The 144179-nt window shown below is 39.3% G+C and overlaps 5 protein-coding genes, 1 long non-coding RNA gene and 1 other non-coding gene across 8 annotated transcripts; 6 read left to right on the top strand and 1 right to left on the bottom strand.

Moving 5' to 3' along the window:
* The first annotated feature begins 18385 nt into the window (after positions 1–18385).
* Positions 18386–20964, top strand: LOC109204554 (chymase). Its single transcript, XM_019365653.2, has 4 exons — positions 18386–18464; positions 18669–18810; positions 19618–19756; positions 20622–20964. Exons 1-4 carry the CDS (start codon positions 18401–18403, stop codon positions 20784–20786), a joined length of 510 nt encoding a protein of 169 aa, XP_019221198.1. The 5' UTR covers positions 18386–18400; the 3' UTR covers positions 20787–20964.
* An 18605-nt stretch (positions 20965–39569) lies between these two features.
* On the bottom strand, positions 39570–40722 carry LOC109204556 (uncharacterized). Its single transcript, XR_003222417.1, has 4 exons — positions 40460–40722; positions 40297–40385; positions 39813–40225; positions 39570–39649 (listed from the first exon to the last, which is right to left on the bottom strand). It is a non-coding gene; the product is annotated as an uncharacterized LOC109204556 (long non-coding RNA).
* Positions 40723–42944: 2222 nt separating this feature from the next.
* On the top strand, positions 42945–49088 carry LOC100704488 (granzyme A). Its single transcript, XM_003460332.5, has 5 exons — positions 42945–43032; positions 43236–43377; positions 44972–45110; positions 48046–48300; positions 48432–49088. Exons 1-5 carry the CDS (start codon positions 42969–42971, stop codon positions 48594–48596), a joined length of 765 nt encoding a protein of 254 aa, XP_003460380.1. The 5' UTR covers positions 42945–42968; the 3' UTR covers positions 48597–49088.
* A 4522-nt stretch (positions 49089–53610) lies between these two features.
* On the top strand, positions 53611–55528 carry LOC112848329 (uncharacterized). The gene is made up of 2 exons (XM_025912015.1): positions 53611–54542; positions 54632–55528. The coding sequence occupies exons 1-2, from the start codon at positions 53616–53618 to the stop codon at positions 55178–55180; spliced, it is 1476 nt and encodes a 491-aa protein (XP_025767800.1). The 5' UTR covers positions 53611–53615; the 3' UTR covers positions 55181–55528.
* Positions 55529–58670: 3142 nt separating this feature from the next.
* LOC100707831 (granzyme A) lies at positions 58671–73254 on the top strand. The gene is made up of 5 exons (XR_002064045.2): positions 58671–58749; positions 59622–59762; positions 60569–60707; positions 72442–72711; positions 72796–73254. It is a non-coding gene; the product is annotated as a granzyme A (transcript).
* Positions 73255–93375: 20121 nt separating this feature from the next.
* LOC109204422 (chymase) lies at positions 93376–96251 on the top strand. The gene is made up of 3 exons (XM_019365272.2): positions 93376–93530; positions 94783–95042; positions 95604–96251. The coding sequence occupies exons 1-3, from the start codon at positions 93393–93395 to the stop codon at positions 95746–95748; spliced, it is 543 nt and encodes a 180-aa protein (XP_019220817.1). The 5' UTR covers positions 93376–93392; the 3' UTR covers positions 95749–96251.
* Positions 96252–114347: 18096 nt separating this feature from the next.
* Positions 114348–124975, top strand: LOC106096443 (granzyme A). Of its 2 annotated transcripts, none has more exons than XM_019365649.2 (6): positions 114348–114409; positions 121331–121463; positions 121721–121862; positions 122676–122814; positions 123932–124189; positions 124321–124975. In XM_019365649.2, exons 2-6 carry the CDS (start codon positions 121400–121402, stop codon positions 124483–124485), a joined length of 768 nt encoding a protein of 255 aa, XP_019221194.1. In that variant the 5' UTR covers positions 114348–114409; positions 121331–121399; the 3' UTR covers positions 124486–124975. The 2 variants fall into 2 exon arrangements, with proteins under 2 accessions (XP_019221194.1, XP_025767806.1); XM_025912021.1 differs by having other exon boundaries at positions 123932–124204; positions 124321–124407.
* Positions 124976–144179: the final 19204 nt, after the last annotated feature.

Below are 144179 nucleotides of genomic sequence, written 5' to 3'. Positions count from 1 at the left end.
TTAGTTACATTACTAGTTACTTCTCTAAAAAAGTAACTCAGTTACTTCAAGTTACTCGTTACTTTCAAAGTAACTAGTTACTAGGGAAAGTAACTTTGGTTTTACTCAGAATTCTCTTGTTAATGTGTCTCTTCCGTAACTGGATACCCAGCAAGATTGACAGTCTTCTAGCTTGCTTACTTGCCACAAGTGCACTGTGCCACCTACCAACAGAAAGGAAAAAATAATGTGCACATTTCCACGAGAGAAATCCCACGCCTGGACCGTCGTTGACCGCCGCCATGATTCTAGCCTGCTTTTTACATCCAACACAAAAACTGCAGTCGTGGTGCTTTTGATTGTACTCAGAACTTGGAAATTCTGCCTTCTGAATAGGAAGATGTAGGTAACACCAGACTGCAGATGAGCTGCATACAGGGCTGGACTGGGACAAAACAATCGTCCCGGGCATTTTGACTAGAGACCGGCCCACCATTATAGGAAAAATCATAAAGCCTTTGAATGAAAATAAACACTGTTGTGACAGTGATGTACACTGTTCTGATGGTATATATGTATCAATCTATCAATTGTTTGTTGTAAGACTCAGATAATTATTTTTTTAAAAGCGAGACATTTTAAATGAGAATAATAAAGAAAAGTATTTCCTTGTCCCCCCCCCCTTTCCCTGTTAATGCCCTACCTGGACCCCTGGCAACACTTTGCTAGACCCGCCCCTGCACAGTTACCAGCTGTCAGCTACGTAGAAAAGGATGCTGGTGTTATTTGTCTCTCAGAAACAGTTCATAACTTCCCTTCAACTCATTCATGTGACCTAAAAGGTAAACCTGTTTCTCCATCACCTGTTCAGCTCTGATGATTCAGTAAGGACATCTCCTGGTTTCATCTGCATGTTTCCCTCTCACCAGATAACCAAACTGATATCATGACCAGCAGCTTTACAGCTGTGGCTCCAGCAAACATCAGCTGATACTAGAAATTAATATTAAATAAATTCTAACAACAGCTGATCAAGCTTAAACGTGCTGCTGTTGTTTAGCGCGACATCCGCTGGTTTCCTCTTTCTGGCGCAAAGTGGGCGATAAATAAACAAGAGAGAAAAGCCGATCAGCTGATCATTGATCAGTTTCGTGATTGAAGTAGAAACGGGAGAGGAGAGAATGAGAGAAGAGGCAGCTGTGCAGCTTCAGCTTTGTGTCTTTTTCATTGTAGCTGAAGTCCGGGACAAACTGTGTTCCTTTTCACCTCAGTACGAAACGCGTAATATTTTCTCTGAATACCAGACGATTCTGTTTTTTACGGGACGGTTGGCAACTCTAATAATTAACCGTATGAACAAAATAAAGTTCAACATCAGTAACATAGCACCCACCCAGCTGTATAGAAACTCCGTCATGCTAGCTAGCACGCAGTACGAAAATGTCAGCATACCGAAAATAAACTCCACCTAAACTTGGTTTATATCTGACCCGGATAGACTGCAGGTCATAACTTCTTACCTGAAGTTCAGTTCACCTGACACGCGGACCGGCGGCCGCTTCGGGTCTCTGCTCTTGCCTCCCTTTTCCTTCATCCACCTGCTGGCTTCCACCACTTGCTAATGTTATTGAATCTGTGGAAGCTCCGCGATATCCACCACACGAAGTAACGAGTAACGAGCCTATCTAAATCCCAGTAACGAGTAACGCGTTCCTGGTTTTGGTATAATAACTAGTTACCGTGCTCGTTACCACAATAATAACGTAGTTACTGTAACGCGTTACTTAATAACGCGTTAGTCCCAACAGTGGTTGTGATGTAGATGAAAATATGTGGCCAGACTTACAGGAACGTCTGGATGTGCCAGAATGATTTACTGTACTGTTACATGTGCTGTTTATTGTTCACATTAGTGCACAGCTCTACCAAATGGGTGATTTTATGTTTACATGTATTCTACAGTGAACAAGTGACTGTAGAATATTTTTCTTTTGCACAATTCTGTAGGATTACAAACACTTCTACACAATGGAAATGTAAAACGTACGTATTCAGTGTCTCAGTTACTTCCAAGACTCCCATAACATATACAGTGACTTCACTGCACATTTCAGATGGCTGTACAGGTAGGCCATAGTGCTGTCGTCATCATTTTCAGGTGTCACCAATTGTTTTTGCAATGGGAAACACTGAAATTATAAACTGTCATAGTGGAAACATGACAATGCCATTTGACTATCTTGTTCATACAGATGGTGTCAAGACTTTTCATTTTGATGGCACTGGCAGTTTCATTGACATGGATACTTGCTTTTGCGGTATGGATAATCAATTCTGTGCATGTGACATGCTTTTGCAGGCTATCCACTAGGTTTTGCAGTTTGCACTAATTGTTTTGGGAAATGCACTAACTGCTGTGCAAATGTTGATGGGTGTTCTGAGAAACGCACCAAAGCGACTGAGAAAAACTGTAACACGTCGTAATTTACCGTAATTTAAGGAAACAGTAACATACTGTAAGAGACTGGAGGGTTCCAAAAAAAGGTATCATTTATTTATTTATATTTATATAAAAACATATATATACCCACTAAAGATCGATTGATCAAGATAGATAGATAGATACACACACACACACACACACACAAAATAATTCATGTGCTTTACACCACTTTTTATTTCTGTTCTGATTTTTCCCTGATGAAATACACATTTCCAAAATCAAAAACTGAAAAGAACTGAAAACATATTTTGATTGAGGAAGCACTTGTTTTTACTAAACCATGTAATCCATTATTTTCTCAGATGGTTATACAAACAATAACGATATTATGTCATATCCATATCATGGCAGACAACATATGCTCAAGTGTTGGGTTTTCTTAGTTATATTTTGTAGGGTCTTAAACCTACAATGTGAAGTGCCTTGGCATTCATTTTGTTGGCACCATACAAATAAACTGAATTGTAATGAATATAATATCAAGCCCCACACTTCTGCCTGTATATACACTTTATCCAAAATACTGGCTCACACTACCAAATCAATGCACAAAGCAGGGTCCACAGGGACATGGATGAGTGTGTGTGGTGTGAAGGAACTTGACTGACCTGCACTGAACCCTGACCTTGCTTTGTGGACTGAGTTCATTGATTTGTAGGGTGAGCCAATACATGTGACAATTAAAGTGTAAGTAGCTGAAATAATTTTTAACAAACAGGTAAAAGAAGGAAAAAAAAAATCAAATCTGTTGCACTCAAAAAACCTATTGGACAGAGACAGCGTCTTCTAAGATGGTGAGAGAGCTTGTCTTCATTGTTGTTCGTCTTGTGTAAATGTCCAAAAAGCATGGGCCATGGATCATCTGTGGAGACACAGGTAACAACACATTGGTCACTTAAATTATACAACAAATTCACTAAAAATGGCAAAAACAGTTACCTGTTATGATTTAATGTTGTCAGTGTTTTGTTTTATGTTATGTTTAAGGATTTGTTCTCGTTTCCTGTTTTATTGTGAAGGTCTGCGTCTCATGTGAGTGTGTTCAGTTTTACCTCTGTCTCGTCTTGTTGATTATTCCCAGCTGTGTTCCCCACCTGTGTGTAATCTCCCTGTGTTTCCCTGTGTGTATTTAAGTCGCGTCCTCTGTCTTTGTAGTTTGGCTGGTCCGTCTGTGTATCCACCATGTCTCATCCGTGTGTTTCCCTGCTGCCCAACCATCATCTGTTTTCTGCTCGCTGTTATTCGTGTTCAGGTTTGTGTTTCTGTTCAGGGTCAGTAGTTTAGTTTTCCCAGTATAGTTTAGTTCTCCGTTTACCATCTCTTTTGTTGTGTTTGCCTTAGTGGCACCAGCCATTTTTTTTTTTAGCCAACCTGGTTGTCCATTTTAAGATAAAACCTCTTCTCACCCACAATCTGGTATTCATCGTCTTTTATGTTGCGGCTATGAGCCGGGTCGTAACAGAATTGGGGGCTCATCCGGGATTCGTCTGTCTTCGCTGGCGGGTCCGAGGGACCGCTTCAGCCTTCCGTCTTCGCTGGCGGGTCCGAGGGACCGCTTCAGCCTTCCGTCTTCGCTGGAGGGTCCGAGGGACCGCTTCAGCCTTCCGTCTTCGCTGGAGGGTCCGAGGGACCGCTTCAGCCTTCCGTCTTCGCTGGAGGGTCCAAGGGGCCTGTCCAGCCTTCATTCGTCTCCGCTGGAGGGTCCGAGGGATCGCTTCAGCATTCCGTCGTCGCTGGAGGGTCCGAGGGACCGCTTCAGCATTCCGTCGTCGCTGGAGGGTCCGAGGGACCGTTTCAGCATTCGTCTGTCTTCGCTGGAGGATCCGAGGGACCGCTTCAGCCTTCATTCGTTTCAACTGGAGGGTCCGAGGGACCGCTTCAGCCTTCCGTCTCCGCTGGAGGGTCCAAGGGGCCTGTCCAGCCTTCATTCGTCTCTGCTGGAGGGTCCGAGGGACCGCTTCAGCCTTCCGTCTTCACTGGAGGGTCCAAGGGGTCTGTCCAGCCTTCATTCGTCTCCACTGGAGGGTCCGAGGGACCGCTTCAGCATTCCGTCTGCCTGCAGAATAGCGGCCAGTGCCTTGTGCGCTGGTCCTCCAGGACTACAGCATTCATGGCTCTCTAGGTCATGAATCAAACATTTTCATTTGGGGTTAAATGTTTGATTTTTGGGTGGGGGGAAATGTTATGATTTAATGTTGTCAGTGTTTTGTTTTATGTTATGTTTAAGGATTTGTTCTCGTTTCCTGTTTTATTGTGAAGGTCTGCGTCTCATGTGAGTGTGTTCAGTTTTACCTCTGTCTCGTCTTGTTGATTATTCCCAGCTGTGTTCCCCACCTGTGTGTAATCTCCCTGTGTTTCCCTGTGTGTATTTAAGTCGCGTCCTCTGTCTTTGTAGTTTGGCTGGTCCGTCTGTGTATCCACCATGTCTCATCCGTGTGTTTCCCTGCTGCCCAACCGTCATCTGTTTTCTGCTCGCTGTTATTCGTGTTCAGGTTTGTTTCTGTTCAGGGTCAGTAGTTTAGTTTTCCCAGTATAGTTTAGTTCTCCGTTTAACATTTTGTCCATCTCTTTTGTTGTGTTTGCCTTAGTGGCACCAGCCATTTTTTTTTTTTTTTTTTTTTTTTTTTTTTTTTTAAGCCAACCTGGTTGTCCATTTTAAGATAAAACCTCTTCTCACCCACAATCTGGTATTCATCGTCTTTTATGTTGCGGCTATGAGCCGGGTCGTAACCTAATTTGAAGTTCTCCACTCAAATTCAGTGGAGAACTTCAAATCAGTTGTGACATGAGGGTTAATGTGAACAACCTTTTGCTTCACAGTGGTCCCAGTCTTTCTGCTTGTCCCAACCTTGGAGGTACATTTTGTTCCCTCTTCAGGGTTTATCCTTACAAAAAACCTTAAAACATGCCATAATAAATAGTAACATTGAGTTGTGATTTGAAATAATGAGTTACTTAGGGATAATTTATTCATCATCTATCACTATTAGCTAACTGTTCAAACATACCTCTGAATTAGTTCCAATGTTGCACACGCTGACTCCTGGTATTCCAGGTTCAATACATAGAATGAACCAAAGAAGACTGACATCGCATCAGCAAAGGTGTTCTCTTTGTCCAGCTCAACAATTACACGCCCCTCTGCACTCACCATCCAGCAGGTGGCGGTCATTGAACTTTGTCCTTAAATATATAGGGGCAACATGTTGTCATTATGCAACATAAAATAATTTCAATACTTCACTTCTTCACACTGTCTAGATAAGCAAATACCTACGTACAGTTAATTATTAATGGCCTTATGTACATAAGTCCGTTTTAACATATTAGAATTGTACATAATTGGGAATTATTCTGCACATTAAACACACCTAACAAAGAGTCAGCCCAATTAAATTACCAGAGATGAATCAACTGTATGGTTATTTTGGAGTTTATAGTTTGTGCTGCTGTTAAACTTTACAGTATTGACTTTAGTATTTCTGCTGTTGGTGTAGCTAGACTACTATGTTGATCAGTAATATGTAATGTGAAATTTGATATTGTTACCTTGCTGGGTTCACTGAGACACATGTCCAACAACCTTGGTTTATAAAGGAAATTACAGAAATTTGAGCTAACAAAACAGAGACTGGATACCCGTGTCCACGAAAAGCTCCTGTGCCAAACAGAAACTGTAATATGGTCTAATCAGCTCTATTTCATAAATGACTTCTTACCAAGCATAATCAGCCTTGGGGTGATTGGCAGGTTGCTCTCTGCTTCAAGGGACATACTGGTAGATGTTTCCTGCCAGAAAAAGGACCAAGACATTTTATGTAACAAAAAACAAAACAAAAACAGGACAGCAAGCAACAGCATTAAACATAGAGCTGTATGAAAAAAGCTTACATCTGCTAAGACAAAGAGGGAGTCTTCATCTTCCTTGTAATACTTCATCATGAGAAGTATGGCTGCTGTGCCAACCTTGTTGTTGGTCAAAACTCCCTCACTTTCTATCTGCTGGATGAGTGTCCTTATACAGAGTGTCCTTATTGAGCTTCTGGCTGGAGAAATAGTTAATAATCCTTCTGCCTTTGGTTATGAGGGCCTGACTTAAGCGCTCACTGATATCGATGCCTGTGAGTTTGTAAAAGTGGTTCAAAAGACCTTTCCGAGTAAACAAGAATGGCCACTGCTCCTGAATTTCAGCTACTGAAAGTGAGGGACAACTGTTGATAAGCTGCTGCTGAGAAATATATGTGAGGCACATGAAGTCATCCACATCAGGTCTCTCCACAGCTCCAGGTCCTTGTGAATTAAAAATTGTTAACAGGATGTGTTTCTTTTCCTCTAAAGAAGCTGGCGTTTCCCCCTCAGGAAGTTCAACTGGTTGCCAATTTATACAACTATAGCTATCAACAAGGCATCTAACTTTTTTAGGTGAGGTTGCATTACTGTTAAGACTGTAGTCTTCCTCATTCCTGGTTCTCTTTGTTTGACGAAGTCTTATCTCGATTAACATGTTCAACTCTAGATTTGATGCTTCTTAGTAGTGAATAATGTCCACAACCCAGTCTTTCTCCCTTTTCAGTAAAATCTGCAAATGTTTCTGCAATCTGTTTACAATGATTTTAGCAACTTCTTCACAAGATGCACATTTAGGATTCCTGCAGTGAACTTGCATGGCCTCCACAACAATTCTAACCATACTTCTCCTGTCCTCTGGATGAGCTCTGTCCCCTCTTGTGATTGCATGCGACAGTCGGAGTGGAAATCTTTCCCAAGGAATCTGTAAGTGTGAGACCCAAGAGCTGGAGTAATGGTTGTACATAGTGATGGACGTGGAGGAGGAGGGGTGAGGTGGATGGCTTGATGTTTCAGCTGATGCAGCTGGGCAAGGCTCCAGAGTAATGGTGTCATTCAGGTTCTCTGGTCTGTTGCCATCTAAAAAAATAAATAAATAAAGATCATTGGAAAAGCTACCTTAAAAAGCAACTATGTCAAACTCAAGGTCTTGCATTGAAAAGACCTTGAGTCAATATATTTTACAGTATGTCACAATTTCAAACCCTTAGTTGTACCACTACCAATGAAAGGTTAATGGTGTTAGATTTAGTGTCTACTTTTGTTTATGTTTTCCGTGTTAAGTATCTACCAGACAATGTGAGCCCCAAAACGCTCTTCAATATTATACTGTCAAAGTACATGTGTAGTATGGTGAAGAGAAAAAAAAGCTAATCAATGACATATGAGTCTATGAGTGACCTTCAAATCATAGACTCAAGTCTATGATTTGTACAGAACCTACACAAACCTCCTTTAAATGCAAGAAGTAGTTTACGTATTTGAATTGGTGTGAGAAAGGGTTTGAGATCTTCCGCCTCCACAAACACTTACTTTTTTGTTGTACAAAAAAGTAAGTGTTATTTTCTCTCTGTCTAGTGTCGGCAGGCTTGTGAGTTCCTCTTCAATTTCCATCCCTGAAAGAGAATTAAGAGGAAACTGAATGGTGTAGGGAGACAACAAAAAGGCCTGCCATGTTATAAAGTGGTGGTGGGTAATAATCCATCAGACTGTCAGCATTTACACAAACACTTCTTTCTGTAGGGCAACGCAAGCAGTGAAGTCCAAGGTCAATGAGAAGTACTGAGTGATGCAACTCGAGCACAAAGTACAATTCAGAATCGTTAACAAGTATAACAGCTATCTTCCCAAAAACCAAGCCATCATCAGTGTCATCTACAATGGAAACATAGCCTTTGACATACTTGGTACCTTTGTAGACAACTGCTGACACCTCCAAAGTTTGCCACAGCTTCTTGAATGAGAGCGTTGTAAAGATGATGATTCTAATCTCTTGTTTCTCCAATCATTTGGACTATAGGTGGAAACATTTGGCCCACTGAGAGGTAGGACTGCAGTAACTGATGCCGTTCAGTCTTGCATAAGTTGACAAAGTTATGCAAGACTGAACTTGTACATGCTTTGAAATACGAGTGCTTGCTCTCAAACCTAAGGGTGCACAAACGAATGAGTGGTCCAAAGTGAAGGATAAGCTCTGCATAATGCAACAAATAGTGATGTTTTGCTTTTAAAGCTTTGTCAGGAAACCTACTGTGTCTCAGATATATATAGTCCTCTATGAAAAAAGTTCTTGATTGATTTTGTCCACTTCTGCTTGTGGAATATTAAATGAAGACAGTTTGTCAGACAGTACTGCAAGAACATCGTGCATTGCACAGCTGAGAAGATCCTGAAATTCCTCTATGATGCTCTGTATAGTGCTGGTTGGTAAGAGCATTTTAGCCTGCATTTTTAAATTACACAAAGCCAACTGTCTTCTAATAGATTAACTGTGTCCTGTCCTTGTATTATGGCAAATTCCCCAATTTCTTGTTGCCCTTGACTGCTGAACTGTCTACTTATGTTTTCGAGAAATACGGCTGGAAAATGATGTTCGGACACTGAAGTATTTAGAGCAATCTTCAAATGGACATAATACTTTTTTCCCGTCTTTGATGTGAAATCTGAGATGGGCACAGAGTTGTAAAGTTTTGTGCAGCATACCTACATCCAGGAACTTGACAGCTGAGGTCACCCGTGAACTCATAGAACTTCTCCTCAGTGGTCTCCCTTCTTGTTCAGTGATTCCTAGGCATATGTGAATGAAAGGCAGAAAATGTTCTGAACGTGGCAGGACAGTTCTCAGTTCCACAAGAAAGCTTATAGTTAGCTACATGTTTGTGGCTTTTAACATGCAAACTGAACAATATAAATTTGTGTGCACAGAAGCCACAAAATTTACAAATACACATAGTTGCAAAAAGTTCAATGACCAATTACCTTTCCTAAATGACATATGCAATGCAATGCAAAAAAAAAATAAGAGTATTGTCAATAGGGACCAATTCCCAGTTTTTACATGATCAAAATTATTAACAAAAGGCTTCAATAAACAGAAAATGTGTGCTGACAAAAGACAAGAGAGCAGTGTACAAAAATGAAAAGATATTTGAGCTCGACGCTTTAATGGGTTTAGCCTGACTAAGTCAGCACTCCGCACCGTACAGGTAGTACAAGCACACCTGAAAACACTGACCAGCTAACAGCTTTAAGCATTTGGGCGCAACCTCGGTAGTTCACCGATTCACCTGTTGCAAACGTCCAACTTTCTATCAAGTCTCATAAATCCATCGGCAACTATTACCTAACTAGTCTTTTGAGTCTCCACATTAATAGATATTGATATTTTGTCTTAGCATTTGAATGAAAATAACCTGGTAGGGTAGCTGAAAAGTCAAAACAAACAGTAATAAGAACGCATTTCTGACTTCTCTCGAATAAGTGAAAAAACACTTACCTTCAGACTGATTAGCGGTGTCAATCCAACTTTAATGTTTCCCATGTCAGTCCGTTTTAGGGAAAAAGTGTTAAGTTTAGTTGTTTCATTTACTTTTGAGATACTCCCTCATGGACGAGAAATTTGGAGTCTAGCAGAGTTATCACGAATAGTATACGATCTTCAGATATAATCCAATCAACCGTGCATTTAATCTGACTGAACTCCATCCAGTTACCTCTGACTACTTCTAAGTTGCACATCTTAACGGTCCGTAAATTGTCTCTGTTGTTCTTCCACCATCTCATCATCACTGCAGCGAGCTGGATCTGTGGCACAGAATAGTTGATGGCCATGTTGTTCTCCTGCTTTGCAGCTTTGTTTGAGTTTGAATTGCGTCTTAAACGTGCAAAACTAAGAAAAGCAGATCAAGATTTTCTTCTTCTTGTTATTTAATGGTGGTTGGCAACCAGCGAAAGGAGCATTAGCCGCCTCGATCAATATCTTCTATCCGCCATTGTTGTTTTGAAAGTGTGCGCCATACGTCACGTTGTACGTCAGGTAAAGGTTAGGTCTCGACTATTGCTCTCCCATTGAGATGTGTAACCAGTGCTACACACACCTGTCGCATAACACGCTTTAAAAACGTAACATTCGCTTTAAAAACACAACCCAACGCGCTAAACATGAACAAACAAAAACACCCGTGTTACATTATCACGTATATCCAGGACATCTCTTCTGAACCAAGACGAAGTGGTGCTACAAGGAGAGTGCATTTTATAGCAATCTGGCCTGCCACAAAATGCACCGCTAAAAATACAGTTTCTGCTTGTCCCAGAATTTATTAAATTTGAGAGTGAAGTTGTAGGACTGATGCTGGTTAGTGGTGTAGGTTTCATGGATGTGACACCTGAACTTGTGTAAAATGACCACCAGAGCATATTCCGAGACTTCTGGTTAGTTCACTGTAGTTAGGAAATCAGTCTAAGTATACGTTACCTACGTCTTGATGCATTCTCAATCATCCAGGAAAGTAAATCTCCAAAAGTTGAATCTGTTCATCTGGACGTAGCGTTTGTGGGAGAAACGTTTCGTCACTCATCCAAGTGACTTCTTCAGTCTCAGCTGACTGCAGGTTTCCCCAAACCTTATAAACAGTACATTTGCATAATGACTGAAACCAGCCCACTGAAGGAACAATGGGCTGTGAGGTCAGTTCCTTAATCATAATTATGCAAATTCCCCATGACCATTGATCAACGCTACGTCCAGATGAACAGATTCAACTTTTGGAGATATACGTTACCTAGTAAGTATACTACTAATGCTTCTTGGGGACTATATTGGCCCCCGTTTTAGTATATAGAAGTATACTTGAAATGAACTTTTAGATATACTTTTTGTTCACTATAACTGTACTAGCATAATGTCCTTTCCAGTCTATAAGAGTATACTTAAAATATACTTGACTCTAACACAATACTAAACTTACAAGTATACTATTGATTTACTTTTTAGTTTATATTTGGCTTACTTCTGGTTGAAACATAGTAATTAAAATCCAGTTGAAACATATTTTTCACATGTAACTAATCACTCCATTCCCCAGACAGTCAGATAATAGTTCCAACTATCAGAAGGCTTCCTTTGCAGAGAACTACACTCATAGTTCACGTACCAGAATTATATTGCAAACAGGTGAGAAAATGATTTGAGAGTTGAGGTTTATTAACTATTAACCGTTTTCACTCACGGTTTAAACATTTTTTTTTTTATCCCACTTACTCTGTTCAGAAGGTAAAAGACATTACACAAGAATTTGTGACAAATTCTTGTTTAAAACATCAATTATTTGTTTCATAGTTGTTTTAATTTTACAGTTAAAGCACTGCAATGCTTGCTGGGTATTTCGTTGTACTTCTTAGTATACTTCAGTTATACTTCAAATACTTCAAATAGTGTAGCTGCAACTTACTCCTTAAGTTAAAAATGATGCTGTATATTGTAGTTTACATGTGATACTACTCTCACAATGAATTGCATTTTATGGTAATACACTCTGAATGAGGATTTAGGTAATTACTCTTAGATCTACAGTAGAAAACAACAGAAATCCCGATGGTGTAATAGTATAATCTCAGTAACATCACCAGTTGTTACATTTGCTGTATTTTACAGCTGTTTCCATGAATACGGTGAGTTACTGTAAAAATAATGTAATCTCATGGAATTTTCCCACAATTACTTGCAAATTACAGTACTAAACTGCAAACATCCTTTAGAGTTTTTTACTGTTGATTTTGCAGTACTAAGCTATGGAAATTACTGCAAAGGCTAACAGTGTAGGTTACTGAGCTAGGATAAAAACAAAGGTTCATAGTTATAATAGCAGGAAAGTGATGACTACAGTCTGACTTTGAGGCCTAAGAAAAATGATACTTTTTCACTTCTTTTCACTTCTTTTCTCCCTGCTCTTTGTATCAACTTTAAACTAACTAATTGATACAAATCTTAAAACATTTAGTTGCACATGTTGAAGGCTTTCCCCTTTCAGTCAGTGACTGTGGCCCATGTAGACACTTTTTTACATGCAGCACATCCATGCATGATTTCACAATATACAGATGACTATCTGTAGTAATACAGATAATAAAAAAACAAGGTAAAAACACTGTTCATTACGGAAGAGGATTAGGGCCACTGGAAAAAAAAAAAAAATTCTGAGAAAAAAGTCAGAATTCTGACTTTAATCTCAGAATTCTGACTTTAATCTCCCTGTTTTCCTCTGTCTGTTTTCAGTTCGTCTGCTTCTCTTTCCCCGTTTCCAGGTTTCGTGTTTCATAAAGTGTTTTGTATTTAGCTTTCCAAGTTTAGGTTTTGTTAGTTTCCTTCCTGCCTTTGGGTTGTAATGTTTTGTGCAGCCCTAAATAAAGTCTCACTTTTTGTTAGTATCCTCACTCAGTCTCCATCGTCTACACTTAGGTCCACACTCTCTCCTGCCGGTCATGACAAACACTACTGATCCGTTTACCTCCACAAATTCTTATCTATTTTTACAATTGTTTGTTACAAGTGTAGCTAAAAGTGTCAGTTACATACATACATATTTGCATCCACTGTGCTATAAATGGTTATTATTTATGATTAATTGCAACATTTGACTACAGGCTTTCTGTGTGTGCAGAAATGTCTATCTATTAGATAGACATTTCTGCACACACAGAGAAGTAACAACACTGTGGACCAGTAAAAAAGTCATTTACAAAGACGCAGATTTGACATACTGACATGGAGGAACGACTGACTAGGGGAACATGAGACACGGAGACAAGAGTAACTAAATATGGAACACAAGGAAGACATAGAGAGTGAGAAACTATAAACTATAAATATGACACAAGTAGAAAACAAAGACAACCAAAACCATGAAAAACAAATAAAAGAATATAACCAGAATTATACATAAGGGTCACCAACCCAGTACTGTGACAACAAACATACTGGAATACAAATGCTGCAATTATTATGATGATGATTTCTTTCCACAGTGCTATCAGACAACATGGATGTTCTTTTCAAAATAAAAGGCAATGCAGGTTCCAGGTTCTTTTTTGCAGATATTATGTACTATTGCTAAAAATATAATTGTTTCTTCCATTATTATCTTCGATTTCATAGGATTTAAGAAATGTACAGTAATTGGAACACTTTCAAAAGAAAACTGTCATTCTGTTTTTAACTACTAACTCCCATATGTGAGTCGGATAGAAAGGATTTTACTGAGAATTGTAGAAGTAAGGTCGGACTTACTGTCAGAGGATGAGATATAGCAAGGCCAGATATTAGAGCAGGAAGGTCAGACCTCAGAAAACATATCAAATTTTGAGGAGCCTCAGTGGACCACACCCACCATTATCAATTATGGATGAACAACTATGTGTAAGATAGTTTTTCCATTACAATGTGTAGTAGGGAAAATAGGAGTGTCAAGGCTGAATGAAACAGGAAGTCACAATCACTGAGACTGGGAATAAGATGTACACTTGACATAGTGACAGGATAAAGACAAATATGGAGACTGACTGACAGAATCTAATGAGATAAGATAAGATAAACTTTATTAGTCCCACACGTGGGAAATTTTTTGGTGGTAAGGAAAGACCTGTGGAATCCTTCCATCCCGCATTGTGGCTGCTGCAGCCTGTCATTGAAGGAGCTGCTCTATGCTGTCAGAGTCTCCTGCATGGGGTGGGAGATGTTGTCCAACAGGGATGGCAGCTTAGCCACCATTCTCAGATGACCTACATAGAATGGAAACACGTCTGTGTAGGTTCTCAGTCATCCTGGTCATGGTAGTCTAAGGAGTTTGGAAAGAAAGCGACTGGATTTCGTGAAGTTTATTGAAGATGTTTCACTTCTCATCTGAGAAGCTTCTTCAGTTCTAAAGCCAAATGGTGGAGAATGCCTCACATGAGCCAAGATGTGAAAAAAATTATGGTTCTTTATCACCAGGAGTTTCGGGTACACTCATGGTGCGACCTTGCTTCACCCTATCATGTGACCCATTGAGCCACCTGACCCAAGATGTGAGTAGGGGTTGAGACACCTGGGAAGGGATCTCACGACAGCATTGTAGGTGGCAGACAGATGGTGTCGTAAGCCACCTTCTCTGTTCATAGACAGTTGTTCACAGTGGACATAGATGACTTTTTTCATTCTTCTTTCAAACCATCTGTCTTATCTGTCCAAAATAAGAACATTAGAATCCTCTAAAGAGTGGCCTATATCTTTCAAATGCAGATGTACAGCTGAGTCTTGCCCTGTCTAGGTGGCTGTTCTATGTTGTGCCATGCATTTATGGAGTGGCTGTTTGGTTTCTCTGATGTAGAGGTCTGAGCACTCCTTGTTTTATCCTTGATGAACCAATTTTCGTCTGAAGGTGTGGCTGGGTCTGAAGAGCACTGAGATGTTGTGTTTGGAGAAATTGGGGAGCCCATGGCACATCCATGTTTTTGTTTGTAGAAATCCTCACTAGAGAGCAGCACAATGATAATTTTATTAATAATAAAATCTATTTTTATAGGACCTTTCTAAACCAAAGTTACAAGGTGCTTCACTTAATTTACCCAAAACAGAATTAAAAACATTACGAAGAAAACTACAATTCATAACACAAGAAAAAATACAAACAACAAACAAGCAAATACAAAAAAAAGATGAAGAAAGCAAGGAAGAAATTTTGAGATGAGATTAAAAAACATTCTACAAAAGCCAATCTCTACAGGTGGACTTTTAAAATTTGATTTGATTTGATTGTTTTCCATATATGTGTAACTGACTGTGCTCATCTAACAGTAAGAGGACATTTACACAGTCTTTTAGCTATTAGAGTGAAAGCACAGTCCACCTTTGCTTCAAGCCTGTGAACTGTCCAACTGTCCAATTAGAGAAAATTTGCTTAAAGTAAGTCTGTTGGTGATAGCGACCGAGGTCATAGAGCCCCAGGGTGCTGGACATCTACCTCTATATATAGAGTTGTGGTCAGATGTCTACGTAAAATCATCGTGGGCAATAATCTCAAAGTAATTTGGGGCTTTTTAAATAAAATATATTTATATTGGGGGCTTTTAAGGAATAAGACGCTGTTAAAAAGACCAGCTGAAGACATGTAGTAATTGTTCTCAGGTCAGATTTGAATCCAGCTTTCTGCATCAATCTTTTGGCAAACAGGCACTGTTTATCTTGCTAAAGTGGCATCCTATTTTTTGAACTTATTATTATTTCTTTGAATTTGTCTTTTTCTAGTATAAAATTATTTTATAGCATATATTTTTAAACCTGTGCACCAAGAATTGGTGCACAGGTTTAAAAAGTTGCAAAACTTGAATTTATTTCTCTAATCCACACTGGGTCAAAAGTATATACTTTATACAAACATCCTTATTATTAATATTTTATTAAATGTCCCTTGGCACATTGCACCTCAACCCAACATCTTTGGTAGCCATCAACATGCTTTTAGCATAATTCTGCTGGATATTTTCCACTCTTCTCAGCACAATTAATAGAGTTCATTTAAAATCATTGGTTTTCTGGCACATACCAGTCTTGTCATGTCATTATTCCTGTAATATTTCATGATATTTTACTTTTAGTTCACATTCTACAGTATTTATAAACTCTGTACATGTTAGTCCTTTCCACTGCACAACTTGAGGCAGGTATCAGATGGCACAAACATTAAGAGGAATGATCCCTTAAAAAACATTTTAGCCTTAGACACAGTCACTGTAATTGTTGACACATCCTTGTTTGGCATTTTTGCTGTTGTCACTGCAGTAAGTGCATAAAAGTGGACGCACATAGCTTCCAGACTTGAAAGCCAATCCAAAAGTGCTTCAAACCTGCATTTTTTCTGATGACCAGCAGGTGGTGACACTTTTGGGGGGAAAAAAGCAACTGTGGGCAATCTACATGGTGGCTGAAGTGCTGTTCCTTGTCGCCACTTTGATGTTTTTGATGGCATTGTTTTTATGCTTATTTACATAATGTCTATAATGTCAGTTTTTTTTTTTTTTCCCATGAACGAGTTTCTACAAGTTGCCGAAACAGCCTGCCAATGCCTGCAGTGGAAATGAGGTGTTTTTTTGTTTTTTTTTAAACTTAGAGTACCCCCAAGTATATCAGTGTTTCATTTCGCTGCACTTTGCTATTTTTTTTTTTCTTCTTTCGCTTTAGATCTCATGTAGATTAATGTAATAAGGTTTCCTGCAAAAGACAATTAAAAATAATAATATTTAAATTAATAATATTTAAAATAATAATAATAAATCATTATTTACAAGGGCATTATTTATCAGTTCGTTAGCGCATATATATATATTCTTAAATTCCTGTATATTTTGTATATACTTTAATCTGCGCTCAATTACTCTTGAACCGGAACTGGATGTAAGTCCCAAAAAACTGAATTTTGGAACTGAAATTGAATTGTAGAACTGAAACTGAATGGTGAGAAGTGAATCTGAAATTATTCGAGAGCTAAATTTTTAAAGGATAAAATACAGTTTCAAAGCAAATGAATTCATTTTCAAAAATAAAATTCAATTTCAATTTAGTGATGATCATTTTCAAACCAATAAATTGAATTTCAAATTAGGCTAATTCATATTCAGTTTTTAAAAGCATTTATTCAAGTTACAATTCAGATTCAATCTGAGCAATTCAAATTCAAATTTAACTTATTCAAATTCAGTTTCTGATGGCACAGATTTCTGCCCATACTTTCAGCTGCTCTGCTCCACGACTCTGGAATTCCTGATTTAAGAAATATCTCTTCCTTCTCTCTCTTTGAGTCCCAACTCAAAACTCACTTGTTCAAAATAGCTTATCCCACATAACCTCTCCACTCGGCTATTTTAAATTTATGTCTTATGTTTTTGTGATTGTGTAAACTGCTTGCTTTCATGTTGCTTTTTATTCTACTGTGTACAGTGACCTTGAGTGTTTTGAAAGGCGCTTTCAAATAAAATGTATTATTATTATTATTATTATTGTTATTATTATAAAAAGTTACACATGATGTAGTAGATTTTTTTAAAGAAAAAAAGATAATTTAAAAAAGTATCTTGGCAAAATTCGCTTTTACGTATCATCTGTTTCATAATGTCTAAAAAGCTTCATACAGTTAAGCACAATCTCTACATGACAGAAACACAAAAATACATTTTAAAAGTAACCTTCCCCAAACTCTGTGTGTGTGTGTGTTTATACTTGACCACATATTATTAACCATTTGTGTGCATATGTTAATTTTGCTGATTCATTAATTCTGTGGTCATACCACATCCTTGTAGTTCAACATATAAAGCGGAGCATCACAGTCAGTTTCAACATTCAACATCTGATCAAACAATTTCAAAGAAATGTCCTGCTTGAGGAATTTCAGTGTTTTCTTCTCATGCATGTTTCTCTTCATCATCCAGTCAGGTAAGTAATGTCTTCTATTTTATTTTACTTTTAATTTTAATTTTAAAATAAAACATTTTGTCCATCTTGGAATCGATTAAAATGTAATACATCAGTAATGTGTGAAACATATATTGCTGTATTACATATCATACACCATATGACATGTAAAACACACTACATATGTATTATAAAGCAGTTCGTTTCACTCAGATGTTGATTACACATTCCTCTCAATTGTCCCATGAATTTGAATGACAATATTTCATGAAATATGGAAGTCTTTAAAGCACAGAATGAAAATTACAATAATCTAAGTTTAGTTTAGCAGTCATACAAGTACAATGAAGTATTCATCCATGAGAAATACACCGAGTCAAATTTCTCATGATCAAAAAGTGTGTAAATATATGTGTGTGTGTTGCTGTTGTTATTGTTGTTGGTGGTGGTGGTGATGGTAAATGGTGTAAGGTTGTTAATATTTGATAACAACCTTAGAAGCGTTTAGGAGCCCATTTTGCTGACTTGTTCATTTCAGTTGTCAGACCACATCCTTTCAGCTCTCTATATAAAGCTGAGCGTCACAGTTTCAGTGCATTCAACATCTACCAGAGACAAAAGGCAAAATGTTCTGCCAGAGTTATTTCAGTGTTTTTGTTTCATGCATGCTCCTCATGATCATCCAGCCAGGTGATTCATATTTTTCTATTATACTTTAATTTACTTGTAGACAATTTTCTCATTCATTTAAACAAGTAGAATGCATAGTCACATTATTTACATGTTTCAGCATTACAAAAGCAGTTGGTGAAGGGTGTTTGTTTCACTCATCTGTTTTTGACTGTATCATCTGCTGATTTTGTTATGTGACTGGATATTTTCTTTTTGCTTTAGGTCATGGTTCTGAGATTATTGGGGGGACAGAAGTCAAGCCACACTCGTTGCCTTTCATGGCCTTTTTTGTAGGTGTACAATCTTTGTGTGGCAGGACATTAATCCATCCACAATGGGTCCTGACAGCCGCCCACTGCAATGAGTAATAACGCTTACTTTTCTTAAACTTTCAAATCAAAATATTGCAATATTTATGTTTAACTGACTGTGGGAAAGATAATAAATAAAGAGATCTAACGAGAGGTCACAAGGAAAAGGTCTATAAGACATGACTTGATCTGACAGCTTGGCAGATTAATGAAAACAGAAGTTGATTACACTCCAAGAAATGACAAAAAACAGTTCTAATCCAGCCTTTAAAATATTCATAAATATGTATAAAAGGTGCCTTTTAAATAACAAACATACAAATTCTGTTTAAAGGTATTTTAATGTTACATTTGCTTCAGAACTGGAACAATAAAGTAGACACTAAAATGTGTCAGTTTATTTTGTTCAGAATCTTTTCAAAACGCTTTATTATAATTATTAATCTAAAACTGCCTAATAAATGGAGAGGATGAATATACAACATTTAAAACACTGGGAAATAAGTTATTGTTCATTTTTTATTTATACTTTGTCCATTTTATTGTGTGTTGTATCTTCACAGAGTATTTTGTTTGCACTAGTCATTGTCCGAGAGACAAAATTGCACTCAGTTACAGAATAACAGACATCACAGCTACATACACATGAAATATGAGATAGATTTTATCATCTAAAACATTTTTATAATGTTGAAATTTTCATTCAGCTGTGAGAAAATATCTTGAAATTCATTTAAGGCTCAATAACAGCACGGGTGAAATTTTCCAAATATACTGAGGCAACTATGATTATTTTATGATTGTTTTACAAACTCCTGACCTATTAGCATTTTATATACATGAACTGTTTTTGTTTACAGTATGATTCTAGTGATACTGGGAGTGCACTCCCGCAGGAAAGTGGAAGTTGATTCTTGGCAGGTCAGAGTGGTTGAGAAACAATTTCCTCATCCTGGCTATCATGAAGTAACCAAGGTCAATGACCTCATGTTGCTCAAGGTAAGTTGATAATTCACTGATCAATACCACGTGAAGCAAAAGTTACTCTCCTGAAACCCAGAATAAAAATACTTTATTAAATTTTATTTTCAGATAATTTAAATATTTTGTTTCAAAGAAACATGTTGTATCTTTTTTATTGTTATTTATTTATCTTTTGTCTCTTGAAGTGGACATAAAGTCTTGTTAGATCACAAAATGATATGATGAAGCAGAGTCATATTAAGAGCTGTCAGGGCCTGACATTAGAGCAGGGCTGTCCAAGTCCAGTCCTCCAGAGCTACTGTCCTGCAGCTTTAGATGCAGCCTTGCTCCGACACACCTGAATCAAATGGACACCCCTGCATTAGAGCAGCAAGGTGAAAGTTCAGAAGGAGGACATACCAGCTTTTGAGGACCCTGAGAAGGTGCAAAATGATGACAGATAGTGTCCATTGTGGATAAGAAGTATTGTATGAGCTGGGGCTTTGAGGTTCTGGAATTTGATTTATCAACCACCATACAGGAGACAAGCCTGAAGAAAAACGTCTTTTCAGGCTCCTCAAAAGCTGATATGTCCTCTGAGCTTTCACCTTCCTGCTCTGATGTCTGGTCTCCCTTCACCTCAACCCCTGACAGTAGGAAGACAGACTCCCCTTCCGTAGTTTATATATAGCGAGACAGGCTCCTGATGCCCCAGACGTGAGCTGGCGTTTGTGTGTGTGCTCAGTCTCCATTTTCCGGAAAATGTAAAATTAAAGATCATTTTTGAGTTACACCATTTTGAGCCGTGTCTTTCTTTGCCTTAAAGAATACAAAGAACTGGGATTTAATAACATCCACGAGTAGTCAAAGAATGACTACCATGTATTTGTTCTTGCTGCAGGGGGATTCAGGAGGGCCACTGTTGTGCAATGGGGTGCTGGTTGGAGCTACTTCTTTTGGAATCCCGTGTAAGAGTAAAGAGAACGTACCGGGAGTCTACGCATTCAGCTCAAACAAACAACTCAACTGGATCAAAGAAACAATGAAGTCATATGAAATGCCATGAATCCACAGGCATCAATACATATGAGCTAAGCAAGCCAAAAATCTTTGATGCTTTTATGCTTAATCTGTCACTGCTTTCACCATAGAGACTACACATATATGATATCAGCCATCTCATGGTTAGTACTATCCACTGCAGAAACATAAAACCAGATCCTCTTTGTAGCCTTTCTCTTGGACAATCATTGTGATGGTTTGTGGATTATTTCATTTTCCAGAATTGCATTTTGGCTGCTGTTGCTGTAGAGTCTACATAAATGTGGCTATTTCTGAAAGAATTTCTACAAGAACAATTCCTAAAATAATTTCTTCTTGCAGTGGAAAACGACCTTTACCCATCTTTTATTGTCTTACTTGTGAAAAGACAATACTTAGTACTGTTAACTAGAAAATTGACATAAAAAATTTGTTTATGAAAACCCCAGCAACATTTTTATATGCCTTTTACATTTTCTACTTTCTAATAAAACTAACAGCATCAATAAAAAAAGATCTCTTTCTTTCTCTCTTTCGTTGTTTGTACTGCAATTCTTTCAAAATTGTCTTTTTACACTAACTCCTAAATCTTTAAAAATGTTTGTGATCCAAAACTAATAGTTTAGTCTTTTATTTTTAGTATTCAAATTTAATAACTTTTAATAACTTTTAACTTTTAATTTCTTTTAAAGAAACATTTTTGTAATTGTATTTTCAGAAGGCAAACAAGCAGATGCATGATGTGATTATTCTCTGATCTTATTGTCAGAGTTATATTATTGGATTGTCATTTATGCTTAGATTTTCGCCATTCAAACTTTAAAAAAATTCTGCTATTTCTGCTTATGCCGGTTATGACTTTTGGTGCTCATAACTTCTATACTTTTTGAGATATTGAATTTTTTTTGGAATATTTTTTGCCCATTTCTTCCACATTATCAGTGGGGTCACTGATTTTGCTCGCCGGGCTTAGCTGTGTTTTAGCTCAGTGAGATGAGCAGCCGTTCTCAGACTGGGAGGCCCGGGTTCAAATCCCGCTTGTGGCAACAATATTTTCAGTACTCAGTTGAACTTTTTAACTCTTTTCAACACAGATTTCAGCTGCTTCACCCCTTTTCAGCACAAATTCCAGCTCTTTCAGCTGTTTTCACCAAAAACCTCTTTACAGTAGAAATTCTGCTGATTCACCTCTTTTCAGTGCAACGTTCTGCTTGTTAACCACTTTTCAGCAGAATTTCTGCTGATTCACCTCTTTTCAGCAGAATTTCTGCTGATTCACCTCTTTTCAGCAGAATTTCTGCTGACTTACCTCTTTTCTGCAGAATTTTCAACCATTTCACCTCATATCAGCATTATTCTCAGAAGCTTCTGCTCATTTCAGCATAATTGTCAGTCTCTCCATTTCTTTTCTTGTGAGAATGAGTTTGGCTCAGTGAGATGACTAGCTGCCTTGCGACCAGGAGGGCCGGGTTCGAATCCTGCTCATGGCAAATTTTCTTTTCAGTGCAAATTTCAGCTTCTTTACCCCTTCTTGACCCACATCTGGGTCAGTCTGACCACTTGTCACTGTTTCTAATCCCTGCATATGCCCCCCTCAAGAAAACTGCTCCTACCATCACAAAGAATATTACCATATGGCCAGAGGGTGCCTCTCAGCAGCTGCAAGACTGTTTTGACAGGACTAACTGGGATATCTTTGAACATCAGGACTTGTTCTCTGCTATATAAAACACTGCATAGACACTGTTACAGCAGTCAAATGTATCCGGGCTTACCCCAACCAAAAGCCCTGGATGACCCGGGAGGTCAGGTAGCTGCTGAAGGAGAGGAACATTGCATTCAGGTCTGGCAACAGGGATCAGTACACCGCAGCCCGATCCAACCTGAAGAGATGCATCAGAGAGGCGAAGGGGGACTATAGGAGGAGGATTGAGGACCATCTGGAGAGTAACACCTGCCGGCAGGTGTGGCAAGGCATCCAGCACCTAACCAACTATAAGGTCAATCTCGGAGCTGCGGACAGTGACCTGGAGCTGGCAGAGGAGCTGAATATCTTCTTCGCCCGCTTTGAGACCATGGTACCGGAGGTATTGGAGCCACAGCAGCAACACGCCACCCATAGCAGCACCACCCTCACCCTGGAAGAGCACAAGGTGAGGCGCATGCTGCAGGCTGTTAACTTGAGGAAGGCGGCGGGTCCTGATGGTGTGCCAGGTTGAATATTGAGGGATTGTGCAGAACAGCTGGCTGGGATCTTCACCAGGATCTTCAACAAATCCCTCGCACAGGCGACTGTCCCACTTTGTCTGAAGTCCTCCACCATAGTCCCCTTGCCTAAGAAGCCCCACATCACCGGCCTGAATGACTACAGACCGGTGGCACTCACCCCAGTGGTAATGAAATGCTTTGAGAAGCTGGTCCGCAGACACATCACAGCAGCCCTGCCCCGCAGCCTGGATCCACACCAGTTTGCCTACAGAGCAAACCGGTCCACGGAAGACGCTGTAGCCACAGCACTCCATGCTGTAGTAACACACCTGGAAGAGCATGGGAGCTATGTGTGGGTGCTCTTCGTGGATTACTGCTCAGCTTTTAACACCATCCTTCCACACAAACTGGTGGCCAAGCTACAAGACCTGGGGCTTCCATACAGCACCTGCATGTGGATCAATAGCTTCCTCTCGGGCCGTAGACAGAGAGTCAGAGTTGGCCATCACACATCCTCAGCCCTGAGTCTCAGCACTGGCTCACCCCAGGGCTGTGTGCTCAGTCCACTGCTCTACTCTCTCTATACACACGACTGCACTCCTCGCCACCACAGCAACATCTTTGTGAAATTTGCAGACGACACCACAGTGGTGGGGCTCATTTCCAAGGGAGACGAGTCGACGTACAGAGACGAGGTGGAGCAGCTGACGTCATGGTGTAAGACCAATAACCTCCTCCTAAACACTTCAAAAACCAAAGAACTCATAATAGACTTCAGAAGGAAAAAGGCAGAGATCCAACCACTATTCATTAATGGGGCCTGTGTAGAAAGTAGAGATGGCACGATACCACTTTTTTATGTCCGATACCGATACCGATATCATAAATTTGGATATCTGCCGATACCGATATGAATCCGATATAGTGTGTTTTATAATCAATAAAACAGTTTTTTCAATATCTTGCTGCATTTTGTATAAGTTCATACTCAAGTTTAAGTAAACATCAACACTAAAGCTATTCTGTTATACCTGTATGTAAAAAATACACTGCACCCAAAATATTTCATAGTTCAGCAACACTGATCAATCTAATAAACTTAAACCTGCTCCATCCTCCCAATTCTGGTATTTTAAAGAGTACTTAGCAGAAATATTAAGCAACCTAACTAATAGGGTTGCAAACTCCCAGCAAAAGAAAATAGAGAACCACCCCCCACCCTCCGCCTCATGATGCTTAATCGATGTAATCAACTTTAATTTGATGCAGTGTGAAAAAAAATGCACAGAAATAAATTATTTTTCAAGAATAATTAAATAGACTCAACATCTTTCTTCAACAGAACTGCAGACTGCACAGATGGTACCTTCCCAAAGGAAAAAGTACTATAGCTTACTAGGGTATATTAGACTTAACAGTTACTATATACAGTAATGGACTAATATACATTTTACATCAGATTAAAACTTTGGGTGTAAGATTCAGATAATTATTTATTAAAAGCTAGACATTTTAAATGAGAATAAGAAAGAAAAGTATGTCTTTGTGCCCCCTTTTCCCTGTTAATGCCCTATGGGCCCCCCTGGCTAAACTTTGCTAGATTCGCCCCTGCACAGTTACCAGCCGTCAGCTACGTAGAAAAGGATCCTGGTGTAGAAAGTAATATTAAATAAATTCTAACAACAGCTTATCAAGCTTAAACGTGCTGCTGTTGTTCAGCCGCTGGTTTCCTCTTTCTGGTGCAAAGTGGACCAAAAACAAAGAAGAGACACGGACTCGCGACAGAAAAGCCGATCAGCTGATCATTAAGCAGTTTCACGATTGAAGTAGGAGCAGGAAGGTGAGAGAGAGAGAGGCAGTCGCTCCATATATCGGTTGTTAAGCTTAACGTGGGAATGCTTTACAAACATTCAGAGATGAACTTACACACTTGCTTTACTTCTCTCTGGGATCACTTCCTGGGAGATGAAATGCTGGTTTGGTAGCAGGCTACAAATACACACAGCCGCTCTATCACCTGACGCACACTGCTCCGACGTGCTACGGTTATGAGCCGAGTTACGCCGTGTCGCAAGTTTTGTGAGGTGTTTTTTTTTTTATATTTAATGGATCGGATTACATTTTTTATTTCTCGCCGATATCCGATCCAGTAATTTAGGTCAGTATCGGACCGACACCGATACGTAATATCGGATCGGTCCATCTCTAGTAGAAAGGGTGGCAAGCTTCCGCTTCCTGGGAGTCAATATAGAGGAGAACCTTTCCTGGAGTGTGAACACCTCCGAGCTGCTGAAAAAGGCCCAACAGAGACTGTACTTCCTGAGAATTCTCAGGAGGAATAACATCACACAGAGACTGCTGGTGTCCTTCTACAGAGCCACCATTGAGAGTGTTCTAACCTACTGCATATGCATTTGGTACACTAGCTGCACAGGGGCTCAGAGGAAAGCACTCCAAGGGATCATTAACATCGCCCAAAAGATCACTGGCTGCCCTCTCCCCACACTGGAAGTTCTACACAACATCCACTGTCTTAAAAAGGCCCAAAACATCATAAAAGACACCTCACATCCTGGCCACTCCCTGTTTGAACTGTTGCCCTCAGGCAGACGGTTCAGGGCAATCAGCGTAAGGACAAATAGACTCAAACACAGCTTTTATCCAACTGCAATAGCACATCTGAATACTACAAAAAAATATCCATCACGCCACTCTTGTGTTAATCTATGCACAGTCTGAAGTATGTATGTGGGAATGTATGTGAATGTTTACTGTTACGTCTTATTAGTATTTTAAGTATTCTATTTTATTTATTGAATTTTATTGTTTTTATTTATATTTTGATATTGCTAGGGATGATGCAATGATCGGGGACCATTCTTAATTTCGTTTTCCTGTGACAATGACAATAAAGTTCTGATTCTGATTCTGATAAAAATGGCTGTAAACGAAGAAGGAAATATAAAAAACAGGAAGGATTTTTTAAAAATGTCTGTGACAATCCAGGAGATATCGGGACTGTCCTGTGGTCTTACAAAAGCTGCAAACCTCTGGAATAGCTGCTCTCTGCTATCTTATTTGGACTACTGATCGCTTACTTTGTACCTCAGGCCTTTAGAGTTTGAGTATATTCTTAAGGGATTATGGCTGCCTTCTTGCTGGTATACTTTCGAAGAAAGCACTAAAGGCTGAGTGAAAAGCATTGTGGATTTTCACATTATGGAAAATGGAACATACACATGATGAGGACTGAGGGACCATGACAGAAACACTGGAATTGACGTTTTTCCTTTGTTGCCCTGTTATATTTGTATTTGTGAAAAAGATTTTTTTTTTAATCAAATCTTATTTTCGCTTTTTCCAAATAACTTTAAATACCTCCAAGTGGGCCTTCTTTGTGACATATACCTAAAGGTGCTCTGATAAACCAGTGAAATGGGATTTTTTTTAATGTACACAGAAAATTCATAAAAATAAAACAACAAAGTTTGATTGTTCAGCCTGTCAGCCAGACAGTTTCACCACTTCCTGTAAATCAAAAGTGATGCTTGTGAACATATTTTTAATACAGATAAATTTTTGTATTTATCTGAGTATTTGAGCTTGAATTTTTTAATATCCTTTCTTCTATTTTTAACTTTTGAACAAAGGAAGGCATTAATTTTTCATGTCATCAAGAATTTATATTTCATTTGTTTGATTTTAGAGTTCAAACTCAAACCTGCCAGTGCCTACGAAACAACATTTTTAATGTTTTCTTCCTCCATTTTAGTTTTCTCTAAAAAGCAATTTAATTAAGATTAAAAAAGAATACTGAAGACAATTTGAATTTTGCACTCTTCCTATATGAAGAGTCTAATATTTGCTCACCACAATCTCATTATCATGGTAAATATTGAATGAAACATGATGAAACATTTTCCTTTTATGACCTACCACCAGTGTTGGGTAAGTTACTTTAAATTAGTAACTTAGTTACATTACTAGTTACTTCTCTAAAAAAGTAACTCAGTTACTTCAAGTTACTCGTTACTTTCAGAGTAACTAGTTACTAGGGAAAGTAACTTTGGTTTTACTCAGAATTCTCTTGTTAATGTGTTGCTTCCGTAACTGGATACCCAGCCAGACTACCAGTCTTCTAGCTTGCTTACTTGCCACAAGTGCACTGTGCCACCTACCAACAGAAAGGAAAAAATAATGTGCACATTTCCACGAGAGAAATCCCACGCCTGGACCGTCGTTGACCGCCGCCATGATTCTAGCCTGCTTTTTACATCCAACACAAAAACTGCAGTCGTGGTGCTTTTGATTGTACTCAGAACTTGGAAATTCTGCCTTCTGAATAGGAAGATGTAGGTAACACCAGACTGCAGATGAGCTGCATACAGAGCTGGACTGGGACAAAACAATCGTCCCGGGCATTTTGACTAGAGACCGGCCCACCATTATAGGAAAAATCATAAAGCCTTTGAATGAAAACAAACACTGTTGTGACAGTGATGTACACTGTTCTGATGGTATATATGTATCAATCTATCAATCGTTTGTTGTAAGACTCAGATAATTATTATTTTTAAAAGCGAGACATTTTAAATGAGAATAATAAAGAAAAGTATTTCCTTGTGCCCCCCTTTCCCTGTTAATGCCCTACCTGGCCCCCTGGCAACACTTTGCTAGACCCGCCCCTGCACAGTTACCAGCTGTCAGCTACTTGGAAAAGGATCCTGGTGTTATTTGTCTCTCAGAAACAGCTCATAACTTCCCTTCAACTCATTCATGTCACCTAAAAGGTAAACCTGTTTCTACATCACCTGTTCAGCTCTGATGATTCAGTAAGGACATCTCCTGGTTTCGTCTGCATGTTTCCCTCTCACCAGATAACCAAACCGATATCATGACCAGCAGCTTTACAGCTGTGACTCCAACAAACATCAGCTGATACTAGAAATTAATATTAAATAAATTCTAACAACAGCTGATCAAGCTTAAACGTGCTGCTGTTGTTTAACGCGACATCCGCTGGTTTCCTCTTTCTGGCGCAAAGTGGGCGATAAATAAACAAGAGAGAAAAGCCGATCAGCTGATCATTGATCAGTTTCGTGATTGAAGTAGAAACGGGAGAGAATGAGAGAAGAAGAGGCAGCTGTGCAGCTTCAGCTTTGTGTCTTTTTCATTGTAGCTGATGTCCGGGACAAACTGTGTTCCTTTTCACCTCAGTACGAAACGCGTAATATTTTCTCTGAATACCAGACGATTCTGTTTTTTACGGGACGGTTGGCAACTCTAATAATTAACCGTAAGAACAAAATAAAGTTCAACATCAGTAACATAGCACCCACCCAGCTGTATAGAAACTCCGTCATGCTAGCTAGCACGCAGTACGAAAATGTCAGCATAACGAAAATAAACTCCACCTAAACTTGGTTTATATCTGACCCAGATAGACTGCAGGTCATAACTTCTTACCTGAAGTTCAGTTCACCTGACACTCGGACCGGCGGCCGCTTCGGGTCTCTCCTCTTGCCTCCCTTTTCCTTCATCCACCTGCTGGCTTCCACCACTTGCTAATGTTATTGAATCTGTGGAAGCTCCGCGATATCCACCACACGAAGTAACGAGTAACGAGCCTATCTAAATCCCAGTAACGAGTAACGCGTTCCTGGTTTTGGCATAATAACTAGTTACCGTGCTCGTTACCACAATAATAACGTAGTTACTGTAACGCGTTACTTAATAACGCGTTAGTCCCAACACTGCCTACCACTAGGTGGTCCTCTCTGCTATGTTTTGTGACCACAGTGTGATTTAAACCCATCTGTTCTCTTACAGTTATACTTATCAGAGTCATTGCTGCCAAAGAATGAGAGGCAAGATACACCCTGGACAGCTCGCCAGGGCTAACACAGAAAGACAGACAACCATTTGCACTCACATTCACACCTACAGGCAATTTAGAATTGCTCATTAACCTAACCCCACCAGCTGCATGTCTTTGGACTGTTCGAGGAAGCCGGAGTACCCGGAGAGAACCCACGCAAACAGAGGGAGAACATGCAAACTCCACATAGAAAGGGCCCAACCAGAAGGTGGATTTGAACTCGGGATCTCAGGACAACAATGCTAAACACCAAGCCACCATGCTGCTCTGATTTAAACAGTAAAACTAACAGTTAACAATGATACTAATAACACATATTTCACAGAATTTAGTTAATTCAGTTAAAAAAAAAAAAAAAACTAAACTGTGCAGAAAAAATGAAAATTATTTTGGGAATTTGGAAAACTAACTAAAACAAAAAATAAATATAGAGGATATCCTTAGATTGAATGTTTGTTAGTTTGGTTAAATTAATGAACACAGGTTGCCCTGCACATGTTTATTGAGACTGTTGGTCAACTATATAAAAGGTTTTTATTGTAACACCTATGCTGAGTTTTTAAAGCCTTGCCTGTGACATACACGCCACAAGCAGTAATGAAATAAACTAAAACTATATATTTTCAAACAGCAAAAGTTGATCCTCATGTGTCACTCTTGACAGTGACAGATGAAAAGGTCCCTCTACATGTACTTAATAAATACAGTGTAATTAATGAAGCAAAGCCCAGTCCTAAGATTAGAAAAGGCTGACCATGTTTATTAATCAGGCTATATAGTATTACTATTATTCACTGTATATATACCATGAAGAATAATATATAATAATACAATATATAAACAGTGTGAATGATAAATGTGCACAGCCTATCACGGTGGGCAACGCTGGTGTGTTTATTCAGTGGGCCCAAAAGCAGACACGGGAGAAATTAACTGATGTTTAAACAAAAAGTGAGCTGTCTATTTCAGGTTAATATCCAAAAACAAAAAAACAAGGCAAGGTGAAAGGGGCGAAACTAAACTAAAACCTAAACTGGGAAAGAACTAACAAACTATGAAAACAATGACGAGAGACAAGAACATGAAGCTGAACAGGAACATAAACGTGAAAAAGTCTAAACATGAGCATGGACATGAACCTGAGTGGTAGCCAAACCTCTGTGACTTGAAGTGACCTGGGGAGACACAGCTGACACAAATGTTCATGGCGCCACAGGGTAAAGTAAAACTAAACACACTGAACATGGAAACAACAGACCTTTCAAAATAAAACAGGAAACATGGAGAGACATGAACTGGGACACACAAGCTTGACACAAGAGACAGAGAGAGGGAGCGAGAGAGGGACACAGAGGAGAGAGACACACACAAGTGGAACCTATAGCCGAGGAGATAACACATGACAAACAGAAAAAGACTCATAAACAAGGAGACATAGGTGAAACATAAACTAGACTAGCTGTTTTGCAAAGAAGAATGGGCAAGGATTTCAGTCTCTAGATGTGCAAAGCTGGTAGAGACATACCCTAAAAGACTGGCAGCTGTAACGGCAGCAAAAGGTGGTTCTACAAAGTATTGACTCAGGGGGCTGAATAATTACGCACACCCCACTTTGCAGTTATTTATTTGTAAAAAATGTTTGGAATCATGTATGATTTTTGTTCCACTTCTCACGTGTACACCACTTTGTATTGGTCTTTCACGTGGAATTCCAATAAATTTGATTCATGTTTGTGGCTGTAATGTGACAAAATGTGGAGGGCTGGGTAGCCGTAGTTTTTGTTGACTGCTGCACAACATGTTTTGCTTTGTTACATTAGAGCCTGTGACGTTGTAAGAGTCCAAATCGTGAGATGATCACATTACTCTGTAAACTCTCAAAGCACTTTAATAAATAAGCAAACAATTCCACCTCTCGCATTATTGCGTAAAGTTGACAGCGCGTCAGGCAAAGAGGCAAGCTCCATCCCCGGCCTCTAGCGACTGTGGAAGTCGCTACACCCTGCGCAGGAGGGAATCAGCTCAGCATAAAGCCTCTCGCAGATTCGAAGGGCAGTCCTTCGAACTGTTACATTTATATTATTCCAAGGTTCCTTATTTACCTCCCACCTTTCCTGTTATTCTGATATCACATTCGCCTATACGTCACACAGTTTCAATCAAAACAACTACTTTCTCATCTATCGTCTTCTACCTTTCTTTTTAAGGTCTTGCCCTATCTTTAACTCCTTTCTTAAATGCACGTCTTAATTGTTTGTGTGTGTGTTTGTGTGTGTGTTTGTGTGTGTGTGTGTGTGTGTGTGTGTGTGTGTGTGTGTGTGTGTGTGTGTGTGTGTGTGTGTGTGTGTGTGTGTGTGTGTGTGTGTGTGTGTGTGTGATGTGCATGTCTCTATCTGCAATATGTGTGTGTGTGTCACTGTAGGTGGGCGTGTGTGCGGGTCATGTCAAGTGTCATGAGTGTGTACTCTGTATGTGTCAAGTGTGTGTTGCGCAGGGGGTTTCCGCTCTCCTCCTTAGTTCTGTTTTTCTAGTCTATACTTATCCAAGGTGTTAAACTATTTTTAACGCTGCCCTTTTGCCTCCTCCTTATCTACTCCAACTTCTGTGCTATTTCTTAGTATCTCGCCTATGCATCTTTTTCCTGTGATGTTACTTCAACTATTCTTGCTCCTAAGATCACACAGGGGCCTGCTTAAAAGTATAATGTTTAAACAGTACAATGCTAAAAAGTATAATGCTAAAAAGCTATATAATGCTATATAATTCCACACCAGACACTCAACTTGAAATGGAAATCTGTGAATCCTCCTTCTTCCTTGTTGGATTATCCTGATCACCTACAGTACCTATCACCTACCCTCTCATTAAGGAAACGTTCACGCAGATTGGGTAAACTGGGTGGTATCCATGTTCACCTTAAGGCCTACTTTAACTCACATGTTGTGACAAATCATCGCATACCTTTGGACGTCCTACCTTCATTCTCTGCTCTTTGAGACTCCACTAACCTCAGACTGTTTGTCATCGTTGGATTCACCCTGTTAAACTTCAGTCGTGCCCGGAGCTGCTGGCTGATCTTCCACCCGTTTGCTGCTGGGCGCGGTCCCCCAGGGGTGGTGTGAATCATGGCAACCTTCGTCTGCTGCAACGCTCTCCAACCAGCAACAGCAACACCACTCTCCATACGGCCTTGTTAAACACGATGTCACTGGCTAATGAGACTTTGTCTTAAATTATTTTATTCTCTCATCCGGGCTTGACTTCTTATTCTTGACTGAAACTTGGCTTCGCCCTGGTGAGTTCTTTTCTTTCTCAGAGCTGCTCCCACCTAATTTCACCTTTCTGAGCTCACCCCGGACCACTGGCAGAGGTGGAGGGCTAGCTTCAGTTTTCAATAACAAATTTCGATGTCGGCAGCTGTCATCTATTCTGCACCCCAGCTTTGAGGTGCAGTTATTGGAACTGAACTGCGTCCCCCCATTTCTCTGTGCTGTGGTGTATCCCCCCCGAATTCGTTAAGGATTTTATTTCTGAATTTGCTGACTTACTTGCTAGGTCCCCCCTTGTTTTACAAGAAAATCTTCACCCTCCCACACACACACCCGCACAAACACATCCTCCAACCACACACGCCCATACTTTGTTTTCAAGCTCCATAGCAGTTATTTCGCACCTTAAACCTTTAGTAAACAATTAAACAAATACAAGTAAATAAAAGTAAATAATAAGCAAATAAAAATAACTACTAACTCTTTTACGCTACGTCCACACCTACACTGGTACTTTTGAAAAAGCAGCTTTTTCTATGCATTTTGACCTTTCGTCCACACGTAAACGGCGTTTCGAATCACTGAAAACTGCGATTTTTTTTTAAAAGACTCCTGCCAGGTTGGAGATTTTCGAAAATGTTTACGTGTGGACGAGTGGAATACGGAGTTTGTCACGCAACATCAAAGGTGTGTGCCTTTTTCACATCATGCTGTGGGCCACATTATTGCTTACATGAGATGAATTTCTACAATGGTGGATAGATTCAAAATACTGTTACAGTTAATCTTACTATCTGCAGTTTTTACACGCTTACATATACACACGCAGCTACTGTCCCTCCATTTAGAAAGGAGAGGCGTCATGGTGTAATTATTTGTAGTTTTTTTTCCTGTATAATAATATTCAACATTGCTATCAATACATTTTTCAAAAAATGCCTCTCTGTGCAAAATTGGTTCAAAAACACAAACAACTGTGGGATACTGTTTGTCCGTGGTTTGGACAGCCCAGTGCGTGCTCCCAACCAGAGCCGGTTCTAGACAGGCATATATGAGGGGGCAGACAGAAATGTAAAGGGGGCACATAGTTTCAATGGAGGTGAGAAAGGTGTGGGGGTTGGGTGGGGTGCTCTGGATTAGGGCTGCCAAAAATGATTATTCTGATAGTCGACTAGTCACCTATTATTATTGCGATTAGTCGACTAATCAGATCATGCGTCCGTTGGACGTAAAACATACAGCTTATTGCACAAGGATGCATCTGCTCTTATGTAACTATTATTAGCTCACAGCTTGAAGTGTTTAAGGTATGTGCTAACAAAAAGTAAAGATAAGATGATAGTTTATTAAATTTTAATGAAATTTGCAGATTGTCTCGGTGGAGTTTAATAAACTCAGCCGTCTGCTCCTTGCTATCTAAAATATAACAGGACACTGGAGTAAATTATCGACCATCTCACACTTCTGTGTACTCAGTTTTCTGTTTGACATTTGTTTAGCTGTATAAAATCTATAACTTTAATCTCAGCCAAACCGATTTACTCAGGAACAAATAAAACATTGGAAAAAGCCAAACAATAACATGTTTAAGATATCTAAGTGACTTATATATGGGGGTGGGTTTTGATTATCGATTTAACGATTAAAATCGATTCTAGCTTGGAAACGTGATATCCATTCCTTAAAATCCTGAATCGATTTTTAAATATACACTTATTTTGCCCGAAACACCAGAATCTCAGTTTAAACCTCACAAAATTTCAACAACCACCAAACAGCTAAAACGGTAAATGAGAGCAGGAAAACAGATTCGGCACAAAGATGTAAACACAAAGCGCAGACTCACCGACGGATCAGAATCAGTGAGATGTCGCCTTTCTCACCCGACGGCACGGACAGAGGCATCAGAAGATGACGCCACAGGTGCCACAGGTTGTGAAGGTACCTCAGGGACAAGGAGCCACAACTCATCATCACTCAGAGAGGTCCGCTCTGAGTCAGCAGGCACAGGCGGGGGTGGAGCCTGTGGACCAGGTGCAGGAGGCCCTGGGCTGACCTGTGCCTTCAACATGTCGCGATGGACATGTCGAACCTTCTCCAAGTCTCCCACGGGGGAAATGGTGTAAACAGCCCCATTCTCTTGGGGTGCCCTCAACACCTGATAGACCACAGAGCTCCATAGGTCCTGGATCTTGTGCCGGCCCCGGGCGCTGTGATCTCGAAGATACACCAGCTGACCGACCTTTAAAGGAACAGGGTGGACTCTCTGGTCATGGCGCTCCTTGCGACGGTCAGCAGCCAGCGACAACCGTGCCCGAGCTCCCTCAAAAGCCACCATTAACCTGGCTTGATGCTCGGCCACCCAGTCCTGAACCTCTCCAGGCACTGGGTCCTGAACCCGGCCTAGAAGGAAATCAATAGGCAGCCTAGGATCCCTGCCAAACATCAGGAAAAAGGGCGACTCTCCAGTGCCCTGATGGGGCGTGCTATTATAGCAAAAGAGCACGTGTGGTAAGCATGCAGCCCAGTCGCGTTTCCGCGATGATGGCAGGGTCCGAAGGAGGTTATGGAGGGTTCGGTTAAACCGTTCACACTGCCCATTACCCGCTGGGTGGTAGGGGGTTGTACGGGACTTAGCTACCCGATACAACTCACATAACTGTTGCATCACCAGACTCTCAAAATTTCTACCCTGGTCAGAGTGGAGGCGGCTAGGAACGCCAAACTTAAAAAACCACTCCGTCAATAGGACCTGGGCCACAGTAGAGGCCCGCTGGTCCCGGGTAGGGACTGCGACAGTGTATTTGCTGAAAACGTCAGTCATGACCAGGACGTTTTCGACTCCACTACGAGAAGGTTCCAACAGTGTGAAATCTATGGCCAGAATTTCATTTGGCCTGGATGCCAACAGGTGGCCCATATAACTATGAGGCCCCAACTCTGAGTCCTTCGCGACCTGACAGCGTTCACAACGCTGAACCCATTGTTTGATGTCAGAGGACATCCCGGGCCAATAGCAACGCTGCCTGACCAGTTCAGTGGTACGCTCAATACCTTGGTGCCCATGGTCCTGGTGCAGCTGCCTCAAGGTCTCAGGCTTCAGAGCCTCTGGAAGAACAAGTTGGAGGGCTTCCTCACCTCCACCCGGACGCAAAATACGGCGATAAAGGATGCCATCCTTCTCCACCAGACGATCCCACTGACGCAGCAGAACCATGACTGGTTTGGGGAGCTGACTCCTTTCCTCCGAAGAGGGCGGGGACTGCCTCCTCCAGTATACCAAGAAATTCTTGAGGAGGGGATCAGCCTCCTGCAAAGCACGAATATCCCCTGGAGAATGAGACGGAAAGGCCCCAATCTCCGACTGAGTAACAGCGGGCAGCACTGCTGGACACGGAGCCTGCTGAAGCGAAGTGGGGATGGGAGTCCCAGGCAACACGCCCTCGGCCAGGCTGGAGCTCGTCTCATACTGTCGGGAGAGAGCATCAGCATTCCTATTACTGCGGCCTGAGCGATACTTAATCTCAAAGTCGAATGCCGCCAGCTGGGAGGCCCACCTCTGCTCGGTGGCACCCAGCTTAGCTGAAGAGAGGTAACTGAGTGGATTGTTATCAGTGTAAACCACACACTTGTGCCCCAGCAAGTACTCCCGGAACTTCTCGGCCATGGCCCACTTGAGCGCAAGAAACTCCAGCTTCATAGAGCTGTAATTGTCCATATTGCGCTCATGGGGCCGGAGACCTCGACTGGCATAAGCCACTGGCCGAACAACACCCTCTACTTCTTGGGAGAGGACTGCACCCAAGCCACTGTGACTGGCGTCAATCTCCAATATGAATGGACGTGTGAAATCAGCATATGCCAGCACAGGGGCAGACACAAGTTTGGCTTTCAGGGCCTCAAAACTCTCCTCACACTGAGGTGTCCAGATAGCACTCAAACTCTGTCCCGAGCCCTTCTTTGTCTTGGTGCCAGCCAATTTAGCCACCACTTGATGCAGGGGAGCCGCCAATGTGGCAAACCCCTCCACAAAGCGCCGATAATAGCTGGCGAAACCCAAAAAGGATCGCAACTCTGACACGGAACGAGGACACTGCCACTTGGCTACTGCGTCAACCTTGGCTGGATCGGTGGAGACGCCCTCACACGAGATGACATGACCCAAGTAGTTGACCTTTGGCTGGAAAAAGGTACACTTTTCTAACTTAGCCTTAAGCCCCTCTTGCTGCAGCCTTTTCATCACCATCTCTAGCCGTTGCAGATGCTGAGAAACGGACGAGGAAAACACAATGATGTCGTCCAGGTACAGCAGTAGCGACTGACACTGCTGATCCCCGAACATCCGCTGCATTAGGCGCTGAAAAGTACCAGGAGCATTGCACAGCCCGAATGGCATTCGATTCCATTCGAACAGGCCAAACGGCGTGCAAAAAGCGGTCTTAGGCTTATCCTGCTCAGAGACTGGCACCTGGTTGTACCCGCTGGCCAGGTCGATGGTAGAAAACCAGCGTGCGCCAGCAAGGGCATCCAGACTTTCCTCAATGCGAGGTAGCGGGAAGGCGTCCTTCCTCGTTTTGCTATTCAGCAAACGATAGTCAACGCACAAACGGAGACTTCCATCCTTCTTGCGGACCAACACGATGGGGGAGGCATACGGACTGCTACTCTCCCTAATTACCTGGGCCTCCAATAGCTGATTGATATGGGCCCTGACGGCCTCATAATCAGAAGGAGGAATCCGCCTATACCTCTGCCGGACGGGTACGTCATCAAGCAGAGGTATATCGTGCGAGATAAGGTTTGTGCAGCCCAAGTCTCCCTCATGAGTGGAGAAAACAGAGCGGTACTTCTGCAAAAGTAACCGTACCTCATGTTGCTCTGACTCAGTGAGAGCAGACAGGTCAATCGCATCCACCATGTCTTGAGCAGGGCTGCTGGTTGTATGGGAGGAAACTGTAATGGGAAAAGAGTGTTCCTCGCTAACACCAGCAGGGAGGCTAACAACAGTAGCTTGGCTGATCACTCCTAAATGGGTCCGTGGGTGGAGGACAGCTTCAGCTGTTCCCACATTAGTGACTGGGATATAGGCAACACCCTTATCCACCTGGACCAAACATGGAGAGGCCAGTAACCCAACTGGCAGCCCGGACTCAGGAGGCTCGAAAAGCACAGACTGGCCTGACAACTGCTGTGAACAAGTGGTGGCCACCAGCTGCATGACACCACCAGGTATCCGCACGGCCCGCGGGCCCTGTACCTTGACGGTACCAACACGGTCCTCTGGGGCTTGGGCTGCAGACTGGTGACACTGATGTAAAGCCTCCAAAACTGGTCTCGGTGCCTGTGACACAGAAGGAGAATTAAACAAGGAGCCACCGAAAGCCCCAAACAGCTCTTGATAACAGCGACGGATGACATTCATTCCTAAAATACCAGGAACAGAGGGCGTGGCACCAGGAGGGTCCTTCACTATGAGGATCCCACAAGAGGGCATTTCCTTGCCACACAGGAGTACACTGAGCTCCAAATAGCCAATGTAAGGAATGGCAAGCCCATTGGCAGCCCGAAGCTGTAACCAATGGCATGACTGAAGGCGTTCTTGTCCCCAAGGGGCAAAATGCGTCAAAAAGAAGCTCTCTGTAATGGTGGAAACCATGGAACCAGTATCCACCAAACAAGGGACAGTCACCCCACTAATCAGCACATCCATCTTTGGACACGATGAAATTAACCTGCCAATCCTATCTTTCGGTGAGCCAGTGAACTCCCCACCTGAACTGTGGCTCTGCAGCTCAGAGGGTTTTAGTTTTCCGACTGGGTAGCGGAAAGGTGATTACCAACCGCCGTACGAGGAGGGCCTGAATCAGAACCTGCTCTGGTGCGGTGTGAAACCCGCTCCCCAGTGCACTCCCTAGCAAAGTGTCCTGGCTGCTGACACCGGCGACAAATCACCGAGGCAGCCCGTGAAGGCCGAACACCTCTTCGGGGGTTCTGTAAAGAAACCACTGTCTCAGTGAGCTGATTTAACTGCTCTTGCTGGCGCTGTAGGAGTTCCTTTAGCTCATGCCACTCAGACTCGGGCATACCAACAGGAGCAGACCTAGGGCTAGTGCGCACCCCACACTGGAAACCATACGCTGATGGGTGGGAATAGCCACGGTCGCGAACACCGCCTGGAAACCCTTCTCTTTCCCATCTAATTGCTTCCCCACGCACCTCTAACAAGGTGGCAGTAGGCTCACGGCGAACATATTGTTTAAGCTCTCTACGGAGAGCACTGTCAGCAACATGTTCTACAAACTGGTCTCGGAGCAGCACCTCTGCATTACGCATGCCATCAGGTGCACTTTGTTTCACTTGCTCCATCAGAGCCATTAGCGCTAAGGAAAACTCCTGCAAAGTCTCTCCCTCCCGCTGTCTCCTCGAAAAGAAAGCCTGCTGCAGAGTGACAGGACTGCGCATTACCATACAGTTCCTTTAAAATGGTCAACACCCGAGCAGGATCCCCTCGCTCTGAATTAGGGCGAAATTTGATCTCCTCCCTTGCTTCTCCCTCTAAATGGTCAAAAATAAAAAAAAAATGCTTGATCAGCAACAGACAGGTGCCGGGCACACATGCACGCTTGAACCTCTTCAACCCATTCAGATATATTGATGCCCGTTCTGCCATTAAACATGGGACATTTACGGTCCCTAGGCACCACCACCAAACGCTCTGTAACAGCGGCTTGGCTACCAACATTTGGTATGCAACCAGCTGATGCGAAGGAGGCCGACGCGGCACCACCACCAGACTCCAGCACAGCGCCTCTATCCCGGCGCAATTGCTCATTATCTGCTTTTAACTGTGCTACCAAGTCTCTAAGTTGCTGCAATTCTTCCTCCATAATAAATTTTAGACCAAAACAGGGAAAATTAAATCAGCAAGGTGCTAAAATCCTATTACTCTTCCTCCTAAACCTGGATACTGCTGTCTTGTCTATAATCACACTTAAAAAGAAATAGAGCCTTCAAAGCAGGTAAACTATGCTCTCTACAAAAATAAAACTATTTACAAAACCAAACATCTACCTCAAATGTGCATCCTGTCGACCAACGCCAAGTATGTGACCAAGTGGTCGGCGGGGTTAGATAAAAGGAAATAAAATGACAACGCCACCTAGGGGATTTTCACCCCTAGGAAATATATTTAAGAAAAATAGATAAAAGGAATAAAAAGAGGCCGCACAGATTCAAGGATGCACTCCAAGGCAGGTTGGCTCCAATATTAAAACAGTTTATTTATAATAAAAATAAATAAAATATTAGAAACCAAAATGTAGCGTCATTGTTGACAGTGTCTTAACGTGAAAATAAAACAATCATGGAACTTGGACTTACCAGCAGCCGTGGACCCAAAAAAAAAAAAAAAAAAAAAAAAAAAAAAATCACACAAAACGAAAATCACTGCAACCCACCCGGTGCTGTACAAAAGAAAGTGTGAAAACGACCCACCACCTAAGGTCCCAGGGCCACTGGTACGTCCTCCGTTCACTAAAAGAAAACACAGAAAAATATGTTAAAAGAATAACAGGACACTGAGCGTCAGGCTCGCTACAGATGATACAAAGAACTAAAACCCACTTTAATAGCTTTAATAAAAGAAACCACACACACACACACACACACACACACACACACACACACACACACACACACAGGAAGGCTTGTGCCCCGCGGGTCCACTCGTACTGGTAGTAATGGTCCCAGCCTCAATCGCGAGCTGGTCTGGCTCCCCACAGGCTAAGACCAGCAACGGGGGCAATTTAAAATCCCCGGCACGACACTCGGGCAAAGAATTGCTTCAGCCCGATCACAGAAGCGTGGGCACACGCAACAATCCAGAAATAAAATAGAATAAAATAAAACCAGGCGAACCAGGAAATGGTAGGCCTACTTAATAAAACCAAATAAGACAAGGTAAAACAATTCAAAACCAAACAAGACAAGACAAGACAAGACAGCAGGCTCCACTGAGGAGGAGCCCTCACAACAACGGCTAGGCAGGTGTCTTGATTCTTCACTTAAGGCTGTGTGAGTTGCCACAGAGGTGAAGGCAGCGATCACGCCCTAAAACAGACAAATATAACCTTAGCCTCTGGTAGCTGTGAATGCTAATAAAAATAGTTTGAACAGCTTACCCCAGGACCGGAGGCGCTATACTCTCACTGGTGGGGGAAATCACACAAGCACCTCTCTCCGCAACGCCGGAATAAAACAACCTGCCGCGCTACAACAGGCCGCAAAAACTATTACTATACATTCCAATACTGAGAGGGAATCTGAGGTTAAGCGAGAGCATACCTGTGGCTGTCATATGATCTACTCTTGCCGATCAGTCCGTCGCAGAGTGTCAGCATTTACTGCTGCTTTGCGCTGAATGCATAGGAGGAATAATCCAAAGAAGCACCGGCTTAGCTTTATACCTGGTGCCAGCCTGCAATCAATATGCAGGTGGGTTCCCAATTGACCTAGTTTTGCAGTAAGAGCGAGCGCAGGAGAGAGCGAGAGCAGTAGAGCGAGCGAGCGAGAGAGAGAAAAGAAAGGCGAGTAGCCCATCCGGCTACACTTGCTCGGAAAATAAGGGGTTTTTCGCTTTTAAATTTTTTTTTCTTCCCACGCAGCGGATGCTAATGTTTTTGTCGCTTTTTACGGAATCAAACTCAAAGTAAGGTCAGTACTTCCACACTTTAAACGCTGCACGGTCATATGCTGTCCCGCACTCGTTATATTATACATTGTTGATCTGCACACAGCTGTTGCCATGAACGTCGCACTCGCTTACGTCATTTTTCATGAGACACTCTCGCAAAAAAATCACGGTTTTAGTAACGCAGTGATGCAGTGTGCTTACGGAAAGTAACAGTAATCTAATTACCTTTTTTGCAATAGTAATCCCTTACTTTACTCGTCATCTCATGCATGTTTCTCTTCATCATCCAGCCAGGCAAGTAATGTCTTCTATTTAATTTTAATTTTAAAATAATTTTTTTTTCTACATCAGTAATGTGTGAAACATATATTACAGTATTACAACGTCATACACCATATGACATGTAAAACACACACTACATATCCATAGCTGGACTGGCCATCGGGCATACCGGGCATTTGCCCGGTGGGCCGCTCGTGATTTTTCGTTTTTATGGGCCGATGGGGTTTTATTTCTTTTATTTTTTCAACGGTATAAATGAATAGTGGTGTATTGGCCAGTTGGTCATGATCGACTCTGGGCTGGACCAATTACAGCCGAGGAGGTCGAACTTTAAAGTTGAGGTGAAAAGCAACGCGATTTGTCCCGATCAGCTGATCAGCTGATCGGCTTTTCTCTCTGCTTCAGAAAGCGCAAACCAGCGGAGGTCGCGTTAAACAACAGAAGCACCTTTAAACTTGATGAGCTGTTGTTAGAATTTATTTAATAATTTCTAGTATCAGCTGATGTTTGCTGGAGGGATGAAGGGTTGAAGGGAAGTTATGAACTGTTTCTGAGAGAAAAATAACACCAGGATCCTTTTCTAAGTAGCTGACAGCTGGTAACTGTGCAGGGGCGGATCTAGCAAAGTTTTGCCAGGGGGGCCAGGTAGGGCATTAACAGGGAAAGGGGGGAACAAAAAATACGTTTCTTTCTTATTCTTATTTAAAATTTCTAGCTTTTAACAAATAATTATCTGAATCATACAACCAAAGTTTTCATCTGATGTCAAATGTATAGAAATCCATTATTGTACACAGTAATTTTTTTCAGGGTCCCAACATAATTTCTTCAGAAGTACTGTATATGATGCCAGTATTTTCCCACATTTTCTAGATACTGTACCAGTACAGTGTGTAAAATACCATCAAAATTAAGTTTTGATGGTAAGTTTTGAGTGAGGAAGTTTTATTCTTTCTCACCTTTCTGTCTCCTTTCACTTTTTAAAGGTTGCCATGTTAGAAAAAAATATTTTGCCCTGCCATGCTGTTTATTGATGTGGTAAGTAAATAGTTTATGAAAATATCACTAAATCTGTCATTTATTATTTTTAATATTCAGTAATGGTCATGTCTCACCTCTAGTCTTCTCTGTCTTAATTTCAGGTTTCCTCCATGTGTTGTAGAAAGTTCAGGAGGTAAACCAAGCAGTCTTTGGGTTTCGGCTAAGTACTGTTTAGAATACCAGAATAGGGAGGATGGTGTAGGTTTAAGTTAAGTTCTAGATTGATACATATATACCAACAAGACAGTGTACATCACTGTCACAACGACGTTTGTTTTCATTCAAAGGCTTTATGGTTTTTACCATAATACCTGGTGGGCCGGTCTCTAGTCAAAATGCCCGGGCCGATTTTTTGTCCCAGTCCAGCCCTGTACATATCTATTATAAAGCAGTTGTCACAGGGTGTTCGTTTCACTCATCTGTTCTTGATTTGATTACACATTCCTCTCAGTTGTCCCATAAGTTTGAATGACACTATGTCATGAAATATGGAAGTCTTTAAAGCACAGAATGAAAATTACAATAATTTAAGTTTAGTTTAGCAGTCATACAAGTACAATGTATTCATCCATGAGAACTACACCTAGTCAAATTTCTCATGATCAAAAAGTGTGTAAGTATATGTGTGTGTTGCTGTTGTTATTGTTGTTGGCGGTGGTGATGGTGAATGGTGTAAGGTTGTTAATGATATATTTGATAACAACCTTAGAAGTGTTTAGGAGCCCATTTTGCTGACTTGTTAATTTCAGTTGTCAGACCACATCCTTTCAGCTCTCTATATAAAGCTGAGCGTCACAGTTTCAGTGCATTCAACATCTACCAGAGACGAAATGCAAAATGTTCTGCAAGAGTTATTTCAGTGTTTTTGTTTCATGCATGCTCCTCATGATAATTCAGCCAGGTGATTAATATTTTCTTTTATACTTTAATTTACTTGTAGACAATTTTCTCATTCATTTAAACAAGTAGAATGCATAGTCACATTATTTACATGTTTCAGCATTAGAAAAGCAGTTGATGAAGGGTGTTTGTTTCAGTCATCTGTTTTTGACTGTATCATCTGCTGATTTTGTTATGTGACTGGATATTTTCTTTTTGCTTTAGGTCATGGTTCTGAGATTATTGGGGGGAAAGAAGTCAAGCCACACTCGCTGCCTTTCATGGCTCGTGTGGAAAGTGATCGATCTTCATGTGGCGGGACATTAATCCATCCACAATGGGTCCTGACAGCCGCCCACTGCAATGAGTAATAACGCTTACTTTTCTTAAACTTTCAAATGAAAATGTTGCAATATTTATGTTTAACTGACTGTGTGAAAGATAATACATAAAGAGATTTAATGAGAGATCACAAGGAAAACATCTATAAGACATGACTTAATCTGACAGCTTGGCAGATTAATGAAAACAGAGGTTGATTACACTCCAAGAAATGACAAAAAACCCTCGTCTGGGGATCTCCTCAGCCCTTCCCAGGAGGGTGGCACAGATGCCCCTCCGGTGGTACTCCTTGGGCTCTCGCACTCTGGGGCCTCTGGATGTCTGGAGCCTGGATCTCCTCCATGCCTGCTTCATGCCCTGGGGGACGGGGCTATGGGCCTCCACACCCTCTAGCAGACCGTTACATGGGGAAACCTTTTGTATACAAGCGCGCTGATCCACACAGGTGTGCACACGGGTGTTCACTGTTCGTAGACATAAACTACACCTTTCTCAGTTGCTACTTCAAAGCACATTGTGCGCTGTCTGTCCTGCGTGCTGCACAACAACATTCAATATTTAGTATTTACTGCTGTTCACACTTAGCTAGATTAACGTGATGGTGTTGTGTTTAGTATGTTGCTTTGTTTTGGTTTTTTTGCTTGTTTTCTCTTCTTTTTCTCTCAACAGGTGATCCAGGAGATTTTTTTTTCTCTTTGTCTTTGTAAGTGCCCTTTCTCACTGTCCCTTTTCCCTTCTGTTTTTCCTTTTCCTTCCTCTCTTTCTTTCTCCCTTTCCTATCCCCCAGTCTTGTCTGTCCCATCTGTAACAACTGAAAATAAAATAAATAATAACAACAAAGTTTGATCAAATGGACCAATACGGCAATGCCATGATGATCCATTTGGCAAAATAAATCCATTTGGTATCCTTGTTGGTCTTCAGACAACAATTCTGACAGCTAAAGAACCAAATGGGACAGACAAAAAAAAAAAAAGAAAAAGAAATGACAAAAAACAATTCTAATCTAGCCTTCAAAATATTCATAAATATGTATAAAAGGTGCCTTTTAAATAACAAACATACAAATAATCCTCTTTAAAGGTATTTTATGTTACATTTGCTTCAGAACTGGAACAAGAAAGTAGACACTAAAATGTGTCAGTTTATTTTGTTCAGACTCTTTTCAACCATCATATAAAACGCCTTATTATAATTATTAATCTAAAACTGCCTAATAAATGGAGAGGATGAATATACAACCTTTACAACACTGGGAAATAAGTTATTGTTCATTTTTTATTTATAGTTTGTCCATTTTATTGTGTGTTGTATCTTCACAGAGTATTTTGTTTGCACTAGTCATTGTCCGAGAGACAAAATTGCACTCAGTTAAAGAATAACAGACATCACAGCTACATACACATGAAATATGTAATAGATTTTATAATCTAAAACAATTTTATAATGTTGAAATTTTCATTCAGCTGTGAGAAAATATCTTGAAATTCATTTAAGGCTCAGTAACAGCACGGGTGAAATTTTCCAAATATACTGAGGCAACTATGATTATTTTATGATTGTTTTACACACTCCTGACCCGTAACCATTTTATATGCGTGAACTGTTTTTGTTTACAGTATGACTCTAGTGATCCTGGGAGCGCACTCCCTCAGGAAAAAGGAAGCTGGTTCTCGGCAGCTCAGAGTGGTTGAGAAACGATTTCCTCATCCTGGCTATTACAGTGCATTCAAGGGCAATGACCTCATGTTGCTCAAGGTAAGTTGATAATTCACTGATCAATACCAAGTGAAGCAAAAGATACCCTCCTGAAACCCAGAATAAAAATACTTTGATTATTAGATTTTATTTTCAGATAATTTAAATATTTTGTTTCAAAGAAACATGTTGTATCTTTTTTATTGTTATTTATTTATCTTTTGTCTCTTGAAGTGGACATAAAGTCTTGTTAGATCACAAAATGATATGATGAAGCAGAGTGATATTAGGAGCTGTCAGGGCCTGACATTAGAGCAGGGCTGTCCAAGTCCAGTCCTCGAGAGCTACTGTCCTGCAGCTTTAGATGCAGCCTTGCTCCGACACACCTGAATCAAATGGACACCCCTGCATTAGAGCAACAAGGTGAAAGTTCAGAAGGAGGACATACCAGCTTTTGAGGACCCTGAGAAGGGGCAAAATGATGACAGATAGTGTCCATTGTGGATAAGAAGTATTGTATGAGCTGGGGCTTTGAGGTTCTGGAATTTGGTTTATCAACCACCATACAGGAGACGAGTCTGTAAAGAAAAACGTCTTTTCAGGCTCCTCAAAAGCTGATATGTCCTCTGAGCTTTCACCTTCCTGCTCTGATGTTTGGTCTCCCTTCACCTCAACCCCTGACAGTAGGAAGACAGACTCCCCTTCCGTAGTTTTTTTTTTTTTTTTTTTTTTGGTTTTTTCAAATGTTTGTTTCAAATATCTTTTATTAGGAGCAAGTATCATGGTTGTTACAAATTGATAGAACTTATTCCCCCTTTTTCTCTAAGCTAACAAGACAGACAAATAAACAACAACAAAAGGAAGAAAAAAAAAAAAAAAAAACAAAAACAAAAAAAAAACCCACCCACTATAGGCCCCAATCCCCCGACTGCCAGAAAAAAAAGTTTATATTTTTCCAAGGTATGTAAGTAAAGGGTGCCAGATTAATTCAAAGTCTTTTACATTATCATTCATAGTGTATCTTATTTTTTCAAGTTAAAGAGTATTTGTAAGTTCTGTAAGCCACATCTTTAATACAGGAGCCTCTTTGCCTTTCCAAAGCTGCAGGATCACTTTCTTTGCAATAATCAATGCATATGACATAAACCTTTTTTGAGAGTGTTGTAAATTTTGTGTTTCTTTGGAGATCCCAAAAATAATTACTATCGGATTTGGCTCAATCTTACTCTTAAAAATATTAGACAAGTAGGTAAAAATGTCACACCAAAAACCCTGAAGCCTTGGACAAAGTGCAAAACTATGTAACAGATTTCCATAATGTATCATACATTTTTCACAGAGGGGGGAGCAGTCTGGGTACATTTTGTGAAGTCTTTCCCTTGAGTAGTGTAACCTGTGTACAATTTTGTACTGAATTAAACAGTGACGGGAATTAATAAAAGGTGTGTTTATGTTGCGTAAGACCTCCTGCCAAAAATCTTCTGATAGGGGGATCCCAAATTCCTTTTCCCACTCCTCTTTAATTGAGAAAGTTTAAGGTATACTCAACTCCTGTATTGAGTTATAGAATAATGAAATTCTCTGTTCAAACCCCCGTCTATCACTAAGGCATCTATCCAAAGAGTCAGACGGCATGTTTTCAAACTGCGGCAGATATGTATGGATATAGTTTCGTAGTTGAAGATATCTAAAAAAATGGCTATGCGGTAATCCAAATCTATCTTTTAATTGTTGAAATGACATGAAGGTATCATTTGAGTATAAGTCTTTTAGTTTACAAATTCCCAATTCCTGCCACACGTTGAAAGCTCCGTCTGCACATGATGGAAGGAAAGAGGGGGTAGCTGTAACAGGTGTACACATTGATAGTGTTTTCAGTTTAAAGTGCTTAATTATTTGTCTCCAGATTTGCAAGGTGGTGTGAATCACTGGGTTCGAATTATAGTGTGCGTTTGTCAAGGGAGTAGGAGATAGTAATATTCCACCAACACAATAAGGAAGGCAATCCTCCCGCTCCATCTGCAGGCCATGGGGGAGTAACGCTGTATCCTCCAATAAAAGGGAAATTATTCCTAAATTTGATGCCCAGTAGTAATGGATGAAATTGGGTAGTGTAAGTCCTCCAAGGGATCCGTGTTTACATAGGTGGTCTTTTTTTATTCTATGTGTTTTGTAGTTCCATATAAACGGCATAATGATGGCGTCGAACTTTTTGAAAAAAGATTTGGGCAAGAAATTTGGAATATTTTGGACCAAGTACAAATACTGTGGGAGAAATACCATTCTTATTGAGTTCACTCTCCCTATCAATGAGATAGGGAGTGTCCTCCAATACTGGATGTTGTTTTTAAGCTTCTCCAGTAGAGGGAGAAAATTTTCTTTCACTAGGGAACTGTATCTTTTAGTTTCTTTCTGCTTTTCTCCCTAATCTCTGATTTCCTGAAGTATGGACATTGGTTGAAAATGTGAGGTAAATCCTGCTGTCCACTACAAAGGACAATGAATAAGTTTTGTTTTGGAAGGGGTAAAATTACTGTGCAATTCTGAAATCCTACTAAATCAAAGTTGAGGCTCTCAAATTGAAAAAAAAAAAAAAAGTTTAACCAGCAGAATTATAATATTTGTTAAAAAAAAGTGTCACTTGACCCACCCCCTTTGGCATAAAATATAGATTGCATAAACAGTGGTTGACAGTGCAGTCTCAGACTCATGTCCTTGACAGAGGACAAAAAATAATTGCTGGGTATTACAAGGAGGATAAAAGGTAAAAGCAGACTTTTTCTCTTTAACGTATTTTTGTGTATGTATAATTAGATTTTTCAGTAAGTTACAACACCTATTTTCCATTTACAAAACAAAATGTATAAATAGATGAGTGGGGGTTCAAGACTTTAGCACAGTGCTGCATGAATACTTATGTTATGACCTGCTCTGTAAAGGTCAAATATAAACAGTCATTATGAGTATGTAATATGTCCATTCAATTATTGTTCAGCTTAAAAAACCAGTGATGCTCACCAAGACAGTGAAATGTCTCCGGTTGGGCAACACCGTCAAGGAGCCTCCAGCTGGCAGCAAATGTATGGTGGCTGGATGGGGACGAACTGAAAGCAACCGACCATCTCATGTCCTCATGTCTGCCAATGTGACTGTGATCGACAGAGAGACATGCAACTCTTATTATACTGCTATCACCAGTGACATGATATGTGCTGGTTCAACTGGTAAAAAAAAGGTTGATGTCTGTAGAGTAAGTATATAGAGTGTGTGTGTATTTTTGTGTCTTGTCTGAACTAAACAGGCATTCAGCTCAACACTATTGGCTTTTTCACATCCACAAGTAGTCAAAGAATGACTACCATGTATTTGTTCTTGCTGCAGGGGGATTCAGGAGGGCCACTGTTGTGCAATGGGGTGCTGGTTGGAGCTACTTCTTTTGGAAGGAAGTGTGAGAGTAAAGAGAACGTACCGGGAGTCTACGCATTCATCTCAAACAAACAACTCAACTGGATCAAAGAAACAATGAAGTCATATGAAATGCCATGAATCCACAGGCATCAATACATATGAGCTAAGCAAGCCAAAAATCTTTGATGCTTTTATGCTTAATCTGTCACTGCTTTCACCATAGAGACTACACATATATGATATCAGCCATCTCATGGTTAGTACTATCCACTGCAGAAACATAAAACCAGATCTTCTTTGTAGCCTTTCTCTAGGACAATCATTGTGATGGTTTGTGGATTATTTCATTTTCCAGAATTTTGGCATTTTGGCTGCTGTAACTGTAGAGTCTACATAAATGTGGTTATTTCTGAAAGAATTTCTACAAGAACAGTTCCTAAAATAACTGCTTCTTGCAGTGGAAAATGACCTTTATCCTTCTTTTATTGTTTTACTTGTGAAAAGATAATACTTACTACTGTTAACTAGAAAATTGACATAAAACATTTGTTTATGAAAACCCCCAGCAACTTTTTTATATACCTTTTACATTTTCTACTTTCTAATAAAGCTAACAGCATGAATAAAAAAGATTTCTTTCTTTCTTTCTTTCATTGTTTGTGCTGCAATTCTTTCAAAATTTTGTCTTTTTACACTAACTCCTAAATCTTTAAATCTGTTTGTGATTCAAAACTGATAGTTTAGTCTTTTATTTTTTGTATTCAAATTTAATAACTTTTAATGGCTAAGAAAGATTTTTGTAATTGTATTTTCAGAAAACAAACCAGAAGATGCATGATGTGATTATTCTCTGATCTTATCAAAATAGGTTACTGAGCTAGGATGAAAACAAAGGTTCATAGTTATAATAGCAGGAAAGTGATGACTACAGTCTGACTTTGAGGCCTAAGAAAAATGATACTTTTTCACTTCTTTTCTCCCTGCTCTTTGTATCAACTTTAAACTAACTAACTGATACAAATCTTAAAACATTTAGTTGCACATGTTGAAGGCTTTCCCCTTCCAGTCAGTGACTGTGGCCCATGTAGACACTTTTTTACATGTGCAGCACATCCATGCATGATTTCACAATATACAGATGACTATCTGTAGTAATACAGATAATAAAAAACAAGGTAAAAACACTGTTCATTACGGAAGAGGATTAGGGCCACTGGAAAAAAAAAAAAAAAAAAAATTCTGAGAAAAAAGTCAGAATTCTGACTTTTTTCTCAGAATTCTTTTTTTTTTTTTCCATGGCCCTAATCCTCTTCCATAGTTCATAGTACGGTAATATGCATATTTTATTTCTCTCCTTTCTAAAACATCTGACACTGCTATTCTGAAAAAGTAATTTACACCAGTTGCAAATCATGTTATTATGCACATGTTCTCTTGTGAATATGAGTGTGAGTGGTTGTCTGACTCTCTATGGTAGCTCTGTGATTAATCCCAGCTGTGTTTCCCTCTTGGTCCGAATTCCCTAGTTACCCCTCTGTGTATTTAGTCCCCTGTTTTCCTCTGTCTGTTTTCAGTTCGTCTGCTTCTCTTTCCCCGTTTCCAGGTTTCGTGTTTCATAAAGTGTTTTGTATTTAGCTTTCCAAGTTTAGGTTTTGTTAGTTTCCTTCCTGCCTTTGGGTTGTAATGTTTTGTGCAGCCCTAAATAAAGTCTCACTTTTTGTTAGAGTCCTCACTCTGTCTCCATCGTCTACACTTAGGTCCACACTCTCTCCTCTCCTGCCGGTCATGACAAACACTACTGACCCGTTTACCTCCACAAATTCTTATCTATTTTTACAATTGTTTGTTACAAGTGTAGCTAAAAGTGTCAGTTACATACATACATATTTGCATCCACTGTGCTATAAATGGTTATTATTTATGATTAATTGCAACATTTGACTACAGGCTTTCTGTGTGTGCAGAAATGTCTATCTAATAGATAGACATTTCTGCACACACAGAGAAGTAACAACACTGTGGACCAGTAAAAAAGTCATTTACAAAGACGCAGATTTGACACAGTGACATGGAGGAACGACTGACTAGGGGAACATGAGACACGGAGACAAGAGTAACTAAATATGGAACACAAGGAAGACATAGAGAGTGAGAAACTAGAAACTATAAATATGACACAAGTAGAAAACAAAGACAACCAAAACCATGAAAAACAAATAAAAGAATATAACCAGAATTATACATAAGGGTCACCAACCCAGTACTGTGACAACAAACATACTGGAATACAAATGCTGCAATTATTATGATGATGATTTCTTTCCACAGTGCTGTCAGACAACATGGATGTTCTTTTCAAAATGAAAGGCAATGCAGGTTCCAGGTTCTTTTTTGCAGATATTATGTACTATTGCTAAAAATATAATTGTTTCTTCCATTATTATCTTCGATTTCATAGAATTTAAGAAATGTACAGTAATTGGAACACTTTCAAAAGAAAACTGTCATTCTGTTTTTAACTACTAACTCCCATATGTGAGTCGGATAGAAAGGATTTTACTGAGAATTGTAGAAGTAAGGTCGGACTTACTGTCAGAGGATGAGATAAGGCCAGATATTAGAGCAGGAAGGTCAGACCTCAGAAAACATATCAAATTTTGAGGAGCCTCAGTGGACCACACCCACCATTATCAATTATGGATGAACAACTATGTGTAAGATAGTTTTTCCATTACAATGTGTAGAAGGGAAAATAGGAGTGTCAAGGCTGAATGAAACAGGAAGTTGCAATCACTGAGACCGGGAATCCTGACACTTGACATAGTGACAGGATAAAGACAAATATGGAGACTGACTGACAGAATCTAATGAGATAAGATAAACTTTATTAGTCCCACACATGGGAAAGTACAAGTTTAAGAGAGGTAAAAGTTAAGAAAAACATAATAGAATAGGGTAAGATAAAATAGAATAGCATACTATACAACAAGAATAAAATACTATATACAATACAATAAAATAATATACAAATAAGATAAAATACTGTACAATGAGCTCTGTTGTAGTTGGAAAAAAACTGCACTTTGTAATATTGCACAACAGGGAGACAGTTTTAATTGTGTATGGGATGTGTGTGTGTGTTTCTGTCTGCATGTGTGTGGTCATCTGCAGAGACCATGTTGTATAGTCTGACAGCAGTAGGAAGGAAGGAAAGACCTGTGGAATCTCTCCATCCCGCATTGTGGCTGCTGCAGCCTGTCATTGAAGGAGCTGCTCTATGCTGTCAGAGTCTCCTGCATGGGGTGGGAGATGTTGTCCAACAGGGATGGCAGCTTAGCCACCATTCTCAGATGACCTACATAGAATGGAAACACGTCTGTGTAGGTTCTCAGTCATCCAGGTCATGGTAGTCTAAGGAGTTTGGAAAGAAAGCGACTGGATTTCGTGAAGTTTATTGAAGATGTTTCACTTCTCATCTGAGAAGCTTCTTTAGTTCTAAAGCCAAATGGTGGAGAATGCCTCACATGAGCCAAGATGTGAAAAAAAATATGGTTCTTTATCACCAGGAGTTTCGGGTACACTCATGGTGCGACCTTGCTTCACCCTATCATGTGACCCATTGAGCCACCTGACCCAAGATGTGAGTAGGGGTTGAGACACCTGGGAAGGGATCTCACGACAGCATTGTAGGTGGCAGACAGATGGTGTCGTAAGCCACTTTCTCTGTTCATAGACAGTTGTTCACAGTGGACACAGATGACTTCTTTCATTCTTCTTTCAAACCATCTGTCTTACACTAGAAGTCCCAGGCTTTTCTAACCCTCTGTCAGCCAAGTGGAAGCTAACTTGGCTAGTTTGTTAGCATCAATTCATATGTAAATTGGGTCGTTACCTGAGAATTGTGGAGTGGAGTGGGGGAGTGTGAATCATTCCTGAGCCAACTGCCTCTTTGTTTGTGTGTGGGGAGGGGGAACTGCTAAAAGCTGTGAACTTCATTTTGTGTTCGTCTTGATGCATTCTCAATCATCCAGGAAAATAAATCTCCAAAAGATTTATTGATAAAAACAGTACAAAAAAAACAAAACAAAACAAAATTTCTACAAAAACAACCATTTGTACACATATTTACAGATAATAATAAAAAGTGAGTGAGTACATTTCAATCACTCACAATCCTGGCACTGCCATGGTATCTGTAGTCTGCATTTACCACATGTGTATCTGTAGCAGTGAACACATCGCACAGTGGCATGATTGTTCTTGCATTTGTGTTTCACCTGACACGTGGCTCTTTTTCCAGGGCTAGGTGTGGAGGGTTGTGTCTGAAGCGACTGTTCTTTTCTTGCCTTCTTCCCAGCCATATGAGAGTTAGCCAACTCTCTTGCAAGCTCCACCAGGAAGTCCACCCGTCTTTCCTGCGTCCCGGTGCATGCTTGATACAGCACATGTGCATTCAGTGCTGCCATGTCAATCATGTTATAGAACACGGCAACTGGCCAGCGCCGTGTTCCTCTGCGGACCGTGTACTCCCGCACCATCTGGTCCATCACATCCACGCCACACTTTGTGGTGTTGTAAAGGGTGACAGTGTTTGGCTTCCTTTTGGTGGTGTTATCAGTCTGAACCACGCTGTGCATGCTGCTAAGAATATAGACTGTCTTCTTCCGTTTGGCCGCATACGCCGTCAGCGTGGCAGCAGAGGTTGAAAACACCTAAGAAATAAGATAAATTGTTATTTCCATAGCACTTTTACACACAATGAAACACATAAACATAGAACCACAAAAGACCCGCAGCCTACCTGAGTGGTGAATTCATTGCGATCTGTGTATCTAGCGGATTGAGGAATTTCCCGGCGAATCTTGTTGACTGTGCCGAGGATGGTGGTTTTCCGTCTAAGAAGTTTTTGCGCAAGTGAAAGCGATGTGAAGAAATTGTCCGTGGTAACATTTCTGCCCTTGTCTAGGAATGGTTCCATCAGCCTCATCACTACATTTTCAGACAGTCTCTCCCCACTGGGACGATTGGGGTCCTTGCCAAGATATGGGAGGACATTGCAAATGTACTTGGATTTTAGGTCGCAGGCCACCCAAAACTTGATCCCAAACTTGTCAGGTTTACTTGCAATATACTGCAGGAAACAGCACCGAGTCTTTGATGGGAAGAGCTGTTCATCAACGGTGTTTGGGGACTGAGACAGCGAAAGATGGCACAGTGTGGCGTGAAGAACAGGTGGGGACCTGTCTCCCTTTCACCCCAATAGAGGCGTACGCTGCAGATGGAGAGCCAACAGCTAAGGCCAGGAAAAGTATCTTGAGTCGCCTTCAGAGCTTCCTGTGTTTCATCACTCTTGACATGCTTCATAGCATTCAAGAATGGACTATTCAACATGCACAGCAAACGGAGGATGTTCATTGGTTCATGGACCTCCCTGAACTAATGGCATTTATTTCAATTGTCATCTTGCGGGGGGTTGCTAGGGTTCCATCACTACGTGACTGCTGGTCAGCAAACCTGGGAAACCCACAGATCATTGGAACTATGCCACGTAACCGCTTCCAAGACATCATGCAACACCTACGCTTTGATGACAGGTCCACCCGCAGTGATCGAGCAAAAACTGATAAGTTCGCTGCAATTTCCAGTGTGTGGGGATCATTTGTCACCAACTGCATCACGTGCTACAACCCTGGTCTACATATCACCGTTGATGAACAGCTCTTCCCATCAAAGACTCGGTGCTGTTTCCTGCAGTATATTGCAAGTAAACCTGACAAGTTTGGGATCAAGTTTTGGGTGGCCTGCGACCTAAAATCCAAGTACATTTGCAATGTCCTCCCATATCTTGGCAAGGACCCCAATCGTCCCAGTGGGGAGAGACTGTCTGAAAATGTAGTGATGAGGCTGATGGAACCATTCCTAGACAAGGGCAGAAATGTTACCACGGACAATTTCTTCACATCGCTTTCACTTGCGCAAAAACTTCTTAGACGGAAAACCACCATCCTCGGCACAGTCAACAAGATTCGCCGGGAAATTCCTCAATCCGCTAGATACACAGATCGCAATGAATTCACCACTCAGGTAGGCTGCGGGTCTTTTGTGGTTCTATGTTTATGTGTTTCATTGTGTGTAAAAGTGCTATGGAAATAACAATTTATCTTATTTCTTAGGTGTTTTCAACCTCTGCTGCCACGCTGACGGCGTATGCGGCCAAACGGAAGAAGACAGTCTATATTCTTAGCAGCATGCACAGCGTGGTTCAGACTGATAACACCACCAAAAGGAAGCCAAACACTGTCACCCTTTACAACACCACAAAGTGTGGCGTGGATGTGATGGACCAGATGGTGCGGGAGTACACGGTCCGCAGAGGAACACGGCGCTGGCCAGTTGCCGTGTTCTATAACATGATTGACATGGCAGCACTGAATGCACATGTGCTGTATCAAGCATGCACCGGGACGCAGGAAAGACGGGTGGACTTCCTGGTGGAGCTTGCAAGAGAGTTGGCTAACTCTCATATGGCTGGGAAGAAGGCAAGAAAAGAACAGTCGCTTCAGACACAACCCTCCACACCTAGCCCTGGAAAAAGAGCCACGTGTCAGGTGAAACACAAATGCAAGAACAATCATGCCACTGTGCGATGTGTTCACTGCTACAGATACACATGTGGTAAATGCAGACTACAGATACCATGGCAGTGCCAGGATTGTGAGTGATTGAAATGTACTCACTCACTTTTTATTGTTATTTGTAAATATGTGTACAAATGGTTGTTTTTTTATTTTTGTTTTTTTGTACTGTTTTATCAATAAATCTCAGCAACAAAGGAAATACACCCATGTGTGTTGATTTCTCCCTAAGGCAAACTGAAACACAAGTTTCCTTGTGGCTCAGGAAACTAACCACTCCAAGTGGTTCAGCATGGCCCCACCTTATTTACATAACAAAAGCAGCTGTTCACAGGTGATTAAGGATATTAGCTAAAAGCCTACCAGCCATTTGGCTCGACGGTGGGTTTTATAGGTAGAAAAGCCAAATGGCTCTTCTCTGGGACTTCTAGTGCTTATCTGTCCAAAATAAGAACATTAGAATCCTCTAAAGAGTGGCCTATATCTTTTAAATGCAGATGTACAGTTGAGTCTTGCCCTGTCTAGGTGGCTGTTCTATGTTGTGCCATGCATTTATGGAGTGGCTGTTTGGTTTCTCTGATGTAGAGGTCTGAGCACTCCTTGTTTTATCCTTGATGAACCAATTTTCGTCTGAAGGTGTGGCTGGGTCTGAAGAGCACTGAGATGTTGTGTTTGGAGAAATTGGGGAGCCCATGGCACATCCATGTTTTTGTTTGTAGAAATCCTCACTAGAGAGCAGCACAATGATAATTTTATTAATAATAAAATCTATTTTTATAGGACCTTTCTAAACCAAAGTTACAAGGTGCTTCACTTAATTTACCAAAAACAGAATTAAAAACATTACGAAGAAAACTACAATTCATAACACAAGAAAAAATACAAACAACAAACAAGCAAATACAAAAAAAAGATGAAGAAAGCAAGGAAGAAATTTTGAGATGAGATTAAAAAACATTCTACAAAAGCCAATCTCTACAGGTGGACTTTTAAAATTTGATTTGATTTGATTGTTTTCCATATATGTGTAACTGACTGTGCTCATCTAACAGTAAAAGGACATTTACACAGTCTTTTAGCTATTAGAGTGAAAGCACAGTCCACCTTTGCTTCAAGCCTGTGAACTGTCCAACTGTCCAATTAGAGAAAATTTGCTTAAAGTAAGTCTGTTGGTGATAGCGACTGAGGTCATAGAGCCCCAGGGTGCTGGACATTTACCTCTATATATAGAGTTGTGGTCAGATGTCTACGTAAAATCATCGTGGGCAATAATCTCAAAGTAATTTGGGGCTTTTTAAATAAAATATATTTATATTGGGGCTTTTAAGGAATAAGACGCTGTTAAAAAGACCAGCTGAAGACATATAGTAATTATTCTCAGGTCAGATTTGAATCCAGCTTTCTGCATCAATCTTTTGGCAAACAGGCACTGTTTATCTTGCTAAAGTGGCATCCTATTTTTTGAACTTATTATTATTTCTTTGAATTTGTCTTTTTCTAGTATAAAATTATTTTATAGCATATAAGGTTTAAAAAGTTGCAAAACTTGAATTTATTTCTCTAATCCACACTGGGTCAAAAGTATATACTTTATACAAACATCCTTATTATTAATATTTTATTAAATGTCCCTTGGCACATTGCACCTCAACCCAACATCTTTGGTAGCCATCAACATGCTTTTAGCATAGTTCTGCTGGATATTTTCCACTCTTCTCAGCACAATTAATAGAGTTCATTTAAAATCATTGGTTTTCTGGCACATACCAGTCTTGTCATGTCATTATTCCTGTAATATTTCATGATATTTTACTTTTAGTTCACATTCTACAGTATTTATAAACTCTGTACATGTTAGTCCTTTCCACTGCACAACTTGAGGCAGGTATCAGATGGCACAAACATTAAGAGGAATGATCCCTTAAAAAACATTTTAGCCTTAGACACAGTCACTGTAATTGTTGACACATCCTTGTTTGGCATTTTTGCTGTTGTCACTGCAGTAAGTGCATAAAAGTGGACGCACATAGCTTCCAGACTTGAAAGCCAATCCAAAAGTGCTTCAAACCTGCATTTTTTCTGATGACCAGCAGGTGGTGACACTTTTGGGGGGAAAAAAGCAACTGTGGGCAATCTACATGGTGGCTGAAGTGCTGTTCCTTGTCGCCACTTTGATGTTTTTGATGGCATTGTTTTTATGCTTATTTACATAATGTCTATAATGTCAGTTTTTTTTTTTTCCATGAACGAGTTTCTACAAGTTCCCGAAACAGTGGAAATGAGGTGGGTTTTTTTTGTTTTTTAAACAAATCTCAATTTGTCTTTTTTAAATAACTTAGAGTACCCCCAAGTATATCAGTGTTTCATTTCGCTGCACTTTGCTATTTTTTTCTTTTCTTCTTTCTCTTTAGATCTCATGTAGATTAATGTAATAAGGTTTCCTGCAAAAGACAATTAAAAATAATAATATTTAAATTAATAATATTTAAAATAATAATAATAAATCATTATTTACAAGGGCAATTATCAGTTCGTTAGCGCATATATATATATTCTTAAATTCCTGTATATTTTGTATATACTTTAATCTGAGCTCAATTACTCTTGAACCGGAACTGGATGTAAGTCCCAAAAAACTGAATTTTGGAACTGAAATTGAATTGTAGAACTGAAACTGAATGGTGAGAAGTGAATCTGAAATTATTCGAGAGCTAAATTTTTAAAGGATAAAATACAGTTTCAAAGCAAATGAATTCATTTTCAAAAATAAAATTCAATTTCAATTTAGTGATGATCATTTTCAAACCAATAAATTGAATTTCAAATTAGGCTAATTCATATTCAGTTTTTAAAAGCATTTATTCAAGTTACAATTCAGATTCAATCTGAGCAATTCAAATTCAAATTTAACTTATTCAAATTCAGTTTCTGATGGCACAGATTTCTGCCCATACTTTCAGCTGCTCTGCTCCACGACTCTGGAATTCCTGATTTAAGAAATATCTCTTCCTTCTCTCTCTTTGAGTCCCAACTGAAAACTCACTTGTTCAAAATAGCTTATCCCACATAACCTCTCCACTCGGCTATTTTAAATTTATGTCTTATGTTTTTGTGATTGTGTAAACTGCTTGCTTTCATGTTGCTTTTTATTCTACTGTGTACAGTGACCTTGAGTGTTTTGAAAGGCGCTTTCAAATAAAATGTATTATTATTATTATTATTGTTATTATTATAAAAAGTTACACATGATGTAGTAGATTTTTTTAAAGAAAAAAAGATAATTTAAAAAAGTATCTTGGCAAAATTCGCTTTTACGTATCATCTGTTTCATAATGTCTAAAAAGCTTCATACAGTTAAGCACAATCTCTACATGACAGAAACACAAAAATACATTTTCAAAGTAACCTTCCCAAAACTCTGTGTGTGTGTGTGTTTATACTTGACCACATATTATTAACCATTTGTGTGCATATGTTAATTTTGCTGATTCATTAATTCTGTGGTCATACCACATCCTTGTAGTTCAACATATAAAGCGGAGCATCACAGTCAGTTTCAACATTCAACATCTGATCAAACAATTTCAAAGAAATGTCCTGCTTGAGGAATTTCAGTGTTTTCTTCTCATGCATGTTTCTCTTCATCATCCAGTCAGGTAAGTAATGTCTTCTATTTTATTTTACTTTTAATTTTAATTTTAAAATAAAACATTTTGTCCATCTTGGAATCGATTAAAATGTAATACATCAGTAATGTGTGAAACATATATTGCTGTATTACATATCATACACCATATGACATGTAAAACACACTACATATGTATTATAAAGCAGTTCGTTTCACTCAGATGTTGATTACACATTCCTCTCAATTGTCCCATGAATTTGAATGACAATATGTCATGAAATATGGAAGTCTTTAAAGCACAGAATGAAAATTACAATAATCTAAGTTTAGTTTAGCAGTCATACAAGTACAATGAAGTATTCATCCATGAGAAATACACCTAGTCAAATTTCTCATGATCAAAAAGTGTGTAAATATATGTGTGTGTGTTGCTGTTGTTATTGTTGTTGGTGGTGGTGGTGATGGTAAATGGTGTAAGGTTGTTAATATTTGATAACAACCTTAGAAGCGTTTAGGAGCCCATTTTGCTGACTTGTTCATTTCAGTTGTCAGACCACATCCTTTCAGCTCTCTATATAAAGCTGAGCGTCACAGTTTCAGTGCATTCAACATCTATGAGAGACAAAAGGCAAAATGTTCTGCCAGAGTTATTTCAGTGTTTTTGTTTCATGCATGCTCCTCATGATCATCCAGCCAGGTGATTCATATTTTTCTATTATACTTTAATTTACTTGTAGACAATTTTCTCATTCATTTAAACAAGTAGAATGCATAGTCACATTATTTACATGTTTCAGCATTACAAAAGCAGTTGGTGAAGGGTGTTTGTTTCACTCATCTGTTTTGACTGTATCATCTGCTGATTTTGTTATGTGACTGGATATTTTCTTTTTGCTTTAGGTCATGGTTCTGAGATTATTGGGGGACAGAAGTCAAGCCACACTCATTGCCTTTCATGGCCTTTTTTGTAGGTGTACAATCTTTGTGTGGCGGGACATTAATCCATCCACAATGGGTCCTGACAGCCGCCCACTGCAATGAGTAATAACGCTTACTTTTCTTAAACTTTCAAATCAAAATATTGCAATATTTATGTTAACTGACTGTGGGAAAGATAATAAATAAAGAGATCTAACGAGAGGTCACAAGGAAAAGGTCTGTAAGACATGACTTGATCTGACAGCTTGGCAGATTAATGAAAACAGAAGTTGATTACACTCCAAGAAATGACAAAAAACAGTTCTAATCCAGCCTTTAAAATATTCATAAATATGTATAAAAGGTGCCTTTTAAATAACAAACATACAAATTCTGTTTAAAGGTATTTTAATGTTACATTTGCTTCAGAACTGGAACAATAAAGTAGACACTAAAATGTGTCAGTTTATTTTGTTCAGAATCTTTTCAAAACGCTTTATTATAATTATTAATCTAAAACTGCCTAATAAATGGAGAGGATGAATATACAACATTTAAAACACTGGGAAATAAGTTATTGTTCATTTTTTATTTATACTTTGTCCATTTTATTGTATGTTGTATCTTCACAGAGTATTTTGTTTGCACTAGTCATTGTCCGAGAGACAAAATTGCACTCAGTTACAGAATAACAGACATCACAGCTACATACACATGAAATATGAGATAGATTTTATCATCTAAAACATTTTTATAATGTTGAAATTTTCATTCAGCTGTGAGAAAATATCTTGAAATTCATTTAAGGCTCAATAACAGCACGGGTGAAATTTTCCAAATATAATGAGGCAACTATGATTATTTTATGATTGTTTTACAAACTCCTGACCTATTAGCATTTTATATACATGAACTGTTTTTGTTTACAGTATGATTCTAGTGATACTGGGAGTGCACTCCCGCAGGAAAGTGGAAGTTGATTCTTGGCAGGTCAGAGTGGTTGAGAAACAATTTCCTCATCCTGGCTATCATGAAGTAACCAAGGTCAATGACCTCATGTTGCTCAAGGTAAGTTGATAATTCACTGATCAATACCACGTGAAGCAAAAGTTACTCTCCTGAAACCCAGAATAAAAATACTTTATTAAATTTTATTTTCAGATAATTTAAATATTTTGTTTCAAAGAAACATGTATCTTTTTTATTGTTATTTATTTATCTTTTGTCTCTTGAAGTGGACATAAAGTCTTGTTAGATCACAAAATGATATGATGAAGCAGAGTCATATTAAGAGCTGTCAGGGCCTGACATTAGAGCAGGGCTGTCCAAGTCCAGTCCTCCAGAGCTACTGTCCTGCAGCTTTAGATGCAGCCTTGCTCCGACACACCTGAATCAAATGGACACCCCTGCATTAGAGCAGCAAGGTGAAAGTTCAGAAGGAGGACATACCAGCTTTTGAGGACCCTGAGAAGGGGCAAAATGATGACAGATAGTGTCCATTGTGGATAAGAAGTATTGTATGAGCTGGGGCTTTGAGGTTCTGGAATTTGATTTATCAACCACCATACAGGAGACAAGCCTGAAGAAGAACGTCTTTTCAGGCTCCTCAAAAGCTGATATGTCCTCTGAGCTTTCACCTTCCTGCTCTGATGTCTGGTCTCCCTTCACCTCAACCCCTGACAGTAGGAAGACAGACTCCCCTTCCGTAGTTTATATATAGCGAGACAGGCTCCTGATGCCCCAGACGTGAGCTGGCGTTTGTGTGTGTGCTCAGTCTCCATTTTCCGGAAAATGTGAAATTAAAGATCATTTTTGAGTTACACCATTTTGAGCCGTGTCTTTCTTTGCCTTAAAGAATACAAAGAACTGGGATTTAATAACATCCACGAGTAGTCAAAGAATGACTACCATGTATTTGTTCTTGCTGCAGGGGGATTCAGGAGGGCCACTGTTGTGCAATGGGGTGCTGGTTGGAGCTACTTCTTTTGGAATCCCGTGTGAGAGTAAAGAGAACGTACCGGGAGTCTACGCATTCAGCTCAAACAAACAACTCAACTGGATCAAAGAAACAATGAAGTCATATGAAATGCCATGAATCCACAGGCATCAATACATATGAGCTAAGCAAGCCAAAAATCTTTGATGCTTTTATGCTTAATCTGTCACTGCTTTCACCATAGAGACTACACATATATGATATCAGCCATCTCATGGTTAGTACTATCCACTGCAGAAACATAAAACCAGATCCTCTTTGTAGCCTTTCTCTTGGACAATCATTGTGATGGTTTGTGGATTATTTCATTTTCCAGAATTGCATTTTGGCTGCTGTTGCTGTAGAGTCTACATAAATGTGGCTATTTCTGAAAGAATTTCTACAAGAACAATTCCTAAAATAATTTCTTCTTGCAGTGGAAAACGACCTTTACCCATCTTTTATTGTCTTACTTGTGAAAAGACAATACTTAGTACTGTTAACTAGAAAATTGACATAAAAAATTTGTTTATGAAAACCCCCAGCAACATTTTTATATGCCTTTTACATTTTCTACTTTCTAATAAAACTAACAGCATCAATAAAAAAAGATCTCTTTCTTTCTCTCTTTCGTTGTTTGTACTGCAATTCTTTCAAAATTGTCTTTTTACACTAACTCCTAAATCTTTAAAAATGTTTGTGATCCAAAACTAATAGTTTAGTCTTTTATTTTTAGTATTCAAATTTAATAACTTTTAATAACTTTTAACTTTTAATTTCTTTTAAAGAAACATTTTTGTAATTGTATTTTCAGAAGGCAAACAAGCAGATGCATGATGTGATTATTCTCTGATCTTATTGTCAGAGTTATATTATTGGATTGTCATTTATGCTTAGATTTTCGCCATTCAAACTTTAAAAAAATTCTGCTATTTCTGCTTATGCCGGTTATGACTTTTGGTGCTCATAACTTCTATACTTTTTGAGATATTGAATTTTTTTTGCAATATTTTTTGCCCATTTCTTCCACATTATCAGTGGGGTCACTGATTTTGCTCGCCGGGCTTAGCTGTGTTTTAGCTCAGTGAGATGAGCAGCCGTTCTCAGACTGGGAGGCCCGGGTTCAAATCCCGCTTGTGGCAACAATATTTTCAGTACTCAGTTGAACTTTTTAACTCTTTTCAACACAGATTTCAGCTGCTTCACCCCTTTTCAGCACAAATTCCAGCTCTTTCAGCTGTTTTCACCAAAAACCTCTTTACAGTAGAAATTCTGCTGATTCACCTCTTTTCAGTGCAACGTTCTGCTTGTTAACCACTTTTCAGCAGAATTTCTGCTGATTCACCTCTTTTCAGCAGAATTTCTGCTGACTTACCTCTTTTCTGCAGAATTTTCAACCATTTCACCTCATATCAGCATTATTCTCAGAAGCTTCTGCTCATTTCAGCATAATTGTCAGTCTCTCCATTTCTTTTCTTGTGAGAATGAGTTTGGCTCAGTGAGATGACTAGCTGCCTTGCGACCAGGAGGGCTGGGTTCGAATCCTGCTCATGGCAAATTTTCTTTTCAGTGCAAATTTCAGCTTCTTTACCCCTTCTTGACCCACATCTGGGTCAGTCTGACCACTTGTCACTATTTCTAATCCCTGCATATGCCCCCCTCAAGAAAACTGCTCCTACCATCACAAAGAATATTACCATATGGCCAGAGGGTGCCTCTCAGCAGCTGCAAGACTGTTTTGACAGGACTAACTGGGATATCTTTGAACATCAGGACTTGTTCTCTGCTATATAAAACACTGCATAGACACTGTTACAGCAGTCAAATGTATCCGGGCTTATCCCAACCAAAAGCCCTGGATGACCCGGGAGGTCAGGTAGCTGCTGAAGGAGAGGAACATTGCATTCAGGTCTGGCAACAGGGATCAGTACACCGCAGCCCGATCCAACCTGAAGAGATGCATCAGAGAGGCGAAGGGGGACTATAGGAGGAGGATTGAGGACCATCTGGAGAGTAACACCTGCCGGCAGGTGTGGCAAGGCATCCAGCACCTAACCAACTATAAGGTCAATGTCGGAGCTGCGGACAGTGACCTGGAGCTGGCAGAGGAGCTGAATATCTTCTTCGCCCGCTTTGAGACCATGGTACCGGAGGTATTGGAGCCACAGCAGCAACACGCCACCCATAGCAGCACCACCCTCACCCTGGAAGAGCACAAGGTGAGGCGCATGCTGCAGGCTGTTAACTTGAGGAAGGCGGCGGGTCCTGATGGTGTGCCAGGTTGAATATTGAGGGATTGTGCAGAACAGCTGGCTGGGATCTTCACCAGGATCTTCAACAAATCCCTCGCACAGGCGACTGTCCCACTTTGTCTGAAGTCCTCCACCATAGTTCCCTTGCCTAAGAAGCCCCACATCACCGGCCTGAATGACTACAGACCGGTGGCACTCACCCCAGTGGTAATGAAATGCTTTGAGAAGCTGGTCCGCAGACACATCACAGCAGCCCTGCCCCGCAGCCTGGATCCACACCAGTTTGCCTACAGAGCAAACCGGTCCACGGAAGACGCTGTAGCCACAGCACTCCATGCTGTAGTAACACACCTGGAAGAGCATGGGAGCTATGTGTGGGTGCTCTTCGTGGATTACTGCTCAGCTTTTAACACCATCCTTCCACACAAACTGGTGGCCAAGCTACAAGACCTGGGCTTCCATACAGCACCTGCATGTGGATCAATAGCTTCCTCTCGGGCCGTAGACAGAGAGTCTGAGTTGGCCATCACACATCCTCAGCCCTGAGTCTCAGCACTGGCTCACCCCAGGGCTGTGTGCTCAGTCCACTGCTCTACTCTCTCTATACACACGACTGCACTCCTCGCCACCACAGCAACATCTTTGTGAAATTTGCAGACGACACCACAGTGGTGGGGCTCATTTCCAAGGGAGACGAGTCGACGTACAGAGACGAGGTGGAGCAGCTGACGTCATGGTGTAAGACCAATAACCTCCTCCTAAACACTTCAAAAACCAAAGAACTCATAATAGACTTCAGAAGGAAAAAGGCAGAGATCCAACCACTATTCATTAATGGGGCCTGTGTAGAAAGTAGAGATGGCACGATACCACTTTTTTATGTCCGATACCGATACCGATATCATAAATTTGGATATCTGCCGATACCGATATGAATCCGATATAGTGTGTTTTATAATCAATAAAACAGTTTTTTCAATATCTTGCTGCATTTTGTATAAGTTCATACTCAAGTTTAAGTAAACATCAACACTAAAGCTATTCTGTTATACCTGTATGTAAAAAATACACTGCACCCAAAATATTTCATAGTTCAGCAACACTGATCAATCTAATAAACTTAAACCTGCTCCATCCTCCCAATTCTGGTATTTTAAAGAGTACTTAGCAGAAATATTAAGCAACCCAACTAATAGGGTTGCAAACTCCCAGCAAAAGAAAATAGAGAACCACCCCCCACCCTCCGCCTCATGATGCTTAATCGATGTAATCAACTTTAATTTGATGCAGTGTGAAAAAAAATGCACAGAAATAAATTATTTTTCAAGAATAATTAAATAGACTCAACATCTTTCTTCAACAGAACTGCAGACTGCACAGATGGTACCTTCCCAAAGGAAAAAGTACTATAGCTTACTAGGGTATATTAGACTTAACAGTTACTATATACAGTAATGGACTAATATACATTTTACATCAGATTAAAACTTTGGGTGTAAGATTCACATAATTATTTATTAAAAGCTAGACATTTTAAATGAGAATAAGAAAGAAAAGTATGTCTTTGTGCCCCCTTTTCCCTGTTAATGCCCTATGGGCCCCCCTGGCTAAACTTTGCTAGATTCGCCCCTGCACAGTTACCAGCCGTCAGCTACGTAGAAAAGGATCCTGGTGTAGAAAGTAATATTAAATAAATTCTAACAACAGCTTATCAAGCTTAAACGTGCTGCTGTTGTTCAGCCGCTGGTTTCCTCTTTCTGGTGCAAAGTGGGCCAAAAACAAAGAAGAGACACGGACTCGCGACAGAAAAGCCGATCAGCTGATCATTAAGCAGTTTCACGATTGAAGTAGGAGCAGGAAGGTGAGAGAGAGAGAGGCAGTCGCTCCATATATCGGTTGTTAAGCTTAACGTGGGAATGCTTTACAAACATTCAGAGATGAACTTACACACTTGCTTTACTTCTCTCTGGGATCACTTCCTGGGAGATGAAATGCTGGTTTGGTAGCAGGCTACAAATACACACAGCCGCTCTATCACCTGACGCACACTGCTCCGACGTGCTACGGTTATGAGCCGAGTTACGCCGTGTCGCAAGTTTTGTGAGGTGTTTTTTTTTTATATTTAATGGATCGGATTACATTTTTTTTTCTCGCCGATATCCGATCCAGTAATTTAGGTCAGTATCGGACCGACACCGATACGTAATATCGGATCGGTCCATCTCTAGTAGAAAGGGTGGCAAGCTTCCGCTTCCTGGGAGTCAATATAGAGGAGAACCTTTCCTGGAGTGTGAACACCTCCGAGCTGCTGAAAAAGGCCCAACAGAGACTGTACTTCCTGAGAATTCTCAGGAGGAATAACATCACACAGAGACTGCTGGTGTCCTTCTACAGAGCCACCATTGAGAGTGTTCTAACCTACTGCATATGCATTTGGTACACTAGCTGCACAGGGGCTCAGAGGAAAGCACTCCAAGGGATCATTAACATCGCCCAAAAGATCACTGGCTGCCCTCTCCCCACACTGGAAGTTCTACACAACATCCACTGTCTTAAAAAGGCCCACAACATCATAAAAGACACCTCACATCCTGGCCACTCCCTGTTTGAACTGTTGCCCTCAGGCAGACGGTTCAGGGCAATCAGCGTAAGGACAAATAGACTCAAACACAGCTTTTATCCAACTGCAATAGCACATCTGAATACTACAAAAAAATATCCATCACGCCACTCTTGTGTTAATCTATGCACAGTCTGAAGTATGTATGTGGGAATGTATGTGAATGTTTACTGTTACGTCTTATTAGTATTTTAAGTATTCTATTTTATTTATTGAATTTTATTGTTTTTATTTATATTTTGATATTGCTAGGGATGATGCAATGATCGGGGACCATTCTTAATTTCGTTTTCCTGTGACAATGACAATAAAGTTCTGATTCTGATTCTGATTCTGATAAAAATGGCTGTAAACGAAGAAGGAAATATAAAAAAAGAGGAAGGATTTTTTAAAAATGTCTGTGACAATCCAGGAGATATCGGGACTGTCCTGTGGTCTTACAAAAGCTGCAAACCTCTGGAATAGCTGCTCTCTGCTATCTTATTTGGACTACTGATCGCTTACTTTGTACCTCAGGCCTTTAGAGTTTGAGTATATTCTTAAGGGATTATGGCTGCCTTCTTGCTGGTATACTTTCGAAGAAAGCACTAAAGGCTGAGTGAAAAGCATTGTGGATTTTCACATTATGGAAAATGGAACATACACATGATGAGGACTGAGGGACCATGACAGAAACACTGGAATTGACGTTTTTCCTTTGTTGCCCTGTTATATTTGTATTTGTGAAAAAGATTTTTTTTTTAATCAAATCTTATTTTCGCTTTTTCCAAATAACTTTAAATACCTCCAAGTGGGCCTTCTTTGTGACATATACCTAAAAGTGCTCTGATAAACCAGTGAAATGGGATTTTTTTAATGTACACAGAAAATTCATAAAAATAAAACAACAAAGTTTGATTGTTCAGCCTGTCAGCCAGACAGTTTCACCACTTCCTGTAAATCAAAAGTGATGCTTGTGAACATATTTTTAATACAGATAAATTTTTGTATTTATCTGAGTATTTGAGCTTGAATTTTTTAATATCCTTTCTTCTATTTTTAACTTTTGAACAAAGGAAGGCATTAATTTTTCATGTCATCAAGAATTTATATTTCATTTGTTTGATTTTAGAGTTCAAACTCAAACCCGCCAGTGCCTACGAAACAACATTTTTAATGTTTTCTTCCTCCATTTTAGTTTTCTCTAAAAAGCAATTTAATTAAGATTAAAAAAGAATACTGCAGACAATTTGAATTTTGCACTCTTCCTATATGAAGAGTCTAATATTTGCTCACCACAATCTCATTATCACGGTAAATATTGAATGAAACATGATGAAACATTTTCCTTTTATGACCTACCACTAGGTGGTCCTCTCTGCTATGTTTTGTGACCACAGTGTGATTTAAACCCATCTGTTCTCTTACAGTTATACTTATCAGAGTCATTGCTGCCAAAGAATGAGAGGCAAGATACACCCTGGACAGCTCGCCAGGGTTAACACAGAAAGACAGACAACCATTTGCACTCACATTCACACCTACAGGCAATTTAGAATTGCTCATTAACCTAACCCCACCAGCTGCATGTCTTTGGACTGTTCGAGGAAGCCGGAGTACCCGGAGAGAACCCACGCAAACAGAGGGAGAACATGCAAAGTCCACATAGAAAGGGCCCAACCAGAAGGTGGATTTGAACTCGGGATCTCAGGACAACAATGCTAAACACCAAGCCACCATGCTGCTCTGATTTAAACAGTAAAACTAACAGTTAACAATGATACTAATAACACATATTTCACAGAATTTAGTTAATTCAGTTAAAAAAAAAAACTAAACTGTGCAGAAAAAATGAAAATTATTTTGGGAATTTGGAAAACTAACTAAAACAAAAAATAAATATAGAGGATATCCTTAGATTGAATGTTTGTTAGTTTGGTTAAATTAATGAACACAGGTTGCCCTGCACATGTTTATTGAGACTGTTGGTCAACTATATAAAAAGGTTTTTATTGTAACACCTATGCTGAGTTTTTAAAGCCTTGCCTGTGACATACACGCCACAAGCAGTAATGAAATAAACTAAAACTATATATTTTCAAACAGCAAAAGTTGATCCTCATGTGTCACTCTTGACAGTGACAGATGAAAAGGTCCCTCTACATGTACTTAATAAATACAGTGTAATTAATGAAGCAAAGCCCAGTCCTAAGATTAGAAAAGGCTGACCATGTTTATTAATCAGGCTATATAGTATTACTATTATTCACTGTATATATACCATGAAGAATAATATATAATAATACAATATATAAACAGTGTGAATGATAAATGTGCACAGCCTATCACGGTGGGCAACGCTGGTGTGTTTATTCAGTGGGCCCAAAAGCAGACACGGGAGAAATTAACTGATGTTTAAACAAAAAGTGAGCTGTTTATTTCAGGTTAATATCCAAAAACAAAAAAACAAGGCAAGGTGAAAGGGGCGAAACTAAACTAAAACCTAAACTGGGAAAGAACTAACAAACTATGAAAACAATGACGAGAGACAAGAACATGAAGCTGAACAGGAACATAAACGTGAAAAAGTCTAAACATGAGCATGGACATGAACCTGAGTGGTAGCCAAACCTCTGTGACTTGAAGTGACCTGGGGAGACACAGCTGACACAAATGTTCATGGCGCCACAGGGTAAAGTAAAACTAAACACACTGAACATGGAAACAACAGACCTTTCAAAATAAAACAGGAAACATGGAGAGACATGAACTGGGACACACAAGCTTGACACAAGAGACAGAGAGAGGGAGCGAGAGAGGGACACAGAGGAGAGAGACACACAAGTGGAACCTATAGCCGAGGAGATAACACATGACAAACAGAAAAAGACTCATAAACAAGGAGACATAGGTGAAACATAAACTAGACTAGCTGTTTTGCAAAGAAGAATGGGCAAGGATTTCAGTCTCTAGATGTGCAAAGCTGGTAGAGACATACCCTAAAAGACTGGCAGCTGTAACGGCAGCAAAAGGTGGTTCTACAAAGTATTGACTCAGGGGGCTGAATAATTACGCACACCCCACTTTGCAGTTATTTATTTGTAAAAAATGTTTGGAATCATGTATGATTTTTGTTCCACTTCTCACGTGTACACCACTTTGTATTGGTCTTTCACGTGGAATTCCAATAAATTTGATTCATGTTTGTGGCTGTAATGTGACAAAATGTGGAAAAGTTCAAGGGGGCCGAATACTTTTGCAAGCCACTGTATGTCACGTGTGCTCAGGGTGAACCTGCTCTCATCTGTGAAAAGCACAGCCAATTCTGATATTCTTTTTCAAATACTAATCTGGATAGTGAGCACAAGGCCCACTAGAGGGTGTCGGGTTCTCAGTCTACCCTCACAAAGTTTGTTTCTAATTGGTTGGTCAGAGACATTGACACAAGTAACCTGCTCGAGGCCAATTTGCAGGGCTCTGGCATTGCTCATCCTGTTCTTGCTTCCACAAGGAAGCAGATACCCCACTGATGGATTAAGGACCTTCTACGGTCCTGTCCAGCTCTCCCAAAGTAACTGCCTATCTCCTGGAATCTCCTACATGTTCTTGAGACTGTGCTGGGACACATAGCAAACCTTCTGGCAAAAACATTGATGTGCCATCCTGGAGAAGTTTGACCATCTTTGCAACCTCTGTAGGGTCCAGGTTTCGCTTCATGATGTCAGCAGTGACACTAATGCTGGACAAATGCAAAACTAATGAAAAAATGGCCAGAAAAGATTAGGAGAGAAAAATGTCAGTGGCCTTCATCTGTAAATCCAATCTGGTTTTAGCAGTTATCGCATTGTTGCCCCTCTAGTTGTTAATTTCATTAACACCAAATCAGCTGAGACTGATTTAGTGTTCCTTTCATTTTTTGGAGTGTTATATTAAAACATTATGTCTTTTGTGATCATTTACCTCCACAAACACAGTTTCATTTTTTCAACCAGCTTTATAGTTTTTCTGAATATAACATAGCTTTTAGTAACCCTTGTAAGTATAGCTGAAAATATCAGTGATATACATACACTACACCCAGTGGAAATGTCACATGTAAAGAATCTCCATCACACAGTCATTAAAAAGGTTGTTATTTATGTTAAATTTGACCACAAGCTTATCAGTTCATGCATCAGTTCCATGTCTCTATTTTGCTGACTCACGGTTACGGCACTTCCTTTGAGCTCAGCATAAAAAAGTTTTGTGCCAAATTGGGTTTCAGTGCATTTAACACCTGATAAAAAAACAAGATAAGAAGACTTATTGTGCCTGAGAAATTTGGGTGTTTCAATGACGTATTTGAACTGTTCTGCTCTGCTTGGAATTATTCAAAGAGTTCATTTAAAAATTGTTGGCTTCTTGGCATGGACCTTAAAGCACAATCTACAAATTTTTTATAGGATTGATGTGTAGGAAGGCTAGGTGTTTGGGATCATTGTTTTGTGATTAAACAACTGTGTTCAAGCTGAAATTGAAGAATTTAGAGGTAGTCCTTTGTCTTTATTACATCCACCTTGTGCACCAGTACCACTGGCTGAAAACAGACCCAGAGCATGATTCCACAACCACCATGCATATTTGAGCGTGGGTGTATAAATGTTAAAAGTTTCAGTGGCACACAGGCATATCTGCACCCCCTGAAACTGTGAGCGCCATCATTACATAGCAGCATTACATAGTTTGTAAGTGTGTGTGTGTGTGTGTGTGTGTGTGCATTTTTCTATCTTGATGGTGTCCATGACCTGAAAAATGAACCACCCCACGGGGACCGGTTTTTACTGTGGGGAATGAAAATTGCCCATGAGTACAAGCATTGCATTCAATAGAAAATAGGCTGCTGATATGCTTGGTGAAGTTAAAAAAAGGGTTCCCAGGAAGTTGCTTTTCATGATTCTACGTATGGCCTACAGGCCATGGATAGCATTATGTGGGAATTTGCACCTGTGGGAACACTGTAGACTGGGTGTTGTGGGACAGATATTAATGATATATTTAACCACAGACTTTGAACAGTTGGGTTTGATGTGTTGATTTTGTTGACTAATCAATTTCCAAGGTCAAACCACAGCTTTCAGCTCAACATATAAATATGTGCATCACAGTGGGTTATAATGCATTCAGCGTCTGATCAAAGAGAGATAAGAAGAAATGTTCTGGTTGCGCAATTTCAGTTGCATGCTCCTTTTCATCATCTAGCCAGGTTAGTAATGTCTTTTGTTGCACTTGAATTTACTGTTTGGTAATTTCGACTTTCATGTAAATCAGCAAATGCAATGTCACATTACTGATGTGTTTTAGTATTGCAAAGCAGTTGGTTCAGAGTGTTTGTTTCACTCGCCTGTTCATTACTTTCATTACTTCATTGCTGTTCATTACTTGATAGTCTGCTCGTTTTGTTATGTGACAGGATTTTGTTGTTGTTGTTTTAGGCCATGGTTCTGAGATTATTGAAGGGAAAGAGGTTGAGCCACACTCGCTGCCTTTCATGGCCTATGTGGAAAACATAGGCCATGTGAGACCCTGGGAGCACACTCGCTCAAGAAAAAAGAATTCACTTCTAAGCAGGTCCAAAAGGTTGATAAACGTTTTCCTCATCCTGACTATTACCAGACAATCAAGGGCAATGACCTCATGTTGCTCAAGGTAAAGTGATAATTAATTGTCCAAATGCAAGTAAAAGAGAGATGCATTAATGTGAACAAGTTTGTTTGTAATCTTATATGATTTATTTCTGTGCATGTATGGACATATTTGAATAAATTGCTGTGCCTATTTTGGATTTTCCAAGCAGAATACAAATAAATGAGTGGTGTTTCAAAACCTTACAACATTGGTGTATATATACTAAATACTAAAATTTAAGGCCAGCTCTCTAAAAGTAATGTAGTCATTATCAATATGTAATATTTCTTTTTATATATATTTTTTTTTCAGTTGAAGAAACCAGTAAAGCTAACCAAGACAGTAAAATGTCTCCAGTTAGCCAAAGTTGTCAAGGACCCTCCAGCTGGAAGCCAGTGTCTGGTGGCTGGATGGGGAAAAACTGAAAACAACAAAACATCAGACGTTCTCCTGTCTGTCAATGTGACTGTGGTCAGTAGACAGACATGCAACTCTCGTGATTATTACAGCCACAACCCAGTTATCACCAGTGACATGATATGTGCTGGTTCAAATGGTGAAAAAAAGGCTGATACCTGTCAAGTAAGTATATAGAAAGTATGTAAGGAAGTAAATATCTATATTAAAATATCCATCCAACTCAACACCTTTTTGGTATTTTGTCAGGGGGATTCAGGAGGACCTTTCGTGTGCGATGGAGTGCTGGTTGGAGTCACTTCTTTCGGACGAGGTTGTGGTATCATTAAAAACCCTGGAGTCTACTCGTTTCTCTCAGAGAAACAACTCAAGTGGATCAAAAAAACAATGCAATCCTCAGAAATGTTATGAACCCACAGGTGTCAATCCATACAAGCTGAGCAAGAAGGAAATCTTTTCTTTGATATTAAATGTCCATGCCTTTAATGTAGACTGCTTACTTGACCATTATCCATTTTATCATTTCATATTCTATTTTCTGATATTTCAGTTTCTGTTAGCTTGATGAATTTTTTTTTTAGCTATGACAAATATTTTTTTTTTGAACAAGCTCTGTTGTTTATTTTTCATTCCATCTATTTCTGCTTAAAACCCCCTATAAGATACTTGTATAAACATTCTACTTTATAATAAACCTAGAGGCAATAATTCTTCTCTCTTTCTTTCATTGTTTGTAACTCTTACCAAGCATCATCTTTTTACTCCTACACCTTCTACACCTTCTATAGGCCACAAGACTATGACTTGCACATTTTCAGAGGACATGACAGCACTACATTCATGATTTCAGTATATGCCCAAACACCCTTTCAATTATCATTTCTTACCTCCACAAATCTTACCTCCTTTTTTTCTGAATAACACAGCATAGTTATTATTCATTATGATACATTTGACCACAGGTGTTAAATTCAAGATTTTATTGTTTCATGTGTGGTGCAACACCATGCAATACAGAGCTACTAATCTAAAGGTGATGTGTTATGTGGAGCCAGCCCCATAAATATAAACCGAAAATTGATACGTTTGCAGAGGAGCAGGACAGGCTGACTACACTAGAGAGCAGCACAATAATAATTTTATTAATAATAAAATCTATTTTGACAGGACCTTTCGAAACCAAAGTTACAAAGTGAAAGTGTCATGTTTTGTTTATGTTTTGCTCTCTCTCTCTCTCTCTCTCGCTCTCTGTCGTGTGTGCATGTGTGAGCGTCTGGTGCAGGTGTGGGGAGGTGGGGAGGAGTGATTCTCTTTCACTGGTGTTTCTTTGGTGTCCTTTTCGGCAGCACTGAGCTTTTAGCTCGGTGCGATGGCTGAAAAATCATGGGCCGGAGGGCTTTCGGAGCCTCTCCCGTCGGCATGGTATTAAAATACCGGTTTGCACTGATTTCTCGGTTGAGGAGTGTGGCTTGGCTGTAGGAGAAGTTGTTGGGTGTGAAAGTGTGAAGGCAGCATGTAGGATGAATAATGCAGTTGTTATATAATCGGCTTTGTACCACAGGCCTTCAAGCTGGCTGTAGTTAAATCTTTACTTAAAAAGCCATCTCTAGACCCAGCTGTCTTAGCTAATTATAGGCCAATCTCCAACCTTCCTTTCATATCAAAAATCCTTGAAAGAGTAGTTGTCAAACAGCTAACAGATCATCTGCAGAGGAATGGCTTATTTGAAGAGTTTCAGTCAGGTTTCAGAGCTCATCACAGCACAGAAACAGCTTTAGTGAAGGTTACAAATGATCTTCATAAGAAGATCATTTGTAACCTTCCCCGTTCATTTGTAAAAATGATGCTTGCCCGACATCATGCCAGCGCATTTTGGGGATGGCATAAGCACCGATTGGTTTTCTATTGCCCATTTGCTGGGAGTAAGGGCGCCCTTCGTTTGCTGCTTGCGGCACAGGGGGGAGAGGGGCGGGTGGCGGGGGATTCTCTGGCTGGCGGGAGCAGCTTCTAATAACCAACTCGCAAAATAAAACAAAATAAAAACCAACAAACACGAAAACACCAGACATTATGATATAGACTTATAATTTGCACCGATGTTTTTTCGAAATTCTATACGCGAAAAGTGAGCGCGAGAGCCCTCGGTGCGCCTGCTTGCTGCAGTGCTGAAGTCAAAGTAAACTTTGTCATCTCTGCTATATACAGTACAGTATATAGCAGAGACGCTCCAGTTACAGCAGTGCAAGTAAACAAACAATAAATTTAAGAAGAGTAAAAAAATAAATATACACTTTAGGATAAAGGGGCGTAAGGGGTGAAGGGATCAATAACAATTTAAAATTTATAATTTACAGTTTGATGATTTAAAGTCTCGCACACAACCTGTCGAAAGGGAAGGGGGGGGGGGCTGCTTCCAAATAGAGCACATTTCATTTATAATGTTGTACATCTAAGCCCATTATGTATTCGTGATTTGAATCCTGGGTTGTGCGAAATCCCAGAAATAAACCCCAGACAAAGTGAATCTGTGAACTAAGGTGTAGGTCTATTAGGTTATGTTGTGCTGAACCTCGGGTTGGGGGATGGGTGTTCATACTGGAGTGCAAAATTAAAATCAATGGACGATGGACAAGAAAAGTTCAAAGCCATCAGGTGCTCAGTTTAGAAAAAAGAGAAAAGAAGAGGCGAAGAAACGAGCAAAAAATACAGGTAAGCAGGCGTGTCATTGGATAATGGCAGTTCATGTATCCTGAAACAATCAGAATTATATTCAGAATACTTTATTAATCCCCAAGGAAATTATGTGGGTTACAGTTGCTCCAAGAAGAAATTCTAAAAATAGTAACAGTAACAGATTAAACTCCAAACACTACATTATGTTACAGATTCTCCACATTTAAGAACGAGCACTAATATAAACAGATCACTCAATTATAAATATCAAGAATTAACAGAGGTGATTATAAATAAATATCAAGAAAATTGACAAGGATATTACAGAGTAGAAAAGAGCGTGTGTAAAAAGGGTGTAGCTATTGCAGTGTTTACAGTGTATTAGATGGAGGAGTTGTACAGGGAGATGGCCACAGGCAGGAATGATTTCCTGTGTCGTTCAGTGGTGCTTTTTGGTAATCTCGGTCTCTCACTGAACGTGCTCCTATGACTAGCCAGTACGTCATGGAGTGGGTGGGAGGTACTGTCCAACATTGTCTTTATCTTGGACAACATCCGCCTCTTAAACATCACCCTAATGGAGTCCAGCTCCATCCCCACAACATTACTGGCCTTGTGGATCAGTTTAGCAGTTTTATTTAGTCTGTTGGCATCTGTGACCCTCAACCTGCTGCCCCAGCATGCAACAGCATAGAGCGGGGGTAGGCAACCTTTTTGATGACGAGTGCCATCTAAAATTTCCTCAGAATTCAATGTGCCATATAATTGCATTGGCAATAAATTTAATAACGCTCTATATTAACAGTTGCTGCGCTGAGCGGAGAGCTCCTGAAGCATTTGAAGTGTCGAAATGTGGAAATTTCAACATTGCTTGAAAAAACTGAGAACTAGCAACATCCCTCTCATCAGTAGGCTAAGTGATTTTTAGCCAATTACAAATTGAATCTGGTAGTTGGGGTTGTTAGCTAAGATACCGTCATTAAGAAGCGGTACAACTAATGTGTCTATGTGAGCTAATTTGCGATGTGCACCGCTGCCCCGGCCATTTATTTTTTAATGCACCCTCTCAGATTAATTCACTGCGTGTCGTGCCCAGGGCTGGACTGGGACAAAAAAATCAGCCCGGGCATTTTGACTAGAGACCGGCCCACCAGGTATTAAAGCCATAAAGCCTTTGAATGAAAACAAACGCTGTTGTGACAGTGATGTACACTGTCTTGTTGGTATATGTATGATTTCTATACGTTGTAGATCAGATAAAAACTTTGGTTGTAAGATTCAGATAATTGTTTAATAAAAGCTAGACATTTTAAATGAGAATAAGAAAGAAAAGTATTTCTTTGTCCCCCCCTTTCCCTGTTAATGCCCTACCTGGCCCCCTGGCAAAACTTTGCTAGACCCGCCCCATTCACAGTTACCAGCTGTCAGCTACATAGAAAAGGATCCTGGTGTTATTTGTCTCTCAGAAACAGCTCATAACTTCCCTTCAACTCATTCATGTCACCTAAAAGGTAAACCTGTTTCTCCATCACCTGTTCAGCTCTGATGATTCAGTAAGGACATCTCCTGGTTTCATCTTCATGTTTCCCTCTCCCCAGATATCCAAACCGACATCATGGCCAGCAGCTTTTACAGCTGTGGCTCCAGCAAACATCAGCTGATACTAGAAATTAATATTAAATAAATTCTAACAACAGCTGATCAAGCTTAAACGTGCTGCTGTTGTTTAGCGCGACATCCGCTGGTTTCCTCTTTCTGGCGCAAAGTGGGCGATAAATAAACGAGAGACGGGACTTGCGTCAGAAATACCGATCAACTGATCATTGATCAGTTTTATGATTAAATGAGAGAAGAAGAGGCAGCTGACAGCGTAAAGACGCAGAATAACTCCAGCTTTGTGTCTTTTTCCATTCTAGCTGAAGTCCGGGACAAACTGTGTTCCTTTTCACCTCAATACGAAACGCGCAATATTTTCTCTGAATGCGGGACAATTCTGTTTTTACGGGACGGTTGGCAACTCTACTAACTAACCTTATGAATAAAATAAAGTTCACTATCAGTAACATCATAGCACCCACCCAGCTGTATAGAAACTCCGTCATGCTAGCTAGTACGCAGTACGAGTTATTGTAACTGACTGTAAAAACTCAGCACAACGAAAATAAACTACACCTGAACTTGGTTTATATATCTGATCCAGACAGACTGCAGGTCATAACTTCTTACCTGAAGTTCAGTTCACCTGACGCTCGGACCGGCGGCGCCTCGGGTCTCTCCTCCTCCTACCTCACCTTTCCCTCATCCACCTGCTGGCCTCTTGTGGCAGCTCCGCAATAGCCACCACCAAACAACTGAGTTATTTTTACACATCTGCCAGCATCTGGCCAATCCACCACCTTTCATTGTTTATACCGTTATAAAAAAAAAAAAAAAAAAAAAAATCATAGGCCCATAAAAACGAAAAATCACCATCGGCCCACCGGGCAAAGGCCCGGTATGCCCGATGGCCAGTCCAGCTATGGTCGTGCCATCAGTTAAGCCTTCGCGTGTCAACTGTGGCACGACACGCGTGCCCAGGGTTGCCGACCCCTGGCATAGAGGATAGCACTGGCCACAACAGAGACACAAAAAGATTATTAATCTGTAGTAGGGATAATTAGTAGGGATAGTGAAAACTTCTGTTTATGTTTGTTAGCCACTTGGCTATGATAGTAAAGAGTAGACACTGATGTAGCTGACTGAATCTTTTGGACTGTGTTCAGCACAATATTAATTAGTCATTGTCAACTGCTGATTTGTCATTGTATGACTAATTATAATGGCTTTTTGTTAGCCGTTTGCATACTATGCACACTCTCTCTCTCTTCGTGTGTGTGTGTGTGTGTGTGTGTGTGTTTATCTGGTTAAATTCAGTATGCTTCCAACAACAGTTTTTACAATAAAATAATAAAATATTATCTATCTAATTTGCCGCCTTTCACCAGCGATCATATATTGCTGAAAGAGTTGTCACGTCATGGTCAGATTGTGTCGGCAATGGTTATGCTCCCCTCTGGGCGCAAATCTGCCAAGTTACGGCATGTTTCATTTCGAAGACGGGTGTATATGATTCCAAACAATGAGAATGAGGAGCTGAATATAGTGATGAAATTTAAGGTTGATGGGTTTGAATACACAATCTTTGCAACGACAGAAACCATAAGATGTTTTGGGTGCAATCAGGAAGGGCATTCACTCTGTAATTGCCGTGAGAAGGTGCAAAAAAAGGCTGAAATTGTGCAGGGTTCTGAAAACGCAGGGGAGGGCACTTCAGCAGAAAACTTTCAGCAGATGAGGAAGGGAAAGGTGTTTCTGCAGGTAACGCAGAGAAAGGAGCTCCAGCAGTTACTGTAGGAGAGGAAAGGAAGTTAGCCAAACTACACAAGAAGGAGTGCAGCAGGTTACGGATGTGGATGAAATTGCCCATAGGGAAGGGAATTTGTTCAGGGATGATGAAAGTATTTTTAAGGTACCAAATGTTAAAAGAACACCTAAAGATTCTAAAGGGGTAAAACCAAAAAAGATGCAGGTGAAAGAAAAGTGTGGAAGAGAGAGTGAGTTGGATGTTTTATCGGATTCTGATAGTGATAGAAAGGCATCTGACGTTTCTATTCCTGATGGCCAGAGAAGTGATGGGTACAGTCTTGAACAGATTAGTTACTTCCAAAAAACTTCTAAAGGGAAACGAGATGTAGCTATACAGGATTTCTTCCGTGATCGAAAGTTGTTTCTTGATTCAGCTAAATAGTTAATAAGACAAAGGACTCCTGATGGCTTAAAGGACACTGAAGTGTATAGACTGCGAAAACTGACGCAAAAAATTAGAGCTCGAGTTTAATGTGGTTCCTGAAGGAAAAAGACAGCAGATAAGATGCTGTATACTCGTTTTTTAGGGCTCTTTTTTTGTGTTTCTATGAGTACCCTTAAAATCTCAACCTTGAACCTTAATGGTACAAGGGATATGAAAAAGAGGGCGATGTATTTTGAACTTCTAAAATCTAAATGCATTGACATAGCGTTTGCTCAAAAAACTGAGTAATATTGATATTGAAGTTGACTGGAAGAAGGAATGGGATGGAAACATTGTTCTGAGTCATAAAACCTCACTGAGTTCAGGAGTGGCAATTCTTTTCTCAAGAAACTTTCTTCCAGTTTCTATTGAAGTAGATGATATTGTACCTGGGAGGTTGTTAAAGGTCATTGTTACGTATGACAATTTGAAGCTGACATTGTTAAATGTGTATGCTCCAGTCTCTCCACGTGTTCGATGTTTTCTTAGAAAAGTTAGCGAGTACGCTGTTAAGTTGTACATCAACGAATCATTTGATTTTAGGAGGTGACTTTAATTGTACAATTGATTTAGATAAGAATCACTTGGAGCCACATATACATTCAAGGAGGATTTTGAAACACGTTATTGAGACTTATAATTTGGTTGATGTGTGGCGTTCTAAACATGGTAAAACATGGGCTCATTGTACGGACAATTACATTTCTCTAGCACAATTAGTTTTATTGTTATGGTCATCATTTACAAATATTTAGATCATGCAACTTGTGTCCATTGGGCTTTTTTGATCATGATTGAAGCAAGTGTGTTTATAAATAGACTAAAACCTAAGAATGCGTACTGGCATTTTAATACGGTTTTATTAAATGATGGCTGTTTTAAAAAAAGGATGTTTCTTTCTTTGAAATCAATGGAGAACTATGAAATGTCAGTTTACTTCCTTGCAGCAATGGTGGGATATTGGTAAAATAAAGATCCAGCAGTTCTGTATTCAATACACACAATGTCACAAGAAAGATGATACAATCTAGAGACTGACAAATTGAATCTTAAAAATTTGAGTGAGTCCACAGGAGATCGAGGCCATTTTCAGGCACTCAAAAGTAAAAACACTGGGGAGCTCTGGTCAGTTTACGTTTTCAAAATATTGCTGAAATGGATGCTCCCTCTAAATCTTTCTTCAGCTTGGAAAAAAAAAAAACGGACAAAATCACCTTATTCACTGTATTCGATCTGAGGATGGGAAAGAACTGACTGAACCCACTGAATTATGAAAGAGTTGTGGATTTTTTTTCAAAGCTGTCTGTAGTTCAAGATTCAAGATGGCACCTGTGTATACGGCAGGCCGTCTCCGTCTCAGTCTTCTCTGCTCCTGTATTCTGTTCGTTATCCTTGTCTCTCTGTGCTGCACTGATGTCTTCACGTTACTGGTCTACAATCGTCAAACTCTTTTGAATCTCCAGCCTTTGGATCACCAGTGTCGGCGTACTGATGCCGCTCCCGATCTATTTTCTCTGACCTGGTGAAAAACCAAAACGAACGACTCGAGACAGACTTCTTCAATTCAATCAACTTCTTTATTTAAACCCCTGTGTAGGAGCCATAACTAAATATATAGAATTTTGATGATCACTGGGTTTTCATTTGTTTGGTTGTTATGGTGATGTGTAATGGGAGTCACGTGGGTGCTAGCAGTGACATAAGAGGGCGTTGTCAGTCTGTCATTCACTGGGTTTGATTTTGACAGAGAGGAGGGCTGGGTAGCCGTAGTTTTTGTTGACCGCTGCACAACATGTTTTGCTTTGTTACATTAGAGCCTGTGACGTTGTAAGAGTCCAAATCGTGAGATGATCACATTACTCTGTAAACTCTCAAAGCACTTTAATAAATAAGCAAACAATTCCACCTCTCGCATTATTGCGTAAAGTTGACAGCGCGTCAGGCAAAGAGGCAAGCTCCATCCCCGGCCTCTAGTGACTGTGGAAGTCGCTACACCCTGCGCAGGAGGGAATCAGCTCAGCATAAAGCCTCTCGCAGATTCGAAGGGCAGTCCTTCGAACTGTTACATTTATATTATTCCAAAGTTCCTTATTTACCTCCCACCTTTCCTGTTATTCTGATATCACATTCGCCTATACGTCACACAGTTTCAATCAAAACAACTACTTTCTCATCTATCGTCTTCTACCTTTCCTTTTAAGGTCTTGCCCTATCTTTAACTCCTTTCTTAAATGCACGTCTTAATTGTTTATGTGTGTGTGTGTGTGTGATGTGCATGTCTCTATCTGCAATATGTGTGTGTGTGTGTGTGTGTCACTGTAGGTGGGCGTGTGTGCGGGTCATATCAAGTGTCATGAGTGTGTACTCTGTATGTGTCAAGTGTGTGTTGCGCAGGGGGTTTACGCTCTCCTCCTTAGTTCTGTTTTTCTAGTCTATACTTATCCAAGGTGTTAGACTATTTTTAACGCTGCCCTTTTGCCTCCTCCTTATCTACTCCAACTTCTGTGCTATTTCTTAGTATCTCGCCTATGCACCTTTTTCCTGTGATGTTACTTCAACTATTCTTGCTCCTAAGATCACACAGGGGCCTGCTTAAAAGTATAATGTTTAAACAGTACAATGCTAAAAAGTATAATGCTAAAAAGCTATATAATGCTATATAATTCCACACCAGACACTCAACTTGAAATGGAAATCTGTGAATCCTCCTTCTTCCTTGTTGGATTATCCTGATCACCTACAGTACCTATCACCTACCCTCTCATTAAGGAAACGTTCACGCAGATTGGGTAAACTGGGTGGTATCCATGTTCACCTTAAGGCCTACTTTAACTCACATGTTGTGACAAATCATCGCATACCTTTGGACGTCCTACCTTCATTCTCTGCTCTTTGAGACTCCACTAACCTCAGACTGTTTGTCATCGTTGGATTCACCCTGTTAAACTTCAGTCGTGCCCGGAGCTGCTGGCTGATCTTCCACCCGTTTGCTGCTGGGCGCGGTCCCCCAGGGGTGGTGTGAATCATGGCAACCTTCATCTGCTGCAACGCTCTCCAACCAGCAACAGCAACGCCACTCTCCATACGGCCTTGTTAAACACGATGTCACTGGCTAATAAGACTTTGTCTTAAATTATTTTATTCTCTCATCCGGGCTTGACTTCTTATTCTTGACTGAAACTTGGCTTCGCCCTGGTGAGTTCTTTTCTTTCTCAGAGCTGCTCCCACCTAATTTCACCTTTCTGAGCTCACCCCGGACCACTGGCAGAGGTGGAGGGCTAGCTTCAGTTTTCAATAACAAATTTCGTTGTCGGCAGCTGTCATCTATTCTGCACCCCAGCTTTGAGGTGCAGTTATTGGAACTGAACTGCGTCCCCCCATTTCTCTGTGCTGTGGTGTATCCCCCCCCGAAATTCGTTAAGGATTTTATTTCTGAATTTGCTGACTTACTTGCTAGGTCCCCCTTGTTTTACAAGAAAATCTTCACCCCCCCACACACTCACCCGCACAAACACATCCTCCAACCACACACACCCATACTTTGTTTTCAAGCTCCATAGCAGTTATTTCGCACCTTAAACCTTTAGTAAACAATTAAACAAATACAAGTAAATAAAAGTAAATAATAAGCAAATAAAAATAACTACTAACTCTTTTACGCTACGTCCACACCTACACTGGTACTTTTGAAAAAGCAGCTTTTTCTATGCGTTTTGACCTTTCGTCCACACGTAAACGGCGTTTCGAATCACCGAAAACTGAGATATTTTTAAAAGACTCCTGCCAGGTTGGAGATTTTCGAAAATGTTTACGTGTGGACGAGTGGAATACGGAGTTTGTCACGCAACATCAAAGGTGTGTGCCTTTTTCACATCATGCTGTGGGCCACATTATTGCTTACATGAGATGAATTTCTACAATGGTGGATAGATTCAAAATACTGTTACAGTTAATCTGACTATCTGCAGTTTTTACACGCTTACATATACACACGCAGCTACTGTCCCTCCATTTAGAAAGGAGAGGCGTCATGGTGTAATTATTTGTAGTTTTTTTTTCCTGTGTAATAATATTCAACATTGCTATCAATACATTTTTCAAAAAATGCCTCTCTGTGCAAAATTGGTTCAAAAACACAAACAACTGTGGGATACTGTTTGTCCGTGGTTTGGACAGCCCAGTGCGTGCTCCCAACCAGAGCCGGTTCTAGACAGGCATATATGAGGGGGCAGATAGAAATGTAAAGGGGGCACATAGTTTCAATGGAGGTGAGAAAGGTGTGGGGGTTGGGTGGGGTGCTCTGGATTAGGGCTGCCAAAAATGATTATTCTGATAGTCGACTAGTCACCTATTATTATTGCGATTAGTCGACTAATCAGATCATGCGTCCGTTGGACGTAAAACATACAGCTTATTGCACAAGGATGCATCTGCTCTTATGTAACTATTATTAGCTCACAGCTTGAAGTGTTTAAGGTATGTGCTAACAAAAAGTAAAGATAAGATGATAGTTTATTAAATTTTAATGAAATTTGCAGATTGTCTCGGTGGAGTTTAATAAACTCAGCCGTCTGCTCCTTGCTATCTAAAATATAACAGGACACTGGAGTAAATTATCGACCATCTCACACTTCTGTGTACTCAGTTTTCTGTTTGACATTTGTTTAGCTGTATAAAATCTATAACTTTAATCTCAGCCAAACCGATTTACTCAGGAACAAATAAAACATTGGAAAAAGCCAAACAATAACATGTTTAAGATATCTAAGTGACTTATATATGGGGATGGGTTTTGATTATCGATTTAACGATTAAAATCGATTCTAGCTTGGAAACGTGATATCCATTCCTTAAAATCCTGAATCGATTTTTAAATATACACTTATTTTGCCCGAAACACCAGAATCTCAGTTTAAACCTCACAAAATTTCAACAACCACCAAACAGCTAAAACAGTAAATGAGAGCAGGAAAACAGATTCGGCACAAAGATGTAAACACAAAGCGCAGACCCACCGACGGATCAGAATCAGTGAGATGTCGCCTTTCTCACCCGACGGCACGGACACGGTCGGGCTGAAAGCCGACATCTCACAGATTCTGATGTTTCGGCGGGGCCGTGATTGTTTTGCGCTAGATTCTGAAGCTGCAAGTTTTATCTCTCTCCAAACAATATTGACTGAACCAGCAGCAAAAGAAGATCCAAACTACGCTTCGTCTAAAAATCAGTTTTCTGCGTTATTCGCTTGCTTATTACGCACAAGCTGTTTACAGCGTTGTCAGCCGTTGTTTTTTTCCCCCTTTTACTTACTTCCGAAAAGAAAGCCAAATTTCTGCTGTTCAATAGACTACTGAACTTTTTAAAAATTATGCAAAATTGCAAAATGCTTAGCTGTATCTCTAATAAAAGCTCTGTAACTTTGCTCTGCTTCACTTCAGCAATATCAGGTAATGTTCATATGCTGAGTAATGGTTTTCTTTCGTTTTTGATGTACTGCAGAATATTTTTAAGGTCACCTGCTATAAAATCCCAGCCCAGGAAAATCACCTTCATGTTTTTCTGTGTGTTCCTTGAATCCTTGTATTTTAACAAAGTTGATTTTAGAGTGCGTTTATAGAGAAATTGATTTATTGTTGTAATATGTATTGATTACACTGTAGAGTTTTTATTGCTAGTAAAAAGTACCCTGAAACCCAGAAGAAAAATACTTTATTAGATTTTATTTTCAGATAATTTAAATATTTCTTTTAAATATATCTATATCTTTTTTATTGTTATTTATTTATCTTTTGTCCCTTGAAGTGGACATAAAGTCTTGTTAGATCACAAAATGATATGATGAAGCAGAGTGATATTAAGAGCTGTCAGGGCCTGACATTAGAGCAGGGGTGTCCAAGTCCAGTCCTCGAGAGCTACTGTCCTGCAGCTTTAGATGCAGCCTTGCTCCGACACACCTGAATCAAATGGACACCCCTGCATTAGAGCAGCAAGGTGAAAGTTCAGAAGGAGGACATACCAGCTTTTGAGGACCCTGAGAAGGGGCAAAATGATGACAGATAGTGTCCATTGTGGATAAGAAGTATTGTATGAGCTGGGGCTTTGAGGTTCTGGAATTTGATTTATCAACCACCATATAGGAGACAAGCCTGAAGAAAAACGTCTTTTCAGAAAGCTTCATTTGGCCATCACTAGCGGGAGTTGTTAAGCAGCAGCTTTATTTGCTGGAAAAAAAAAAAAAAAAAAAAAAACTTCATAAAACAAACTCACAAAAAACAAACCAAAACCCCGAACAATGAAACTAAGAACTAAACATTAGGAAACAAGGAGCATGGAACTAGGAACGATGAAAACCAGAAACATGAAGACAACCTACAGCACATGGGACAACACGACAACGGACAGAGGAAAACACAGGACTTAAATACACAAGGGAGTAATGAGGGAATGAGACACAGCAGGAGAGCACAGCTGGGAGTAATGAAAACATAACGAGACGGGAGAATGCAAAACTGAATACAGTGAACACAGGATGAAAAACTATCAAAATAAAAAAGGAAACATGAGACATTTACAAAGACGCAGACTTGACACTGTGACATGGCGGAACGACTGACTAGGGGAACATGAGACACAGAGACAAGAGTAACTAAATGTGGAACACAGGGAAGGCATAGAGAGAGAGAAATTAGAAACTATAAATATGACACAAGTAGAAACCAAAGACAACCAAAACCATGAAAAACAAATAAAAGAATATAACCAGAATTATACATAAGGGTCACCAACCCAGTACTATGACAACAAACATACTGGAATACAAATGCTGCAATTATTATGATGATGATTTCTTTCCACAGTGCTGTCAGACAACATGGATGTTCTTTTCAAAATGAAAGGCAATGCAGGTTCCAGGTTCTTTTTTGCAGATATTATGTACTATTGCTAAAAATATAATTGTTTCTTCCATTATTATCTTCGATTTCATAGGATTTAAGAAATGTACAGTAATTGGAACACTTTCAAAAGAAAACTGTCATTCTGTTTTTAACTACTAACTCCCATATGTGAGTCGGATAGAAAGGATTTTACTGAGAATTGTAGAAGTAAGGTCGGATTTACTGTCAGAGAATGAGATATAGGAAGGCCAGATATTAGAGCAGGAAGGTCAGACGTCAGAAAACATATCAAATTTTGAGGAGCCTGAGTGGACCACACCCACCATTATCAATTATGGATGAACAACTATGTGTAAGATAGTTTTTCCATTACAATGTGTAGTAGGGAAAATAGGAGTGTCAAGGCTGAATGAAACAGGAAGTCACAATCACTGAGACCGGGAATCCTGACACTTGACATAGTGACAGGATAAAGACAAATATGGAGACTGACTGACAGAATCTAATGAGATAAGATAAGATAAACTTTATTAGTCCCACACGTGGGAAATGTTTTGGTAACGGCAGAAAGTACAAGTTTAAGAGAGGTAAAAGTTAAGAAAAACATAATAGAATAGGGTAAGATAAAATAGAATAGCATACTATACAACAAGAATAAAATACTATATACAATACAATAAAGTAATATACAAACAAGATAAAATACTGTACAAAGAGCTCTGTTGTAGTTGGAAAAAAATTGCACTTTGTAATATTGCACAACAGGGAGACAGTTACAATTGTGTGTGGGATGTGTGTGTGTGTGTGTGTGTGTGTCTGTCTGCATGTGTGTGGTCATCTGCAGAGACCATGTTGTATAGTCTGACAGCAGTAGGAAGGAAAGACCTGTGGAATCTCTCCATCCTGCATTGTGGCTGCCGCAGCCTGCCATTGAAGGAGCTGCTCTATGCTGTCAGAGTCTCCTGCATGGGGTGGGAGATGTTGTCCAACAGGGATGGCAGCTTAGCCACCATTCTCAGATGACCTACATAGAATGGAAACATGTCTGTGTAGGTTCTCAGTCATCCAGGTCATGGTAGTCTAAGGAGTTTGGAAAGAAAGCGACTGGATTTCGTGAAGTTTATTGAAGATGTTTCACTTCTCATCTGAGAAGCTTCTTCAGTTCTAAAGCCAAATGGTGGAGAATGCCTCACATGAGCCAAGATGTGAAAAAAATTATGGTTTTTCATCACCAGGAGTTTCGGGTACACTCATGGTGCGACCTTGCTACACCCTATCATGTGACCCATTGAGCCACCTGACCCAAGATGTGAGTAGGGGTTGAGACACCTGGGAAGGGATCTCACAACAGCATTGTAGGTGGCAGACAGATGGTGTCGTAAGCCACCTTCTCTGTTCATAGACAGTTGTTCACAGTGGACATAGATGACTTCTTTCATTCTTCTTTCAAACCATCTGTCTTATCTGTCCAAAATAAGAACATTAGAATCCTCTAAAGAGTGGCCTATATCTTTTAAATGCAGATGTACAGCTGAGTCTTGCCCTGTCTAGGTGGCTGTTCTATGTTGTGCCATGCATTTATGGAGTGGCTGTTTGGTTTCTCTGATGTAGAGGTCTGAGCACTCCTTGTTTTATCCTTGATGAACCAAATTTTGTCTGAAGGTGTGGCTGGGTCTGAAGAGCACTGAGATGTTGTGTTTGGAGAAATTGGGGAGCCCATGGCACATCCATGTTTTTGTTTGTAGAAATCCTCACTAGAGAGCAGCACAATGATAATTTTATTAATAATAAAATCTATTTTTATAGGACCTTTCTAAACCAAAGTTACAAGGTGCTTCACTTAATTTACCAAAAACAAAATTAAAAACATTACGAAGAAAACTACAATTCATAACACAAGAAAAAATACAAACAACAAACAAGCAAATACAAAAAAAAGATGAAGAAAGCAAGGAAGAAATTTTGAGATGAGATTAAAAAACATTCTACAAAAGCCAATCTCTACAGGTGGACTTTTAAAATTTGATTTGATTTGATTGTTTTCCATATATGTGTAACTGACTGTGCTCATCTAACAGTAAGAGGACATTTACACAGTCTTTTAGCTATTAGAGTGAAAGCACAGTCCACCTTTGCTTCAAGCCTGTGAACTGTCCAACTGTCCAATTAGAGAAAATTTGCTTAAAGTAAGTCTGTTGGTGATAGCGACCGAGGTCATAGAGCCCCAGGGTGCTGGACATCTACCTCTATATATAGAGTTGTGGTCAGATGTCTACGTAAAATCATCGTGGGCAATAATCTCAAAGTAATTTGGGGCTTTTTAAATAAAATATATTTATATTGGGGGCTTTTAAGGAATAAGACGCTGTTAAAAAGACCAGCTGAAGACATATAGTAATTATTCTCAGGTCAGATTTGAATCCAGCTTTCTGCATCAATCTTTTGGCAAACAGGCACTGTTTATCTTGCTAAAGTGGCATCCTATTTTTTGAACTTATTATTATTTCTTTGAATTTGTCTTTTTCTAGTATAAAATTATTTTATAGCATATATTTTTAAACCTGTGCACCAATTCTTGGTGCACAGGTTTAAAAAGTTGCAAAACTTGAATTTATTTCTCTAATCCACACTGGGTCAAAAGTATATACTTTATACAAACATCCTTATTATTAATATTTTATTAAATGTCCCTTGGCACATTGCACCTCAACCCAACATCTTTGGTAGCCATCAACATGCTTTTAGCATAATTCTGCTGGATATTTCCCACTCTTCTCAGCACAATTAATAGAGTTCATTTAAAATCATTGGTTTTCTGGCACATACCAGTCTTGTCATGTCATTATTCCTGTAATATTTCATGATATTTTACTTTTAGTTCACATTCTACAGTATTTATAAACTCTGTACATGTTAGTCCTTTCCACTGCACAACTTGAGGCAGGTATCAGATGACACAAACATTAAGAGGAATGATCTCTTAAAAAACATTTTAGCCTTAGACACTGTCACTGTAATTGTTGACACATCCTTGTTTGGCATTTTTGCTGTTGTCACTGCAGTAAGTGCATAAAAGTGGACGCACATAGCTTCCAGACTTGAAAGCCAATCCAAAAGTGCTTCAAACCTGCATTTTTTCTGATGACCAGCAGGTGGTGACACTTTTGGGGGGAAAAAAGCAACTGTGGGCAATCTACATGGTGGCTGAAGTGCTGTTCCTTGTCGCCACTTTGATGTTTTTGATGGCATTGTTTTTATGCTTATTTACATAATGTCTATAATGTCAGTTTTTTTTTTTTTTCCATGAACGAGTTTCTACAAGTTGCCGAAACAGCCTGCCAATGCCTGCAGTGGAAATGAGGTGGGTTTTTTTTTTTTTTTAAACTTAGAGTACCCCCAAGTATATCAGTGTTTCATTTCGCTGCACTTTGCTATTTTTTTTTCTTTTCTTCTTTCGCTTTAGATCTCATGTAGATTAATGTAATAAGGTTTCCTGCAAAAGATAATTAAAAATAATAATATTTAAATTAATAATATTTAAAATAATAATAATAAATCATTATTTACAAGGGCAATTATCAGTTCGTTAGCGCATATAGAATAGAATAGAATAGAATAGAATAGCTTTTTATTGTCACTGTTACAAGAACAGTGAAAGGCAGTTTGGCATCTCTCCATGTGTGTGAAGTACACAATAGCGTAAGTATTTACACAATGACAAATTTACATTTACACAAGAAAGATATGTACAAGTTATACATACACCTGCAAACATACACGCACATACATATATGTATATATACATATTTGCATCCGTACATGCATACACACACATATTTCCACATACACGCTTACATCTATATACATACACATACATGCCATCTAACTAGCAGGTGCATTGAGAGGTGCAGTGTGATCAGTGATATTGCACATTGAGTGTGTGGCGGGGGGATGATATTGCACATTGAGTGAGGGTGGGGGTGGGGGGTGCTGTTGGAACTATACTAAATAATGTTATAATAAATACAGTTTAAAGAGGTAGGGGTGTTGTTTGCATTGAAGTATAAACAGAAATACGATTTATACGATTTATAAATAAGGTGTAATGTCCATGAGTGTTGGCAGTGCAGTTATCCTCCAATCAGGGTGGAGGTAGGGCATGTTTGACAGCCTGTGGGTAAAAACTTCTGTTGAGTCTGTTTGTCTTCGACCTGATGGACCTGTAGCGTTTACCAGAGGGAAGGGGGGAAAAAAGTGAGTGTCCAGGGTGCGAGGGGTCTTTAATGATGATGCTGGCTTTCTGCTGAAGTCTGCCAGTATAGATGTCTCTGAGGGGAGTTAGTGAAGTGCCGATTGCCCGCTCTGCTGCCCTCACCACCCGCTGCAGTTTCCTCTTGTCCTCGGCAGTGCAGCAGTTGAACCAGAGTGTGCAGCAGTAAGTCAGAAGGCTCTCAATGGTGGAGCGGTAGAAGTTTACTAGCAGTAAATATATATATATTCTTAAATTCCTGTATATTTTGTATATACTTTAATCTGCGCTCAATTACTCTTGAACCGGAACCGGATGTAAGTCCCAAAAAACTGAATTTTGGAACTGAAATTGAATTGTAGAACTGAAACTGAATGGTGAGAAGTGAATCTGAAATTATTCGAGAGCTAAATTTTTAAAGGATAAAATACAGTTTCAAAGCAAATGAATTCATTTTCAAAAATAAATTTCAATTTCAATTTAGTGATGATCATTTTCAAACCAATAAATTGAATTTCAAATTAGGCTAATTCATATTCAGTTTTTAAAAGCATTTATTCAAGTTACAATTCAGATTCAATCTGAGCAATTCAAATTCAAATTTAACTTATTCAAATTCAGTTTCTGATGGCACAGATTTCTGCCCATACTTTCAGCTGCTCTGCTCCACGACTCTGGAATTCCTGATTTAAGAAATATCTCTTCCTTCTCTCTCTTTGAGTCCCAACTCAAAACTCACTTGTTCAAAATAGCTTATCCCACATAACCTCTCCACTCTGCTATTTTAAATTTATGTCTTATGCTTTTATGATTGTGTAAACTGCTTGCTTTCATGTTGCTTTTTATTCTACTGTGTACAGTGACCTTGAGTGTTTTGAAAGGCGCTTTCAAATAAAATGTATTATTATTATTATTATCATTATTATTATTATTGTTATTACAAAAAGTTACACATGATGTAGTAGATTTTTTTAAAGAAAAAAAGATAATTTAAAAAAGTATCTTGGCAAAATTCGCTTTTACGTATCATCTGTTTCATAATGTCTAAAAAGCTTCATACAGTTAAGCACAATCTCTACATGACAGAAACACAAAAATACATTTTAAAAGTAACCTTCCCAAAACTCTGTGTGTGTGTGTGTTTATATACTTGACCACATATTATTAACCATTTGTGTGCATATGTTAATTTTGCTGATTCATTAATTCTGTGGTCATACCACATCCTTGTAGTTCAACATATAAAGCGGAGCATCACAGTCAGTTTCAACATTCAACATCTGATCAAACAATTTCAAAGAAATGTCCTGCTTGAGGAATTTCAGTGTTTTCTTCTCATGCATGTTTCTCTTCATCATCCAGTCAGGTAAGTAATGTCTTCTATTTTATTTTACTTTTAATTTTAATTTTAAAATAAAACATTTTGTCCATCTTGGAATCGATTAAAATGTAATACATCAGTAATGTGTGAAACATATATTGCTGTATTACATATCATACACCATATGACATGTAAAACACACTACATATGTATTATAAAGCAGTTCGTTTCACTCAGATGTTGATTACACATTCCTCTCAATTGTCCCATGAATTTGAATGACAATATTTCATGAAATATGGAAGTCTTTAAAGCACAGATTGAAAATTACAATAATCTAAGTTTAGTTTAGCAGTCATACAAGTACAATGAAGTATTCATCCATGAGAAATACACTGAGTACAATTTCTCATCATCAAAAAGTGTGTAAGTATATGTGTGTGTGTTGCTGTTGTTATTGTTGTTGGTGGTGGTGATGATGGTAAATGGTGTAAGGTTGTTAATATTTGATAACAACCTTAGAAGCGTTTAGGAGCCCATTTTGCAGACTTGTTCATTTCAGTTGTCAGACCACATCCTTTCAGCTCTCTATATAAAGCTGAGCATCACAGTTTCAGTGCATTCAACATCTATGAGAGACACAAGGCAAAATGTTCTGCAAGAGTTATTTCAGTGTTTTTGTTTCATGCATGCTCCTCATGATCATCCAGCCAGGTGATTCATATTTTCTATTATACTTTAATTTACTTGTAGACAATTTTCTCATTCATTTAAACAAGTAGAATGCATAGTCAGCATTATTTACATGTTTCAGCATTACAAAAGCAGTTGGTGAAGGGTGTTTGTTTCAGTCATCTGTTTTTGACTGTATCATCTGCTGATTTTGTTATGTGACTGGATATTTTCTTTTTGCTTTAGGTCATGGTTCTGAGATTATTGGGGGACAGAAGTCAAGCCACACTCGTTGCCTTTCATGGCCTATTTTGTAGGTGTACAATCTTTGTGTGGCGGGACATTAATCCATCCACAATGGGTCCTGACAGCCGCCCACTGCAATGAGTAATAACGCTTACTTTTCTTAAACTTTCAAATCAAAATATTGCAATATTTATGTTTAATTGACTGTGTGAAAGATAATAAATAAAGAGATCTAACAAGAGGTCACAAGGAAAAGGTCTATAAGACATGACTTGATCTGACAGCTTGGCAGATTAATGAAAACAGAGGTTGATTACACTCCAAGAAATGACAAAAAACATTTCTAATCCAGCCTTCAAAATATTCATAAATATGTATAAAAGGTGCCTTTTAAATAACAAACATACAAATTCTGTTTAAAGGTATTTTAATGTAACATTTGCTTCAGAACTGGAACAACAAAGTAGACACTAAAATGTGTCAGTTTATTTTGTTCAGACTCTTTTCAACCATCATATAAAACGCTTTATTATAATTATTAATCTAAAACTGCCTAATAAATGGAGAGGATGAATATACAACATTTAAAACACTGGGAAATAAGTTATTGTTCATTTTTTATTTATACTTTGTCCATTTTATTGTGTGTTGTATCTTCACAGAGTATTTTGTTTGCACTAGTCATTGTCCGAGAGAAAAAATTGCACTCAGTTACAGAATAACAGACAGCACAGCTACATACACATGAAATATGAGATAGATTTTATCATCTAAAACATTTTCATAATGTTGAAATTTTCATTCAGCTGTGAGAAAATATCTTGAAATTCATTTAAGGCTCAATAACAGCACGGGTGAAATTTTCCAAATATACTGAGGCAACTATGATTATTTTATGATTGTTTTACAAACTCCTGACCTATTAGCATTTTATATACATGAACTGTTTTTGTTTACAGTATGATTCTAGTGATACTGGGAGTTCACTCCTTCAGGAAAGTGGAAGTTGATTCTTGGCAGGTCAGAGAGGTTGAGAAACAATTTCCTCATCCTGGCTATGACAGAGTAACCAAGGTCAATGACCTCATGTTGCTCAAGGTAAGTTGATAATTCACTGATCAATACCAAGTGAAGCAAAAGTTACCCTCCTGAAACCCAGAAGAAAAATACTTTATTAAATTTTATTTTCAGATAATTTAAATATTTGGTTTCAAAGAAACATGTTGTATCTTTTTTATTGTTATTTATTTATCTTTTGTCCCTTGAAGTGGACATAAAGTCTTGTTAGATCACAAAATGATATGATGAAGCAGAGTGATATTAAGAGCTGTCAGGGCCTGACATTAGAGCAGGGGTGTCCAAGTCCAGTCCTCGAGAGCTACTGTCCTGTAGCTTTAGATGCAGCCTTGCTCCAACACACCTGAATCAAATGGACACCCCTGCATTAGAGCAGCAAGGTGAAAGTTCAGAAGGAGGACATACCAGCTTTTGAGGACCCTGAGAAGGTGCAAAATGATGACAGATAGTGTCCATTGTGGATAAGAAGTATTGTATGAGCTGGGGCTTTGAGGTTCTGGAATTTGGTTTATCAACCACCATATAGGAGACAAGCCTGTGAAGAAAAACGTCTTTTCAGGCTCCTCAAAAGCTGATATGTCCTCTGAGCTTTCACCTTCCTGCTCTGATGTCTGGTCTCCCTTCACCTCAACCCCTGACAGTAGGAAGACAAACTCCCCTTCCGTAGTTTCTTTCTGCTTTTCTCCCTAATCTCCGATTTCCTGAAGTATGGACATTGATTGAAAATGTGAGGTAAATCCTGCTGTCCACTACAAAGGACAATGAATAAGTTTTGTTTTGGAAGGGGTAAAATTACTGTGCAATTCTGAAATCCTACTAAATCAAAGTTGAGGCTCTCAAATTGAAGAAAAAAAATAAGTTTAACTAGCAGAATTATAATATTTGTTAAAAAAAAAAAAAAGTATCACTTAACCCCCCCCCCCCCCCCCCCCCCCCCCTTGTCATAAAATATAGATTGCATAAACAGTGGTTGACAGTCTCAGACTCATGTCCTTGACAGAGGACAAAAATTAATTGCTGGGTATTACTACGAGGATATAAGGTAAAAGCAGACTTATTCGCTTTAATGTATTTTTGTGTATGTATAATTAGATTTTTCAATAAGTTACAACACCTATTTTCCATTTACAAAACAAAATGTATAAATAGATGAGTGGGGGTTCAAGACTTTAGCACAGTGCTGCATGAATACTTACATCATGACCTGCTCTGTAAAGGTCAAATATAAACAGTCATTATCAGTATTTAACATGTCCATTTAATTGTTGCTCAGCTTAAGGAACCAGTGATGCTCACCAAGACAGTGAAATGTCTCCGGTTGGGCAACACCGTCAAGGAGCCTCCAGCTGGCAGCAAATGTATGGTGGCTGGATGGGGACGAACTGAAAGCAACCAACCATCTGATGTCCTCATGTCTGCCAATGTGACTGTGATCGACAGACAGAAATGCAACTCTTATTATCGTACTGTTATCACCAGCGACATGATATGTGCTGGTTCAACTGGTAAAAAAAAAAGGTTGATGTCTGTAGTGTAAGTATATAGAGTGTGTGTATATTTTTATTGGTTTTCTGAATTAAACAGGCATTCAGCTCAACACTCTTTTGGCTTTTTCACATTGTCATGTATTTAATATATATACTTAGTGCTTATTTGCTGATTATATTGCTTTATGTGTAGGCCTTTATAAACCAGAAGAACGAGGTCAAAGGGTGATAGGTTGCCTTGGCAACAGACCTCAGAAAGGGGAAGTTATTGTAAGCTGCACAAGACGTTTTAGTGCACAGACATATTAATAAATCAGACACAGAAAAGAGGAACTTGTTCCATATAAGGGTTTGTTTGTATCGAAACTATGGGTGACGTGTTGCAAAATATATATAGCGAGACAGGCTCCTGATGCCCCAGACGTGAGCTGGCGTTTGTGTGTGTGCTCAGTCTCCATTTTCCGGAAAATGTAAAATTAAAGACCATTTTTGAGTTAGACCATTTTGAGCTGTGTCTTTCTTTGCCTTAAAGAATACAAAGAACTGGGATTTAATAACATCCACGAGTAGTCAAAGAATGACTACCATGTATTTGTTCTTGCTGCAGGGGGATTCAGGAGGGCCACTGTTGTGCAATGGGGTGCTGGTTGGAGCTACTTCTTTTGGAAAGAATTGTGAGAGTAAAGAGAACGTACCGGGAGTCTACGCATTCATCTCAAACAAACAACTCAACTGGATCAAAGAAACAATGAAGTCATATGAAATGCCATGAATCCACAGGCATCAATACATATGAGCTAAGCAAGACAAAAATCTTTGATGCTTTTATGCTTAATCTGTCACTGCTTTCACCATAGAGACTACACATATATGATATCAGCCATCTCATGGTTAGTACTATCCACTGCAGAAACATAAAACCAGATCCTCTTTGTAGCCTTTCTCTAGGACAGTCATTGTGATGGTTTGTGGATTATTTCATTTTCCAGAATTGCATTTTGGCTGCTGTAACTGTAGAGTCTACATAAATGTGGCTATTTCTGAAAGAATTTCTACAAGAACAGTTCCTAAAATTATTTCTTCTTGCAGTGGAAAATGACCTTTACCCATCTTTTATTGTCTTACTTGTGAAAAGATAATACTTACTACTGTTAACTAGAAAACTGACATAAAAAATTTGTTTATGAAAACCCCCAGCAACATTTTTATATACCTTTTACATTTTCTACTTTCTAATAAAACTAACAGCATGAATAAAAAAGATTTCTTTCTTTCTCTCTTTCGTTGTTTGTACTGCAATTCTTTCAAAATTGTCTTTTTACACTAACTCCTAAATCTTTAAAAATGTTTGTGCTCCAAAACTAATAGTTTAGTCTTTTATTTTTAGTATTCAAATTTAATAACTTTTAATAACTTTTAACTTTTAATTTCTTTTAAAGAAACATTTTTGTAATTGTATTTTCAGAAGGCAAACAAGCAGATGCATGATGTGATTATTCTCTGATCTTATTGTCAGAGTTATATTATTGGATTGTCATTTATGCTTAGAAACATATACTTACATATGCTTAGAGTTATATAATCGATTGCTTATTGATTGGATCTCTGATCCTTCGTAGTCTGTAAAGGCTCTGTGTGCATTCCAGAGCACTCTGGCATACACACACATCTTAAGGTCATGAGAGAGGTCGTACCTTCTCTCTCTGATTTATACTATGGGAGGACACATACTCTGTATCTGTCTGAGTACAAGGGCCCTTTGTTTAGGTGGACCGCTGGACTCCTGGCATCGGCTTTTTAAGGAGGCGTTCACAGGGCCATATCTTGGCACACACACACACACCTACACATACACACAGACGGTACTCTTTGTTCACATGTATGCTTGTGTAAGATGGCGTATGTTAATGAACCTACGCATATTCATGTAACCACAATAAAGAGCAATAAAGTGCTGCGGGGGAGCTGACTGACAGTGACTGGGGTTCGAGTGGCAGGAACAGCGCTCGTCTCGGTCATCTCCCTTGTTCACGAGATCACACAAAGAGTTCTGCCTGGTGTCCTATGCTTTGCTAGCTGCAGTAGAATTGTTTCTGATTGTTCCAGCAATAGGTTTGTGCTAGACAGACCTATCACTTATTGTGTGGATGCCTCAAGGGCATCCACATTATTGAGTTCCTGTTTCTCTTTATTCTTTATTCCACTATATTATTCTAGTTGCTTCCGTACGTTTTTTGGCACTTAACTACTCCCTCAGTTTTTATCTGATTTTCGCCATTCAAACTTTAAAAAAAATTCTGCTATTTCTGCTTATGCCGGTTATGACTTTTGGTGCTCATAACTTCTATACTTTTTGAGATATTGAATTTTTTTTGCAATATTTTTTGCCCATTTCTTCCACATCATCAGTGGGGTCACTGATTTTCCTCGCCGGGCTTAGCTGTGTTTTAGCTCAGTGAGATGAACAGCTGTTCTCAAACTGGGAGGCCAGGGTTCAAATCCCGCTTGTGGCAACAATATTTTCAGTACTCAGTTGAACTTTTTAACTCTTTTCAACACAGATTTCAGCTCTTTCAGCTGTTTTCAGCAAAAACCTCTTTACAGTAGAAATTCTGCTGATTCACCTCTTTTCAGTGCAACGTTCTGCTTCTTAACCACTTTTCAGCAGAATTTCTGCTGATTCACCTCTTTTCAGCAGAATTTCTGCTGACTTACCTCTTTTCTGCAGAATTTTCAACCATTTCACCTCATATCAGCATTATTCTCAGAAGCTTCTGCTCATTTCAGCATAATTGTCAGTCTCTCCATTTTTTTTTGGTGTGAGAATGAGTTTGGCTCAGTGAGATGACTAGCTGCCTTGCGACCAGGAGGGCCGGGTTTGAATCCTGCTCATGGCAAAATTTCTTTTCACCTCTTTTCAGTGCAAATTTCAGCTTCTTTACCCCTTCTTGACCCACATCTGGGTCAGTCTGACCACTTGTCACTGTTTCTAATCCCTGCATATGCCCCCCTCAAGAAAACTGCTCCTACCATCACAAAGAATATTACCATATGGCCAGAGGGTGCCTCTCAGCAGCTGCAAGACTGTTTTGACAGGACTAACTGGGATATCTTTGAACATCAGGACTTGGAAATGTTCACAGACAGTGTTCTCTGCTATATAAAACACTGCATAGACACTGTTACAGCAGTCAAATGTATCTGGGCTTATCCCAACCAAAAGCCCTGGATGACCCGGGAGGTCAGGCAGCTGCTGAAGGAGAGGAACATTGCATTCAGGTCTGGCAACAGGGATCAGTACACCGCAGCCCGATCCAACCTGAAGAGATGCATCAGAGAGGCGAAGGGGGACTATAGGAGGAGGATTGAGGACCATCTGGAGAGTAACACCTGCCGGCAGGTGTGGCAAGGCATCCAGCACCTAACCAACTATAAGGTCAATCTCGGAGCTGCGGACAGTGACCTGGAGCTGGCAGAGGAGCTGAATATCTTCTTCGCCCGCTTTGAGACCATGGTACCGGAGGTATTGGAGCCACAGCAGCAACACGCCACCAATAGCAGCACCACCCTCACCCTGGAAGAGCACGAGGTGAGGCGCATGCTGCAGGCTGTTAACTTGAGGAAGGCGGCGGGTCCTGATGGTGTGCCAGGTTGAATATTGAGGGATTGTGCAGAACAGCTGGCTGGGATCTTCACCAGGATCTTCAACAAATCCCTCGCACAGGCGACTGTCCCACTTTGTCTGAAGTCCTCCACCATAGTCCCCTTGCCTAAGAAGCCCCACATCACCGGCCTGAATGACTACAGACCGGTGGCACTCACCCCAGTGGTAATGAAATGCTTTGAGAAGCTGGTCCGCAGACACATCACAGCAGCCCTGCCCCGCAGCCTGGATCCACACCAGTTTGCCTACAGAGCAAACCGGTCCACGGAAGACGCTGTAGCCACAGCACTCCATGCTGCAGTAACACACCTGGAAGAGCATGGGAGCTATGTGCGGGTGCTCTTCGTGGATTACTGCTCAGCTTTTAACACCATCCTTCCACACAAACTGGTGGCCAAGCTACAAGACCTGGGGCTTCCATACAGCACCTGCATGTGGATCAACAGCTTCCTCTCGGGCCGTAGACAGAGAGTCAGAGTTGGCCATCACACATCCTCAGCCCTGAGTCTCAGCACTGGCTCACCCCAGGGCTGTGTGCTCAGTCCACTGCTCTACTCTCTCTATACACACGACTGCACTCCTCGCCACCACAGCAACATCTCTGTGAAATTTGCAGACGACACCACAGTGGTGGGGCTCATTTCCAAGGGAGACGAGTCGACGTACAGAGACGAGGTGGAGCAGCTGACGTCATGGTGTAAGGCCAATAACCTCCTCCTAAACACTTCAAAAACCAAAGAACTCATAATAGACTTCAGAAGGAAAAAGGCAGAGATCCAACCACTATTCATTAATGGGGCCTGTGTAGAAAGGGTGGCAAGCTTCCGCTTCCTGGGAGTCAATATAGAGGAGAACCTTTCCTGGAGTGTGAACACCTCCGAGCTGCTGAAAAAGGCCCAACAGAGACTGTACTTCCTGAGAATTCTCAGGAGGAATAACATCACACAGAGACTGCTGGTGTCCTTCTACAGAGCCACCATTGAGAGTGTTCTAACCTACTGCATATGCATTTGGTACACTAGCTGCACAGGGGCTCAGAGGAAAGCACTCCAAGGGATCATTAACACCGCCTAAAAGATCACTGGCTGCCCTCTCCCCACACTGGAAGTTCTACACAACATCCACTGTCTTAAAAAGGCCCAAAACATCATAAAAGACACCTCACATCCTGGCCACTCCCTGTTTGAACTGTTGCCCTCAGGCAGACGGTTCAGGGCAATCAGCGTAAGGACAAATAGACTCAAACACAGCTTTTATCCAACTGCAATAGCACATCTGAATACTACAAAAAAATATCCATCACGCCACTCTTGTGTTAATCTATGCACAGTCTGAAGTATGTATGTGGGAATGTATGTGAATGTTTACTGTTACGTCTTATTAGTATTTTAAGTATTCTATCTATTTTATTTATTGAATTTTATTGTTTTTATTTATATTTTGATATTGCTAGGGATGATGCAATGATCGGGGACCATTCTTAATTTCGTTTTCCTGTGACAATGACAATAAAGTTCTGATTCTGATTCTGATTCTGATAAAAAAGAGCTGTAAACAAAGAAGGAAATATAAATAACAGGAAGGATTTTTAAAAAATGTCTGTGACAATCCAGGAGATATCGGGACTGTCCTGTGGTCTCACAAAAGCTGCAAACCTCTGGAATAGCTGCTCTCTGCTATCTTATTTGGACTACTGATCGCTTACTTTGTACCTCAGGCCTTTAGAGTTTGAGTATATTCTTAAGGGATTATGGCTGCCTTCTTGCTGGTATACTTTCGAAGAAAGCACTAAAGGCTGAGTGAAAAGCATTGTGGATTTTCACATTATGGAAAATGGAACATACACATGATGAGGACTGAGGGACCATGACAGAAACACAGGAAATGACGTTTTTCCTTTTTTGCCCTGTTATATTCGTATTTGTGAAAAAGATTTTTTTTTTAATCAAATCTTATTTTCGCTTTTTCCAAATAACTTTAAATACCTCCAAGTGGGCCTTCTTTGTGACATATACCTAAAAGTGCTCTGATAAACCAGTGAAATGGGATTTTTTTTAATGTACACAGAAAATTCATAGAAATAAAACAACAAAGTTTGATTGTTCAGCCTGTCAGCCAGACAGTTTCACTACTTCCTGTAAATCAAAAGTGATGCTTGTGAACATATTTTTAATACAGATAAATTCTTGTATTTATCTGAGTATTTGAGCTTGAATTTTTTTAATATCCTTTCTTCTATTTTTAACTTTTGAACAAAGGAAGGCATTAATTTTTCATGTCATCAAGAATTTATATTTCATTTGTTTGATTTTAGAGTTCAAACTCAAACCCGCCAGTGCCTACGAAACAACATTTTTAATGTTTTCTTCCTCCATTTTAGTTTTCTCTAAAAAGCAATTTAATTAAGATTAAAAAGAATACTGCAGACAATTTGAATTTTGCACTCTTCCTATATGAAGAGTCTAATATTTGCTCACCACAATGTCATTATCACAGTAAATATTGAATGAAACATGATGAAACCTTTTCCTTTTATGACCTACCACTAGGTGGTCCTCTCTCCTATGTTTTGTGACCACAGTGTGATTTAAACCCATCTGTTCTCTTACATTTATCCTTATCAGAGTCATTGCTGCCAAAGAATGAGAGGCAAGATACACCCTGGACAGCTCGCCAGGGCTAACACAGAAAGACAGACAACCATTTGCACTCACATTCACACCTACAGGCAATTTAGAATTGCCCATTAACCTAACCCCACCAGCTGCATGTCTTTGGACTGTTCGAGGAAGCCGGAGTACCCGGAGAGAACCCACGCAAACAGAGGGAGAACATGCAAACTCCACATAGAAAGGGCCCAACCAGAAGGTGGATTCGAACTCGGGATCTCAGGACAACAGTGCTAAACACCAAGCCACCATGCTGCTCTGATTTAAACAGTAAAACTAACAGTTAACAATGATACTAATAACACATGTTTCACAGAATTTAGTTAATTCAGTTTAAAAAAAACCAAACTAAACTGTGCAGAAAATAAAATGAAAATTATTTTGGGAATTTGGAAAACTAACTAAAACAAAAAATAAATATAGAGGATATCCTTAGATTGAATGTTTGTTAGTTTGGTTAAATTAATGAACACAGGTTGCCCTGCACATGTTTATTGAGACTGTTGGTCAACTATATAAAAAGGTTTTTATTGTAACACCTATGCTGAGTTTTTAAAGCCTTGCCTGTGACATACACGCCACAAGCAATAATGAAATAAACTAAAACTATATATTTTCAAACAGCAAAAGTTGATCCTCATGTGTCACTCTTGACAGTGACAGATGAAAAGGTCCCTCTACATGTACTTAATAAATACAGTGTAATTAATGAAGCAAAGCCCAGTCCTAAGATTAGAAAAGGCTGACCACGTTTATTAATCAGGCTATATAGTATTACTATTATTCACTGTATATATACCATGAAAAATAATATATAATAATACAATATATAAACAGTGTGAATGATAAATGTGCACAGCCTATCACGGTGGGCAACCCTGGTGTGTTTATTCAGTGGGCCCAAAAGCAGACACGGGAGAAATTAACTGATGTTTAAACAAAAAGTGAGCTTTTTATTTCAGGTTGATGTCCAAAAACAAAAAAACAAGGCAAGGTGAAACAAGGGCCGAAACTAAACTACAACCTAAACTGGGAAAGAACTAACAAACTATGAAAACAATGACGAGAGACAAGAACACGAAGCTGAACAGGAACAGGAACATAAACGTGAAAAAGTCAAAACATGAGCATGGGCATGAACCTGAGCAGTAGCCAAAACTCTGTGACTTGAAGTGACCTGACATGAAGACAAACAGATGACTTAAATACACAGGAGGGTAATGAGGGAAGTGGAAACACCTGGGGAGACACAGCTGACACAAATGTTCATGGCGCCACAGGGTAAAGTAAAACTAAACACACGGAACATGGAAACAACAGACCTTTCAAAATAAAACAGGAAACATGGAGAGACATGAACTGGGACACACAAGCTTGACACAAGAGACAGAGAGCGGGAACGAGAGAGGGACACAGAGGAGAGAGACACACAAGTGGAACCTATAGCCGAGGAGATAACGCATGACAAACAGAAAAAGACTCATAAACAAGGAGACATAGGTGAAACATAAACTAGACTAAAACTCAACTAAATCCAAACTAATAATAACAACACAATATAACATAAAACATCAATAATACAAAATAAACTCACAATGCTGGTCACAGACCCAGCCCCTGATACAGCCTTTCTTAATCTTCTGAAAACAGGCCTAGACGTTCTTATCCAGTTGTTCCTGCATACTACGTCAACTATTTGTGTCATGGGCCCAGGAGCCAGTACGTGTGAGTTGATCCAAATGCAGACACAACTGAAACAGTGATAAGTCTTAACAAAATTTATTGAGTGTATGGGAATTCAACATAATGGAATAAGGGAACGTAACAGGAATCTCTTCTGGAAAAGCAATAAAACAGAGGGAGAGTGAGATTAGATGCAAGACAGGGAAGGAGCTATACTGTGGAAAGGTGAATACTGAATTTGCAGGCTTATTTGCAGGAGGAGAGCATGGGACTCAGGGGAGGGTACGAGGAGTGTCTGAGTGGTGTGAGATCGAGTGAGGTTTCAATCTTTTGTTTTCAGGAATCCAAGAGTGACAGAGGACAAGCAGGGCAGGGTGGTGAGTAGTTTAATTTCCATGCCCAGAAGGCAGACACAGGTAAACACAAGCAGGTATTGGAAGAACACAAACAACTCACCCAGATCATGACAATTTAGTTATGGCATTCCTTGTATGCTCTGCCTGCTAGCATCTTGCACCCAGTTGTTATGTGCTGGATTGTCTCAGGGGCATTTTTGCATGGCCTGCACCTGGGCTCTTGCCTAGTGTAGTAGACACCAGCCTCTATCAATCATGTACTTAGAGTCTTTTCCTGTGCTGGCATGATTAGTCCCACTATGTTGTTTTTTGCGTCTATCTTTGTCCCACCATTGGAGGGATTTCTCAATATCAGCCACATTATCTGTTTGCTTGGCCTGGGATCTGTCTGTACAAATCGTGCAGTGGTTGTGCTTCCATGATGGTTCCTGTTCTTTCTTCTCTTCTTCTTTAAGTTTCTGCTGCTGAAGTATTCATTAAGCACATGATCAGTTGTGGCCATCTTTCTGATGTACTCACAGATCTTTGTTATTTCATCCTAAAATAGACATTTTCCTTAAATTATACAGTGACAGCAGAAACACATACAGGTGTATCTGAAAGTGTCTGTCATATATCTACTATATGCCTACTATCATGTAAAGAAAACCTCAGTCACAGAGTAGCTAAATAAAATTGTTGCTGTTTACGGTAAATTTGACCTCAGGCTTTGAAATTATATCGGCATGCATCAGTTCCAATAAGTCTGTTTTGCTGACTCATGGTTAGATAATTTAAAGTCAACATTAAAAAAAACTCTGCACAACATTTGGTTTCTGTGCATACATGCATCAAAAATAAAAAATACAAGATAAGGAGAAATGTTTTGCCTGGGAAAGTTAGGGTAATATCGCAACTACAGTTTTTTTTAAACTCTAATCGGAATCAGTAGATAAATAGCTTTTTCTGTGGTCTGGTTTCTTTTCACACGGAGAAAATGGCACGCCATTTCAACCAACGTGTGTCACTGCAGTCTATGCCAGAATGTTCAGTCTTCATATTGGTCAGATGTGTCTTGGGCAAGAGTATCAAAGGAATAGAGGAGAATGTTTTGATTGATTTTGTTATTGATTTTCAAGAACAGCAGAAAAGAGCAACTATTGCTAATGTTCACAATGTTCAACTAAAGACATGTTCTGTAACTTTAATATATTATCTCTTCTTGGATATTCATTCTTTGTAATTGTGGATTTTGCATCCACCTGTCACTAATATAGAGTGATTATTATATACACTGTCTACTTTCCTTCACAATAGGATGATCTGGATTCATACACACTCACATGCGTGGAGGGAACACATTAATTATGTCTTGACTGATAGAATGTTTATCGTCCAGCTCAGGAAAAAAAAGTCAGTCTTAGGACTCAGGGAAGCGATTTAATTTTTATGGCTCAGTGTGAGCACATATGGAAAAAGGCAATTTTACTCACTACCGAGGTGGCATCTGGAGACCAGGCTTCTGAAGATATGGGTGGAGGAACCTTCTCTGGCTACAGCCTGGAGGTAGCCAAATTGGGTAAATATAGAAATGCAGCCATGACGGCCAGTTGCTCAACTAAGCTAGCTAGTATTGGAATTTATTTTTTATCTTTAATTTACACACATTTTATATGGTCTGGAGCAGAATCCACACGAATCCAAGTCCACGATGATGTCCAACTGGCCAGCTTAACCTGAGATACCACTGCAGGCCTGTTTGAACAATTTTTTTTTTCACGTCACTGATGGTGGTATAGAAGAGGCCTTAGACATGCACTTGGCAGAGATGGGAAGTGTGTGTTCAGTGTTTGGCATTATGTGCTGGACTCTCATTTCTAATGACACAGTTTCAGATGAATCAGTTAATAAGGCTTTGGAAAGTCTTAGGACTCTGTGAAGTGAAATGAAAAGAAAAGAAATAGAACATTTAGGAATAGATGACCCATTAAGTGACTGGCTGATTAATGTGAAAAGAATCCAGGTGCATCTACAATCAGGGTCAGGTTGCTGTGGAAAACTACTGGAGGCCCAGTGTTCAGGGGTGTGTGTGAGTAGATATGGAGGAGTTATCTTTTTGCTCTTCTTCACAGGGAGAAGATGACTGCAGAAGATGTAACATGAGCTGGACACCAGACCGAGTGCCAAAAGAAAGAGACAAGCCTTAACTGCGGCTCCTCCCATCATAGTCCACAAAGACTCCAGACTGACCTCATCCATCAGCCTGTCCATCACAACTGCAAACAAGAAGGGGCTCAGAGCTGATTCCTGATGTAACCCCTCCCTCACCTTGAACCCATCTGTCACTCCTACTGCACAGCTCAGCACTGTCTCATAGATGTCCTGCACCACCTTCACAAACCTCTCTGCCACTCCTGGGTTCCACACCCAGTACTGTAGTTTCTTTCTTACAGCTCTATCAGTTCCTTTCACTAGACACCCAATACAGTACAGTTCCTTCTGACCTTCCCTGTACTACTTGATCAACTAGTATAGGATATCCTGGTTTCATGCCAGGAAATGCTCTTTCCTAGGCCATACTGCTCCTCACTAATCATCGTCTCTGTTCTTCATCCAGCTTCAACAACTATTTTTCATAGCTTCAATTTATGACTCACCAACTTTCTCCATTGGTAGTTACTACAGCTCTACACATCACCTTTCTAACTGAAAATCAATACTGGTACACTTCTCCTCCATTCATTTGACACACTTGACCCAGACACATCTGACCAACATGATATTGAACATTGTAAGTTTCTCAGGGAGAAAACTTATTCTTATCATCTTTTTTCTTTTCTTTTTTTAAATTACTGAAACCAAAAGTGGTGCAGAGCTTTTTATCTTGAGATAAAATGATGTGATCTAAAAATGAGTCAACAAAATAGACTCATGGGAAGTAATGCATGCTGATATTGTTTCCAAGCCTATGGTCAAATGTATCATTAATATTAACAATTTAATTTAATTGCTGTGTGATGAAGGTTTAATGAGTCATTGTTAGATAATTTAAGGTCAACATAAAAAAACCTGCACAACATTCAGTTTCTGTGCACATAGTCATCAAAAAAGAATTATGATAAGGAGAAAGACTTTGCCTGAGAAAGTTAGGGTGATATCGCAAATACATGTACGGTCTGCGTGTCTCCACTCCGGAGGAAAGGGTAACATCTCCTGGGTCTAGGTGCGATTTCCTCCTCTGGGGGCGAGGGTACCTGGACCTGGAGTGTAGAGTATGTTTGGGGAGTGTGATTATGCGTGCAATGTCCATTTGTGTCTGTCTTTGCGTTGGGTGAGTGCTGAGCATTTGTATATGTGTACATGAGGGTGGGAATGCACGTTTGTGTCTGTGTGTGCCTGTTTGTCTCAGGCCTCTGCCCTCTGGGCCTCTGGCTTGGTTCACTCTGGCACAGCTGGCTGTCAGCAGAGCCCACTCTGGCACACCACTGCAGCCCCCACTGCCTTCTGCTCCGTGGCTTCTGGGTGACTCCTCGTCTGGGGCTCTCCTCGGGTCTTCCCAGGATGGTGGCACGGATGCCCCTCAGATGGTCCTCCATGGGCTCTCACACACTGGGGCCTCTGGTTGTCTGGGGCCTGGATCTCCTCCATGCCTGCTTCATGCCCTGGGGGACGGGCTACAGCTCCCCATACCTTGGAGAAACCTTTTGAATACAAGCGCGCTGATCCATACAGGTGTGTACACAGGTATGTGCACAGGTGTTCACTGTTCATAGACACAAACTACATTTTTCTTGGCTGCTACCTCAGAGCAAATTGTGCGCTGTCGGTCCTGCTCGCAACAACATTCAATATTTAGTATTTACTGTTATTTACACTTAGCTAGATTAATGCGATGGTGCTGTGTTTAATATGTTGCGCTCTCTCTTTTTGCTTGTTTTCTCTTTTTGTCTTTTTTTCTCTCAACAGGTAATCCGGAAGTTTCCTTTCTCACTGTCCCTCTTCCCCTCTGTTTTTCTTTTCCTTCATCTTTCTATCTCCCTTTCCTATCCCCCAGCCATGTCTGTCCCGTCTATAACAACTGAAAATAAAATCACTAATAATAGATTGCATTTATATACCGCTTTTCGAGACCCTCAAAACACTTTACAATTGCACTATTCATTCACACACTGGTGGAGGCAAGCTACAGTTGTAGCCACAGCTGCCCTGGGGCAGACTGACAGAAGCGAGGCTGCCATATCACGCCATCGGCCTCTCTGGTCAACAGGAGTAGGCGGTAGGTGAAGTGTCTTGCCCAAGGACACAACGACCAAGACAGACAGAGCTGGGGATCGAACCGGCAAACTTCTGGCTATATGATGAGCTTCCCAACCCCCTGAACCACGATCAATAATAACAACAAAGGTTGATCAAATGGACCAATACGACAAGGGCGTGATGATACACTTGGTAAAGCAAATCCGTTGGGACTTCAGATATCAATTATGACAGCTAAAGTACCAAACGGGACAGGCAAAAAGAAAAAAGAAAAAAGAAAAAAAAAACAGATTTTTTTTACTCTAATCTGAATCAGTAGTTAAGAAGCTTTTTCCTTTGATTTGTTTTCTTTTCATATGGAGAAAACTGCACTCCATTTGAACCAGCATGTGTCTTGCCAGAATGTTCTGTCTTCAAAATGGCTAGATATAGAAAGTTGAGCCAAGGCTGTGTAGGGCATGCAGCCCTGACGGCCAGTTGCTCAACTAAGCTAGCTAGTATTGGAATTTATTTTTTATGTTTAATTTGCATATTTGCGGATTTTGTATGGTCTGGAGTAGAATCCACGCGAATCCAAATCCACTATATGTTATGTCCACTTATGTTATTTATCTTCTACTAATGTTCCACTGTACAAATACCCCAAACTTATATTTATGAATAATCAGTAATTTTATCTTCTAAACTATGCTCTAATGATTTATTTCTGATTTTGTCCGTACTTTTTGGGTTTTTTGTACTCAGTTATAGCCTTTTATCTTATATCTTATATGTGAATTTGGTGGAATGAAGACCTGTGTGAACTGTCTTCATTCCACCTACTTCACATACCTACTCCCCACAGACACAGCAGCCAGGGAAGCAGAAGAACATCACAACAATAAGGCCCTGAGTAATCCCTGATGTAACCCCTCCCTCACCTTGAACCCATCTGTCACTCCTACTGCACAGCTCAGCACTGTCTCATAGATGTCCTGCACCACCTTCACATACTTCTCTGCCACTCCTGGGTTCCACATCCAGTACTAGTTTCTTTCTTACAGCTCTATCAGTTCCTTTCACTAGACACCCAATACAGTACAGTTCCTTCTGACCTTCCCTGTACTACTTGATCAACTAGTATAGGATATCCTGGTTTCATGCCAGGAAATGCTCTTTCCTAGGCCATACTGCTCCTCACTAATCATCGTCTCTGTTCTTCATCCAGCTTCAACAACTATTTTTCATAGCTTCAATTTATGACTCACCAACTTTCTCCATTGGTAGTTACTACAGCTCTACACATCACCTTTCTAACTGAAAATCAATACTGGTACACTTCTCCTCCATTCATTTGACACACTTGACCCAGACACATCTGACCAACATGATATTGAACATTGTAAGTTTCTCAGGGAGAAAACTTATTCTTATCATCTTTTTTCTTTTCTTTTTTTAAATTACTGAAACCAAAAGTGGTGCAGAGCTTTTTATCTTGAGATAAAATGATGTGATCTAAAAATGAGTCAACAAAATAGACTCATGGGAAGTAATGCATGCTGATATTGTTTCCAAGCCTATGGTCAAATGTATCATTAATATTAACAATTTAATTTAATTGCTGTGTGATGAAGGTTTAATGAGTCATTGTTAGATAATTTAAGGTGAACATAAAAAAACCTGCACAACATTCAGTTTCTGTGCACATAGTCATCAAAAAAGAATTATGATAAGGAGAAAGACTTTGCCTGAGAAAGTTAGGGTGATATCGCAAATACATGTACGGTCTGTGTGTCTCCACTCCGGAGGAAAGGGTAACATCTCCTGGGTCTAGGTGCGATTTCCTCCTCTGGGGGCGAGGGTACCTGGACCTGGAGTGTAGAGTATGTTACTACTACTACTACTACTTGATCAACTAGTATAGGATTTCCTGGTTTAATGCCATGAAATGCTCTTTCCTAGGCCATACTGCTCCTCACTAATCATCGTCTCTGTTCTTCATCCCGCTTCATCAACTATTTTTCATAGCTTCAATTTATGACTCATCAACTTTCTCCGTTGGTAGTTCCTACAGCTCTACACATCAACGTTGCTTCTGGAAATCAATACTGGTACACTTCTCCTCCATTCATTTGTCACACTTGACCCAGACACATCTGACCAACATGATATTGAACATTGTAAGTAGGGCTGGGTATCGTCACTGATTTCTAGAATCGATTCAATTCCGATTCACAAGGTCCCGAATCGATTCGATCCACGATTCGATTTAATTCGATTCGATTCAATTCGATTTTAATCTGGGAACTTTTGACAGTCAGAAATATTATAATTCACATCAGTACATTTACATATTGTTGTATCAATAAAAAGGAAGCTGACACACGCAAGACTTTATCAAAGGTGTGAGCGTCACAGCAGATGCCTTTGTGTCAAAGTAGCTGAAGATAAAACACAGAAAAACATGAAGGTGATTTTCCTGGCCTGGGATTTTATAAAAATATTCTGCAGTACATCAAAAACGAAAGAAAACCATTAATCAACATATGAACATTACCTCTGACGTTACAGCGGTTTTATTAGAGACACGGCTAACCGTTTTGCATTTTGCATAATTTTAAAAAGTTTAAATTGGTTCAGTATTGAACAGCAGAAATAAGGTTTTTTTTCGGAAGAATGTAAAAGGAAAGAAAAAACAGCGGCCGACATCGCTGTAAACAACGGTAGACTTGTGCGTAACAAGCAAGCGAATAATGCAGAAAACAGATTTTTAGACGGGAAACTGTTCTTGAAGGAGAGAGAGAGAGAGAGAGAGAGCTGTGCATCGTGGTGGAAGCAAAACAGTAAAAGTCAGAGTGAATTCATGACGATGTTTATGTGAAGCGTAGTTTGGATCTTCTTTTGCTGCTGCTTCGGTCAATATTGTTTGGAGAGAGATAAAACTAACAGCTTTAGAATCAGCGCAAAAAGGGCGTGCACACAAAGCGCGGACCCGGCGACAGATCAGAATCAGCGAGCTGTCGGCTTTCAGCCCTGACCGTGAGAAAGGCGACATCTCACTGATTCTGATCCGCGGGTCCGCGCTGTGTGTTTACATCTTTGTGCAGAATCCGTGTTCCTGCTCTCATTTACTGTCTTAGCTGTTTGGTGGTTGTTGAAATTTTGTGAGATTTCACCAGAGATTCTGGCATTTCGGGCAAAATAAATTTATATTAAAAAATCGATTCAGGATTTTAATGAATCGATTTTACGTTATCCAAGCCAGAATCGATTTTAATCGATAAATCGATTATAAAAAACCCACCCCTAATTGTAAGTTTCTCAGGGAGAAAACTTATTCTTATCATCTTTTTTCTTTTCTTTTTTTTAAATTACTGAAACCAAAAGTGGTGCAGAGCTTTTATCTTGAGATAAAATGATGTGATCTAAAAATGAGTCAACAAAATAGACTCATGGGAAGTAATGCATGCTGATATTGTTTCCAAGCCTATGGTCAAATGTATCATTAATATTAACAATTTTATTGTGTGATGAAGCTTTAATGAGGCAGCAAACATATAGGTATATGGCTTACACTTTCACCTGTATGCGTTTCTGAATGCTTGTTATATCTTAAAAGAAAAAAAAAGGATTATCACATTAAACGTTTATACTAGGGTGGGACTCCATTAAAAAAATAATCTAATTAACGAGAGGCTTTCTAATTAATAAATCTCGATTTATTGCATTTAATCGCACAAGAAAATTTGCCGCAAAGCAAAAATGTTTTTTTAGTTTTAGTTTTTAGTGGACAACAGAATAAATAATAGACATGGACATGAATATTGTAAAATCAAGCTCTTTTAATTTATGGGGAAAAAACACATTCCAATGGAAAACAGAGAAAAAAAATAATATCCCTGTCAAAATTGGGCAGACTTAAAATAAAGCGTTATTATGAAACACTTTATTTTTAAGTGTTTCAACTTCTCACCCTATTAAAGTACATTTGAAAATGTACTTTAAGTACATTTTCAAATAATTGGAAATAGGATTCAGAAGGTTTATTCATGCACTGAATCCTATGTATGCAATTCCAAGCAGGAAAACATTCTCCCAATAATCATCCCAGGTCTGTATGACAGAGGACGTGCATCTTCTTTTTTGTTTTGCATATTAATTTATATTTTATTGTGTTGTGGTTTGCAGTGTTTTGTGCTGTTTCACATTAAATTTGTTTAAAAGGAAAAAGCTGAAAATTTAAATAGTTAAAAGTAGAGATGGCACGATACTACTTTTTTATGTCCGATACTGATACCGATATCATAAATTTGGATATCGACCGATATGAATCTGATATAGTGTGTTCTTTAATCGATAAAACTGTTTTTTTTTAATATCTTGCTGCATTTTGTATAAGTTCAAACTCAAGTTTAACCCCCCCCCCACTATTGTTCTGTTATACCTGTATGTAAAAAACACACTGCACCCAAAATATTTCATAGTTCAGCAATACTGATCAATCTAATAAACTTAAACCTACTCCATCCTCCCTATTCTGGTATTTTAAAGAGTAAGCAACCTAACTGATAGGGTTGCAAACTCCCAGCAAAAAAAAAAAATAGGGAACCACCCACCCTGCATCTCATGATGCTTAATCGACATAATCAACTTTAATTTGATGCAGTGTGGAAAAAAAAATGCACAGAAATAAATTATTTTTCAAGAATAATTAAATAGATTCAACATCTTTCTCCAACAGAACTGCAGACTGCACAGATGGTACCTTCCCAAAGGAAAAAGTACTATAGCTTACTAGGGTATATTAGACTTAATAGTTACTATATACAGTAATGGACTAATATACATTTTACGTCAGATTAAAACTTTGGGTGTTAGATTCAGATAATTATTTAATAAAAGCTAGACATTTTAAATGAGAATAAGAAAGAAAAGTATGTCTTTGTGCCCCCTTTTCCCAGTTCATGCCCTATTGGCCCCCCTGGCTAAACTTTGCTAGACCCGCCCCTGCACAGTTACCAGCCGTCAGCTACGTAGAAAAAGATCCTGGTGTAGAAAGTAATATTAAATAAATGCTAACAACAGCTTATCAAGCTTAAACGTGCTGCTGTTGTTCAGCGACTGGTTCCCTCTTTCTGGCGCGAAGTGGGCGATAAACAAACAAGAGAGACGGACTCGCGACAGAAGAGCCGATCAGCTGATCATTAATCAGTTTCACGATTGAAGTAGCAGCAGGAGAGGGAGGGAGAGAGAAGAGGCAGTCGCTCCATATATCAGTTGTTAAGCTTAACGCTGGAATGCTTTACAAACATTCAGAGATGAACTTACACACTTGCTTTACTTCTCTCTGGAATAACTTTCTCGGTTTGGTAGCGAGGCTCAACCAGACCACCGACAGGTCTGGCACGCCACAGCCGCTCTATCACGTGATGCATACTGCTCCGACGTGCAACAGTTATGAGCCCAATTATGCCATGTCGCAAGTTTTGTAAGGTGCTTTTTTGATATTTAATGGATCTGATTACATTTTTTATTTCTCTCTGATATCCGATCCAGTAATTTAAGTCAGTATCAGACCGATACCGATACGTAATATCGGATCGGTCCATCTCTAGTTAAAAGTAGAATTGTAAATAGTTTGTTTTTGTATTTTATAATTTATTTTTTAAATTTTATGTGGAGTGAATAAATAAAAGCATATTTATATAATAAACATATATAAATAAAAAAAACAACAAAACAACGTTCTCTAAAAAGAGCCGGAATTCCCATCACTATTGGGCACACCAGGTCTGTCCAGCATCCTCCCCCATCACCTGATCCAACTCACCACCAGGTGGTGATCAGCTGACAGCTCAGCCCCTCTCTTCACCCCAGTGTCTCGAACACATGCTTGCACGTCTGGTGATATGACTGCAAAATCAATCATCGAACTGTGGCCTAGAGTGTCCTGGTGCCATGTGCACTTATGGACACTCTTATGTTTGAACATGGTGTTTGTTATGGTGTAACTGTGGTTTGCACAGCAGTCCAACAACAAAACACCCCTCAGGTTCAGATCCGGAGGGCCGCTCCTCCCAATCACGCCCCTCCTGGTCTCACTGTCGTTGCCCACATGAGCAGTGAAGTCTCCCAGTAGGACAACAGAGTCCCCAGGCGGAGCACCCAGATTTGTCATACAGTACTTTAAATAAAACTTTAAAAAACAAAACAAAACACGACACTTTCAGAAATATTTGTGGGTGTTTTCTTGTTTGTTTTTTTGGACTACTTCAACACTAAAGTGGCCCTCCAATGAAATGACAGTGCCAGCAGAAGCCCACAACTCACTGAAGTTTGAGACCCCTGATCTACACTCTAGGAGTCCTGTAGGTCGTCAGTAGCTTCAATGCTAAAATGTTAAATGTAATGGACACTATTGCTCCCATTAAGGTGAAGGTTATCTCTGGAAGGAAAAAAGTCTCCATGGACAGGGGCGGATCTAGAAGGGTGGCATGGGGTGGCAAGTGCCACCCTAAAATGATCCCTTGCCACCCCAAGTGCCACCCCAGTTTTGCATATGACAGTATTGTTTATTAAAATAGCATTAACAGTTTGAGCGTAGTTACAGTCAACAGTGAATATAAATGCTAAAACTGAATATATTGGATAGTGTCCCCCCCTCCACCAGTAACAAATGGTTCAGCCCATAGCAGGACCGGCTTTTTTCTTGTTTTCAGTAGCAAGCGATGCTTATGTTTGTGCCAGAGCACATTTTGAACAACACCATGGGAATTTCGGATTTTACACAGGTGGTTGGATGTTACACTCTGGAAATGGAAGCAAGGTGAGTGTTATTAACCCTCTGTGGTCCACGGACACGCTGCACCTCCAAATCACATGACTATGTTAAGCTGACATAGCAACAAGCTGCAGCCACGCCGAGTCTCTGTTTCAGCCCAGATTGAAAGTTCGGACTTCAAAGTATATACATTTTAATTACAGGCCAGTAAATCCAGAGTTATGATAATATATATATAAGCCATGCTTTTTTCTAAATACTGTCGTCACGCTTTTGTGTTTTAAGCGTTTTCTAAGGACAGCGCGAAAATAGTAAAGAAAGGAAAAAAGCCACCTCTTTCCTATCGAAAATGCACCAGGTCGAATTTTAAAAAAGTCAACACGTAGGATTTGGTTGTTTAGGAAGAGGGGAGAGTTTTGGGAGTGACGGTAACGGCAGCGAGAGAGAGCCAGCGAGAAAGAGAGAGAGAGAGAGTTTTTAGATGTGGGAGATTTGTGATGTTTAGTGTGGAGTGTATACTTAGTGTGTTGTGTTGTCTTGTGTAGTTGTTCTGTTGTGTAGGCGTTTTGTTTTGTGTGTCAGTGAGGGCACTAATGAATGTCACAAAGGCACATTTGCAATGTAAACACTGTCACTAAGTAGAAAACCAGCGGAGTGATACACCTGCTGTTGTCAGGCCTGCAGGTTTATCCCTGTGCTCTTCTCCTCTGTCTTTTGGTGGACCATCTTTTTTTTTTTTTTACTGTGACACATCATTTGTGGGGCATCTTATTGCAACACCTGATTGTTCTCTCATTTTGGTTTTAGTAATATTTTTAATTGGTTGTACAAAATGAAAGAAAAAAACCCCCACAGGTGTATTGGCTGCATTTTTAGATAAATAATTGTATATGTTTACAAAATGTACATTTTATATTTGCATTTCAAGTTATAAAAATTTACTCAACATGTCTGTGGGGTTTTTTACAGTAAAAAATACTACTAGCACTTAAAGTTCTTTGTGTGATTTCAGATCAGTAATAGTACTATTAAGAGTAATAGTAGTACTAATGCAGTATGTCAGTGAAAAAACAACTAAATTCAGTTGAGCTGAAAAGATACCAAACAAGCCAAGGGGGAAAAAATAAAATGAAACAATTTGAGGGTGAAATACAAACGTAAACTCCAAAGGAGTCAAAAATGGCCGGTTGTATTTCAGACCTCAGTGGGTTAATCCAACAAATCATGAAAAATTAGGTGTAAAATTTTTGTTCATGACAGTGCAGATTTCTGACATTTTGTGTAATTTAAGCTGTAACAATTTGATTGTTTTCTAACAAAAACAGTGTGAAACTTAAGTTAGACTTGTGTTTGTAAATGAACCGCCCCATGTTGTGTAGCTTTCTGGATTTTATACTTATTGGGCTACATATTTATTTATTATACAGGCTATACAATACATAACATCAAAACTCACATGTTTTATGTAACTAAAGTGTGTAATTATGTGGGCTACAGACAATAATTAAGTTATAGACTATTTTTATATGAAAAATGTGTATACTTGCTGCATTTGAATCATTTTAACCATATGTAACCTCCTGCATATGTGTTTGGGGAAAAAAAGGCTTTGATTTTGCCACCCCATTTGATTTCTCTGCCACCCTCATGCCACCCCAAGAAAATTTCTCTACATCCGCCCCTGTCCATGGAGAAACTCCACACTGGTGAAAAATGAAAAAAGAGAGTGTAGGAAAGCTGAGCGCAGATGGAGAAAAACAAACCTCCAGGTTCATTATGACATCTATAAAGAGAAACTTTTATAACAATTATAATTTACAACTGAGGAGTGCAAGGAGGTCCTACTTCTCTGACATCATCATCAAAAACAGTCATGATGCTTGGGTCTTATTTTCTACAGTTGACAGGCTAACAAACCCGCCTGTGTCAGTGGCAGCTGAACTTCATTCGACCATGGCCTGCAATGACTTTGCCGAATTTTTCACAGAAAAAATCCAAAAGATTAGACAAGCAATTGGTACATCAACAGCAGATTCAGGATATGTACTGTGTCCACCGAAAAACTGTTTAAACACCATCAAACAGTTTCACCCTATTAACAGCAAAGACCTAGAGGACATCTTAGGTCAACTGAACTCCTCCTCTTGCTGTTTAGATGTCCTGCCAACAGGTTTTTTCAAAAAGGTCTCAAAGACTTTGGAGTCAGACCTGTTACAGATTGTCAACTTTTCTTTAATGTCAGGTGTGTTTCCAGAACCACTAAAAACTGCTGTAATTAAACCTATACTGAAAAAGGACAATCTTGACAAGACACAAATGATCTTACTTTTTAAGTAAGATCAATTACTCAATTACTTCTCAATTACTTCTTAAAACAGAATAACTGATAGCAGTTATAGACAGTTTTAGACAGAACCACAGCACTGAAACCGCTCTGACCAAAGTGTTTAATGACATATGTCTGAATACAGACAGTGGAAAAATGTCAGTCTTAGTTTTACTGGATCTCAGTGCAGCATTTGATACAGTTGACCACAACATATTACTCAAACGACTGGAGAACTGGGCAGGTCTTTCAGGAACTGTACTAAACTGGTTCAAAACATACTTAGAAAACAGGAAATACTTTGTATCAATAGGTAACTTCACATCTGAGCAGACAAGTATCACATGTGGAGTTCCCCAAAGTTCCATCTTGGGACCCCTTCTGTTTAACATTTACATGCTCCCACTGGCACAGATTATAAAGAACAACAAAATAAACTATCATAGCTATGCAGATGACACACAAATATATATCACAATGTCACCAGGAGACAGAGGCCCTGTACAGGCTCTTGGTAAATGCATTGAGGAAATTAATGACTGGTTGTGCCACAATTTTCTCCAGCTAAACAAAAATAAAACTGAAGTAATAGTCTTTGGAGCCAAAGAAAAATGATTACAGGTCACCAGAGAACTTCAATCTATACACCTAAAAACCACAAACCAGGCGAGAAATTTGTGTAGTGATGGATGCAGACCTAAACTTAGAAAAACACATTAAGACAATAACAAAATCAGCTTACTATCACCTCAAGAACATATCAAGGATAAAAGATCTGATGTCTCAACAGGACCTGGAAAAACTAGTCCATGCATTCATCTTTAGTAGGCTTGACTACTGTAACAGCATCTTTACAGGTCTACCTAAAAAATCAGTCAGACAACTACAGCTCATTCAGAACTCTGCTGCTCGAGTTCTCACTAAGACCAAAAAAGTGGACCACATCAGTCCAGCTCTGAGGTCTTTACACTGGCTGCCTGTCCGTCAGAGGATAGACTTTAAAGTTCTGATGCTGGTCTATAAAGCTCTGAATGGTTTAGGACCAAAATACATCAGTGACCTCCTGACCCAGTATGAAGCTTCCAGATCCCTCAGGTCATCTGGATCCGGTTTTTAATCAGTTCCCAGAGTCAGAACCAGACACGGAGAAGCTGCATTCAGCTTTTATGCTCCATATATCTGGAACAAACTCCCAGAAAGCCTCAGATCAGCTGAAACACTCAGTTTATTTAAATCCAGGTTGAAGACTTACCTATTCTCAGCTGCATTTGAATAAAACACCAAATCCACACTTTTAAGCTTAAATTTCAAAACTTACATTTTAACTACTGATTTTATCTACTGTTCTGATTTTATCTACTGGTTTTTTGGGTTTTTTAATCAATTTTAAATCATGCTTTTTATTTGTTTTTGTTTTTTAATGTCTCTGTAAAGCACTTTGAATCACCTTGTTGTTGAATTGCGCTATATAAATAAATTTGCCTTGCCTTGCCTTACTAAATCCCATCACCGGTGCGATTCTCGTTAACTATGATGGGTGAACACCTGCTTAGTATAGTTAGGCTAGGCTTATAGACTAGATTCGAGAGGAGTAAAAGGAATTTGAGAGAATTGAACATTGAACAGCCGGCAGGTTTATTACAATTTTAAAATGATACGATAAACCAGTGTAGATAACTGAGAAGAGCGCTCTTTTGAAAATAAAAGTAAAATAAAATAAAATCCGTAAGTCTCTTTAGACCCGACTCCTGATGAACAGGATATGGTGAGTTCGATAGTTTTCACAAGGAACAATCTGTATGGAGTAAGTGGTTTTGTTCTTGCTTATCTGAAATCCTGCAAGTTCAAGTGGTTCAGTCTGTAGATCTACTCCTGCATCCAGAGCAGATGGCCAAACTGCTTTTGGATCCGTCCAGTTTTCACAGGGTCTGGCTAGCAATCCATATCTGGAACCAACTTCAGGATCAGATCCAGAAGCACAAAAAACCCAGTCTGCCCATACAGTACAGAGCAATGAACAAAACAGTTCTTACAGTTGTTCCTAAATAAAAAAAATCCCATAAAGTGTTCAAAATCAATTATACTGTTGTTTTAACATCGTTTCTGTTTCTATGAATTCAAATTGTATTGCTTTACAGCATTACAATCAAATATTTAACAGAAAGAAAGAAAGAAAGGTAGTGGCCTATGTTCAGAAAAAACAAAACAAAAAAACATTTAAATTAAAAAAAATACAATGGTGGGGAAGGAAACAAAGAGAAACTGGCTTATATTTTCCACTATAACTGTGTTTATAGGCCGTTCCAGTGTTTTTCTGTCTTACACGCTCAACCAAACAACAAATAACAAATTAAACACGAAGTAAGTTAAAAATCAAAATGTGTCTTCCAGCGAACATTATTTTTTTAAAAACCCTCCATAATGTTAAGTCTTTTGTGCAATTTGGCGCATCTAAAAAGGAGCAACAAACAAGAAAAGAAGGTAAAATATTCCCTCAAAACAAAATGTATAAGTCCGAGCATGATTACATTGCTCCACCCATCAAAAAGTCGGCGCCTGCGTGAGTATCGCCTACTGGACTGACGATTGTCGGTTAGAAATTTTTACATATGGCACAACCTTAATGTGTAATCAAATTGTGAAATATTTGTAACTTAATGAATTTTAAACAACTTATTTATATGAATAAACCACTAACTGAAATGACAAAGTGCATAAAAGGCACTCATAACATCTACAACTAAAAGAAAGGTGCATTTTGCGTTATTTCTGTGCATTTGTGAAAATGCTTAATTAAATAGTCGATAAAATAAAAACATAATACTTCATTTCACACACATTGCAAGTTTTGGCTTTTTTTTTTTTTTAAAGATAATACAGAGTTTACACTGTTGCAGTGGTTACCACATGCAAAATTAGAATAGATTTTCCTGCTAACTTATCATTTTTAGTAACTCACCAGTTTCCAAGAAACAAAAACACGCTAAACCTGGTTTGGTTGACAGTAAAACACATAAAAGGTTCTGACAAATACATAACTTTAAGTTAGAGATTGTACATTTTCACACTTGTTTTATAGCGAAAGCCTCACTGTGTAGCTTGTTAATTGCCCTATGTTGCATTACGAAAAATCACATAGCTTTCAAGTGGGGTCAGAAATAATGATATTGGGGAAAAATACTAGTAACCATGTTTGTAGGGGTCACAGGTGTTATGATCATGGCTTGGGGTTTTACTCCTTTTTATCACTCTCTCTTCTCTGGATACTCATACTTCATAGTAGCTGGATGGAATATTTTGTTTATATTTGTAATGTTTACTGTTTATTTGGCTGGGGCCTTTCAATCAAAATCAAAAAAGCCCTTTCTTTGTGAAGCTTGCATTTTCACCTATGTCTGCGAGGGTTCTCTCCAGATATTCTGGCTTCTGGCAGTCCATAGACATGCATATAGAGGGGTTAGGTTACTCGGTGATTCTAAATGGGTGATTCTGTCTCTCCAGCCCCCTTGTGGCTAGTCCTTTTTCACTGCCAGCCATTCAGTCTCTATGCAGTATTTGCTTCCCACTTTAAATTTTGTGGCCTTAGTTCTCATACTCCATTTTGACATCACTGTAACTGAAGTACAGACCTAAAAGATATTTTCGATTAAACATTTAAACAGCTTTGCTGTTATGACCCCGTGGCACTGACACGGCGTATTCATGCTGTTTTTTTTAGAGAAATGTGGAGCTCCAACACAGTTCACAGCAGTGCTGGTAAAACAGGACAATAATAATTATCACTAAATAACACATTAACAAACTAGCAAATGGTCATTTTTATTTTGATCATTACTAATTATTGTTGCAACATAATTAATTGTCCACATTTACAGGACTTTGGTGAAAATGGCATCCGTACTACTTACCCTCTAGCATCTAACTTTAAGGCGTTTGGTAACTGCTTTTGTTTGAAGAAAGTCTTATAGTGTTTCTGAATTAAAAACAGCTTTTGGGAATCATTATAGGTATAACTGAAAGTATCAGTGACATACCGCCATGCTGTCACTGCACCCAGTGGCAATGTGACATGTGGTGAGCCCCCATCACACAGACACTAAATGGTTATTAATCATATTAAATTTGACCACAAGCTTATCAGAATGAATCCGTTCCCATGTCGCTATTTTGCTGACTCATTTTAGATCACATCTTTTGAGCTCAACATAAAAAGCTTTGCACAACATTGGTTTTCAGTGCATTCAACACCTGATAAACGAAAGATAAGAAGAAATGTTATGTCTGATAAATTTGGATGCTTTAATGATTTCTCTGAATTATTGTTTGTCAATGGGTTGAGTTGGGTTCACAAGGTAAAATTTATTCTCTAATCAAGATGAGGTCAAAAATATACATACAGACTTAAATATATGCAGATGCCCCACCTTGACCTGAGGCTTTTGGTAGCCATCAGCAAGCTCCTGACATAGTTCTGGCTTAATATTTACTCCTTCAAAATACTTCTTGTCACCAAATTATTGTTACAGTGTGTGTGTGTGTGTGTGTGTGTACGTACACTTGACCACACATTATTAACCATTTGTGTGCATATGTTCATTTTGCTGACTCATTAATTCTGTGGTCATACCACATCCTTGCAGCTCAACATATAAAGCGGAGCATCAAAGTGAGTTTCAACATTCAACATCTGATCAAACAATTTAGAAGAAATGTCCTGCCTGAGGAATTTCAGTGTTTTCGTCTCATGCATGTTTCTCTTCATCATCCAGCCAGGCAAGTAATTTCTTCTATTTTATTTTAAATGTATTTTTAAAATAAAATATTTTGTCGGTCTTGGAAACAATTAAAATGTAATGTGACAAACATGTATTACTGTATTACATGTATTAAATGTATTACATATGATGTGTAAAACACACACGAGATATGTATTATAAAGCAGTTGTCACAGGGTGGTCGTTTCACATCTGTTCTTAATTTGATCATCTGCTGATTTTGTTATGTGACTGGATATTTTCTTTTTGCTTTAGGTCATGGTTCTGAGATTGTCGGAGGGAAAGAAGTCGAGCCACACTCACTGCCTTTCATGGCTTATGTGGAAAGTGGACGATCTTCGTGTGGCGGGACATTAATCCATCCACAATGGGTCCTGACAGCTGCCCACTGCACTCAGTAGGAACACTTACTTTTCTTAAATTTTCAAATCAAAATATTGCAATATTTATGTTTAATTGACTGTGTGAAAGATAATAAATAAAGAGATCTAACAAGAGGTCACAAGGAAAAGGTCTGTAAGGCATGACTTGATCTGACAGCTTGGCAGATTAATGAAAACAGAATTTGATTACACTCCAAGAAATGCCAAAAAAGCATTTCTAATCCAGCCTTTAAAATATTCATAAATATGTATAAAAGGTGCCTTTTAAATAACAAAAATATAAATAATCCTCTTTAAAGGTATTTTATGTTACATTTGCTCCAGAACTAGAACAAGAAAGTAGACACTACAATGTGTCAGTTTATTTTGTCCAGACTCTTTTCAAGCGTCATATCAAACGCTTTATTATAATTATTGATGTAAAATTGTTTAAAATGAATGGAGAGGATGAATATACAAAATTTAAAACACTGGGAAATAAGTTATTGTTCATTTTTTAATTTATAGTTTGTCCATTTTATTGTATGTTGTATCTTCACAGAGTATTTTCTTTGCACTAGTCATTGTCCGAGAGACAAAATTGCACTCAGTTACAGAATAACAGACATCACAGCTACATATGAGATAGATTTTATCATCTAAAACATTTTTGTAATGTTGAAAATTTCATTCAGCTGTGGGAAAATATTATGAAATTCATTTAAGGCTCAATAACAGCACGGGTGAAATTTTCCAAATATACTGAGGCAACTATGATTATTTTATGATTGTTTTACAAACTCCTGATCTGTTAGCATTTTATATACATGAACTGTTTTTGTTTACAGTATGACTCAAGTGATACTGGGAGTGCACTCCCGCAGGAAAGTGGAAGTTGATTCTCGGCAGGTCAGAGAGGTTGAGAAACGATTTCCTCATCCTGGCTATGACAGCGTAACCGAGGTCAATGACCTCATGTTGCTCAAGGTAAGTTGATAATTCACTGTTCAATACCAAGTGAAGCAAAAGATACCCTCCTGAAACCCAGAAGAAAAATAGTTTGATAATTTGGTTTTATGTTTAGATAATTTAGGTATTTTGTTTCAAAGAAACATGTTGTATCTGATTTATTCTTATTAATTTATCTTCTGTACCTTGAAGTGGTCATAAAGTCTTGTTAGATCACAAAATAATATGACGAAGCAAAGTCATATTTAGAGCTGTCAGGTGGAGGAGGGCCAGACATTAGAGCAACAAGGTGAAAGTTCAGAAGGAGGACATACTAGCTTTTGAGGAGCCTGAGAAGGAGCAAAATGATGACAGACAGAGAGAAAGTGGTTGAAAATGTGAGGTAAATCCTGCTGTCCACTACAAAGGACAATTAATAATTTTTGTTTTGGAAGGGGTAAAATGACCTTGCATTGCTGAAATCCTACTAAATCAAAGTTGAGGCTCTCAAGTTGAAGAAAAATTTAAGTTTAAGCAGCAGAATTATAATATTTGTAAAAAAAAAAGAAAAAAGAAAAAAAAAGAATTACTTAAGCTCGGCTTTGGCATAAAATATAGATTGCATAAATGGTGGTTGACAGTGCAGTCTCAGACTCATGTCCCTTAGAGAGGACAAAAATTTATTGCTGGGTATTACTAGGAGGATAGAAGTTAAAAGCAGACTTATTCTCTTTAATGTATAATGTATTTTTGTGTATATATAATTAGACTTTTCAATTAGTTACAACACCTATTTTCCATTTACAAAACAAAATATATAAATAAATGAGTGGGGCTTCAAGACTTTAGCACAGTGCTGCATGAATACTTTCATTATGACCTGCGCTGTAAAGTAAATGGCCTGTATTTATATAGCGCACTGACAGACGCGAGGCTGCCGAACAATGGCGCCACCGGGCCTTCCAACCACCACCAGTAGGCAATGGGTGAAGCGTCTTGCCCAAGGACACAACGACCGAGACTGTCCAAGCCAGGGCTCGAACCGGCAACCTTCTGATTACAAGGCGAACTCCCAACTCTTGAGCCACGATCGCCCCTAGGTCAAATATAGACAGTCATTATCAGTATGTAACATGTCCATTTAATTATTGTCCAGCTTAAGGAACCAGTGATGCTCACCAAGACAGTGAAATGTCTCCCGTTGGGCAACACCGTCAAGGAGCCTCCAACTGGCAGCAAATGTATGGTGGCTGGATGGGGACGAACTGAAAGCAACCGACCATCTGATGTCCTCATGTCTGCCAATGTGACTGTGATCGACAGAAAGACGTGCAGCTCTTATTATGATACTGTTATCACCAGTGACATGATATGTGCAGGTTCGACTGGTAAAGAAAAGGTTGATGTCTGTGGAGTAAGTATATAAAATGTGTGTATTTTTATTAGTTCTCTGAATTAAACGGGCATTCAGCTCAACACTCTTTTGGCTTTTTCAGATCCACAAGTAGTCAAAGAATGACTACCATGTATTTGTTCTTGCTGCAGGGGGATTCAGGAGGGCCACTGTTGTGCAATGGGGTGCTGGTTGGAGCTACTTCTTTTGGAAGGAAGTGTGAGAGTAAAGAGAACGTACCGGGAGTCTACGCGTTCATCTCAAACAAACAACTCAACTGGATCAAAGAAACAATGAAGTCATATGAAATGCCATGAATCCACAGGCATCAATACATATGAGCTAAGCAAGACAAAAATCTTTGATGCTTTTATGCTTAATCTGTCACTGCTTTCACCATAGAGACTACACATATATGATATCAGCCATCTCATGGTTAGTACTATCCACTGCAGAAACATAAAACCAGATCCTCTTTGTAGCCTTTCTCTTGGACAGTCATTGTGATGGTTTGTGGATTATTTCATTTTCCAGAATTGCGTTTTGGCTGCTGTTGCTGTAGAGTCTACATAAATGTGGCTATTTCTGAAAGAATTTCTACAAGAACAGTTCCTAAAATAATTTCTTTTTGCAATGGAAAATGACCTTTACCCATCTTTTATTGTCTTACTTGTGAAAAGATAATACTTAGTACTGTTAACTAGAAAATTGAGTTAAAAAGATTTGTTTATGAAAACCCCCAAGAAACTTTTTATATACCTTTTACATTTTCTACTTTCTAATAAAGCTAACAGCATGAATAAAAAATTGTCTTTTTTCTTTCTTTCTTTCTCTCTTTCATTGTTTGTACTGCAATTCTTTCAAAATTTTGTCTTTTACACTAACTCCTAAATCTTTAAAAACGTTTGTGATCCAAAACTGATAGTTTAGTCTTTTATTTTTAGTATTCAAATTTAATAAATTTTAATGGCTAAGAAAGATTTTTGTAATTGTATTTTCAGAAAACAAACCAGCAGATGCATGATGTGATTATTCTCTGATCTTATCAAAGTAGGTTCCTGAGCTAGGATAAAAACAAAAGTTCATAGTTAGTAAACCCCTTTTAGACAACAATCACTGTGTTGAATATTTATGGTTGTACATAAATATAAATGCAATAAATAATTGCAGGAAAGTGATAATTACAGCCCTAAGAAAAATGATACTTTTTCACTTCTTTTCGTCCTGCTCTTTGCATCAACTTTAAAAGTTTTCTTCAGAACACATTTACAACAGTATATTTAGAGAGAATATTCACCGAAAAAATATAAAACAAAACATTCCATTCATCAACAACTACTGATCAAAGCCCACTAATCAGTGACCACTGATCAATGGCCATGAGTACCATTCACAGAGAGTTGAATTCCTGCCTGTCCAGGATATTTATGTCCTAATCATTGAAAGAGTGGCCACTGGCCTGTAGGTGTGAATAGACTTCAGAGACCCGGGGTGATGAGTTAGCTCTTCTGTGTTCTGCCATCTGCTTAGCCAGAGGTTGTTTGGTTTCCCTGATGTATAAATCATAGCAATCCTCCTGGCATTTAACTGTTTGTGTTGAGGGACCCGATCCTTGGGGTGGACCATTTTTTCTTGCAGCATGTTTTGGTGTTTAAAAGAAACAGAGAGCAGTGTTTAGAAAAACTGTGTCTCCAATACTCCTCACACATAAAAGATCACTATGGGTTTTCACTTAGGCAGCAGTTGTCCTTCTCTCCTGGATCGCCTGGAGATTTTTTTAGACGCCTTCCCAGCTTTGACAAATGTCCAGCTGGGATAACCACATTTACTCAGGGCCTTCTTGATATGATGTTCTTCTGCTTCCCTGGCCGATGTGTCTGTGGGGATGGTGTTTGCTCTGTGTTGTAGCGTCCTGATGAAACTCAGTTTGTGCTCCAGTGGATGATGAGACTCAAACCTTAAATAATGATCCGTATACATAGGTTTACGATACGTCAACTTTTATACGGTGTGGTACATCAAGGTTTACGGAGCCCCTCTGATGACATGGTCCAAAAAATAAATAAATTGTGGCCACAAAATACTATTTCGTGCCCTCAAGATAGTATAACGTGCCCACGAAATACTTATTTGTGGCCACGAAATACTATTTCGAGGGCATGAAATAGGTATAACGTGCGCACGAAATGCTAATTTGTGGGCACGAAATAGGTATAACGTGCGCACGAAATGCTAATTTGTGGGCACGAATTGGGTATAACGTGGCAACGAATTACCCATTTGTGGCAACGAAATAGATAACGTGCGCTCAACATACTGATACAATTCCTGGACAGCTGTGTAGAGACATAAGCATAAGAGTAGGCTAAACCTATACACCATGGACAGAGACAGTATGATTGAGTTTTATTTTAGGCTGGGAATGAGCTACAAATGCATTTTGAAAAGCCTGGCAATGCAAGGAACCATTATAACGGAGAGACATTTAAACAGGATATTGAGAGCCCAGTTGCTTTACAGACGTAAGTACGACCTGGACGCCGGGATAGATTTTATTGTCAACCAACTGCAAGGGCCTGGGAAGGATCACGGTTATCGGTCAAGTGTTTCGTGCCCACAAATGAGCATTTTGTGGGCACGCTATACCTATTTCGTGTGTTGTGTCATAAAAAAGAGATTTTTTATGACACAACAGTGGTGAGTGTTCCCACCTTATGCTCTTTGTAACTTAATGTGATCTTTCCGTTTTTGAGTTTTGGACATGATTTTGGAGTATATCTTCGCAGTAGCGATTGACCGCAAAGTAAAGCTACCGGAAATGTACAACCCTACGTCCGGTCTCAAATCAGGAAGTTAGCATTTTCTCGTGCACAGGGTCTATAGAAAGTCTCGCCAGAGGGAGTGTTCGCCCAGGGCGCCAAACAGGCTAGGACCGCCACTGGTTGACAGTGCAGTCTCAGGCTGTGTCCCAATCCAGCGACCCCACGCTCCGGAGTACGCACAGTTCGCGTACTACGTACGGTGCGTACTAGGAAGTACGAGAAGTGCGGAAGTGAGAGGCTTGTGAAATGGGACGGTATGGCTTTCGTCGCGCTGTTCAGGTTGCCTAGCAACCATGATACTAACCACAAGAAACGTTTCATACAGCATTGTTTGACAGAAATGAAGGAGAAACAAATGTTTTTTTGTTCGTTAATTTTTTTTATGTGATCACTTTGATTAGTTGAGTATCTGAGGGTGAGACCACGGGACTGTAAAACATGATTGTTGGGCTTCATTTCTGTACTGAACAGTCATTTTAAGATTAGCTAGTAAATAACAATTAGCTAATGTTGTTCATGAGACTAAAATCATCTCACTTTGGTAATGTAAATATAATATGGCCAATATTATATTTATTGTCAGATTATTATGATATACAGCAGTGAGCTTGAACTCTGTGTCAAAGATTCAAGTTGCAGTTATTTATATTTCCAATCACCTTAAATCTTCACTCAAAGACAATTATCTTTGACAGTGTATATATAGATGTATCATATGTAAGAGAAAAATATTGTTCATTTAATATGTTGGCATTATTACATTTGGCTCAATGCTTACATATATGTGTAAAAAAGAAAATGTACGAGCTGTGATAACTGTTTCTGATAAAAATGAAGAGTAGACCGATATATTAAATATTCCTTTATTGGGTGAGAAAATCAGACCATGTCATAACTGCTTTAAGTCATACAGAATAGATATCAGAGCCTTAAACAGGCTGACTTCTGCTAAATGGGTCAAACTGGGCAGAAAGTATACAAACACATAACATCCTCATAGAATATGATGTAACACTATAGATCAACTTAAATCAGAATATATAAAGCATATAAACAATTACAGCAATATGATGCAACAAACACAGCAGTACTACTAATCCAAAATACTCAAAGCTTCATAGAACTGAAACAAACATTTATTTTTAGCTCCATTCTGCTGTTGATACATACTTTAGGTTTCTGAATATGAAACTTGTTGCTGCACTGTAAAATGTAATTCTAGATGTTTGTTATTTCAACATATTATTCTATATCAGTTTGACGATAGATGACTGAAGTTGTTGTTATAACATAGAATTATAAGTTAAAAACGTCCCAATTACACCAAAAAAAGCTAACTTGAAAACTCATGTCCAGCTAAATCAGCAACTTATGTGAAGTTGACAATGTGGGTAAGTTGAGCACAGCAGGATTCAAAACTGCCTCACGTGACTGCTACCGAGGTGCATCATGGGGAATTGGCGGTTAACGACATGCTCACTTTACTTGGACGTTTTCTAATCATCTTCTTTGGAATATGCTTTCAAGGTGAGTAACATTGGTTATAACTATAAGGAAAGAGAGCTACAAAAGTTGGAACATGTTTTGAATTTATGGCATGATATGTGTTTTTCTCTTTTACCGAAATGTTTGCTTTAGCTAATGTAACTTTAGCCGACAAGGTCCAGCTTGTGTGTCATGACCAAACTTAACCTAATAAACTGACATATGGCCTTTTTTATGGGTTTAATGTGGCACTGACCTAATCAAAAGTATTGTGCCGCTAGCTTTAAGGTTGTGCACTCAACCACTGTTGCGATATTAGCAAGCTAACTCAGCTAATTAATAAAGCTTATTTCATATTGTCTCTGTACTTGTAAATTTCTTTCAAGTTCACAGGCTGTTGTATTTTGGTGGAAGTTCATTTTGGCAATATTTCCAATAACTGGCTGGGTTCAAAAATAACTTTTTGGCAGGACTCCGATGCTTGTTGTTGTTTACCCCTATGTAATCACTTAAGTTGTTATTAACTGCTGCATGCTAAGCTGCAAGAGTGCACTGAGGATTGAGACAAAATATGGTCTACAAACCAGCATTATATTAGTTTTTATCAGATAGTCCTCCAGTGTGTTTTTTTTTTTTTTTTGCTTTAATTCTATTGTGCAGTTATTTGTTACCCTGAAATGCTTTATGCTTAACAACAGCTCACTATTTTAACTTATTTTTGAACTCTTGTGATCAGTATGACTAGATTGTGTGAGTTTCCATAATAAAAGAGCTGTAGTGATAAAATAATTGGTATCAGAGACACTGATTTTTGGCATGGTATACTGCAGAAGTTTTTTTTTTTTTGGCATTATTTACCTTTTAATTAAACTGCATTCTCTGTATTGTAACAAAACTAATATTGTTTATATGTCAGAAAATTAGCAAACATGAATAAATGGCGAAAACAATATAATTATAACATATATTTTTATTTTACTTATTTTAGGTCTGTGAAGCCAAACTTGATGCTGGGGATTTATTTTTGTTAGTGGAGTCAAATGGTAAGTTACAATTTGTGCATTTTGTCATACTGTTATATTGTAACTTAATAGCTCTGTAGAACAAATGATATAAAGATTGTAGTGTCAGGGTACTTCTTAAGAAGTAATATGGCACTATTGATGATCACATGCAGGTGGCATAAACTAAATATTCAGACGTGCTACCAACAAATGATTCATTAACAAAAGCAATGGAGCAGACTGTTTAGGTTCTTGTGGTTGTAATAACATCCATAACTGCAAGTTTGTCATTAATTTATTTTCACAGGTTGTGAAAAGATTTTGTTTATTCTTCAAATATGCTTTGCTTGTAATTGTGTAAACTCTGAATGACGATTCACCCTGATAAACATGAAGCCTTGTCTATGCTTTATCAAATGCCTGTGAAGACAAGTTCCTGTGTAAAGAAGAACGGAAAGCTCCTCTTAAGCAGACGTTTAGTATAGTATGGACAGAATGTTTTAGCAAGATATGCATTTGTCTGTTAAGCAATCTATATTCTGAGAATAAGCGGAGACTGCCTCCGCTCTGTTGTGATAACCGCATGCCTATATAACCTGCAATAAAGAAGTGTACTGTGTGACTGTCTCTCGACACGTTCACCCATGTACATGTAATTGATTATATTGTCTCACTGTGTTTCTGTTTACCTTGGCAGACTTCTGTTTGGGATTTTCCCTTAACACAGGTCTAGATGATCACATCTGTCTTTGTCATTTAAATGAGGTGGACTTGCAAACTTTGCGCTCTTTTGGGTAAATTGCTGTCCACTACATATACACAGAATGTGCACAGTATTTCAGATCTAAAAAGGGAGTATGTAATGGACCTGCTGGCTTTAATGTAAAAAGCCTGTTGTGTAACTTTAATGAGGCAGTTGGACTAAAACAGTATTGCTCATCAAGGTAAACATCTGAGGAATAAGGAAACCGTTACTTGTCCTTTTACTCAGTGTTCTTTTAATCGCACATTTACTAAAGTTTTACATCACATAAGTCATTTTCACAATCATTCTACTTTAAAAGATTTCAAGACAGAGCTTAATGTTCTCTGAACTTCCTTGTTTGCTGAACGGCAGGTAAAGTGCATCTTTTTGTTTGTTTGCTTTTGTGTTTTCTCTAATGGGCCTCAGATGACCGTTTGCTTAAATTTGGGTCTCAAAGAATCTTTTTTTCATTCTGCCTGTACTCTCCACCCCTCTTCTTCTATTGCTCAGGTTGAAGCAGAATTTGCCCATCTTACATCTGTTGAGCTGAAAGGGTTCCTTTTTGCTGTGCTTGACCATTATGGAGAGGTTCGTGGAGCTGTACAAAATCAAGAGCGGCATAGGAGGGCTAACTAGGCTCATAAGATGCTTCGGTGATGATGTAAGTGTTCAACTGCGAAATCTAATCCTTTGTTTAAGTTTTAGGTTATCCAGTTCAACTGATGAACTCATTGAAAGAAAGCTGATAAGTAAAGTCTGTGATCATTTTTCACAACCGGACATTTAGTGTGGTAACTTTTACAGAATCTGTGTATATTGGTGGTAGGTTGGATATCATATTCTACTTGAATGTCCTGATAAGCCTGATTCAAAATCTCCAATGATAATCATATATTGATGGAATTATGTATCAAAAAGCTGTGAATTTGGAGCTGTCTACATGCTTCATAAACACTGTTTAAAAAGTGTTTTTGTTTTCTTTTTGACTTCTTTGACCAGAGCCCTACACAAAGGAAGAGGACAGAGGACCTCATTTTCTAAAGGAAGATCCCTCACACACTTTCAAGACTGTGAAGGTTAGCATTGTTTCTTTTAGTAAATTTAATAATGACAGCACCACAGTGGATTTTAAATGAAACATGTGGCATCTATGAAACAATAGATGCCACATGATAACATGTGTACTTTTTCCTTACCAAATGTATTATTACAAGATCTTTGACACTGGATTTGGTCTGGGTTTCAGAGAAACTAACTGGCAAGCTAGCATTGATATTATTAGTGTCTTGTGTTTATTCATGTCTTCACCAGGGTCTTGGACATTTCGCTGCTGTACTGTTCACTTCAGCTTTACGTTTGATTTCTCACATTGTATATTGTAATGGCAGAGATATTAGGATATTTAAGGGCCTGCAGTGGCTGCTACAGCTGTGGGGGGCAATACTTTGGTGAAATGTCCTGGACCCTGGAAAAGAGACTGTGTAGACTGGGTAAGCAATTAAAGGTTACTGGCCGAGAGTCATTGGGCAGCTGGGTAAAGGTGGATGTTGATATTCAGTGCCAATTATGCAACCTGTTCAGCCATGTCTATATGCTCTTTTTTCATGCTGTTAATATAGGGGGAAAAAATAAACTTTAATCAATAAACTGATTGAAGAAGCATTGTCTATGGAGCCATAATCTGATCCTGCAGTGTAGCTGCAGTTTGCACATTTCATGTATTCTCAGCCAGATTTGGTTTAGAGCACAGCCAATATTTAGCATAAGTAGATTTAAATTCACACACTGGTGATGGCAGCTACATTGTAGCCACAGCCACCCTGGGGCGCACTGACAGAGGCGAGGCTGCCGGACACTGGCACCACCGGGCCCTCTGACCACCACCAGTAGGCAACAGGTGAAGTGTCTTGCCCAAGGACACAACGACTGAAACTGTCAGAGCCGGGGCTCGAACCGGCAACCTTCCGATTATAAGACGAACTGTCAACTCTTGAGTTTCAGTCATCCACCCATGTGTGTGAATGACTGAATGTGTAAAGCACTTTGGAGTCCTTAGGGGACTAGTAAAGCGCTATACAAATACAGGCCATTTACCATTTAAATTGAAAATTTTGTTTGAATTCTGCAATTGAAGACATGCTCAGTTATTTATGAACATGATCTTTGTTTAAAGCAAGAAATGGATTTGTAACATGGGGGTGCATATCTCATTCTGAAAAAACTTTAACAACTAATAAGTGTTACCCAAAGCCAATCACCATCATCCAAAGCATCAGTATGGCTCTTCTTTGGAAAGACATGATTTCTTAAGCACAAGGGATATTGTGTAATTGTAATTGTGTAATTTTATTTTATTTTTTTGTCTTTTATAGCCGACAGGTATTGAAGACACGTTTTCTAAGAGGATGAAAGTTGGCATTGCGATGGTGAAAGAAGAAGACATCATCGATGTGTTGGTTGTCCTTGAGGCGGCAGTAATCCTGTCTAATCTGAGGGATGTCTCAAGTGCCATTTCCATGCTGATGGGCCTTCTTTTTGCCCTCAACATAGACTATCCAAAGGAACTTAAGGACATCTTTGAAGTCATTCAGAACATCCTAATGAACATTGGTGGAAGGCAGTGCATCTCACTAGTGCATGGTCTAAGAAACAGACTCTTGCAGAAAGCCATGCAGAACTGTAATTGTATGCTCACAGCATACAATTGCCTTAGTGTTAAGGACAGTTTTTATTTTACTGTTTGTTTTTTTATTCTTGCAAGTTCTCATTCTCACTTTTGTATGTCACTAAATGACTACACTTTACATTCCAGATTAGACAATTACTCATTTGTTCATGGTTTAAGAAACTTACGTGAACAACAATATAATGGTGGACTCTGCAGATGCTTATCTCATGCAAGTCAGTAGTTTTTCCTTTGTTTTGCAATTGAGCAGACTCAAACTGATGTATCTGAAATATCCATATTATCAAATGTTTCAGAAGCATGCACTCATTTTCAGAGATATTGGTTCTGTGGAATTTGTTGCAATTGTAAACGAAGACAAATACAAGAGTTTGATGTCTTAGTTGTTATAAACTGATCTTTACTGTCACTTATCAAAGGTTTTGTACTATTTTAATATTTCAAGTTTTATGCTAACAGGTGTGACTGAGCACAATGAAGTTTAAAAATTTTGCAAATGTAAAGAATAACTTTTCTAAAATAGCAAGTGTCCCGTTGATACATTACATTAATGCAGACTTTATGTTGTTACTTCACAAGAATCACTACTGCTCCTAGAGTATTGGTCAGAATTTAATCTTCACCCAAACTGGGCTCAAGACCAAGTTCAAATTTATTGTTTCACAGGGAGCAACCTTTGAGTTTTGATGGATTGTGAGAAAGATGAGCTACGCCACTGATTTTTCTGTTTCTCAGATGACTAAGATGGCACAATAAATGGTGAATGTTGGGTGCTCATGAGTAATTGTCTTGTCATGTTCTTAAAACAAACTTTCTGTATGAAATGATCAGATACACTTTAATGGAATCTGTGGGTTTTTATATTTTCTGTAAACAACAGAAAATTAATTTAAAGGAATGTAGATATTTAAACCTGAGATCTAAGATAAACCTAACAGGTAGTTTTGCTGAAATGGATGTTAGAAAGCTAAAAAAAAAAAAAAAAAAAAAAACTTAAGATGTTTAATACACATTTTTCTTTACATCTAGTCAATCAACTCTGATAATTAAAATGAAACTGATTTACAAGTTCACTCAGCTACCTTAAGGAGCTCAGTTAATTAATAAACTTAAATCAACTTAGCTAACAGATTATGTTAGTTAAGCTAAAATAGATTCCTAAGTTAAAAGAACTACTAAAGTATTTGAATTAACTAAAAACCCAAGTCAACTGAACTAGGACAAGAGTTTAAACAATAGATTATTTTAATTTAGCTGAAAGGGTTTTCCCAAGTAAAAATGACAATTAAAGGAGTTGAACTGACTAACAAATCTCAGTCAACTAAACTAAGACGAAAGTTTAGACAACATGTGATTTTTCATTAAGATAACAATTGGTTGTGTTATAAGAACAAACTCTATTTCTTGACTTAACTTAAAATTTTAAGGCAGCCCTGTACCTGATATTTTTAAGTTGAAACAACAAGTTAGATTTTACAGTGTGCCATTCATAGTGTGTAACTTGAAGGCCCTGAGTACTTTCTCCCACACTGAAAACACTGGAATGATAAAATTATTTGAACATTACCTAATAAGACTGATTCAGGACAGACAATTAGTTATGTTAAACTTTCCTAGCAGTCCTTCACAAACAGGGAACAGTCTGTCTATTCTCTCCATCTGTCAGCTGCTGCTGGCTCTTCCTCCTCCTCCTTCTCACACACTGCTGAGTTTGTCCTGGTGGATCATCAGGGGAGCAAAGCCTCACAGATGATGTGCAGCAGTGGGTCCCTCAGTCTGTCCTCACTCTGGACACTCGCAGTTGGCACACATGGAAATCAAATGTGTGATAAGCTGCAGGATTCAAACACAAGTGTAACTTATAAATACATGTTCATACTTTTATTCCACAATCAGAGAGAAAGAAAAAGAGAGAGAGTGCAGGACAGACAGACAGGTGACAGTCTCAGGTGTACACACTGCTACAAAACAGCACAAGAGAAGGAGGATTTAGTGTTTGTGTTATTACGAGTGCTAAAAAAGAAGAGTTCCCAGATGGTACAGTGGACACATGTGTGACTCCTGTGATTAAAGCATCTTTCTTTCAGCTTAACGAGTGAAACGTCAGCTCGTTCAAGCACACCTTAAAGTCCGTTTGGCTCGACACCACCGAACAGAGGCAGCAATATAACATAGCTAACATTAACGGTGCAGTGAATCCTGCTTGTGCCATCATATTCAGGACTGCAAACCAAGCAGCATCACTGACTTTCAGCTTGTTGTGTTTGTGACTTTAATTATCCATAAAATCATCACATTTTCTGTAAGATTAAGGTCGACTATTGAACGGAGTATAGTTTAAAGTAAAGGCTATAAAACCAAGTTAACGCTGAAAGTACAAACATCACTAATGTCACATAACTTTACCGACATGTGGCCAACAGTAATGTTTTAATGTTCTTCATTATTAAACATTTACACATAAATAAGTGACATAATATTCAGTACTTACTTTTGAAAGTTTACTCTTTGGCCGCTCCGCTTCAGGGACTGCCGGATTTTTCGGCAAAATTATCCACACCCACCGCCGTGCTATGAATTGTGGGATATATGGGACCACGAAGCGTACACCGGGGCCGTTTATCAATGCCCAAGTACGCAAGTAAGTACTCGCGTTCTCGGTGAGTACGTACTCGCCGAGAACGCACGGGAGTACGTACCCGCCGAGAACGCGAGCACGGACTCGCGATATGTACAATTGGAACACCTGTGTACGTGATGATGTCACAGGTCCGGAGTTTTTACTGCCGTCCCCTCCTAATTTAACTGTGAGTAACATGTTATGAAGCTTAACTTTAATCACAGCCAAACCGGTTTACTCAGGAACAAATAAAACACTGAAATAAACCAAACATTAACATTTAGAAGTGATCTAAGTGACTTATATATCATTTTTAACCTCAGTAGTGAAACCTCTATTAATAAAAATAGTGTACATGTACAGTTAAGCCCATAATTATTCATACCCCTGCCAAATTTTGACTTAAAGTTACTTTTGTTCAACAAGCTAGTTCTTTTTTGAGCAGAAATGACACAGGTGTCTCCCCGAAGATAATAAGACGATGTACAACAGGCATCATTGTGGAAAAAAAATATTTCTCAGGTTTTATTTATATTTTAGCAAAAAGTATCATGTCCAGAATTATTCATACCCTTCTCAATAATCAATAGAAAAAAGCCTTTATTGGCTATTACAGCAATCAAACGCTTCCTATAATTGCAGACCAGCTTTTCGCATGTCTCCACAGGCATTTTTGCCCATTCATCTTTAGCAATGAGCTCCAAATCTTTCAGGTTGGAGGGTCTTCTCGCCATCACCCTGATCTTTAGCTCCCTCCACAGATTCTCAATTGGATTCAAGTCAGGACTCTGGCTAGGCCACTGCAAAACGTTAATGTTGTTGTCTGCTAACCATTTCTTCACCACGTTTGCTGTATGTTTTGAGTCATTGTCGTGCTAAAATGTCCACGGGTTCCCAAGGCCAAGTTTTTCTGCAGACTGCCTGATGTTGTTGTTGACAATCTTCATGTATTGCTCTTTTTTCATGGTGCTGTTTACTGTGATTAGGTTCCCTGGTCCATTGGCTAAAAAACACCCCCAAAGCATTAGGTTCCCACCACCATGTTTGACAGTGGGGATGGTGTTCTTTGGGTTGAAGGCTTCTCCATTTTTATGCCAAATGAAGGCAACATCATTGTGACCAAATAATTCAATTTTTGTTTCATCTGACCATAACACTGAAGACCAGAAATCTTCTTCTTTGTCCAGATGAGCATTTGCAAAGGCCAAATGAGCTTTTGCATGCCTTAGAAGTGCCTGGAGAAGTGGCGTTTTCCTTGGTCTGCATCCGTGGAACCCAACAGTGTCCGTTGGACTGTCTGCCTTGAGACATTGCCACCAGCAGAGCCCAGATTCACCAGAATGGCCTTGGTGGTGATCCTTGGATTCTTTTTCACCTCTCTCACTATTCTCCTGGCCAGCACAGGTTTCACTTTTGGCCTCCGACAACGTCCTCTGAGATTTTCCACAGTGCGGAACATCTTGTATTTTTTAATAATACTTTGCACTGTAGCCACTGGAACTTGAAAACATTTGGATATGGCCTTGTAGCCCATTCCTCACTTGTGAGCAGCCACAATGCACAGCTGCAGGTCCTCACTGAGTTCCTTTGTCTTAGCCATGAATGTCCACAGACCACCTGCAGAGAGCTGCTGTTTTTCACCTGTTGAGTTGATTAAAACAGCTATTTCCAATTAATCAGGGTAATTAGGATGCTTTAGAACAGCTTTCACTATTTGGAATGGTATGGAACTTTGGATTTTCCCAGAGACTGTGACAGTTTGTAAAGGGTATGAATAATTCTGGACATGATACTTTTTGCTCAAATGTAAATAAAAGCTGAGAAATATTTTTTTCCACAATGATGCGTCTTGTACATCATCTTATTATCTTTTGTGAGACGCCTGTGTCATTTCCAGTCAAAAAATAACTTGCTAGTTGAATAAAAGTAACTTTAAGTCAAAATTTGCCAGGGGTATGAATAATTTTGGGCTTAACTGTACATACGTGTACATACCTTAATAAAAACAAGCAGGTGAGATGTTAGAACGCTTTTATTTCTATTCTAGTGGACACTCAATACTATAGACAGCTGCTGGGGTTTCTTTAACCTGAGTAGTGAGAAGTCCGCGAGCGGGGGGGGGTTGAAAACGATGTGCCGGGAGTCTGCTGTTGAGTTTTGGACGAAATGCATTCTGGGATATATAGATGTCCCAAGTCCACACCGATGCATGCTCGATAAAACGGGCGGATCGAGAACACATCCGGGACTTTTTCGCGTTCTCGGCTTGATGCGTACTTCGAATTGGAACAATACTTGGTCTCCGACTGATGACGTATCACGAGTACACGAGAACACAAGTACATATTGATAAACGCCCAAGCTGTGTCCCAAAACGTCGGCTGCATCCTTCGGAGGACCCGGCCTTCGCGGTCTACGTGGGCCAGGTCCTTCGAAGACCGAGAAGGCCGGAAGTGCAAGGCTGTGAAATGGGACGGTCTAGCCTTCAGATTTGCGTCACCGCTGTGTCGGTGGAGTTTAATAAACTCGGCCGTCTGCTCCTTGCTAGCTAAAATATAACAGGACACTGGCGTAAATTCTCGACCGTCTCACACTTCTGTTTAATCAGTTTTCTTTTTGACGTTTATTCAGCTGCGTGAAAATCCCGGAGGAACCCACCCGATGGATTAATAAAGTTTTATTTAATCTAATAATCTAATAACTTTGATCTCAGCCAACCCAATTTACTCACGAACAAATAAAACACCGAAAAAAGGCAAACAATTACATTTTTAAGTTATCCGAGTGACTTATATATCATGTTTAACCTGAGTAGCGAAAGAGCGGGGGTCTGAAAATGATGAAGTCGGGAGACTATTGAACCCCCCGGTTTGCTATCGAGCGGGTGGGTAACAGACATCTCCGAAAACGTCGGCGCACTTTTGCAAATATGCGATGTCTTGATAAACCAAGCAAATATTTAAAATTTACACCGCCACTTTCTCGAATGAAAATATGTTAAAAGTTTATTTTGTGACCCAGAAAGATTAATAAGACTAATTTTAAAACTTAGTAGCCGCCATTGTTGGCAGCTGAAATTTGGCTGGACCACGCTATGAATTCTGGGATATGGTGGGCCACGAAGGACACACCCGACCCATCCTTCAAATTCGGGGAAATGAAGGACGCATTTGTCGGCCGCATTTGAAGGAGTCGACGAATTGGGACAGCCTTCGTCGCCTGGCTGTGACGTAATCGGCCTTCAAATGCGGCCTCCGGAGGATGCAGCCTACGTTTTGGGACACAGCTACAGTCTCAGACGCATGTCCCAGACAGAGGACAAAAATTAGTTGTTGAGTATTACTAGGAGGATAAAAGGTAAAAGCAAATGTATTCACATTAATGTATAATGTATTTTTTTGTGTATCTATATATATATATATATATATATATATATATATATATATACATGTATATATATATATATATATATAATTAGACGTTTCAATAAATTACTCCACTATTTCCATTTACAAAACAAAAAGAAAGAAGAAAAGAAGCCAGTCCAAAAGTGCTTCAAATCTGCATTTCTTCTGATGGCCAGCAGGTGGTGACACTTTCTGAAAGAAAAATCACTGTGGGCAATCTACATGGAGACTGAATTGCTGATCTTTGTCGCCACCTGGATTTTTTTGATGGCATTGTTTTTATTTTAATTTTCAAAATGTCTAAGACTTTCGGAAACAGGGTGGGGCGTTCAAACAGACACACACACACCCCTCGAAATATAATGTTGAGATCCTATGCAGGAAGAGTACAAAATGTCAGACAAGTGTGTCCATTACAACTGCAATTATCAGTTAGTTAGTGCATATATATTTTCATTACATTTTGTGTGTACTTTAAGGATGTTCAGTTTATTAGACTGAATCACAATGACTCATGGTTTTCTTCTGTTTTTGTTCTACTGCGGAATATTTTTAAGGTGGTTATCTGCTATAAAAAGCCAGGAAAATCTCCTTCATGGTTTTCTGTGTTTTATCCTCAGTACTGTGATTTATGTTTAAAATCCTGCTTAAACATTAAAAAAAGTAGCTTACCGATCTGTAAAATTTTTTAAAAAAAGGAATATATTTTCTAATATACAGGGAGTGTAGAATTATTAGGCAAATGAGTATTTTGTCCACATCATCCTCTTCATGCATGTTGTCTTACTCCAAGCTGTATAGGCTGGAAAGCCCACTACCAATTGAGCATATTAGGTGATGTGCATCTCTGTAATAAGAAGGGGTGTGGTCTAATGACATCAACACCCTATATCAGGTGTGCATAATTATTAGGCAACTTCCTTTCCTTTGGCAAAATGGGTCAAAAGAAGGACTTGACAGGCTCAGAAAAGTCAAAAATAGTGAGATATCTTGCAGAGGGATGCAGCAGTCTTAAAATTGCAAAGCTTCTGAAGCATGATCATCGAACAATCAAGCGTTTCATTCAAAATAGTCAACAGGGTCGCAAGAAGCGTGTGGAAAAACCAAGGCGCAAAATAACTGCCCATGAACTGAGAAAAATCAAGCGTGCAGCTGCCAAGATGCCACTTGCCACCAGTTTGGCCATATTTCAGAGCTGCAACATCACTGGAGTGCCCAAAAGCACATGGTGTGCAATACTCAGAGACATGGCCAAGGTAAGAAAGGCTGAAAGACGACCACCACTGAACAAGACACACAAGCTGAAATGTCAAGACTGGGCCAAGAAATATCTCAAGACTGATTTTTCTAAGGTTTTATGGACTGATGAAATGAGAGTGAGTCTTGATGGGCCAGATGGATGGGCCCGTGGCTGGATTGGTAAAGGGCAGAGAGCTCCAGTCCGACTCAGACGCCAGCAAGGTGGAAGTGGAGTACTGGTTTGGGCTGGTATCATCAAAGATGAGCTTGTGGGGCCTTTTCGGGTTGAGGATGGAGTCAAGCTCAACTCCCAGTCCTACTGCCAGTTTCTGGAAGACACCTTCTTCAAGCAGTGGTACAGGAAGAAGTCTGCATCCTTCAAGAAAAACATGATTTTCATGCAGGACAATGCTCCATCACACGCGTCCAAGTACTCCACAGCGTGGCTGGCAAGAAAGGGTATAAAAGAAGAAAAACTAATGACATGGCCTCCTTGTTCACCTGATCTGAACCCCATTGAGAACCTGTGGTCCATCATCAAATGTGAGATTTACAAGGAGGGAAAACAGTACACCTCTCTGAACAGTGTCTGGGAGGCTGTGGTTGCTGCTGCACGCAATGTTGATGGTGAACAGATCAAAACACTGACAGAATCCATGGATGGCAGGCTTTTGAGTGTCCTTGCAAAGAAAGGTGGCTATATTGGTTGCTGATTTGTTTTTGTTTTGTTTTGGAATGTCAGAAATGTATATTTGTGAATGTGGAGATGTTATATTGGTTTCACTGGTAAAAATAAATAATTGAAATGGGTATATATTAGTTTTTTGTTAAGTTGCCTAATAATTATGCACAGTAATAGTCACCTGCACACACAGATATCCCCCTAAAATAGCTAAAACTAAAAACAAACTAAAAACTACTTCCAAAAACATTCAGCTTTGATATTAATGAGTTTTTTGGGTTCATTGAGAACATGGTTGTTGTTCAATAATAAAATTATTCCTCAAAAATACAACTTGCCTAATAATTCTGCACTCCCTGTAGTTAGAATCAAAAGCCAAAGTAAAAAGATAGGTTTTAAGACGTGATTTAAAAGACGGGATAGACTCGGCGGTACAAATATGAACAGGGAGGTTATTCCAGAGTCTAGGTGCCACAGTTGCAGAGGCCCGGTAACCTCTCGACTTCGGTCGAGACCTAGATTGTGCTAGGAGCATCTGATTGGACGATCTAAGTGCTCTATTGGGATTGTACAAGTGGAGGAGTTCGGAAAGATAGCTGGGCGCTAAATTATTTCGAATTTTAAAAGTGAACAAAAGAATTTTAAAATCTATACGATATTTAACAGGGAGCTAATGTAAGTTGGCTAAAATTGGAGTGATATTTTCATAGATTCTAGTACCTGTTAAAGACACGCAGCTGCATTCTGAACTAACTGAAGCCAGTAAAGAGAAGAGTGTTGGAGGCCCAAGTAGAGGGAGTTACAGTAGTCCAATCTGGATGTGATAAATGCGTGGATAAGCTTTTCAAGGTCCTTTGAAGGAAGGAATGGCTTTGCTTTGGATATCTGACGCAACTGGTAAAAGCTGTTATTTACCACAGTGGAGACCTGTTTCTCAAGTTTAAAAGAGCTATCCAGGAACACTCCGAGGTTTCTTACAGTGAGCGAGAGATGGCTAGCAAGAGGGCCTAGGGCATCAGCTAACTGGTCTGGCGGAATGTGACTATCAAAAACTATGATTTCGGTCTTATTCTCGTTCAGTGTAAGAAAATTATGTGATATCCAAATTTTAACTTCATGCAGACAGTTGAACAGAGGTTGCAAAGAAGCAGACACATCGGATTTCAAAGGTGAATAAATCTGGATATCATCGGCATAACAGTGAAAGGAGATGTTATATTTTTTTAAAAATTAATCCCAACGGCAACATGTACAAAGAGAAAAGAGCAGGACCACGCACGGACCCTTGAGGCACACCACAATCAATAGGGGCAGAGGCCGAGGAGTGTAGACCCATAGCAACAGAGAACGACCTCTCTGAGAGGTAAGATTTAAACCAGGATAAAACTGTACCTTTAAGACCAACAGCATGTTCCAGTCTTGATAGAAGAATGTTGTGGTTAACCGTGTCAAAAGCAGCAGTCAAGGCTAGTAAAACTAAAACCACGGAATAGCCAGAGTCAACAGTTAAAAGAAGATCATTAAAAACTCTAAGTAAGGCTGTCTCTGTGCTGTGGAGAGGTTTAAAACCAGACTGAAATTTTTCGTTAATACCATTAGCATCTAAAACGGTCTAAAGTTGTTTTAGAACTACCTTTTCTAATATTTTGGAGATAAAAGGGAGTTTGGAGATCGGCCTGTAGTTAGTGAGAGCATTGGGGTCAAGGTTTTTCTTTTTCATAATAGGTTGCACAACAGCATGCTTAAAGACAGACGGTACACAACCTGATGACAATGATGCATTCAGTAGAAGTAAGATACAGTGACCTATAGTATGTAAAGCTTCCTTAAAGAAACGAGAAGAAAGAATATTGTGCGGGGAACCAGAGATTTTGAGATGATCAATTATATCTTTTAAAGCAGAATAAGACACTGGCTCAAACTGTTGAAAGGCAGTCAAGCATTCAGAGACTGGAACTGGATCTAAAACTGACGATGAATGAGATGGAAGAGAAGCCCTCAGAGCTGAGATTTTTTCAGAGAAATACTTTAAGAATTCTAGAACTGTTTAACAAACAATCTTGTCAAGACCAAGTTCTTATTTTTGGAGCACAGTTCTAGAATTCTTAAAGTATTTCTCAACATGTGCACCTGTAGATATATATATATATATTTATGTGTGTAACTTTCTCAGACAGAACTCTTATTCTTATCCTTTTTTAAAAAAAAAATTACTGGTGAAGAGCTTTTTATCTTGAGATTAAAGTGATCTAACCATGATTCAATGAAATAGACTCATGGGAACTAAAGCATGCTGATGTTTCCAAGCCTATGGTCAAATGTATCATGATTATTAAAAAATTTATTTAACTGCTGTATGATGAAGATTTAATGAGGCAGCAGACATGTAGGTATATTTTTGGCACTTTCAGATGCACCTGTATGTGTTTCTGAATGGTTGTTGTATATTTTGGTAGAAAAAAAGGCCCCTTGAGAAAAATGTTAAGATTATCACATTAAACAGTTATAAGTACAAACCAAGACCAAGTTGTGGCCATCTTTCTGGTGTACTCACAGATCTTTGTTGTTTCATCCTAAAATAGACATTCCTAAATTATACAGTGACAGCAGAAACACATACAGGTGCATCCGTCATATACTTACTATCATGTAAAGAAAAACTCCATCACACAGCAGCTAAATAAAATGTTTACAACAAATTTGACCACAGGCTTTGAAACTATATCGCCATGCATCAGTTACAATAAGTCTGTTTTGCTGACTCGTTAGATAATTTAAGGTCAACATAAAAGAAACTCTGCACAACATTCAGTTTCAGTGCATATAGTCATCAACAAAAAACAAGATAAGGAGAAATGTTTTGCTTGAGAAAGTTAGAGTGATATTGCAACTACAGGTTTTTTTTTACTCTAATCTGAGTCAGTAGATAAGTAGCTATTTCCTGTTGCTTGTTTTCTTTCCACAAGTAGAAAATTGCACCCCATTTGAACCAACATGTGTCACTGCTAATCATGCCAGAATATTCAGTCTTCATATTAGTCAGATGTGTCTGGAGTAAGAGTATCAAAGAAATGGAGATGAAGTGTGTTGACTGATTTTGTTCAAGAACAAGAAAAAAGAGCAACTACTGAGAATGTATAATTACATGCTAATGTTCACATGTTCAATTAAAGACATGTTCTGTAAGTTTGAACTGTGTCATTACCTTGTTTTTTTTTTTCATCTGTATTTCTACAAATAATCATCTGTTTATTGTGACATCATCCATGAATGTGCTGCACATCAGAAATCCCCTTAAAAAAAGTGTTCATATGGGCACTG

Source organism: Oreochromis niloticus, linkage group LG12 (genome assembly GCF_001858045.2).
Source record: "Oreochromis niloticus isolate F11D_XX linkage group LG12, O_niloticus_UMD_NMBU, whole genome shotgun sequence".
NCBI lineage: Eukaryota > Metazoa > Chordata > Actinopteri > Cichliformes > Cichlidae > Oreochromis > Oreochromis niloticus.
The sequence above is the reverse complement of the archived record's forward strand: the minus strand, read 5'-3'. Positions and strand labels throughout refer to the sequence as shown.

Coding starts and splice junctions, on each gene's coding strand:
- LOC109204422 (XM_019365272.2), top strand. CDS start 93,393: ATGATTCTAGTGATACTGGGAGTTCACTCCTTCAGGAAAGTGGAAGTT. Junction 93,531..94,782: donor ATGACCTCATGTTGCTCAAG/GTAAGTTGATAA, acceptor ATTGTTGCTCAG/CTTAAGGAACCAGTGATGCT. Junction 95,043..95,603: donor AAAAGGTTGATGTCTGTAGT/GTAAGTATATAG, acceptor TTCTTGCTGCAG/GGGGATTCAGGAGGGCCACT.
- LOC106096443 (XM_019365649.2), top strand. CDS start 121,400: ATGTCCTGCCTGAGGAATTTCAGTGTTTTCGTCTCATGCATGTTTCTC. Junction 121,464..121,720: donor TCTCTTCATCATCCAGCCAG/GCAAGTAATTTC, acceptor TTTTTGCTTTAG/GTCATGGTTCTGAGATTGTC. Junction 122,815..123,931: donor ATGACCTCATGTTGCTCAAG/GTAAGTTGATAA, acceptor ATTATTGTCCAG/CTTAAGGAACCAGTGATGCT.
- LOC112848329 (XM_025912015.1), top strand. CDS start 53,616: ATGGGAAGAGCTGTTCATCAACGGTGTTTGGGGACTGAGACAGCGAAA. Junction 54,543..54,631: donor GCAATGAATTCACCACTCAG/GTAGGCTGCGGG, acceptor CTTATTTCTTAG/GTGTTTTCAACCTCTGCTGC.
- LOC109204554 (XM_019365653.2), top strand. CDS start 18,401: ATGTTCTGCCAGAGTTATTTCAGTGTTTTTGTTTCATGCATGCTCCTC. Junction 18,811..19,617: donor ACAGCCGCCCACTGCAATGA/GTAATAACGCTT, acceptor TTTTGTTTACAG/TATGATTCTAGTGATACTGG. Junction 19,757..20,621: donor ATGACCTCATGTTGCTCAAG/GTAAGTTGATAA, acceptor TTCTTGCTGCAG/GGGGATTCAGGAGGGCCACT.
- LOC100704488 (XM_003460332.5), top strand. CDS start 42,969: ATGTTCTGCAAGAGTTATTTCAGTGTTTTTGTTTCATGCATGCTCCTC. Junction 43,378..44,971: donor ACAGCCGCCCACTGCAATGA/GTAATAACGCTT, acceptor TTTTGTTTACAG/TATGACTCTAGTGATCCTGG. Junction 45,111..48,045: donor ATGACCTCATGTTGCTCAAG/GTAAGTTGATAA, acceptor ATTATTGTTCAG/CTTAAAAAACCAGTGATGCT.